The 144,179-nt window shown below is 35.3% G+C and overlaps 1 pseudogene; it reads left to right on the top strand.

The window, feature by feature from the left end:
* Positions 1–78,106: 78,106 nt before the first annotated feature.
* Positions 78,107–78,991, top strand: LOC117072564 (annotated as a pseudogene).
* Positions 78,992–144,179: the final 65,188 nt, after the last annotated feature.

Below are 144,179 nucleotides of genomic sequence, written 5' to 3'. Positions count from 1 at the left end.
TCATTTGAAGTTCTTTTGGTGGGTATATTTATGTGTACATTTTGGGTTCTCTCTCTCTTTCTCTCTCTCTCTCTCTCCTCCACCTCCTCACCTCTCCTTTCTCTCCCTCCCTCTCTTCTTTCTTCTATTTTTTTTTTTTTTTTTTTTTTTGAGGCGGAGTCTGGGTCTGTCGCCCGGACTGGAGTGCAGTGGCCAGATCTCAGCTCACTGCAAGTTCCGCCTCCCGGGTTTACGCCATTCTCCTGCCTCAGCCTCCCGAGTAGCTGGGACTACAGGCGCCCGCCACCTCGCCCGGCTAGTTTTTGTATTTTTAGTAGAGACGGGGTTTCACCGTATTAGCCAGGATGGTCTCGATCTCCTGACCTCGTGATCCGCCCGTCTCGGCCTCCCAAAGTGCTGGAATTACAGGCTTGAGCCACCGCGCCTGGCCCTTTCTTCTATTTCAGAAATTTCTAACTAAAGAAAATATCTTTACCTTTTCTTTAGGTTTCAACCTTAGTACCTGGTGATTAAGCTAACAGAAAGAACACTTTACAATTGCTCCTATTGACACCAATAAGAAAATGTGGCAGTTCTCTTCATTTGGTTCACAACTGATAATACCATACTTATAAACCAAATATCAGTATTTTTAAAATAATTCATGATTAGAACACCTGCATTTTAAGATTTTTTCTGCTTATATTCAAAAATTAGATACATAGAGTTTTATCTGAAATGTCAGAATTGTGAGATGCACCATTTATCAAATGGAAAAAGTAAAGAAGTAACACTCTGGAATTTCAAGACTCTCCTTTTATAGTTCTTCTATTGACTCACTTGTGACCTTCAGCAAATGGAGCTCAGTTGAGCTGACTGTAAAACGAGTATAGTCATACTGACCTGTCTACCAGTGGTGTTATAAGACTCAATAAATCAGAGCCTCCACAGTTCTTTAAGGTTCTCAGATGAATTGTGTTATACAAGGGTGAAATGTCAGAGTAGAAAAACTGCTGGTACCTTTTATACGTCAGTTATTACCAAATGGCCACTACAAAATAGTATCAATAGTGTCACCTCACACTTTTATAAAATTATTCCCATTTTCTGAAACTAAATAGTTCAGCCACATAAAAATACGATTCTTAATAGATTGCATTAACCTCAAAAAGCTATTTCATTATCTCAAGTATTCAATAAAACTATGTTGCCCTGTTATCTCTGATAACATAAATAAAGCTTTTTAAAACAAATTATGGATTAATAAATGCATTATATGTATTTGCATGTTTCAGCATCTTTTCTTGTTTTTCAGATATGCTGTTGGGTGTTAATAGCTATGTTGTCTTTGCCAACTCAATATATAAGAAGTTGGTAGTATATTTTAAATCATCTATATTCAGAGTTCAAATTAATTTTACTTTGATTTTTTTAAACATCCACTGATTAAACTTAAGGAGCTAAACATCTTAGGCATTTAACTTCAGTGTTGTGTCCTCCCTTATCAGAGCAAAATTGGGCATTTTCCTATGCACAATAGAGGAAAAAAAGCAATTACTATCAATCAGTGACTAAGCAACAGATTGGAGTATTTAGAAAGACTCATTCATATACAGATTTGCAGCAGTGTTCAGCTCTTCTGATTAGATTCCATAGATTTTAAATTGTAGCTAATTAGGCTGTCATAGGTTCATTAATGGCTCTACTGATTCAGCACTCCCTCACCTGCATGCATATTAAAGCTCATTAGCTCCCTTGTCTAAAATACCACCTGCATTAATTGCTGCCGATGCACCAGGACTCTTCAGACGGCTCTTCTGACAACGATGCTACCTGCTTGTAGTGCCCCGTGCCCCAGATAGCTCTTCAGGAGAGCTCACACGTAAAGTTCATGGTGCTGCACACGTGGTGAGACTGCAGCTGTTGTAAGGGCAGTCAAGCCTGTTTTACGCTTAACAGCAGGATATAAATAATTAGTGATGCCTGTGCTGTAGGGCTTAACACAAGGCCAGTGTATCCCATTCTAAGCTTCTACTAAACCATCCCTCTCTACAAAATAAGCTCCCAAATCATCTTTCTTTTGATTCCTGATTCTGTAAGCAGCTCCCACAAAATGCTAAGACTAAGCCAGAAGAGGAGGAACACTGTAGCTTTCTTTTAGTTCATGTCCTTGGTCTCTTGTGTATGTGAGATGAGCCCCTGGGTAGGACTTTTGAAATGATCTCAGTTCGTAGCTGCCTGAATCAGTTACCAGCATCAATTAACTAATTATGACCTCACGTGTTTTAAAATATCTTTTATCCCTAAAGTCAAAATAGCCTTTTATTTATTTGTTTATTTATTTATTTACTTGGATATTCATTCCCTCAAAGAAGCATCTTTGTACCAAAAGAATGTGGAATTCAGAGTTACCAACAGAATCTGATGAAAAATATTACTACTCATGTTAAGAAAGAAATTCTACTAAGAATGAGCTGGTAAAAATGATAATAGTTTTGAAGTTGACTAATGATAAAAGTAAGCCTTACTTTCCAGCCCTTTTGTGTTCTTTAATTCTTTCTTCTTGCTGCTAGATCTTTTAATAGTAGGCTGCTACCAACTGCTAGTTATGACTCCTGGGTATTTCTGTGTCTTCCAAATTTATTATTGTAGTGACTCTTATTTGAGGGTTTCAATAATTGAGCGGGTCAAATTACAAGAAAATTCTATATTTTTATATTTATATATAATTGAGAAATCTTTTACTGTTTGCCTAATTTAAATCAACAAACAATAATGGGTAATCAAATTCCATACTTCATATAAATGTATGTTAATTATGACTCTTCTATATGCATTGTATTGTCAGTGATCAGTAACTTAATATAACTTATCCCTGAGAAATAAAAAAGAATTATGAGAAAATGGGAAATAAAAGCAAAAATACATCCAGAAAATGTGCTTTGGGTCATAATAATGTAAGTTATTTTTAGATTATAGATAATTTTAGATATTTATTTTTTACCATTTATTTTATGTATCATTTCAGTTTCAATCCATGGGATTTAAAAATAATATAATTTTAATAAAAATGTTAAAGCAATAAAATTATAAGTGAAGTTTCATTGTATGGGTATCTATAGAATTAAAAGAATGCATTTATGCACATTATATTCCTCTGGATATATTATTTTATACAATGAAATTAATTCAATAATATTTATTGGATAAATTATTAATAATTCAATAGTATTTAATACTTATCAATGTTCCCAGGTGCCTTAGTGAACTCCTGTTATTTATCAGCTTTAATATTTCACTTGGCATAGGAGTTAATAGAAATCAACAGCTACTTAAAAATATGAGGCAAGAAGACGCCACCAAATTCATAGTTATAAACAAATAAAACTATCCCTCTAGGTTTTATTCATATCCCACTCCAGATCGTGTCACTAGTATGGATGCCAATATAAGAGAATAACTACCAATATACCTTGCTTCAGAAGTTAATAGATAACTTACAAACTTTGGTTATATCTGGAACAGACACATTAGTAAAATACATAATCCTTTGTCTCAAGATTTTTCAGCCATTTACCCCAAACCCTGGCCCACTGGATCTCAGATATTAATTACCTTGTAACTTCCATAATTTCTTAGAGGTAGGTACCCATCCTTCAAGAACATTCCCAGCGCAGGGCTCCTCCGAGACCAAGTCTTCAAATTTATAATTGATTATTGGTGTTTTGTTATGGCTGAGGAACTACAGTGCTTTTTTCTGTATGGGCCAATTTTAAGAGATTTTAAATTTCAGAACGTGGAAATTCATTACTGAGTGCAGCCTTTAGTTAAAATGTGAAGGGATGTTTTTTGTTCTCTGTATATAAACCCTTGACGAACATGGCGAGCATAAAAAAGCTAAAAGTAGTTTATTTCACTTTCTGCAGTGTAATGAACTAGATGCTCAGGAGCAGGCTGGGGACTGGGGAGCTCCTACTGCAAATTGACTACATTCTGTGCTGTAGGTTATCAGGAGGGTGTGGAGGGCTTCCTCAATGCCAAGTCCCCAGGATTAGTTGACTGCATCGCTCCACTAAAAGCCTCAGTTCAAGTCACAGGAGCTTTCCACGCTGGTATGACATCACCGGTCTCTCTTAATACTTTGGTTCTCTCTATTACTAGACTGAGGGTCTTATGCTATTTCTTACTGGTTTGATTTGATTTGTTTTCTGAATTCTGCCAACACCTTTTGCAAATTTTGTTTTCACAAAACTCTCTTCCACCCCAATTTGAGCTTGCCCTCTGTGTCTTCTCAGGCCCATGATTTATATTGAAAGATATTCAATAAATGTTTGTTGAATTAATAAATAATAAATGCATAAATTATATTATTCAAATAATTTTATTTTGCTTAACTGATCATCTGTTTTATATAACTTTGTCCTATTTTTATTTCTGCTCTTAATTCTATATTTTTTATTTTCTTCAATTTATTTGAGTTATTTTTTATTTAACTTCTTAAGTATATTGCTAAAATAAATGTTTGTTCACTTTATTTTCTAATATAAACATTTAAAACTGTACTCTTACTACAGATACCTTCTTATCTGTGTCTGATTTTTTTATTTCTAACTATTTTTCACAGTTTATAATACTTTTTAGACCAATAAGTTATTTGGATATATATTTTTTTACCCAAATTTATACACTTTTGTTTAACTTTTTCTGATAGTTTTAATTTAATTTTGTTTTACTCAGAGGAAATGGTACAAGATTTTCATATCATTGATGCTTGTTTCATTTTTTTTTTTTTTTTTGAGACGGAATCTTGCTCTGCCGCCCAGGCTGGAGTGCAGTGGCCGGATCTCAGCTCACTGCAAGCTCCGCCTCTCGGGTTTACGCCATTCTCCTGCCTCAGCCTCGCGAGTAGCTGGGACTACAGGTGCCCACCTCGTCGCCCGGCTAGTTTTTTGTATTTTTTAGTAGAGACAGGGTTTCACCGTATTAGCCAGGATGGTCTCGATCTCCTGACCTCGTGATCCGCCCGTCTCGGCCTCCCAAAGCGCTGGGATTACAGGCTTGAGTCACCGTGCTCGGCCTTGTTTCATTTTTTAAAGTTCTTTTTTTTCTCTCTGTTTCAGTTTGTCATCAGTTGCTGCTTTCAAGTTCGCTCATCTAAAATGTCTAATCTCCCATTAATCCTGTTTGGTCTGTTTCTCATCTCACATATTTCAATTTTCATCTCTAGATGTTTTCCATTATTTTTATACCTTCCATGTCTCAACTTCTTGAACATCTGGAATACAGTTACAGTAACAATTTTGATATCCTTTAATATCCTGATTCTAACATCTCTTTCATGAAAGTTATGGGTCCTTTGAAGTTAGTTACTTTTTCTCCTAAATCATATAGTCCTGCTTGTTTGCATTCCTGGTAATGTTTGATTGGACATTATAAATTTCACCTTTTAGATTCCTGACATTTTCTTTTTAAAATTTATTTTAATTGACAAAAAGTAGTTGTACATGTTCATGGAGTACATAGTGTTGTTTTGATACCTAAAATGTATAGTGATCAGATCAGGGTAATTAGCATATTCATCATCACAAACATTGATTATTTGAGTTGGAAACAGTCGATGTTCTCCTGTTTAATATATTCAGAACATTCAATGTTTCCTGTATATATGAAATGTTCAATGTTCTCCTGTTTCATGTAATTTTATTTTTGTTTAATTGATCATCTGTTTTATATCACTTTGTTCTATTTTACGGGTCCTTTGAGAACACTTAATGTTTCATATATATAGGAGAACATTGAATGTTTCCAACTCAAACAAATACTCAAATAGCTATTTGAAACTATATACTATTATGAACTATAGTCATCTTACTCTGGTGCAGAATGCTTGACCTTATTCCTCCTATCTAGATGTAATTTTTCAAGCTTTAACCCATCTCTCCCTATCCCTTCCTTCTCACTACCCTTCCCAATCTCTATGTGGAATTTTCTTTTATTCCTGTAAATATTCTTGTGCTGTTAGGAAAATACAGTTAAATTACTGAAAGCCATTTGTTTTTTTCTAATCTTGCTGTTAAGATATATATTAAGATATTGCAAGACAGAAGCAATATTTAAGGCAAGGCCTAATTATTTCTTATCACTTAAATGCAAGATACTTCTGCATAATCTGCCCAGTGCTCTGTCAACTATGAGCTTCTCCTGTCTAGCTGGTGGAGATAGGCACAGACACTATTTTCTGCCCTGTGTGAGCTCCAGGTACTCTTTTCTTAATTCTTTTGAGGTGATCTATTTCACAGCCTCAGGTACTTTCCTTATATAAATCACAAGTATATGTTGATCACTACTCTGCAGAATATTCATGGAATACTCGATAGGCCTCCCAAGTTCCCTGTGCAACTCTTACCTCACCAGTACTCTGATATGTGAATATTAGCCACTTGCTCTTCTCAGACTCCCAACTATGTCTTCTGAACTCAGAGTTCTCAAGGCTTAAGAACTTCCAGGCTTGCTTGCACCTGCCACGGGGCCGGAAACTCTCAAGGTATTCAACTGCGGTAGCTGTAGAACTCACTTGTTTCCCATCTCTCAGGGCTCATTGTCCACTAATGCATGACGTCAAGTGTATTAAAAACCAGGTTTTCATAGACTGTTTCCAGTTTCAAGAGGCAGAGTCAATTTGGCCTCTATTCGTTCATTATAGGTGTAAGCAAGCCATCAATAAATGATGTTTGAAAAAATGTGAATGAATGAGAAATTAAGTACCTAGCAACTTAAGAGTTTTTTTGTTATTTTTTGTTTTTTGTTTTTTGTGTTTTTTTTGGTTTGTTTTTAAAGTGACAACTCACGGAAAGTGAAAAGCAGCTGGTTACTTTTTGGTATCTTCTATATCAACAACATTGACTCTTCTTATAATCGAAACAGCTGGAGGGTACAAATACAAATTATTTTTTGTTGCTTTGTTTTGTTTTGTTTCTCTCATGTTGTCTAAAGCTTTCAGTGCCAGGATTGTCACAGGCCATTGATTGCATAGAACATGGTAAATTAACTGTCTTCTTGTGTCAAAAGGTAAAAGTAAGCCATATTGAGGAAGAAGTACCAAAAATTTGTTCTGTAAATGACATTTATACTATAAAAAAATCTGACATGTTCTTAAGTTAAAATTTCATGTTAGCATTTTAGGACGTTGTAAATGTTGCAATAGTTCTTTTAAACAAATTAAGGAATGTTATTTTCCATTGGGTATATATGATGCTGACAGATACTTAATATGAAAAGTAAAATAAAATTGTTATCCTGTTGTGAACAGTCTAGTGGAAGGTGTATAGAAAGAGGAGAAGTTACAAGAGAAAAGCATTACTTTAAACTGTTACTAAAAATACTTCACTGTGTGCTTGCTATTCTTTTCTATTAACCAATATTTACCACAATAAAAAAAAAAATCACCTGTACAGCCCAGGTCATCTGCAGACTACAATGCCTAACCACCCAAGAGATATAGACTGGCATTTTGTATGATAGTGACAGCTGATCCTAACAATCCTTCAACAGACAACACATCACAATCCTCAGAGATCTAAGAAGACAATCGGCACTTTATTTCACGCTTTTCTGACCTACCTGCAGTAATGCAAAGAAGTGTCTAATACCAGCATCACTAACATCCTTTCTGTAATTGGAATTCAAACCCTCTTTCAGATTCTTAAATCAGGAACAAAATCATTAAGTGTTTTAGCATTTGAAATTTATCTGACCACCTTTCACTCAAATAGAAACATTTATTAAGCACTTACTATCTGCCAGCGAAACCGTTAAGTGCTGGAGATGATGATAGTAGTAATATCATTACTAATTATGTTATATTCAATAGTACTTATATATTTATAATAATTGGCTTTCTAATAATGGGACTAATAGATTAAACCATATGAAATTAATTTAGATAAAAAAGGCTATTTCTTATACTTCAATCATATAAAAAAGCCAATACGCTCTCAGTCTGAGGAAAAAAAATAGCATCAAAGCAAATGCAAATCATATAGTTTGATGAATATAATAAGAATATATATTAAACATAAAATTCCACAGAGACAAGAAAAGGGTTACTTCTTTTGGAAAATAGGATCAGTGAAGGCTTTATAGCTGAAGCAGACACAGGAACTGGATTTTGTTATAAGTAAGTATTCATGAAGATGAGAGAAAAAAGACATGTTCAAAGTACAGATAGATGACATATAAGATTTGTTTGAGTGAATGCACAAATATGGTATCATAGTAATATAAATAGAACAGATGCATGTAGGCAGAAACCAGATTATTTAGAACATCAAATGCCATTTCATGTTCATCAATCAAGAACCCCAACTCCCTCCCCAAATGTGTCTATGATGCACGAAATATTCATCACAGCTATTCACATCCTCCAAAGACTACTCAATTCAGTGAGTCAGATAAGCCAAGCCACAGGCAAAAATATTCATTGATAACAGCTTCCTCTTGCAACTTGTCAATGCTGACATGCTTTCAGTTTCAGTGGAGTTTTTATATATTGTGACATCATTTTGTCACTTACTGAAAGATTAGCTGTAGTTAGGATTACACTGGACTCAAAATTGATAAATTAATAGTAAGGAACTAATTATTATCCTTAGAAACAACTAAATAAACAATGCCTAGAGCTTCTGAGTTGTGCCACAAAGCATAATTAACACATAATTATTCACCGATTCAACAAATAATTGTTGAGGACTTATTGTGTGCCAAGCAGAGTTCTGCATTTGTCCCTAGACCAGCTTGTCAAACTAATTCCTGCTCAGGCCAATAAACTTTGAGAAAGGTCTGGTGGACCAGATTTTTTACCAATAGGAAAGGAGGGCTTTACTGACAGGAAGTTTTGTGAAGCACAAAACCAATTGCACATATTATTGTACACATTTATTGTATGCTTTGAAGAGTGAACATCTGCATAAAACAATAATACCATTTACACCTAAAACGTATTACCCTTAGTAACACAATAATATAACTTTGGAACCCATTCACAACATAAAAGAGTCAGATTTGGGATATTTTAAATATATTATCATAGTATTTATGAAGAAGAATGTGTTCCCATTAAAAGGAATAGAAGTTAACTTCAGCACCTACTCTTGATGAGTTAATTTATTAGTTGGTGGTAAATAACATGCAGTCTTCCTTTTGATAAATGCAAAGTGACATAAGGTCAATTTTTAATATGTGTATAGATTTTCCTGATTGCAAATGCATATTTATAATTATCATTTAGAATTTCTAACTCATACCACTATTTACTATTTCATAAAATATTTTCTGTAAACAGAGATATAAAAAAGAGATTTATTTTCTGTTTTACATCATACTTAATACACTTCACAATCAATTTTCTTCCACTGGTGACACAGTGATGCAATTGCAACTAAGTATATGATTTCTGATAAAATGGATTACATCAGATATACATATGTAAAATATTCACATACATTGTTGTAATGCATATATACACTCCACATGCATTGTTATTTATATTTATAATTTTATCAAAGACAAAAATATTTTGTTATAACACTTTTTCAGGTATGCCCTTCTAAAGTCTTACTTCTTAATTCTCTCCTCTACCCAAAAAGAAAGCTTTTGACAATCTTTAAGAAGTCAGAACTGAAGGACAGATATTTGAATTCCTCAAAAATGTGTGATATGTAATTATTTAGCCAAACAAGAGAGCAATGCTTAACATATTCACATCATTATAGACTTCTAAATTTTGGTCTGAGTAAAAAGTACATGGAAATCCAAAAATTATGACATTTACAAAACAATTAATTTTAAAGATTTCAGTCTCATTCACAAAATAATAAAATAATGAGTCACTAGCAACATAATTTTCATTAGGTATTTTTAAAATATCACAAGACAATAAAACAATTAAATGCACACATACGTCAGAGATATTGCAAGTTTGGTTCCAGACCACTGCAATAAGGCAGATGTAATAAAGCAAGTTACACAAACGTTCTGATTTCCCAGTGCATATAAAAGCCATTTTTGTACTATACTGCAGTTTATTAAGTATGCAATAGCATTCTATCTTAAAAATATACATACTTCATTTTAAAATTTTGTATTATTAAAACATGCAAAAGATCATCTGAGTCTTCAACAAGTCATAAGGTTTTTATTGACAGAAGGTCTTGCTTCAACATTGATTTACACTGACTGATCAGGGTAGTGTTTGCTAAAGGTTGGAGTGGCTGTGGCAATTTCTTAGAATAATAAAGTTTGCAGATTGATTGGCTTTTCTTTACAAGAGTGATTTCCTTATATCATGTGATGTTGTTTGATAGCATTTTTTCCCACAGCTCTTCTTTTGAAATTCGAGTCAGTCTTCTCAAATCCTCCTCCTGCTTTATCAACTAAACTTATATAATAGTTTAAATACTTTGTTGTCATCTAAACAATGTTCACAGTATCTTTACCAGACATAGAGTCTATCTCAAGAAACTGCTTTCTTTGCTCATCTGTAAAAGCAAATCCTCTTCCACTCAAGTTTCATCATGAGATTGCAGCAATTCAGTCACCCCTTCAGACTCTATAATACTTCTAACTCTCCTGCTATTTCCACCATATCTGCAGTGACTTCCTCCACTGATGTTTCGAATCACTCAAAGTCATCCGTGAGGTTTGGAATAAACTGCCTTCTAAATCCTTTTGGTGTTGTTATTTCAACATCTTCCTACACAAATGTTCTTAAAGATATCTAGAATAGTAAATCCTTTACAAAACATTTTCAATTTTCTTAGCCCAAGTTCATCCAGAACAATCACTATCTATAGCAGCTATAGAATTAGGAAATATATTTCTTAAATAAATAATATTTGGCATTCAAATTTACTCCTTAAGCAATGGGCTACAGAATGGATGTTGTGTTAGCAGGCATGAAAAAACAGCTTTAATTTTCTCACTCATTTCCATCAGAGCACTTGGTTGACTAGGTGCATTGTCAATAAGCAGTAATATTTTGAAATAAATATATTTTTATGAGCAGTAGGTCTCAACACTGGACTTAAATTAAAAACATAAATGTAATAGCTGAAACTATGAAACTACTAGAAGAAAACATAGGGAAAATGCTTCATAAAATTGGATTGGGCAAGGACTTTTTGAATAAGACCTCAAAAACACAGGAAACCAAAGCAAAAACAGGCAAATGGGATTATATCAAACTAAAAAGCTTCTGCACAACAAAGGAAGGAAACAATTCATAAAGTGAAGAGACAACCAGCACAAAGGGAGAAATTACTTGAAAACTATACATCAGACGAGGAATTAATATCCATAATACATAAGGAGCTCAAACAACTCAGTAGAAGGAAAATAAATCCAATTTAAAATGGGCAAAAGACCTGAATAAACATTTATCAAAATAAGACATACAAATGGACAAAAGATATGTGAAAAAAGTTCAGCATCACTAATCATCAGAGAAATGCGAAAAAACACAATGAGGTATCACCTTACCTCAGTTAAAATGGCTATTATCTAAAAGACAAACAATAACAAATGTTGTTGAGGATGTAGAGAAAAGGGAATTCATATACTATTGATGGGAATGTAAATTAGTACACGCATTATGGAATACAGTATGGAGCTTCCACAAAAGAATGAAAAGAGAACTACCATATGATCCAGCAATCTCACTTCTGGATACATATCCAAATAAAACGAAATCACTATGTCAAAGAGACATCTGCATACCCATGTTTATTGTATTACTATTCATAATAGCCAAGATATGGACTCCACATAAATGCCCATCTACAGATCTGGGCATTTAAATGGATTCCCTATCTTGGCTATGGAATAGTAATACAATAAACATGGGTGTGCAGATATGGAATGCACATCCATGGAATCTGTAGATGGGCATTTAGGTGGATTCCATATCCTGGCTATTGTGAATAGTAATGCCTGTATATGCATTGAAATATATATGCAGTGGGATATATGTGCAGCTTCTTCACTTCTCTCAGCCTTTATAGAATTGAAGAGAGTTAGGGCCTTGCACTGGATTAGACTTTGGCAAAAGGAAATGTTGCTGTTTGGATCTTCTATCTACACCACTCAAAGTTTCTCCATATCAGCCACTTTCTTTTTCATATTTTCACTTTCTTATCATCCATGTGTTCACTAGAGTAGCACTTTTAATTTCCTTGGATAACTTTCTTTGCACTTACAGCTTGGCTAACTGATGCAAGTGGTCTAGCTTTTGGTCTGTTTCAGCTTTTAACATATCTTTCTCACTAATTATTTCCAACTTTTGACTTAAAGTGAGATACAGATGACTCTTTTTCTTTACACTTGAACACCTAGAGGCTACTAAAATTAGTATTATTAATTGGTCTAATTTTAACAGTTTTGTCTCAGGGGGTAGGGAAACTCTAAAAGAGGGAGAAAGATCAGAAACAGCTGGTAGATGGAACAGTCAGAACACACACATTTATTGATTAAGTTCACCATCTTACATGGGCATGATTCATGGTACTCCAAAACAATTATAATAGTAACATCAAAGACAAAGACCAGTGAACACAGATCACCATAACAAATATAATAATAATGAAAAAGTTTTAAATATTGTGAGACTTACTAACACATGACACAGCAACACAAAGTGAACACATACTCTGGGAAAACGGCACCAGTAGGCTTGCTTGACACACCATTGTCACAAATCTTCAGTTTGTAAAAAAATGCAGTATCTGTGAAGCATAATAAAGTGAAGTGCAGCAAAATGAGATATGCCTGTTTATAACCATAAATCCAGAATAATCCACTATATTTTCTGTGTCTTTGTAAGATTTTGCCTTATAATTTTAAATCTATCCAATATCCTGTAGGAAAATTAAGCCATAAGCTTCATGTGTAACATAAATCTCTGATGTATTTTAATAATTTTAAAATCCCTGTACCCTCTATAGGTTGAGGGATAAGATCCGGTGATTGTTAGTACATCCATTTTTTATGAAGAACTAATTTGAAAATGAAAGTTAATTGCATATAAAGATATCATAAATATACAGTGTATTTTTGTTGGCAAATTATATCTGGTAGATGTTTATCTGTATTTTCTCCTGACTTTCACATCAACTAATTTATTTTCCAACTATTCCAGAATTTGGAAAAATTACCCTAATGTCAATCAGTTGAGCCATTTCTAAGTAGTAGCATGGTGGCAACTACTCGGTTGGCTTACCACACTTCCATAGATTCAGCTGGCAAGGAGACAATAAATATAAATAAATGTAGACAGTTTATTAGGTAAAGAAATGGTAGTTATTGGTGTCATTTCCCTGAGCCCTAATTCCCACAGTGTGATGTGGTGAGACTTGGGTGTTGCCTGCATATGCTATGGGTATGCATTGCAGGGGAGGAAACCCGAGATTAGGAAACCCTGTTCTATGGGAGACAATGGCAAGCCTGTCCTTTCTCCTCTCTGCAGGGAGACATTATCTTTATTATGTTTAAATGTGTCATGTATCTTCAGGAAAAGAAATCTTTACTACACTCTAATGTCCTCCAGGGAGAGGGATATCTCCCTGTTTTCTGTCAGAGAATGTAAATAAATCTGCTCCAGAGAAAAACTCTGTCTCTCCTCTTCCAAGGATGCCTTAGCATATATTATTGAAAATATAATTTTGGAGTATATGTGCTGTTAATGCCAAGATGTGTAAATAGGTGAGAAATTCATGAATAATGGTTTCCCAATACCCAGTCAGGCATTAGAAATAACACGTATTCTTTGGTTGTTACTGCACATTATCCAATGTTCTGAAATATACTAGGAGGTATTTTTTTAATATCACCAAATATACATCCAAATAGCTAGTCTTCTTAAGGAAACAAATGCTACTGGCTCATATTAACACAGAATTTACTATTATCTTGCCCAAGCTCTTTCTATCAATTTGAGATGTACTTTTTCATCAATATTTTTCCCCTAAGGATAAATGCTTTTTCATTTTCTTTTCTAATTCTCACCTAATATTTACTCCCATCTTAAATTCATGGGTGATTATTCTCTGCTCTGAAATACCAGAGCACAGTTTTAAGTGGGACTTATTCGTGTTTATATTACGTATAACTATAGGCGTGTACATGCAACTACACATAGACCACAGACTGGTAAGATATTTGTGTACTATCTTCTAGATATAGCCAATACATAGATGTAGATGGATGTAAAGATCTGGAAGAAAATGTATTAAAATATAAAGATATAAAACTACAATATGTGATGAAGAGTGTATGTTGAGGATTCAAACATGCAATTTCAAACCTAGCCCAACTATTATTTTATGTAAGATTTTTGGTTTATTTCAATCAAATTGTGATAGTATTTTCACACAATTTTTAGTGTAAACTAAATTTGGATTTATTTCTCCTTTCAAATTTATAATATATTCATGCTTTCTTACTTTCTTCTTCAATCTCAAAAGTTTTTCTCTTTGTGCACTTCTGTGTATTAATTTTATTTTCTCTCTGTCTCTTTTTTTTTTTTTTTTTTGAGACAGAGTCTTGCTCTGTTGGCACAATCTTGGCTCCCTGCAACCTCCGTCTCCCAGACTCAAGTAATTCTCCTGCCTCATCCTCCTGAGTAGCTGAGATTACAGGCATATGCCACCATGCCTGGCTAATTTTTGTATTTTTTTTTTTTTTTTTTTTAGAGATGGGGTTTGGCCAGGCTGGTCTTGAACTCCTCATCTCAGGTAATCCGACCACCTTGGCCTCCAAAATGCTGGGATTACAGGCGTGAGCCACCGTGCCTGACTTATTTTCTCTTTCATTAAGTCCTGCTTTATCTTTATTATACCTTTATACCTATCTTCTTTGGGTTAGAATAAACTCATTTTTTAAAATGGGTATCATTTTTTAAAAGCATCTTAATCTGAACACAATTCATAAATTAATATCAAATATTTTTATAATATAAACACTGAACTATAAATATTCACATTAATTCCATTTTATAAGATTTGGCATGCAGTGTTTTGATTATCAATCAAATCTAAATTTAATTTCCATTATAATTTCTTCTTTGACCCATTATTTAGAAGTATGTTTTAAATTTTCTAAATAAATAGAAATTTGAAGGAGTTTTATATGTTTACTTACTTTTTAAAATTTATTTTCTTTAGCTACTACGTCAATGTCAATGTATTTTAGTAGCTAGAGGTCTATGCAATAAATTTTTTCACATTTTTGTGGCTTTGAAGAGGTGAAAGGGCGTTTTAGATTTTTTGCATTTTCTGAGATTTAGATATACAATAAAAGTTGTTTAGGTCATGATCTACAGCCTTTGCAGTACTTACTGAATCATATTTTCGGATACAGAGCCTCATTAATTTTTTAAATGTTTTAATATGATAAGCAAACTGTTGTCTTGTTCAATTTACATTTCTAATAAAATTGAGGCTGAAAACTAAGCAAATGAGTAGTGTGTGTACTGTTTATTTGCTTTATGTTGCAACATGATTACAATGTTCTTCTTTATTTCTTCTTTTCACATGTTTGATAGATTCCCCAGTAAAGGTATTTGAGCCGGGGCTTTTCTTCATGGAAATATTTTTTTTTAATGACTAATTCAGTCTTTTTATTTGTTGGTATATCCAGGTTTCATTTATTCTTGAGATTTCTTATTTATAAATTTCATATTTCATTTATTTGATTTTTGACATAAAGGTGTTCATAATATTTTCTGCTAATTATTGTAATTTATTTAGAGACTTTAGCGATGTCCCTTCTCTGATTTTTAATTTTGGTAATATGTTGCCATATTATTTTGTTTTTCTTAATGTCAGATTAGATAAACGTTTGTTACTTTTTTGATCTTTCCGAAGAATCAACTTTTGATTTCAATTTGTGAATATTTTTCTATTTTTTAATTACATTGATTTTTCACTCTTATCTTCATTATTTCTTCAGCTCTACATACTTTGCTTGACTTGTGTTTCTTCTACATTCTTTAGGTGGATGCTAAGATTATTGATTTTAGATCCTATTTTCCTTTTATTATGAGCACTTAATGGTAAAAAATATCCCTTTTAGCACCACTTTATCTACATTTTACCAATGCTGATGCAATATATTGATGCTAAGGTATTATCCCCCTGTGTTCCTAGAAACCTGTGAATTAACATGCTTATTTATTGGCTCTGAAAATATTTTCAAATTAATTTGAGAATTACTTATATTCTGGCAATAAGTTTTTCATTTGGATACAGAATATCCTTTCCAAAATTCAACAAAAACTTAAATGATAGATATTTTAAGTCTCAATTTCACCTTTGATGTAAAAGAAGTTCTTAAGATGGTCTTATTTAAAAGGGAATATTAGATTCTGGTCTGATAAAAGCATTATCTTTAGGAAAGAAAAGAAAAAAAAGGATAGAAGTTTACAGGAGAATACTGATAAATAGAGAATTCTGCCACATAAGCTGGTTCCCCACTAGACTGTACGACTAATTCATCAGTGTACTTCCCTTTAAGCCACTCAGTTATTCATATAGATGGTCCCCAACTTATGATTGTTCAATTTATAAATTTTTGACTTCACAATGAGTTCATTGGAAAGTAACTTCATCTAAGTTGAGGAACATCTGGACTTACTGTTGCTCGAGTTACAGTTTTTTGTTTTTTCTTTTTTAACTTTGCAATGAGTTTATTTGGTATTAAATGCATTTTTCACTTATTATATTTTCAACTTATGATGGGTTTATTGAAACATCCCCTCATTATAAGTCAGAGAGTATCTATGTAGCGAAATTTCCTTATAATGCTTTCAAATTTTAGGGACTAAATCCAGGTTTTGTTTATTTGATCTTCAGAACAACTGTGGATTTTGTGTGCCCCTGTTATATAAATCTGTAAGCTTCCAAAAAGCAGGAGTCTTCTCTGTTGAATCCTCCACATTGTCAAGAATGTGTAAATATACATTTAATTAAGTTAGCATTTTAACTCACCTTACTTTGGGACTCAGACTGATCTTTGAGATTTAATTCAATATACTCAATCTTGCACACTATAGAGCATAAATAAACTCCTCAAACTCCAATAAACTTCTCGCATTTTGTAACGTTAGATCCCTTCCAATTATAGCTGTTTGCATTTGCTGGGTTCTTAGCATCCTTTCCCCTCCATATTCTAAGGCTATACTCATCTTTTTTACTCCACAATTATCTAGATGTTGAACTCAGTGATTTTTTTTCCCCCAAAATCATTCACTTAAGATATCCGTGTGTTTGCAAGTTTGGGTGAATAGTGAAATTGTGTGTTAGAGAACTTCTGAAAATAAACATCAGACATTTTTTGTTCTAAAGCCTTTTTTGTTCACCCTCCCATAAACATTATTTATTTTTCAACTATCTGCATAATCTTCAATTTCCCATAAACCTTCTCTGTCCATTTTCTACATAATATTATCTTGGTCCTCTATTATTTAAGTATTTCCCTGTGACATTTCCTCAAATTTTGAATTAATATTCTCATTATATTAGAATAAAGAGTGATTTAGATCTTTCAACCAAACTGCACAGTTAGGCTATAACGGCATGTGGGTCTGTGGGTGTTTGCGTATGTGTGTAATAAAAGCCTTATGAATATTATTTGGCAATGTAAGGACATACATATTCTGCTGCATCCAACACACACACACACACACACACACACCACACCTGCAATAGAATTTTTAATCTTCTACTAGTGTTACTAATTAAAAGGGAGTTTATTTTTCAACTAGTGTGAGTTATTCAACCTCTCTAGAGAAGGTAACAGTAGCTACAATCCATCTCAGTCTTAAAATACCCATATTTTAATTTAACTATATGAACAAATATTTATTTAGTGTCTACTCTGTTTGCAAAATGGCACTGGGAAGACATCCAAAAAGGGGGACAAGAAAGAGAAAAAGAGAATAGAAATAATTTATTCCCTTAGGGATTTTGCTTTATTAGGCCAATAAAATTTCTAAAAAATCAAGCTCTTTTTTTTTCTTAAACTCTCTTCAACAGGTTTGCCCAGTTCTCAGGGGCAAAAAAAAAACTTCTATTTTACCTACAAAACTAGCTTTCATGCAGCCTGCCCTTGCATGTGTTGCCTATAATAGTACTTCATGTATAAATAACCATTCCTGAAATTAGAGTACCTAATGAATTGTAAATTTGAAACATTAATCCATGTTAAAACTAGATGTTTATGCTGTAGGAGAGGTACGAGATCTTTCTAGTAGATACCAAGCAAGGAATACAAATAAGGCACAAGTTAGAAAAGACCACTTATTATATATAACTTGTTGGATTTTCTACTATGTCTTCAAATACTGAACGCATTAGTTTTTCTGAATAATAAATTTGAGTAAAATATATTTTTTTAGAAAATCAATATTTAATTGCACAAAACCTGTACATGATTATACTTAATGCATACTGTCATGAAAATACCTTTTAAAAATTAAATTTTATTTGAAAAACTAAAAGGATGTTAAGGTAAATCTCCAAAAATTCACAACCTATTAGAGTAATATAATCTGGAAAAATTCTGAAATTCTCTTTATCCTATATTTTTTGTCTGGTGAGCACATTACATGGTCTACTTTTGCGTTACTTTTTTATTATCTCTTTACCTAGTTTTGCATAGTGATCTTTATCTTACAGAACAAAAATATCCTTGAGATGGGTGTATAGTGATCAACGATTTCATCATGTTAATACCTAGATACTGAAAGAACTATAGAGTGAGAAATCTGAGAGGTAATTATACAGTGCCTTTACTGTCAAAGAAAATCTTTAAGGGCTGGCAGAGGAAGTCTCTGAATCCATCACTTATGGCATAGCCAGAAACAATAAGAATAATTACCACCTGAGAATAATTATCACCAAGTTATGTGATTCTACTATATATGGAACTAGTAAGGAATAGGTATGTAAATAGATACATAAATTGTCTCCTGATTGAGAAGGGTTTATATTCCAATAGAAAGACTACAATGCAGATGTAAGTCTAAATCATATAGCCGGGCGAGGTGGTGGGCGCCTGTAGTCCCAGATACTCAGGAGGCTGAGGCAGGAGAATGGCCTGAACCCGGGAGGCGGAGCTTGCAGTGAGCTGAGATCCGGCCACTGCACTCCAGCCTGGGCGACAGAGCGAGACTCCGTCTCAAAAAAAATAAAAATAAAAATAAATAAAATAAAAGTCTAAATCATAGTTCAAACTAATTTATACCAAGTGTTAGGAAATTACAACTTCTGCTTCCATCAATATTGTAGACTAAGGTTTTACTATTTCTCCTACTATGGAATAATTAGAACACAGGATGACACATGCTTGTGGATAGATCCATCCCCAACCAGTAAAAGATTAATTTTGTCAGAGCTGGAAACCAAGAGGTAGCCAAGAAAGGAAGGTTTACTCTGTAGAAATATGCAAATAGCATCACCCCTGTTCTGTATATTGATCATGGATTTAACAGTAAATCAGAAGGGTCTAGAGTTCCTACCCTAAGGCTGGTCTCTTGAGAGCTGATAAAATAACCGTGATAAGTAGCATTTTCCAGCTATCTTTAGGAGCAAAAGTAGTTTTCAAGTAAAGGAAAGTTTCCACAGTTTGGGCCTCCAAAACACATAGAGATTAAAATAATTATTTTAAATAAAATGTCACAAAAGATATAAGAAGATATTTTACCATAATGAGAATTAGTAGAGACAAATGAAAAATAAAGGAAGATTTATGTCACCAAAGACTGCAAATATAAGAATGGTAAGATTCAGAATATCAAAACTAGGTAATGTGTTTTTAGAGAAATAAAAGAGCTAATTATAATGAAGCCTGGATGGACAAGAAAAAACAGACAAATATGCAAAAAAATAAGAGTTATAAAAATAAATGATATAATTGTTGAAATCAAAACTCAATATATTGTTTTAAATTCAGATTTAGATTCAACTAAGCAGAGAATTTGTGAACTGGAAAATAAAAATAAAGAAAAATTTTAGTGTAGAAATATAACAACTTAAAAAGTGTGAAAAACAAGAAATATGAAGGATTAAAAAAAATGGGTAATACATATCTAATCACATTCCCAGAAGAAGAGAAAATCAACAAGGCAATATTTGAAGAAATAATGATTCTGACACTTCTAAATGTATGGACAATCATGAATATACAGGTTTTAGGAAGCTCAGGGTGTCCAAGGCAGAAAAACAAATCCATGTCTAGACACGTTGTGCTGAAACTGAGAAATGTCCAAGACAAAATGAGATCATATAAACTGCTAGGAAGAAAGGACAGATAACCAAAAAGGGGCTGCAATTATTCTAATGGCAATAATAGAAAAAGAAAATATAATTAAATCTTCCAAAAGATGAGATAAAAACATATATTAAGCTAAAACTGGGTACCCAATGAAAGAATTTTTCAAAGATGTAGACATTAACTTCCCATTTCAGCTCTGCCACATAAAGGAAATGGAAGTCATGCTCCCGTTATCACAAGAAAATGCTGACAACCTGAACAGCAGTGATTTGTGGTGGAACAATCAGAAAACTGGGCTTTGGTACAAGCGACCATTCTAAAAACTGAAGAAAAAAGCAAATCCAGTAGGTCACAGCCAAGACCTGCTTATCTAACCGGAAGCTGCTGACATCATAAACTGCAAAGAATATTCCTGTACTTTTAACAAATTGCTAGAGGCTGAGTAAATTGAGAGAAAAGCCTAAAGACCCCAGTCTTAGAGGAATGCTTACACTGTCATGTTTTTTCTTCTTCAGTAATCCCAGCAGGTTCTTACAATGAAGAGCCATGAAAGATTCCATAATGTTTCTGACAGGGAGAGGGAAAAAGTAATCATAGTGAAATATACCCAGAGCTTCTTCCATAACAAGACCTACTCTTCGGTAGAAATACTTTATCAGACACTTTCCTTGGGGTGTGGATGAAGGTGTTACTTTCACCAAAGCCCCCTATAATGCTTCTTTCTCACCTGAGGGTAAAAAATATATATATAAGGAGAAATGGTCACAGTCCCACTAAAACCTGAGATACAATTGGAAGATTATAGGATGTCCTCCACCCCACAAAACAAAGAAACTGGAGAGAACAAAGCAATAGAGAGAGTAAGGGAATGGAAACACAAATTTCAGGATTGTGATTACATCTTAGCTACAGATAAAATAGAATGAGATGCACATATATAGGCGTTGTTTGTTCTTAAATAGAAAAGAGATTCATATGTGGTATTTAGTCTGTGTTTTATAAAATGTATGTTATACCTATCTACCTATCTATCTAGTATTAAATAGAAAAAAATAAACTATTGACTCTCAAGTAACTACAGTAACTAACAACTTGATACACTGATACATTGATGGAATATCTCCCGCGTCAAATATGGATTTAGACTTTTAAATCTATTTACATGCTCATTAAATTTTTTAAAACCTTGTAAGTCCTATAGTATCATCATATTTTATTGAATAAAAATATAAGCTCAGAGATGTGAAGTACTTTATTCAAGATCACAGAGCTAGCAAGCAGTGGAAGTTGGTTTGTTACTAGGGTCCAGTTCCTTTGAGTCTTTGAGTACATTGCACTTACTGTCACAATTAAAACAAAAATTCATAGCAATTATACTCAAGAAGAAGAATATAATGATCACCAAACTCTCACTTTATGTTATAATACTTGGTACATGGTTCCTCAGTGGCTCTCTTCCTTGCTTTAGGAAACCACCTTGGCATAGTAAGCACTTAACGAATATTGAGTTGGTATAGAGTACTGTGGTTTTAAAAGATCTAATATTTGTAGTAAAATAATTTTAGACATAATTTCAATACGTATATACTCACTAAAATATACATCTGTGACTCTAGATTCTTAAATAATAAAGTACTTAAATCTATTAAATTTACATCATATTTGCATGTAATTTGTTGTTATTTAGAAATAGTGAAGCTAGTAATACTTTTTACATAGGTAATGTCTGCATTTCCATTTGTGAATATCTGAAAAGAAAATCTCAATACATTTAACTAGATTTTCTTATCAGAACATTTCCATTAGAGAATGCCTAATCAATCATATGTGTCTAGTAAAACAAACAAATCCTTTGGAAAAATTCTTTGAAACTTACAAAACATCTCTTATTCTGTTTTTACTTATTAACTTCAATGAGGTTATTATTTTTATTGAAATAGTAAAATTATTATCTAAAATTAACATACTTAAAGTTAATGGAACAAAAGCTAGTAGCAAAAATGTATGAATATCCATTATAAAGACACTTAGGATCATTAAATTTACTCATTAGCTATCTAGTAAAATCAATTTTTATTTTTTTCAATTTTATTTGCATTCTTTCATAGTTGAGAATTTGCAATGTCTCTCAATTACAGAAGCAAGCTTATCTCACTGCTTATCAATACTCTCACCCTTAAAGTGAGAATATTATGCTTTCTCTACCCATCTCACAGATCAAATGAAATAAGTTGTGATACAGGATAATGTAACTTGTAGAGCAGAGAAAATTCCTGTAAGGTAATATACAGCTTTTTGTGCTAACCTTATAACTCTAAACATAAACTAAAATATCACAGTAACATGATTATCAGTTATATTATTAATTACATGATTATAGTGATATTAATTATAAAATGCTCCATAAAATTATGAAGGAATTTCTTAGTGGCGTCATCATCCTTCTAATGCCAAAATACTTCTTTTGAAAGTCATCCATGTCATTTATTTTATCAGTGCTATGTAGAATATATTCAAAACCTTCTGATTTGTTCCATAATAGTTATAAATTCCCCAATTTTACATTCTTACAGCTGTGATTCTAGTTTAAATTATAAGCATGACTTGCTTTATTCATTCTCAATTATTCTTTGAGTACCTTTAATGTTCCAGGGAATAAATTATACATTGACAATGTAACAATGAAGAAGTTTTTCCTCATGGAAAATTTGGTCTGAGTTATAATTTATGAAGTCATTGTCCATTGAGGTATGGTTAAAAATTCCAAAAGAAATATACGTGTATACTGAATTTGCACACGGAGCGGTGGAAGTCAAGTTATGCATTATTGGAATGGGAGGTTACAAACAAACAAGGAGTGAAAGCTAGGATGACATACATGGTAATGGAATACTGTTGGAGTATATGTATATGGAGATATATATATGGAGATACAGTATATATATTTGTGTGTATACACATATATATATAATATTTGTATCTATGTATATATACACTAGTTAAATACACTCATAGACATTCTTTCTCTGTCAGAGGCCTAGAAGCAATGACACCCCATTGCTTCTCAAATAACAAAAAACAGGTCTCCTTGAAGAAATGGCTGATTACAAGATTAGAATAGAGAATATGTAAGAGTCTGAAGTATTTCATATTATTATAAAGTGAGGAAATGCTCAGGAAAAAGACAAAGATTGGGATATGTCAAAGAGACATGTGAGTCAACTGAAAGAACTCCCATTGGTTAAAGTTGGAATAATTTTAGCAAATAATAATAATAATAATAGTAAGGAGTATTGGTTTATAACCTAAACTATAAAATAAATATTCACAAGTCTATACTGATATAAATAAATGCTTGAGAAAACAAATACATTGTGAAAGAATAGACAAATTTCTAAACAATACAAATAAATAATTTTTGTAGATACTACACCCTCAAGCAAGTAAAGCATAATTCCCCACTCCATAAATATCTGCTGAATGTACATATTTTGTTCCAAAGACTGTGGTATGGAGAAAAGGTAAAAGAGTAATTTTCCAGTGGAAAAACTTGACAAACGTTACCCAGCCAGATAATTAAGATTCACATCAACAGAGGTAAGTCATGTTGAGAGTAATGGGAGTGTACCACTGTGGATTTTTTCCCAAACACTAATAAGCCCTATTTATCCGTGAGAAAAACATTAGAACAATCTCAGTTGAAGGACATCCTATAGAGTATCTAATCAGTTTTCCTTAGCACTGTTTAAGTCATCAAAGCAAAGGAAGTCCAAGAAACAGCTGCGGTCTAGAAGAGCCTAAGAAGACATGACAACTCAATGTGATATGAGAACCTGAACGGGATCCTGGAAAAGATAAAGGACATTAGGTCAAAACTAGAGACAAATGAATAAAGTACATACGTTAGCTAATAACAGTATGTCAAAATGGTTCATTATTTGTGATAAATATAATATAGAAATGTAAGATGTTAATAGAAAAATTTGGGTGATGGATATATTAGAATTCTTTATATTATCTTCATTTATCTGTAAATCTAAACATATTTTAAAATAAAAATTAATTTAAACAAGTAAAGGTGTCACAGAAACTTACGATTTAGTACAAACCCATAGTGCATTCTCATTTTATTTTCAATGTGATTAATTATTCCTCAATTTGTGAAATTATGAATTTAACATTTCAAATGGAAAAACGACTTTGTTCATTAAAAATCATAAAATACAGAATATTCTGCAGAGCCAAAAAGATAGAAATAAGAAATACATTTGGGAACCATTATGAAGAATATTTATGAGGAACTATCTTTTGTCTACAGAGCTTGGTAAAATAATGGTATCTCTTTTCTTATTCAGAAGTAGTATTTGCTTTGTGTTTCAAAGGAATTTTTTATCTCTTAAAGTAACTGTTTGTAATTTAAAACAATGATTAAAGACATATAATTATGTCCATATTTTTCATCACTAGTTTCAACATATCCCATTGAAACATCCCATTATACAACGTAAGTAGAGGCAACAGCCAAAGAATGCCATCATTCTTGCACCAGCCAAGTATGATATACTAAAAAAGGAAGAAATTGAAGGGGGGATTAATGCAACATAAAAGCCTTAAGCAGATAAAAACTAAAGACATAATTAGGAACACTCAGCTGAGAATATTAGCATTTTCAAATGCTTATACATCTTTTTCTTGCAAAAATGGTCTGAAACTCAGTTGTAAAATGACATTGACAGAATGAATGAGAATGATTCAGCAGCCTGTTATGGGAAAGATTAATAGCTCCTGTCCTCAAACAAGTTAATCTCTCTGTAAAAATATAGTGCCTTTAGGATACCTTAGAAGAAAAGAATTAAATGCTCACATTATAGATCTTGGTGTGTGTGCAATTCCCCAGCTGCACTAATTTTCTATCAATGTTCTCTTTCAGGGAGTGAAAATCTTTAGGCACAGTATACACTCTATAATCATTGCTTCTCTACCTTAATTATGTAAATAAGTTAACATTCTGGAAATTAAAAATAAAATAATTGTAGACTGAGAGACACTCAAGTTTAAGAATTTAGCAGATTTTCAAGCATGCAGAAGGTACCTAATACATTATTTAATTTTCACTAACACGTATTCAATAACAAAACTGTCAGAACTAAGTTTTCCATTAAGACATGTTTATAAAAGGGTATGTCAGACATATTTAAATAGTTTTAAAGGATTTTCCTAGTTAGAACTGCAAGAGACCTAGAAGATACATTCTCTGCCATTATATCTGAATGGAGGCATAACACCCTTTGACTGAAAAAGTTTTAGTAAGCTTTATTTAAGTCATTTACCATAAAACAGCAATAAGGAATCAGATTATAACTATTATGAAGGGGTCCAATCAAAATAATACTAAGAATGAGATAGGTCAGAGGTTAACAGGGTGGTTTCTAATGGGAGTAATTTTTAGTATAACAGTTAAAAATAGAAAATTGGAATTGCCTATACATTTTTTAAGGTTTATATGCTCCACATTTCTAACAACCAAAGATAACATTATCATCATCAATAATATTCTAAGCTCAATTTCTATTTGAAACTGCAATTTTTAGGATTAAAGAAGAGTAATTCACATCTTTACTGTCACTTAAGGAAAGGGTAGAGGCAGATACCAATTAACTTTTAGAGAGAGCCTACCATGTGCTAGGCTTTATGTTAGTAGCATTACATAAACCAAACACATTTAACAGTGAGAGAACTTAGACAAAACATGGCAAAATTATGTGTTAAGATAGCAGAGCTGGCAATCAATTAAGATGAGATGTAAATTAAGGCCTTTTGGACATCCAAGAGTTTATACCACATAATAGACATATACTAATTAATATCTACTAGTTTAGCTAGAGTTAAAAACACATTCATTGAATCAGTGAATAATGGTGATTGAAATGTTCTAAATGTTAAAAACATTAGCTTTGCTGAAATCTAGTAACAACTGCGATAGCTCTCATAGCTATAATGTTGCACAAGGTTCCATAAGCTTTGTTGAGAAGTCAACCTTAAGCCTACTTCTCTCTGGACTTACCCTCCATTACTGTGCAAGACTGGTGATGCCAGAAACTGTTGTATAGATTGAGCATGCACTACAGTACTTTTGTTGATGAGCTACATATATTTATTTAGGAAGCTTATCCTGATCTCTCACAGTCTGTGTTCTCATCAGAGAAAGACGGAGCAAGTTGGATCATTGTATCAGACACTTTCATAATGTAAGAAAATACACATCCCTATAAATATTTTCTTGCTTCTGCAAGGAATACACACACATACACAGGCATATATATATGTGCGTGTATGTATATATGCATGTGTCATTGTATACACATACATATGCATATATATACATTTATTATAAAGATTGTCTTTTACTTTGCATCATGTAGGCCTTTCTTACATTAACTGATATTAAAGAATCCTTGTATATATTCAAGGAACATGAAAGTCTACCTCCTCTTAGCCATTAAACTCAAATGATTTTTCTATTTTCTTTATTACATATTCTTTAAAAGGGCAAATTGGAAAAGAGAAAGTTGTTTTAACTTATCACTGACCTGCTTCTGAACTGAAATGGTAATAGACATACAAATAATAGACTGTAAAACATACCATTCAAGTAAATGCATCCCCATATTACAGTTATTTTATTCCTCAATAAGAATATTCATTTCTGGAAAACTAAAGACATATCCTGAGGACTTTTTCCAGTATATATAGAGATGCTCCTTATCTTACAGTGGGATTACATCCCAATAAACCTATCGTAAATTGAAAATATTTTAAGTCAAAAATGCATTTAATACACCTAACACCACAGGAACATCATAGCTTAACTAACCCACCTTAAACGTGCTCAAACACTTACATTAGCCTACCACTGGGCAAAATCATCTGGCAATACAGTACCCTGTATTGTAGAGTATTGGTTGTTTACCTTCTTGATTGTGTGGCTGACTGGGAGCTGCCTCTCACTGGCACTGCTCAGCATCATGAGAGTGTTAAACTGCTTATTACTAGCCTTGAAAATGATCAAAATTCAAAATTGGAAATATTTTTACTGAATGCATATCACTTTCACACCATCATAAATTCAAAAAAATTTAAGTCAAGACTGGGTAAGTTGGAGACTATCAAATATTAGAAATTTTATTTCAATTTGATAAGCATTCCTAAAACCTTGCAATTTTGTACCTAGAAGCATGGTACACAGTTCCTGTGAAGGTGAAATTTAAATGTGAATCATAACTACATAAAGAATGATTATTAAAATTTGGATAAAGGAAGGGTAATACATTGTACCTGAGAATAAATAATGTTTTCAGGACTAGAGCTAAAGTCACATGCCACTGATTTCAAAACCAATAGCTCATTCCTTTCAGTCAGTTATCACCAGAAAATTCTTGTTGATTCAGAAATGCATTGTTGTGAGAGATGCAATGTGTGCAGAAGGAGAGGATGGACACTAAGTCATCAATTTTGCCTTAACCAAACATCTGCCTTTCATAATCCTATTCCTCCTTCTCAACAAGACCAAGTAAACACATAAGCAAAAATGATTGATTATGTTGCATAGCCCAGGTAATTAAAGTACTTAACTAAATGGTGCTTTTAATTCTCTCATAATTTTAATAATAATTCATTTATTTTTATAATTTTTGCTTTTCTCAAAATTGCAGGGATGATAATTTTAGTGTGACTAAAGTGAAGATTTTAGTAGTAATTAAAGATTATATCCTGACAGATTTAAAATGATGACTTATACCTTAAAAATCAAATTTTCCTTCAAAAATCTCTTGGGTATGTCATAAACCAGTAAGTTAGGTGATTATCTCTTTTCATTCAGGTCCAAATTGAGTGACATATCATAGGAGAGACACATACCTCAGTTTTGATAGATCACACGTTTTACTTTTTATAGCTTCCATTTTCTCATTAAAATTGTCAGAAAATATACAGGACATTGTCTTATTTCCCTCAATGAATTAAATCTATCATATTCAACCCCAACTCACTTCACCCTGTCTCTCAGTGGAGAGCCTTCAGTGTTTAACCTGGTTACTCTAATCTCCTGCTCTGATTCTTTTCCGCTTTTAGTATCTTAGTCTCAGTAACAATTCCTCAGCTTCTTAGATGTGGTTGTCTGTTAATACCCTAGGTAGAAATTCTGAGATTTTCTTCTCTAACTTAAATGTCGTACTTGTCTTATCAATTCTGCTTACTTCCTCAGTCCCAGGAGACCAGTTCTTCTTCCTCTTCATGATTATATTTCAGTCATCCATCTCATCAAAACACACACACACACACACACACACACACATCATTATTTTCACCTTTTATAATCAAATACTCCAAATTTCTGATTTGGTCTTTATTTCTCTATGTTCTATAAGTTACTTTTCTGAATGATTTTGTCTATTTCTAAGCCATAAGCTTCCACACATCCTAATATCCCCTAGCTTCATTCACAAATGACTGTTGAATATGTCTATCTAGCTGTCCTATATTTTGCTTTACTAAAACTGGGCTCCTCTGTACCCCTCCAAACAAGATTTTTTTTCTGACATTCTGATACTGAACCGGGCCCATTCTGCCCAATGTGTTGTATACTAATCACTGAGATGACAAGTTTTGCAATAAAGAATTTATTCATGTGGCAGCCAAACAAGGAGGCAGGAGAACAGGTCTGAAACCTTCTTCCTCAAAGATGGGATTTTAGTGATATTTATAACATAGAAGGGTAAGGTGTTCTGAGGTATGAGGAAAGGTTTTGGGGATAAGGAAAAGTGAGGCAATTGGTGTTCCATGCAAACATAGTCAAGTTGTAAGGTTCTTCACAGGATACATGTTCACAAACTGGCATTATTTGCATGATCTGAGAGTGAAGTTTCTGGCCTTCTGACAGTAAAAGGTCCACCACCAGGCATCCATATGGGCCCCGTTGAAGAATTGGTGGGCTCGGCAGGCTTGATCTGAACAAAAACTGACTCTTAAGTTCCAGAAAAACAACTGAAGCAATTATTACTATGGTGACCCACAAGTCAGAAACGTTACCTCTAAGACTTAGCTATGTAACCTTTGAAATATATGGACTCCAAGGTCGACTAGAAGCAAGTAAGTAAAAGCAAGTAAGACAGTGACCGGAATTGTGATGTTCTTCTATGTTGTGGTTCCCATTTCTTGTTGTATAGTCATAGTCAAAGTCAGACAACTCTTGAGAGGCCTGCTTTGTCCAAGAATGTTGGATTCGTAGTTTTACTCTTTTCAATTTTGTTGAGGAATGAGTCACCAGCACCATCTCATGTAGTCCTGTCCAGGGAGTATTAAGTTGATCTTAAACCAGTTTCTTTAGTCTGAAGGGCAGTTACTTGAAGAGTCTAGATGTTAGAGTCTAAACATTTTTAGTTAAAGTGAAAGTAGTCAGTGGCAATCTAATAAGTTTTTGCATATGAGCTTCAGCTTGCAGCACCTCAGGAACATGGTAGCATCAATTTATCGAATGCAAGTCAGAAAAAATGGAAGAAAAATTGAGGAGCATTAGTTTGGAGACTTGTATTCAGGAGAAAGTTTAGGACTTAGTCCAAATTGTAGGCAAATAATAAAAACTCAAAAGAAGTCACAAGGCTAGACTCCAATAACAGGTGTACTATAGTTTTCTTCTAAAACACAATTTTCACTCTCCAGACTTCCATTCCTATCAAAGACATATCATAATAGGACCAATTTACTTATAAAACAAGTTTTTGTCTTATTAGACTTGAACTGATTATTTGCATGAAGTGCAACAAGAATAATGATTGGTCATATAGACTCTTTTAAAATTAGCTTTGTTGGAACCTTGTTAGAAGGAACCGCTAGCTAGATATTTAAAAGCCTTAGGCTAACCAAGCCAAAGATTTGCTAACAGACTGTGCCTGTAATTCCTATATAAATTGATGTTTCTCTTTTCTCGTGGCCCTAAAATATATTTAGGTTCCTGGGACTGTCAGAAAGACATATTTTGCTTACCCCAAAGACAGAAATCTTGTCAGAGAACCATGGTAGGTACCAGGACAGACATTTCAAGGGACTTTTTATTGACTCTATAAAGTCAACAAAACATAAGCGTTAGCTCTGTGCCTTAGTAGATACGGTTTCTAAGATTAACTAGAAGCCAGGGACTAAACGCAAGCAAGGCATGTTAAGTTTGCTTGGCCTAAGCAGGTTAGTCCTTAGTTTCAATTCTTTATCTTAGTGAATGACATCATTCATTTAGTCTAGAAGCTTCAGTGACTTCCTATAAAGAATCTTTCCCCACATTGTATAGTAAAACAGTTCCCAGAGACTGGTTCTCTCTTCTTTTTTGAAGTGAATCATGAAGTGAATCATTGATAATGTAAGCACAAAGAAATCCAGAAGCTTTTCCTCCTTAGTAACTTTACCCTTGTTTCGTTTCATATTTAAAGGTAATAATAACAACTATTGAGCCTCTATTATGTGTTGGACATCCTGCGTTACATTGACTATGCTGCCATTTAATCTTGACAGTGGTCTTGCAACTTTTGTATTATTTCCATTTCTTGTATGAGGAAACGAGACCAAATACACCTAAGTATCTTACCCACAATCATATGGGCAGTATGCAAGTCTAAGTTTGTTTACCTCTAAATTCTCATCTTTATGATATCTGTATCACTTGTGGCCTTGAAAAGTGATAAATTCAAGTACCTGCAAACATCAAATACCTGCAACTAGCACCTCATTCTTGTTTAGTAAGTTCCTCCTGAACTGAAGGACCAGTAATAACATTGTGTTGTTTTCTTGAAAAATTCTAAGAGAGTGAATGTTAAGTGTTCTCACCACAAAAATGATAACTATATGAGATCATGCATATGTTAATTAGCTAAATGTAGTCATTCCATAATGCATATATATTTCAAAACATCATGTTGTACACAGGATAAATACATGTAATTTTATTTGTCAATTAAAAAAATTAAAGCCTGGCCGGGCGCGGTGGCTCACGCCTGTAATCCCAGCACTTTGGGAGGCCAAGACGGGCGGATCACGAGGTCAGGAGATCAAGACCATCCTGGCTAACACGGTGAAACCCCGTCTCTACTAAAAAATACAAAAAACTAGCCGGGCGAGGTGGCGGGCGCCTGTAGTCCCAGCTACTCGGGAGGCTGAGGCAGGAGAACGGCGTGAACCCGGGAGGCAGAGTTTGCAGTGAGCTGAGGTCCGGTCACTGCACTCCAGCCTGGGCCACAGAGCGGGACTCCGTCTCAAAAAAAAAAAACAAAAAACAAAAAACAAAAAATTAAAGCCCTTAAATAGTCCTTTTTATATTTTAATAATTTGAAGTTCAAGAGTTACCTGCTGAATCATGAATTATTTCATATAGAAAATCATCATAATGAGATTCCATTCTTCAACTTTTATGCTTAAGTACCATTTTAATGGCTGTTATCCATAAAGAAAAAACGTGTCTAAATCACTTGAATCTGAAATCCAATCAACGGTCCTTGAAATGGTGCCGTGATACATAATAATTATTTTCAAGAGGATTTAAATTTGGTTTTAGTTAGTATAGGTACATGTTTGATTTATTCAGTTGGTGAGACCATCTTTGAAGAAGTCTACAATTTTGGTCACCAAGGAAAGCAGGTTTGCTCAAAGAAATCCTTGTCTTCTGGTAAATCCGTGTGTATTTTATAATGCCAAAACTAATTAATAAATATGTTGCACCACTTCTTGTACTTTGAGCAGTAGAAAATAGTTGTGTGTCTTCTGTCATAAACAAAGCAGCCAGGCTTGGTGGCTCACACCTGTAATCCCAGCACTTTGGGAGGCTGAGGCAGGCAGATCACGAGGTCAGCAGATCGAGACGATCCTGGCTAACACAGTGAAACCCCGTCTCTACTAAAAATACAAAAAATTAGCCAGGTGTGGTGGTAGGCACCTGTAGTCCCAGCTACACGGGGGGCTGAGGCAGGAGAATGATGGGAACCCAGGAGGCGGAACTTGCAGTGAGCCGAGATCACCCACTGCACTCCAGGCAGGGCGACAGAGGGAGACTCCGTTTCAAAAAAAAAAAAAAAATTAAAGCATTAAACTATAGAAATATTTTTTTTGCTTTCATCAGAGCCTCAAAACAACACAAGGTTATTCTTCCAATTTTAAAGATAAAGCACATATTCAGATAATTAAAATAATTTTCTCAAAGTGAAAAATAGACAAGCTCTTAAACAAAAAGGTCAGGATATGAATATGTGAATATGACTTTAAAATACACCAAAATAGTGGTGACTCAGTAATGTCAGCTTTGTATTTGAAGGACAGGATGATATTGCTGCCACTCCATATTGTCATATCACAGGTTATAGCAATAAAATTAGTTTATAGCAGTATTTTATTGTTGCTCATAAATCAGAGTGTAAAACTTAAACTATATGAAGACACTAGAGGATGTTATGGATAAAGAGCTTCCGAACATAATGAAAATATCTCTAGGTAGCAACAACTGAAATTTGTCTTTGAATTATTCCTGCTCAGTGACCATTCAAAATTAAGAACTCATAATATCGTGTCCCAGTTGTCCATAGTAGAAAAGAAATAAACTCAGTGATTTCAGCGTTATTGATATTGTGGAAATAATACAGATTGATTATTTGGTTAAGATAAGAGGCCACTGCAAGCTGAATTTACAATTCAGATTTAATTTACAATTAACAATTCTCATTCAATGGATGTAAATTAAATATCTTAGTTCTTTTTAATAGTTTATTAAAATTTAAATGGATAGAAACTTGATTATGCTAGTTATGCAACTTGACATACTTAGACTTTTTTAAATTTTAAGAATTTAAGTAGAGAGGCAAATATTCCTGCATATTGAGGTGTGTTTATGTTTTTCTGCTCTTTTAGGTTTTCAAATTTAATACTTAAATGTGACCAGCAGTTAGTCCACAATTTACTCTAATCACAGACGATCAAGATAATGAAGTTTAAAAATCAAATACTATGCATGTGGTAGCTTCTGCCAGCTGCAACTTGCTATGCTTCTACCATAAACATACAATACTTTTAATGTGACTGGTATAGACCTCCAACTAAGAGTTGCTAACTTAACAAGAAGCTAGCAAATTCTTTTAAAAAAGAATGATTGGTGTTTGGATATCTCCTGCTGTGTTAAAAATTTCAATGGCAGTAATTAGCAGCAGGTTTTTCCATCTGGGCATGATAGGCAGAAAAAAGGAGCCCCTGGAAAGGAGGATATAAAGAAAGCAAAAACTAGAGGGGAACTGTAACAATTGAGCAGATGACATGTTGTTTGATCAATCGCTACCGTCGTAATAAATATGTTTCATAGAAAGGTATCAGAACTTTGTACAGTGAAACATTAGAAATTACATTCATAAGATATTCATGAATTAGAAAATTATGTCTCAGCTTTGTGGTTTTTAACATTAAAAAAGATAAGTACAATTAGGCACATACTGTTTTAATGCTAAACATTAGAAACATATTTATTTACTTGATTATTTTAAAGATAGTTTCTGACTTGTTCAAATCATGGCTTTGATTTATTGGCAATTTTTAAATATAACATCCAGAGCATTTTCTTTTTTAAAGATATATGCCATAAATCAGTACTTTAAGATCATAAAAAGACTTAAAACAGCCATTTTAGAAAAAAAGAGTTTGTACTATAAGTATCTTGGTCTTAAATGTTAATTATGAAAAATGAGCAAAAGGAATGACAAATTACTAAATATATTTTAAAAATATTCCATGAGTATATTCTTAAAACAAACAAGATATTTAAGAAAAATTTTCCAAATTGTTAAGAATGTATGCCTTATTTATGGCAAGGCCAACCTTGTAAACCCACATACTTTGGTCTGAAATCAGGTAGAAAAAAATTATCTATCTATCTATTTATCTACCTATCTCCCTCTATCTATCCATCTATCTCTATATAAAACCTATCTAAAATGAGAATTTGACATCTGAATTATTATCTGTGTAACAACTGGTGTTGAGATAGTTGTATCTGGAGCAAACATATCTGATAAAAGATAATGAGCTTTGTTTTAAAGAACTGATCCAAAGATCCCAGGTTGAGCTTCATTTCTTGGCAGCATCTATTTTTAGTACAGGAATAAAGGAACAGGCACTACCTATTTTAGCCCCAAATGGTGGGTTTGTTTCTCAACAAAAGGGAAGTTTTATATGTATTTTAAGAAACAAAATATCTTCTAGAACATTTCTTATCAGAACTAAAACTGTTAATGCATAAATCCTTTTCAATTTTTTAGCAGGAGATTTCATTCTTCTCTAATTCTGCTTAGGACCCACTTTAGTAAGACTTTCTGCCTTAGATTAATTACCCTGATCTAATTCATTTAGTGGAGGACAGCTGTGGTACGTGGGTTGCCCACTGATGTATTGTGTTAAATGACGCCCATCTGTCATTGCAGCATATCAGCATGGATTCAGTGTCATCCACTTCATTGGTTCTGCTGAGATGTGAAGTATGGCTACAATGTTTACTACTGTTGTTAATTTAATATCTACACCTTTAATAACCTGACTGCTGTCATTCCCTGAACAATGATACATGATGGCCAGCAAAGAACCAGATAGAAAGCATTAACTAGACAGCAAAGCAGACCCTCTGGTATAGTTAATTAGAACACTTGTGGGCAAAGTTGCTATCGGGGGCCCTGTAGGGCATTCTCCTAGGGAAATTCTTTATTGAGAAATAAAGTTAAAAGGATCTGTGTTAATAGCACTTCTGACAAATTTAATCATTAATTAATGATTAAATTCTGACACATTTAATCCTTCATTCTCTTAAAACAGAACTATTTTTAATAGTCCTTTTATCTTTTTAAGAGTTCATCTTGGATACTTCATTTCTTTATTGCCTTGTTACTTTACCACAGCTCCCCAAATATGTAATATATGTGCTTCATTGGAAACTGGTTGATGCAAGTATAATATACCATATGTAGTGTTTTGCATTTACTGTTTTCTTTCTTAGCTAAACTACCTTAGCCCAAAATCTCTTGAGAAGATCCAAGGATTTCAAAGTATACATGTTATCTATAATGCTTGATTCTGTTTTCAAAATAAGTCATTAAATATTAATATTTTATATATGTGAATTGCTTGTATAATGTGGTAAAATAAAATTTAAAAATAAGTAATATGCATGTTTACATCCTAAATACATCACAAGTTGACCTTATAAAATATTTAAAATCATTAAAAAATTGATGAATATACAAACAGAAAAATTTTGTTTTTAATACTTTATAAAAGCTAAAGAATATGTCATTTGATTTTTATGTCCATTTAGTTATTCTTTTTCATTTTCAATGTTTATTCATCTTATTTACATTATATTCATATTTAATGACCCTTTAAAAAATATCAGTCTCTTCAAATTTGCCATCCATTTTTTTGCCTTGAATGAAACTTGGTCCTATAGGTGGCTGCTTTCATTAGATTGTCTTCAAATAGGTTCTAATGTATTCTCCCACAATCTATATACTTACATTTGGAAAACTGAGTCATTATTTCAGTAATACTCAAAGGCCAGCAATACAGTTATTCTTAACTTTTGTTTACATATAAATTTCTCTTTTAAGGCTTATGCTAATCTGGATAAAATATCTTCTCTCTCTCTTTATTTAAACTTCCTGTCAGTTCCACCTATTAAAAATCAAACTGTTTCAAAGTAAATCAACTGTGTACCAGAACAAGACTTAAGAATATTAACCAAAATAGAAAAAAACAAGATTATCCAGCAACAACAACAACAACAAAACACCTAAAATTTATAATGTTTAATTCAACAAGTAATTACAAGGCGTGTAAAGAAGCAGAAAAATATAACCCATAATGAGTAAAACCAATCAAAACTGACTGAGAAATTACAACAATTATGGAATAAGTGGATATGAAACTTTTACAAGAGTTGTAACTATAATACTCAAGAATACAGAGGAAAACAAGTTTGTTAAAGAAAGACATGAGAGATACAAAAGCCACTCAAATTGAAATTGTAGAGATGGAAAATGAACCAGACAAATATTTTCAGCAGATTAGACATTTGCAGAAAAAAATAATGAACTTGATAATACAGCAATAGAGAGAGATTACTCAAAATAAGACACACAAAAATATTTTTTTAAAAAAACAGTTTATTAGTAAGCTATGTGACAATTTCAAACATCCTAATGTATATGTAATGTAAGTATCTGAAGGAGAGAAGAAAGTGAAGCAGACAGAAAAGTTATTTGAAGAAATAACGACTAAAAATTTTCCAAATCTAATGAAAAATGTAAACTCACAGATCAAAAAGCTCAACAGAACACAATCAGAAGAAACAGGAAGAAAACTGCCTCAAAGGTACATCTTACTGAAATTTCTTAAAACTGTAATGAGAATTCCAGTTCCACAGTGTTGCCAGCATGTGGCATAGTACATTTTTTTGCTTCTATAAGTCATTTTAATAGCTGTTTAGTAGTGTCCCATTCTGGATTTAATTCACATTTCCTTGTAACTAAATACATTGATATTTGTTTTTTTTTTTTTATCTGCTTATTTTCCGTACATACGTTGTTTTTGGTAAAATGTCTATTCAAGTCTTTTGATTCATGTTTTAATTCCCTGTTTTCTAATAATTGAGGTTTTATTAAGTTGCTAATGGTGTTTTATGGCATTGGCTATCATTTGTTTAAAATATGAACTTTAAACTTCTGACCTGTTCAAGAAGTATGAAGGATTTGGGGCATTATTGTATACACATAATATCAGTCCCTCAAAACATGCTGAAAATAATAAATATTAAAATTGTAAAACTTTTAAATATTATATGGTATATATATGAAATTATTTTAGTAATTAAATTTATAGAGTTTTATGTATACAATAATTTCATTATATTATAAAATAATTTTAATTTTCAGAGTCCAATTTTTCAACTTTTTGTTTCATGAACAATATTTTGGTCTTTTATCTAAAAACATCATGAACTAACTCAAGGTTGCAGCAATTTTTTCCTATGTTTGAGTCCAGAAATTTTATAGTCTCAGATTTTATATTGATGTCTATGAACAATTATTTGAAAAATGTTGGTTTCATTTTTGGGTTACAGTTTAAGAAATGAATCAGCATTCTCTTTTTTGTGTGTGATGCCATATCCCCAAATATTGTAGCATCACTTGTTGAGGAAACTATCATTCTTCATTGAATTGCTTTTGCTTTTCCATCTTTCTCTAAAATCAATTGACCACATATGTATGGGTCTATTGCTGCTCCTTTGATCTGTACAAACTCTGTCAATATCTTTTTTTCTGATTTCTAGTGCTTTATAATAATTGATAAAATCATATAATTCAAGTCCTCCATCTTTCTTCTGATTCAATTTTTAGGTTTCCTACTTTTTTTCTTTTTGCCTTTCTGTATAAATTTAGATCAACTTTTCTATTTCTCTAAGTAAATCCCACTGGTATTTTGAATAAAATTATGTTGAATCTATACATATTTACTTCTCCAATATAAGAACATTATAATTCCCTTGAATTATTTAGGTCTCCTTAATTTCAATGAGTAAATATTTTAACTTTCCATTCCAAGATTTGGCAAATATCTTTTTTAGGTGTATTGCAAGATATCTTATATTTTTGATGCCTGGCCTAAATCATGAAATTAATTTCCATAAGGTAATTACTTACTAGTTTTTAATTTCTGTTGGTAGTTGGTAGTGATTATGTTCCCTTTAGTCATTCCTGATATCGGTAATTGGTGTTTTTTTTTTTTTTTTTCCCCTTGACTATTCCTCCGGTTTTCTCAACTCTTCAATGAATCAACTTTTGAATTTTCTATTTATTTCCCATTGTGTCTCTTTCTCTTTCAATAATTTTTGTTCTTAATTTTATTACTTTATTTTCCTATTACTACCATTAGTGGCAGGCAGATTTTTCTAGTTCATCCTTTATCTGAGTTTATAGTCCATGGCTTTGCACGTGGTCCTCATTTCCAATTCCTTGTCTTGTGCAGTCCAATGGCCTTTTCTTGCATTTTCTTATGGGATCTTTAAAACCTTCAGACTCCAGTTGCCTGATAACAGCATGACTAATACCCACCATGATAACATATACTGCCATACTATGGTGAAAGTATTGAAATATTTCTACAAAAGTTTGTTAATGACTGCTTTTCTGAGCTCCATGAGTGTCTTCTGGCCATCCTGGCCTAGCTGGTCATTCCTACTTTCACACTGTACCTGCTCATAACTCATCAGGGGTTTTCAGGACCCAGTTCAGTCAACGTCTCTGCCTTTGTAAAATGGGTGCTTACATATTACGAATGTCAGCTCTCAAATGTCATTTAGTATCCTTAGGTAGATTTAGGTTCTGAGTTTGCTTAGTATTTAGGTTTTTATCCTTTCTCTGAAGGAGGATGGAGTGTGTTACTGGGATTTCTCTTTAGTTTTGGGGGGAAGTTAGCTAAGTATTTGCAAAAATGGTTATTGGTTTTCTGCCATCTAGTATTTTATACTAGAAGGACTTTCCAGACTATCTAGATTACATTGCTAGATGGTTTTTCTCAAATCTCAATCTTATCTTTACCAGTGATGACCTGGGGAACTATAATATTATCTGCCATTATTTCTATGGAAATTTTTCAAATATCTACTATTTGACTAAAAACACAGTTTGGAACTTAATGTACATAAATATTTGGCCCAGCCATAGGGACAACAGATTGCATGAAAAATTATTTTCACAGACAGACAAAAAGTAGGTTAACATGAGAATTATTTTCTGAGCTCTGTAACTCTTTCTATCGTGCAACTTCATCACCATTTGTGAAAAAATACTTTAGACAAACTCGCACGCATTGCTGGAAATGATACAATTGAACTATTGAGTATAAAAAGTTATAAAAAAATTAGTCTTTTCAAATTGGGTATTTTCTCCAGTAGTTGAATGAAATCTTCTATTTGCAACAAATCTAGGATGGTAGAATTATATACACAGCAGGCATAAATTGGAAAGAAAAATGAAGTAATTTGTAGTCTTGAATTAATAATAGTGATGTTTCAATCTCCAATTTTTTTGACCTATGAGAATTAACCCAAGCTCTATGTAAACACTTATTGGAGAATCACTTAAGAGATTTCTAGGGAAAAAAAAAGTTCAGTCACAAATATATAAACATTAATGAGCAATAAATGATCTTCTTTGCAGATCATTATCAACCAATAATTCTTATCAACCAATAATTCTTACTTCAGTTTAAATGTATTCTAAGTACATGTGTTTATACCTTACCTCTTGACACTCATGAACTCAGTGAAAGAAAGTAAAAGAGAGACATTTTTCTTTCACATTTTTATATCTAATAGAATGTCTTTGTTCAAACATCTAGAAACACAACCGATGTGTACTATAAACAAATGGATGGCTTTTTACATTGACCTCTAAGCTTTTAAATGCTTTTCTAGGATCAAAATGTAAGAAATGATAATGTAGCAAAATGAAGAATTTCAGAGAAGCCTATGTGAAACCAATCCAAAATGCTTCTGGAGCTAAATATGCTGTGCATAGCCATGTGCAGCATTTGCCATTTTGAACATGAAAAGTGCTATTTACTGAATTGTATAGGTAGAAATCATTTGAAGTTACACTTCAGAAATTATATGTGTTATTTGTAATGTAAAATGCACTGCTCACTTAAAACATACACACATATACACATGCATGTGTGTTCCTGTTTGCCTCTGCACATATGTGCATGTGAGTATGCAATGTTTATGAGAGTAGATAGTTCCAGGTCAATTAATAATGTTCATTTGATTTAAGCAATGCAGTCTATTACATTGGTTCAGAACATAAATATCATATATTGTTCACGAAAGATATTTATCCTGTGTTGGTTCAGTGAAGTCATTCTTTCTAGGTTTGGAGGTTGGTTCTAGCATTTGCCTACCACATGTTCTTTTGGCAAGCTTCTAAATTTTGTTCTGCCCATTTTATCATATGAAAAAATAGGTATTATTATATCTGCCATTGAAAAGAGATTCACTGTGAGAATTTCATAATATAGTTCCTACATAACCCATGGCACAGCATCAGCTAGCACAGCATCAGTATATTTGGTATATATTTAGTGTATACCATTATTATCATTACTATCATCATTATTATATAATACTATAGTAAGATGTTAAATTATACCAACTCATTATAAAGTCCATTGTTATTGTGAGAAAGTGCACTGTAAAATTTAACTTGAGGCTCCACTGAAGGAGAGTGGGCTTGTTGGTTCTAGTGACATCAGCACTAGGACTTAGTTCTAGCTTTGACTTTGACTGTCATGTTGCATGCTTTACTTAGCTGCTTGGGTATGAGACATTTGCCTGTCCCTATTACCAAATGTGTTCCAACTTTACACTAATCTCTAATATATTTATAAAATACCTACATTATATTGTGCTTTCTTTCAAAAATTTCAAGCTATGCACCTACCAACTCAATAAGACATGAGAAGATGTAGAAATGGAGATAATGGTAAATATTGAGCTAAATATTTGGTGTATGCCTCTCCTCAAAAATCTTCCCATGAAAGGAGAACTCTTGGAGGGAGGGACCAACTAGCTCTCCTCATAGTCAGAGGTTGTCAAAATTATTGTACCCGTATGAAGGGCTGGACATAGAGTCCTGAAATCCCAGGCACTGGTCAGTGAAGGAGACTTTGTAAATGTACAGAAAAATGCTTTATCTTTTCAAGCATCTGAGACATGCCACTAGAATGTACCTGACATTTTTTACTTCTTACCCCAGGTATCTTTAAAACAGTAATGAAATAGCTCAAGTACCTAAAGTAGTCCTAATATTCTGAATCTAGTTTTTTTCAGTAAGTAGTAATAATAGCATTATAGCTGGTATATATTGAGTGATTCTTATATGCTAAAAATTGTGCAAGATTTTTAGAAATATTATTTTACCTTTCCTCAGGAAAATTTATAGATTAGGTGCTATTGATAATAGATTGGAGAGGAACACTGAAGCGTATGAAATAAATGAGTACAACTCATTTATTTTTTAGTACAACTATCACTAGCACAATTAAGCTACCAACAATTAAAATAGGAAGGGAATAATTAAGAGATTAAAAAGAAACCGTAAAAGGAGAAGAGAGTTGAAAAAGGCTCATGAATTTATTGTTTTCTATGAATGTCATCAACGGTTTCTTCAAAAAGTATTTAATACTCTTCATATCATAGGCTAACGATTATGAAGGATATAAGGGATTAGAGTGGGTGTTAGTGGAATGAGGAATGAAAATATCTCTTCTAATTACATCTACAATTGTGGAAAGTCTGCCCATTCTTCACCTCTAGGCTTAAAAGATTCTTCTATTTACTTTTTTCATTTTTTAGAAAATAAAAAATACACTTTTTCTCATAGAGAGAGGGTCTCACCATGTTGCCCAGGCTGGTCTCGAACTCCTGGACTTAAGCAGTCCTCCAGCCTCAGCCTTCCAAAGTGTTGGGATTACAGGCATGAGCCACCATACTTATCCTTAAAAGATTATTAAAAAGAGGTGAAAATGTTATGAGATTTTATTATAAAATATATTGGTTTATATTTTTGTTTCAGTGGAATGGGAATACAGGTTACATATATATTCTTCAGAAATGCATGTTTTCAATCTCATATCTAAAATAAATTTGCGGAATATATTTACTCTGTGTTGAGCCCACAATACCAAAAATTAAAAATAAAAATCTGTCCCTTGAGAATATCCTGATCATGTCCAGTTGGCTCTATTCAGATGGAATAAGAGAATAGTTTTACAACAATCTGGCTAATGTACAACAATGAATCATCTACTCAAAGAACATTTTCAGTTTCACACTATTTTTGTTTGCTTGTGGTTTAGTCACACCCACTTTAAAGGCATTTTTGCAACAACCTTAATAGCCCGCATTTCTACTGGGCCCAGCCTAAGTGTCTAAAAGTTTAAAAGCATGCTGAAGATTCACAGCAAGTCAAGATATGTTGTTTGAGTGATTATCAGATGAATCTAGATGTCAACTTTGCTTAATCTATACACGCAGACTAAGCCAGTCTCTATGACATGTCTGAAAACATCGTGATAGCCATTTGTTGTTATCCATACATCTTTATGAATGTTGCCCCTTGAAGACCCATTTCATCCTTGAAACATATATGAATATGCCCAATACAAATTCTAACAATTTACTCTGCATGTCAGTAACCAGAAGGCAAAACCAACAGTAACAACAAAAAAATTACCCAAGGTAAATGAAAACCTATTTCTACAAAACAATTGTATAGCAATATTAATAGGAGCTTTTTTCTTAGCAGGCAAAAATTAGAGAAAAAAACAAGGTTTTTCAATAAGAAAAGGGTAATAATTTTAGGTATATTTATACAATAAAGTTTTACTCAGTACTAGGAAAGAAGTAATAATTAATACATGTAGCAACATGGACAAAGGCTTCAAGCATTATGCTAAATGAAATTAGCTAGACACAAAAGAGTGCATTGTCTCTTACTCTATATGATATTCAAAATAGGCACAGCTGATCTACGTTATAAAAAGTATAAAATTGTTAAAAAGTTAATAAATATCACATATTATATAGTCAATGTTAGTTGCAATAGGGAAAGTTAGGTGTGTGTAGATACATAGTGTTTACACCTGTTAATGTAACTTTAATTTTTAAGAATAATAAATTATTTTTTAAAACTTCTGTGTTTTCAGTTTAAGGAAGGTATTTCCCATAATTTTAAGTACCACATTTGGCTGTAAAGACAAATTTAACAGCTCATATGGGTGCCAATTACAGTCAATTACACTCCAGTTTTCCTGCCTTGTCACTACTCTACCTCTAAAAAGCCATGTCGCCTTTGCAAGTGAAGCATTTACTGCTCATAATCCAAACTATTAGGGTGTTTCTGATTTTACAGGTCCTTTATTAAGAAATAATTTAGATACATAGCTTCAGGGAACAATGCCAAAACCAATTCTAAAGTATTTTCTCACAAAAGTTATAGCTTAAGAATATATATTATTGATGAACATAGACATTATTTACTTTAGGAAACCTGTGTGTTCACATTTCAATCACTTCTCTATTATAAACGACATGCATAGAAGAAGAAACAACAGTTCCTATGCTCCCTTTCCAAGCGTTTGGGAAACACACTCATCAATTCAGCGTTGATAACTTTTTCTTTACCGTCTGACTCCCACCGCCTCTTCTAAATCTAGGGCCAAAAACCTTCAGGTCATTTCACAGAATATTTCCTACCTCTTAAGCCAACATAAACACTGTAGGTAAACAATTTAAAACAATTTAGGTTATAACTTCTTGAGGGAATGATGCTTCCACGTGGTTAAAAATATCCACACACACAGGCCGAAACATGAGCAAAGTGCTTCTATGAATTAGATGATAAAAGTGGCTGTAAAAATATTACACAGTCATCTTCATACTTGGGCTTTTCAAAAAGCACTGTTCACACTGAAAACCATCTCTACTTGGAGTATTCCCTTGTTGATTCTGTTATCTTTCATTCTGCAAATTTGCCTACCTTTAGACATCAGCGTCAAATCAATTTTTTTTTTGGTTAACTCTCCAGAGAACTTAATGCATTGTCATACCACCAATGAGCATGAACTCAGCTCAGCTGATAATGAACACTGAGCAACAGTAAAGGCACTCTTTTCCAGGTCAAAAAAGATTTCAGACCACCTAGAAAGTTACTAACAAAATCATATCACTTATTTCAATTCAACACTCATTATCCCTTCTTCCATTATTACTGAAGTGACTATGAGCCCATACTAAGTTATATCACGCATTCTACTTTGAGAAATTTTATGAAAATGTTAATATACACAAAAATAACATGTTTCATAAACTCTCACATATCCACTAACACCTCTAGCCGATTTCATAATTATCAATATATTAGCATTTTTGCTTCATCCATAAAATGTGTTCTCTCTGTGCTGAATTATTTTAAAGCATATACTAGAAATCTGAAAATTATATGGAATTTTTTACATAGTCATAATAGCATTATTCTACCTACAAATATTAATAACAATTCCTTGGAATTATCAGATGCCAAATTGATATTAAAATTTCTCTTTTTATGATTATTTTAAATAAGAAACAAACAGGCCTATAAATTGAATATGGTTAAAATCTTCCTTAAACACATTTGAATCTAGAGAAATTATTTCTACTTTTCTATTTTTTGTGTGAGGAAATTCACATTTCATTGCAATTATTTATTTTCATAAGTTATCTCCTTACCCATGTCTTTTCTTACTTTCCATCTTTATAGATATAGAAAATAACAAAAGGAGCATATATTAGATGCTCGATTTAAATATATATATATATTTCCGTAGGTTTTGGGGGAACAGGTGTTATTTGGTTACATCAGTAACTTCTTTGTGGTGATTAGTGAGATTTTGGTGCACTCATCACCCAAGCAGTATACACTGAACCCAATTTGTAGTTTTTTTTATCCCTCACCCTTTCCCCCTGAGTTCCCAAAGTCCATTGTATCATTCTTATACGTATGCATCCTCATAGCTTAGCTCCTACTTACAAGTAAGAGCATATGATATTTGGTTTTCCATTCCTGAGTTACTTTATTTAGAATAATAGTCTCCAGTTCCAACCAGGTTGCTGCAAATGCCATTAATTCATTCTTTTTTATCACGGAGTAGTATTCCATCATGAATCAAGAAATGAATAATGTGAATACTACTGTGAATCAAGAAATGAATAATGAAATGAATGATTAAATGACTAAATGAATACTACTGTAAATAAAGAAATGAATAAATTTGCAATGAGTGAATACAGAAATTGTGGCCCATAGTTCTTTAGGAGTTAAGGAGAAATCATTTAGACTGATAGTGAGGGTAGGGGAGTCCTTGGTAAGGTTTTCCTCTTAATGAAAAGCAACCCCAAAATCCATTTTCTTTTCTAACAAACAGCAGCCTGTAAAATCAGGCTGCAGACATAGACTAGCAAGCTGGAAGCTTTCATGTGTGAATGCCAGCAGTTGTGCCAATAGGAAAAGGCTACCTGCGATAAGGCATGTTCAAAATGGAGGCTCCATCTTCTCTTCTCTTTGCCAAACCATGTGTACAGTAAGGAAAAGACAATAGGGTGCAGGCCAAAGACTCAGTTCGCATAATATTAGGGTGGGACAACTACCCTTCCCTTCACGCTATGTAAATGTCACACTTGGTGGAACCAAGTTGTGGGCCCTGGGTAAATCACACACTGTCTCCTCAAGCCTGCCTATAAAATCTGGTGCTGTCTGCTGCAGGCTGGATTTTTCCTTTCCGGAGTCCCTCTCTTTCACAGGGAGAGAGTTGTTCTCCTTTCTCTTTCTTCTGCCTGTTAAACCTCCAGTCTTAAATTCACTCCTATTGTGTGTCTATATCCTTAATCTTCTTAGCGCAAGATGACAAATCCGGGGTATTTACCCCAGACAACTACCCCGCTTCATATTGGGAATCTCGACTGGGATCCCAAGGTATATTCATCTGAATGGTGAGTAGAGGAGCAGACCTCAACTCTGTCCTTCCATTTTGAGGCTCTTGGTCTTCATTTTAGAACCCAATCAAGCCAAATACTAGGTCCACTTAGGTCATTTAAAAACAATTAGCGTGGCTGCCAGCCTTACAAGACTTAAGGGGCAGGCTTGCTGGGGAGAACATGAAGAATTTCCCAGTACCTACGGCTTGCTGGGCATATTGACCATGTTTGGACCATTTTCCTTTCACAGAGGACCTAGCCGTAGCATGGAGATAGAAGAGGTCTTGGAGCAACTGAGGATTTCTGACTGGGGCTACCCCCTGGTGTTACCAAAGGCTTCTGGATTGACCCCAGCCTTCGCCCGCCCAATGGGGTATCAGCAACAGAATCTTCAACTTTGCTATCATAATTTCTTCCTTTCCTGTCCGCAACCACTATGTCTCCTATTCTCTCTCTGTAAGCAATGCCCTGGATGTTTTACAGTTCAGGGAAGTAATTCTGTTAGGCAAAGTCAGGAAATGCTGTAGTAACTGGGGATATAGCTCAGGGGAATGCCATTGTGATTTTCTGGGAACAGAGGGTCCCTCCCCCACCAACAGTGAGGTCACTCTCTGCTCTTGGTCTAGAGAACACATAGCATTTCCAGGTCACTCTCTGCCCTTGGTCTGGAGAGCATATGGCGTGTCAAGGTCACCCTGCCCTTAATTTGGAGAGCGCATGGCATTTCAAGGTCAACAGCGCCACCTAGTGGAATAGAAATCCTCTCCTTGAGGCACATTGTCAGCCCTTTGCCAACACGCTAGCTTCCAAATGTTCCCTTTTTGTGTCCCTCTACTGGAGACCAGGCTTTAGGCTGCTTCTATAAACAAGAAAACTCTGCCTTAAACAATTAGGAGTAAAATGTCTGCCAAAACCAAATTTTAATCTCAATACTGTCCCATCAGCAGAAAAACCACCATTTGGTCTCTACATTTTTGAAGTTACCTATTCCACCTCCAATTCGAACAGTACTTAAATACAAGGGGAAAAGTCCAGAATTTAGCTGGAACCATTCTCTAAATGTAAATGCTTTGGCATGGGCCACAATAGCAGAATATAGAGCTCAAAAAAGCATACTCCCTCCATAAAAAAGGGAAATGCAATAGTTTCCCAAATTCAACGGTTACACAGTCTTTCCTGAGACCCATCTCTCTGGGACCCACACAGGCCACATAAATCAAAGGAGTCAAAGGGAAATCTCAAGTAGAGAACTAGAGCCACATGGGTAAGCGTGACTAATCCCAATTGATTAGTTCCTCTGGTTCCATGGCTACAGGGAGGGAGGGGAGAATCACACCTGCAACCATGGGTGGCACATTTAAAAAAGCGGCAGGAGCCAGAAACCAAGGAGGGAAAACAGCAGGGGGGAACTGTCTTCCCCTCCACTCTGGGTCACACCAAAAGGAAGGAGAAAAAAGGGATGCCTTTTTCTCAATTCTCTGAAGCACTAGGACTCCTTTGACCCTGAAAGTTTGAAGAAAATGTGGCTCATTTTCTTTTGCACAAGGGCATCACCCTCTTACTAGACCTTCGCAAGCACTACAAAATCAACCCAGCTCTTTTAGCAATCATATCAGGCAGGACTATAGAGGATGTTTCCCCCAAATTAATTAGTGAAGCAACTTATAGGGGAACCATCTAAGGATCCCCCTCATTCAGGGCCCCTGGAAGTTTCCTTCTCGTTACAGGACCTTAGACAAATAAAGGGAGACCTTAGGCCAATTATCTCTTTTTTTTTTTTTTTTTTTTTGAGGCGGAGTCTGGCTCTGTCGCCCGACTGGAGTGCAGTGGCCAGATCTCAGCTCACTGCAAGCTCCGCCTCCCGGGTTTACGCCATTCTCCTGCCTCAGCCTCCGGAGTAGCTGGGACTACAGGCGCCAGCCACCTCGCCCGGCTAGCTTTTTGTATTTTTTAGTAGAGATGGGGTTTCACCGTGTTAGCCAGGATGGTCTCAAACTCCTGACTCGTGATCCGCCCCTCTAGGCCTCCCAAAGTGCTGGGATTACAGGCTTGAGCCACCGCACCCGGCCCCAGGCCAATTATCTGACAACTCTTACAGGTATATAGAAGCTTTCCAAAATTTAACTCAGGTGTTTGACATCTCATGGATGGATGTTATCTGCTCCTAAGCCAAGCCCTAACCATGGCTAAAAAAACAGGCAGTTCTGCAGGCTCAGAGAATTTCAGAGGTGAGCAATATGTCTCCTATGTTAGGTCAAAAGGGAAAAGAGAAAATAGGGAAAATGAAGAAATTAGGGAATCATCATTCCCTATAGGAAGAGAGGCAGTACCTCTTGACAACCCTAACTGAAATCCTCAAGTGCAACTCCTAGATGCCCTGGCCTTTCCTGCCCCCCATCCACATTGTCAGCTCCTCCAGCTCTACCACCTAACCCCCAGACTTTTCTGTGGTATTTTTTTGTTCCTTCCTTCACAGTTTGAAATGGCTCCTATCTCCTCTTTTATAATGTTCTTCCAACCTGGGAAAAGTTAATTTCCCCAAACTACAAGTGCTTGCCTTAGAGTTCAGTTTGAGGGAAGGGAACCCAGAAGCCTGACATGCCAGCAAAAGGGTCAAAGATTTTTTACTAGTCAGGCTTTTGGCTTATCTTTCCCTGTGCAAACTGGTAAAAGAAATATTCTCTGTAAGGTTTTAATTAATGAAAAGCATTTGTGAGGTTGGTCTTAAGCTGTAGACTATCTGGTGTGCTTTGCATGTCTTTCTGTATGGTTCTGTCAAAAGAGAGGGTACCTTACGTTAGGATGCAGCCCCAGGACCCCGTAAGCCTGCTGTTCAAACCAGGCCAACAAAATGGTCAGTAACAAGCTTTGCTAAAGCCTTCTATATTGTTTTATGTCCCTGGGAACATGACCTGTAATCACATGGCAATTATTTTTTTTCATTCTCTGCCATTTTACAATGGTGGCCATCTTCGTGTGCTAATAAGTCAGTTCCTAGGTGCGGATGACAAAATCAGATAAGCCAGTTTATCGATTTGGGTAGTGCTAGCTGATCCCTCAAGGGCAGGGTTTACAAAATATCTTAAGCACTGACCTTGAGAACAGTTTAGCCAGGGTCAAAATCTTGTAACCTCCAACTGCCTGACTCCTAAGCCATGTTTTTGAATCTTTTAACTATTGTCTTGGTCTGGTCCCCAGGCAAGAGTGAAGTTTATTTTCAGAAGAGGTCACTGTCATCTTTGTTCTGGACTATAAACTGTAAACCAGGCCCCTCCCAGAAATGGTTCAGCCTATACCCAGGGATGGGCAAGGACAGCTTGGGGGCTGGAAACAAGATGAAATTGGTTGGGTTGGATCTCTTTCACTGTCTTAGTGACCATTTTGCAATGACAGTTTCAAAAGCTGCTTACCACCCCTTTGAAAATACCTCATGCACTTGAGGCTAAATCATAACCTAATTAAATCTTGTTGGTTTCACCTGTGAGGTTACTTTCTGTAAAGTTCAAAAGCCAAAAATCTTAACCACTTGGCATAGCTAAAGTTGAGTAACAAGGTATTTAAAATACTTTTTTTTTTTTTTTTTGAGACAGAGCCTCGCTGTTGTCACCCAGGCTGGAGTGCAGTGGCACAATTTCGGTTCACTGCAACCTCTTCTTCCCAGATTGCAGTAATTCTCCTGCCTCATCCTTCTGAGTAGCTGAGATTACAGGCACCCAACACCACACCCAGCTAATTTTTATATTTTTAATAGAGATGAGGTTGGCCAGGCGCGGTGGCTCAAGCCTGTAATCCCAGCTGGCACTTTGGGAGGCCGAGATGGGTGGACCACGAGGTCAGGAGATCGAGACCATCCTGGCTAACACGGTTGAAACCCCGTCTCTACCAAAAAAAAAAAAAAAAAAAAAATAGAAAAAACTAGCCGGGCGAGGTGGTGGGCGCCTGTGGTCCCAGCTACTCGGGAGCCTGAGGCAGGAGAATGGCGTGAACCCGGGAGGCGCAGCTTGCAGTGAGCTGAGATCCGGCACTGCACTCTAGCCTGGGCGACAGAGCGAGACTCCGTCTCAAAAAAAAGAGATGGGGTTTTCACCATATTGGCCAGGCTGGTCTCGAAGTTCTGACTTAAGGTAATCCACCCGCCTCGACCTCCCAAAATGCTGGGATTACAGGGGTGAGCCACCATGCCCGGCCTAAAAGGATTTTCTTAAAGAGTGCTCAGCTTAATTAAAAGTAGATATCCAGCCAGGTGCAGTGGCTCAAGCCTGTAATCCTAGCACTTCGGTAGGCCGAGGTGGGTGGGTCACCTGAGGTGGGGAGTTCGAGACCAGCATGGCCAAATTGGTGAAACCCCATCTCTACTAAAAATACAAAAATTAGCCAGGCATGGTGGTTCATGCCTATAATCCCAGCTACTTGGGAGGCTGAGGCAGGAGAATTGCTTGAGTCCAGGAGGCAGAGATTACAGAGAGCGAAGATCACGCCACTGCACTCCAGCCTGGGTGACAGAATGAGACTCCATGTCAAAAGAAAAAAAAAAAAAAGTGGATATCCAAGCCATAGGTACATTAAAAAGGCCATTATGTTTTTTCTCTTCTTGCATCTTGTTTTCCTGAAAAAGGTTTTTCTTCAGTTGACTGAATTATTTTTCTTGATTTTTTTGTCTTGTCACTTTTAATGCACACATGAGAGGCCCTAAGATAACATCTGGTAGCCAGGCACCCCTTGGGAAAAACAGAGGCAGTGCCACAGACCCCATTTTGGAAAACAAAACAAAACAACACCTCTGTTTTCCTCATGAGAGCCAGGAATTAAATGTGGATAGATTCCTTTCAAAATCAAAGGTTCTCTTCTTTTTTGTATTGTGTTATCTGACAGTTTTGAGTTTATCCACTCATTGATTGATGGGCACTTGGGTTGATTCCACATTTTTGTAATTGCCAATTGTGCTGCTATAAACATGCGTGTGCAAGTATTTTTTTCGTATAATGACTTCTTTTCCTCTGGGTAGATACCCGGTAGTGGGACTGCTGTATCAAATGGTAGTTCTACTCTAATACTTTAAGGAATATCCACACTGTTTTCCATAGTGGTTTTGCTAGTTTACATTCCCACTACCAGTGTAGAACTGTTCCCCTTTCACCGCATCCACGTCAAAATCCATTATTTTTTTATTTTTTTATTGTGGCTATTCTTGAGAGAGTACGGTGGTATTGTATTGTGGTTTTTACTTGCATTTTCCTGATCATTAATGATGTTAAGCATTTTTTCTTTTTCTTTTTTCTTTTTTGGCCATTTGTGTATCTTCTTTTGAAAATTGTCTATTCATGTCCTTAGCCCACTTTTTGATGAGATTGTATGTATTTTTCTTGCTAATTTTTTGAGTTCCTTGTAGATTCTGGATATTAGTCCTTTGTTGGATGTATAGATTGTGAAGATTTTCTCCCACTCTGTGGGTTGTCTGTTTGCTCTTCTGACTGTTTCTTTTGCTGTGCAATTGTAACCAAATGGATGTTTCTACCTTTCCATTTCATAAGGCTTGTAATCAAACTACTTGGTTTTCATATGTGAATGGTCTGAAAATCAGTTGCATTTATTATTCTCTTTGATGATCAAATTGTCCCACAACTGGCCCATGAGAACCCCTTCACGTTGGACTTTATGTCTTTTGGCACACTCCTGTTCATCTTACAGAGCTTTTGTACTTTCTTGTAGCAACCAAATATTTCAGGTTTATCTAAAACATTTCTCACCTAAGAGTCTATTTTATTTATTATTTCAAAACAAAATGATGCTTTTTTTCTCCAAAGAGACTTGAAATATTTTTAAGGAGTATCATATTTAGAGATTATAATCTCAAAAGTTGTTGTGCACAGTATTATTGGATTGTCAAATGTTATGGGCTAAGAAATACATATATTTATATATGTATTTGCATGTATGCATATGTATGTTTAAAATCTATGCTTATTTTGAACATTTAAATATCACACACTTTGAAATGTTTCCAAAACACAAGTAAATGTTGACCGAACAACTTTTTTCTTAGAAATTCAGACTAGAATGATCACACTAAGTATTCTTAAATAGAAGAAATTAGCTGTTTATCACTCCTTTTGTTCATTTGGTATGTTATTGTAATCTTCAAGAGTAGCAAATTCATGTGGTCATATTCTTGACTTCTCTGTGTATTTAAAGAATACAACATCTGACTGGGTGATTTTAGCCTACTTATAAACCACAGTTTATGGAGATGAATTTGTTCTTTTAAGCTGCTTTGGTTTTGAATGCATTCTGAGAAAAGAAAAGCTAAGAGTTTCTGCTGTAAATAGAGCAGGCTACCAGTAACCTGGAACAGCTCACTGTGTTCTAGAACTATATTTTGTTTCCTCTTGAGACTATCATTGGAAACTAAGCCTATCTCACTTTAAACATATAAATAATTCATACAAGTTGTCAAAAGTATTTTGAACCTAAATTTAAAATCAACATTGTCCCCCCAAAAATAAAGTCAACATTGTCTCCCCCAAAAATAAAGTATAAAACAAATCCAGAATTAAACAGAAGATAAATTCCTATAAGTTATAAGCAAATATTTAAATAAATTTTGATAAGTATTTTTAAATAGTAAACTGTAGTCATCTGTAAATATTCAGCTTAATGAAGTATTTTTCTCCTAACATCTTTATAAAAATATGGAAATCTGTAGAAGCCCATATCCCCAGGAAACCAGTATTATGCATTACAGTCAAAAGAAAAATGAAGATTTCTAGTTGGTTATTTTCCTATTACTTTTATGTCTGTTTCCCCAAACAAACGCAACAGAGTTTCTTGGTAATGTTTTCTACAAATAAATTCTTCTCACCTTGCTACTCAATTATTTTATACACTTTGCCCTATTCTTACCATGTAACTAATCACGTGTTTTGAATTCGGAAATTTACCTTTATCTTGACTGAATAAAACTGAAGAAGCAAAGACTTAGATGAACCAAATGACCATGTTTCACTAATTGTAGGTTATTTGTTGGAATTCAAATACACATTCTTAAGTTTCCACCACTATGTTCTAAACATGTAACCAAAGTATAAATTCTCATGGTCTCAGAGTAGACTATATGTGGACTTATTCTTTGAATGAGATAAAATCTTGAATTACTCTCACCAGTAGAAGAGAAATACTGTGCAATGATGTAGGGAGAATTTGACTTGGAAATTAGAACTTATGAGTCTCAACTCAGCTGTATTCTTAATGTTGTATGTCATTTATGGATAGAATACAAATAAAAGTGAATGAGGTACAAAACTTCTGTGAGCCGGTGTCCTCCGAAGTAAAATAAAGAAGCCAATATTTAGAAAAATATAAATTATATAATAATTAAATTCTATATACCACAAATTTTCATAGAAAATATATAACTAAGAGACAATCACCATGGTGGTATGAAGTATTTTTTAAAGCAAAAATCACTAACTTTTCACATGTTAGTACATAACAGAATCCTAGTTTGTGAGACTAAAATAATCCGATTATTATTTCTGCCTAATATGTCATATTTCAATAGGACCAAAGGTTCATTATTAGGGGAAATTACTATGTCATCCTTGGACCCTTCTGTATAAAACATAGTGAAGATTGTGTTGTTTTGCTAATTCTGATATTTGGGGACTTTTTTTTTTTTCATTTTTACTTTATAATATTTGAACCTGAGTGTCCTTTTGAAGTTCTTAGTCTGGATTTCACTGAAGCCAATCATGACACAAGCACTAATGAAGTAGTAAAGTAAGAACAGAGAAGAAAGAAAGATCAATTTAATATTCATTAAGAGGATTGAGCAACTGGATTCAAGTGTGTGAGGAAACTGAATACTACACAGAAATACTTCAAAATTGTCCTTGAGAATGGAAAAGGAAGGGTATTTATGTACCAATCCCTTCCCTCTTTAGTTGAAGGAACTTCTAGCCAAATTTCTATCCAGGAAAAGAAGGAGAGAAAATAAATAGGATCAATGTGACAAATGACAGAGAAGTTATTATATATCCTAAATATATTATCAGTATAATAATAAAAGATTACATACAACTTTATGCCAATTGTTTGGCAACTTAGATGAAATAGACAAACTACTCAAAAGACACTAGCTACCCAGCCTCACATAAGTAAAAACAGAAGTTAAAAAAATGTATTGAACACTTTTAGTGTTCAGGAGTCAGTGTGGAGGTGAGGAAAGATGAAGGAGAATATTCAACAAGAGAGAACAAGAATATGTCAGAGAAATAAAAAAGGTCTCGAAAGATGCAAAATCACAAAAGACAAAAGAAAAGAATATTTCACAATATGACAAAATATTGTGAAATGGTTATTGATAATAGGGTTGGGCAAGTTATGGCTGACCTACAAGAGAATGGTTTTAGTAGAATAATAGGAATAGATGCCAAATTACAACAACTTAGAGAATATGTAAATAGTTGGGTAGCTGAAGAAACTATGTATCAAGTAGCATTTCAAGAAGCATGTTTACTGAGACCAGGCACATCCATGGTCATCTAAAATGTTCGCATATTTTCTACTCCTTTAACACATTTGGCACTCAGCTATTTAGAGGTGTGAAACGCCATGCTTAGCTTTTGGACTTTCACTGCTCTTTGCCTACTTTATCCTTCTGAGTTCACTCAACTTTTCCAGTTTCCTAGTCTCAATGAACCCATGCACATACAAACACATACTCATTCTTGAGAAATTGTTTCTGTTTCTTATGAATAACCCGAATGGGTTTCTGAGAACCACATCAGCACTTAAGACATTACACTGTATGTATTTGTTTAAATGTAGGCCTCTGTGAGATTCTAAAGGCAAAAATAATGTTTCATTATTTGCTGATTCAACCAAACACTGCATGTTCTCCCTCACAGGTGGGAATTGAACAATGAGAACACTCGGACATAGGGTGGGGAACATCACACACGGAGGCCTGTCAGGAGGTGGGAGGAGGGGGGAGGGATAGCATCAGGAGATATACTTAATGGAAATGAGGAGTTAACGGGTGCAGCACACCAACATGGCACATGCATACATAGGTAACAAACCTGCACGTTGTGCACATGTACCCTAGAACTTAAAGTATAATAATAATAAAAATAATTTTAAAAAGGAAAAAGAAAAGTAAACGCAAAAGAAAAACGTTCTGTGGTCCCCGGGGATTGCAACTTTTTGTAATCCATTGTAGATTGTTCTCTTACTTACAAACATCTCACTTCTTTTGTTTTTTTGGCACTGGGAGTAAATTCTAACACCCCACTATTTCTTCAACTAAAAGCAATTACAATGCCCCTCCTGAAAAAGCAAGCTACCTTTGACTCTCTAACTTAGCCAGATTAGATATGTTTTAATTTTTTATATTGTCACGACAACTTACTCCAAACATACTCAAATGGTTCATAAATTATTTTAATTCCAGGACTGCATAATTCCTATTTTCTCTTCTTGCAACATTTCTTTCACACTTTCCACTCATCCTTCCTTTACTTAGCTTATTAACGGGATACAGACTTTCTTGTAAGTAGAGATCAACTGTGAAATCAGGTTATTATTCTCACTAGTCAAGATATAGGAACAATATGTGTTCCCTGACAGATAAATGGATAAAGAAACTGTGGTGCATACATACAATGGAATATTTTTCAGCCTTAGAACAAAAAGAGAACTATACTGCCATTTGCAACAACAGAGGATGAGTCTGGAGGACATTATACTAAGTGAAATAAGCCAGAAACAGAAAGATAAATATGGTCTTATCTCACTTACATGTAGACAAACAGTCTGAGTATGCACTTAGGTAGGACAAATAAGTCTAGAGATATAATGTATAGCATAAGGCCTATAGTTAATAATATTGTGTTGTATACTAAAAATTTGCTAAATGAGAAGTTAGGTGTTCTTATCAAAAATGATTACTATGAAAGGTGATGAATATTGCTAATTTGACTGTATTAATCATTTGACTATTAATATGTATATAAGATTATATTGTACAACTTAAGTGTGTACAAAAAAATGAAGTTAAAAAAGTGAGATTGAGTTAATGAAATTGAAAATTATCTTATCAGTTTAGAGTTTGTAGGTAAACTCTTGCCCATGAGGCCATCTGTAGATGTATATTCCTGACTTGTAGAATTCTCAACACTTGAGCATTGCAGTAGAATGGAAAGGGAGGGAGTCAGCCTACTTCCTTTTACTTACATATCATAAGCACATTTTCCCTCCTATTCCATTCATACAACTTAGTCTATTAGTTACATCTGGCTGCAAATGATACTGGAAAATAGTATTTACTCTTGGCAACCAGCTAATATTCAAGGTTCTCCTACTATAAGCAAAAATAGGAGAAAACATTGGGGGTACAACCTTCTGTCTCTGCTACCATCTACCCTTGAATATTCAAATACCCAAGTGCAAGCTCTTACAAAAAAACAGAACACACTCATCCTCTCTAAACTGAACCTTACCAAGGAGACTACCAGCCAAGCCTGCTCAGAGACTACACTTGCCTTGAACTTCAAGGTGATGCACAGTCCTAGCCATCAGGTGTAGATGTGGTGTTCATTACCTGGAAAATTATAAAATAAGAGCAATTTGTCTCCCACCATCATACTAAGGTATAATCATATACAGTAGGAATAAGATTAGCAGAATAATAATTCACATTCAGAAAGAGGAAAATGACAAATACAGAAAGAACTGATCAAAAATAAAGATAAAATCCTATCATATGGTGAGGAAGAAGACTCCTGAGAATAGAATGAGTTATTTGGTAAACTGATCTGGTAGCTTCTGCTCTGCGAGAGGAATGGAAATCCCTACCCATTTTTTTTTTCCCAAATCCCCTATGTTTTGACTTCTGAGGGATTTTCCCCTACTTTTTATCCTCAGTGGATATAGCCGAAGTTGACATTTCACTGTGTACCCTGCATAGGCTGCACATTTTTCTCAGATTGACTCGTATTGGAGCTAATTGGAGTCCAAGGAGGAGCTTTAAGGTTAAGTTATCATAGTCTTTTACAGGCCAGGATTGTGATTTCTTCAAATACTCTTTGAAAGATCTTTTTTCTGCCTCAGATCCGTGTGCAGGCACCAACAGTCAAAGATCACCTCCAGAAATATTTTTTCAGCCTGAAGAGTATGTTTCTTTACTTACTGGCCTCCATATTCTGCTCATTTCCCTTTCAAGGAACTGATGGTACCATGAGGCCATTTAAAACAATAACTTTGATTGGGAAAGCAACACCTTAATTAGATTTTTTGTCAGTGGCCTGGTTCTCATGGACAGGCAGATAATCATAGTAGGAGATGCTTAAAGTGGTTTGGGTAACAGGTTTCTCTCTTTTTACAGCTGTCATGTTGCAAACAACTGCATTCATTTCAGAACTGCAAGTAGTTGGTTTTGTCAATACTGTCAATGTGGTATTTTCAAATTACCAGGTTCTAAGTTTACTGACACATATCAAGTTCAAGAAGTGCTTGAATTTATGTTAATTGGTTTCCACATACTTCAGTTAATCATTTTCTAACAGCATTAGCCAGACAGAGATAAATTGGATACATTGGAATAAACATAGGTGCATTTTCTATAGGCTATTTTTCTAATACAACAGCAATTTAAGAGTTTGAAGTGTTACTATCAAATGTGTAGTTTAACTCACCCATTTTACAAATGCACAAACTAGACCAAATCGAGTTTCAAGCTAAGATATTTTATTCTGTAAACAATGCAATATCTATCTAAAAGCACTATTGCACAATTGTTTGTGTAAATAAAACTGTCTTTGAATTTGATGTGTTTTAAAGGTGGCCATATATTTTTGTATTCTGATTTGCTTTTCTGGCATATAGAACCTTTGAATCTTTAGAATTAAATATAATGAAAAAAGAAAAGTTATGAAAGGTATGACTGTATTTTTATTATAAATTTTTATTGCACTGATAAAAAATGAAAAAGAAGATTAAAAACTGATTTAAAAATTAATCCTTAAATCTCTTCTTCAAGTGATTTCAGTTTCCAATTAATAAGACGAGATTTTAAGACTTCATATTACATACAATGAGATTTGTGTTATCGTCATGGTTGTTGTTGCAAATAACCAGGGTTTAGTTTATTTTAAAAATAAAAATAATCCTTGAATCTCATTTTAGTAGGAGATTTGATGAGTAGGAAAGAAAAGTCACTATTCTGCATATTACCTACATGTAGTCATACTGGCTCTCCCTTGGAGACAATATTTAGATATAAGATAGAAAAAAAAGTGAATAGTCAAAAATAAAAGACTATTTGCTAAGTCAGGAATAAAATTCTTGGGAACACTGATATTTTGGCAAGTTCACCACCTCACTTAATTATTTCTCAAATAACCTTGTGCTGGATGCCAGATTGGACCTTTCTAAAAACTGTTTGAGGAAAATTTAAATTCAAGTTTAAAACATGTAGGAAATAAAAATGTCTGCATAGCATTTCTTTTAGATGTTATTCATCAGGACCTTTCTCCTTCTAGATAGTAAAAAAATCATTAACCTTTATAATAAATTACTATCACAAATAAATATTCTGCCACTTTATTTGGGAGGAATTTATTGATCATTTTCCTCCAGAATTAACACTGTACTAAGGCAAAGAGGTACATAATCAGAAAAGAGTTTGTGATAAAATTTTCTTTCAGTAAGTTTAAAACATGCATATGTGGGCAAGATTCAAGCCTTTCGAGATTGACTAGCTACCAGTAATTTTCTAAGTAAATACAAAGATGAAAGTAGGGAATGAGCAAAAGTTTAGTACCAGGTAGATCTTTGTTTTATTATTGAATCTTTCACAGGTTAGTTGTGTAATCATCCACAACTAACTCAAACACTGAATCTTGGTGTTCTTATTTGTAAATTAGGGATAGTGGTATCCCATATAAAATAATGTTTAATATTTGTTGGTTATTGAATATTCAACTCAATTAACACAAGAAGATAGAGAAAGTATTATTGCATAAATGAGATGTACAAAAAAATTTTAAAATGTGAGAAAGTAGTAAAAGTCATCTTGTGCTTTTATATAACAGCAATTTAAGAGTTTGAAGTGTCATTATCAAATGTGTAGTATATAATGCTGTTATAACCACACATAAAACCAGGGGCAGTTTTGGGGAATTGTAACAAACACTTATGAGGCATTAGATACTGTTATTATCCCCATTCTCCATTTTACAGATAAGGGAGTTGAGTCACAGAGAGCTTAATGATCTGCCTTAAGTTGAGTAGCTAAGAAGTAGATAGGTTAGATTGCGCCCAGACACAAAAACAGAGTTTAAATGCTTTACCCCACTGTCATACTGCCTTCTTTCTTTCACATTTGGTAAGTTGCAAACAAAAACAAGCATTTTATTCTAAATGGTGTATCACACAATTAGTAAAACTAGAATTATATTTTCAAAACTACTGAGGCATTCAGAAAGGTGAAAAAAAGCAATCCCATGTAAGATATAGGGAAATGAAACAAAGAAAATGGCAAACAAAACAAAAATTAAAATTAAAAAGAGAAAACACAAAATAAGAGGACTATATTAGTGCAAAACATGTTGCATTTATTATTTCATAAATGCAAACAGTATGAGTTCATCTATGAAAATGGAAAAAACACTATAAAATTGATTAAAAGAAAAAGCTCAACCATATGCTCTCTATGACTGGAGCACTTTGCTGGAAATGACTCAGGCAGTTTAAAAGTAAAAGATTAACAATTTCATGAGTTAAATGCAAGCAAAAGGAAAATAATAATGAGATTATTCCAGATAACTCTTCAGTTCTTGACACATAAAACCAGAAACCTTGATGATTATCATCAACTTTGAAGATTGTTTATTTTTATTAATCTAGTTTTTATCTCCATACCAGGGCCAACCAGCTTTTCTCTTCCATTTTTCTCATATCATGTTGTCACTGACATCAAGCCAGTTCCTCAGGCAGAAATCTACGGGCCAATTACTCCAACGTCTCCTTCACAAATTGCAAATCGGTGACTAGGTTCCATAACTAAGTATCTCTTAAATGAATTGTCTTCACTACATATTCACTCTACTGTCATCTTTCATTCTCTTACAAGAATAATGCAACACTTTTTTAAAAATTAGCCTTTTTAGTCATGTCTTGCTTCAGCCACAGCCATCCCCCACCCAATGCCTTTATGTATTAATTCAACAACACAACAAAAACAAATAAATCTCAGTTAAGTGCATATTGCGTGTTAGGCATTGTACTGGAGCTACGATGATGAATAAATCCTACGCAGTCTCTGTCCTCACAGAAGTTTTAGGCTGCTAGGTAGTATACACACATGTATACTACCACTACCACATTACTTAAGTTCATAATAAGAGTTGACCGAGACAACCTAATGTTTCCTTCAACTTAACCAAACTTTAGATAGGCTTCTAGCCTATGAACCCCTGAACTCCCTTCTCACTTCAGCCTCCATAGAATCCAGATAGCCTAACTAGAGAGGTCCATGACCTCCCTTTCCTTAGAGCACTTACTTAAAGAAAACTTCTAATTACAAATTAGTTCTCTGACCCTTTGAAATGCAAATCTTTTTAAAAGCCTTCTGCCAGTTTTACAACCCAGGAATGTCTTTCTCAAGTATCTGGGAGCCATTTTTTTTGAAATATAATCAAGGAAGATAGGGCCTCTAGCTCCCAGTTTCGGTGAAACGGTAGGAGCTTAAGTTCTCTGGGGACCTTGCTATAGTTGTAAAACTACATCCTGCCCTGAAGATGTGAGAAAGTGTACTCTTCATCTGGGTAAAGCCAATTATCAAACACAAATGGCCTAAGATCCCCTTCCCTCATACGCATCTTAAAAATGTCTCTGCCTTTTGTTTATGTGAAATTGAGTTGAGACTGTGCTCTGGTTTCTCTACCCTGTTTCAATAGCCTTGAAAAAAGTCTTCCTTCATTGTTTACCTTTATCCAGTGCAATTTTTGATTTGACAAAGTTTAGGAAGAGACAACCTGGACTTACTTTCACTATCCTCACATGGATGGCTTCCTTTCATCCCCAGTATCACTTCAGATATCACTTCTTCACAGTGGCCATATCTAACCTGTTCTTTTAATTCAGAGCACTTGTCCTGAGTTGTAAATACTTATTGACTTGTCTTTATTCATTTAATTTCCTATAAGCTAAAGTTCAACAATGTGTCTGGCTCACACCAACACTGCAGCTGAATGAACACATGAACGTGGACAATCTGGGGCTTTGAGACTAAGATGAGCGATGAGTAGGAGCTACTCAGGCAAAGGTGTAAGAGAGGAAATGAGGTTAGAGTGTTGTAAGAAGCAGAAAACGTATGGGTACAAGTCTTAAAGCAATAAGGAGCTTGATGCAATTCAGGAGCTTTGCAATGAACAGTGCTAGATGGAGATTAGGATAATAAGGAAAGCTTCATGAGCTGAGGGTACTGAGATAATACATTGACCCAGACAATGTGAGTTAAAATCAGCTAGACAAATTTTTCTAGAACATAAACCTATATATGTCTTTTCTCTGCTTTAAATCATACAACAGTCTCTCATTTGCTTCAGAAACCCATATTATAACATGAAAGAGCCTTCATATTCTGCTTTTTACTTACAAGTCTAGGTTCTTCTTTTACCTTGTTCCTCATGGATCCCAAACTTCAGTAATACTAAACTGCTTGCAGTTCTCCTACTGTGCCAGGCTTTTTCTAATTTAGCTTTTGATGTATTGCTCTTTCTTTGACTTTACATTTGGCTAATATCTATCTTTATTTTAGAATATAGCTCAACTGCCGAATATTCCTGCAAGATGTCTTCACCACTCTCCACTGCATTTAGGTTAAATGAACTTACCCTGTGCTGCTCAGTACTCATGGGACTGTCTCCATGATGTTACTCACCACATAATTTTATACGTGTGGTTTAAAGTCTCTCAGTGACCTACCACCTTCTCCCACAACTACACTGTGAACCCTTGACTAGAGGAAGAAATGTGCACTAATTGTTTTTGTTTTCCCAGTACATCCCACCATACCTGACATACAGTAGATACTCTAATTAATAAGTTAGTTTTTGGATGAATGGTTAAGAAAATAAGTAGCTTCACAAAGGAAGAGGGAAGGAAAGGTTACCACTGCTTTTACATTTGATCCTCTGCTCTGCAAGCAAAATCATTTGGCTGATGTTTATATTCTGAGGGAAAACTATACAGCAGGTCCTCAAATAACGTATTTTCATTTTAATGTTAATGGGAAAAAAAAAATTCCTGGCCAGGGTCACTGTTGGCACATTCTCCCTGTGTATGCATGGTTTTCTCTAGAAACTCTGGTTTCCTCCAACATCTCAAAGATGTACATGTTAGGTTCATTAGCGTATCTATATTGTCCCAGTCTGAGAAAGTGTGGGAGTGTGTGGGAGTGTGTGGGAGTGTGTGGGAGTGTGTGGGAGTGTGCCCCACAGGGTGGCATCCTGTCAAGGATTGATTCCCACCTAGCACCCTGAGCTGCTGGGATAGTCACCCACCATCTGCAACCTTGAACTGGAATAAGGAGGTAAATAATTATGTTACTTGTTTTTATTAATTTGTCTTACTTGTATGTATGGCTCACATTTATTTCAAAGTTTAATATTAGAGGTACTTTAGTCTTCATCTAGAAGTATTAGTGATTTTAAATATCACCAATATTAGAATTATGTTGGGCTTACAGTCTAGTTTAAACTACGGTGAAGTTTATATCAGTTATGGTTTCTTTATAAGTTGTTTCCCTTAAAGTTACAGTTTCCCAAGAACCTACTGACAACTTTAAGTGAGGTCTTAATGTTTTCCTAGCTTCTCTGCTGCCCTCTGAGTGAAGTTCAGATTTGAAATTATTTCATATCCAACATAGTAGCATTGACAAAATACCAATTATGTTGTTCAATAATTCTTGGACAATAAAAATTGAGTGGGTTACAGTTATGGATAAAGAGGATAGGGCTAAGAATGAGTCTAGAAATCTATATTTGCTTTATTTTGCTGTTGTAACAAATAGCCACAAATTAGTGACTTAAAGCAATACAAGTGTATGATCTTACAAAGTTCAAAGTGGATCCAACTAAGCTAAAATCATGGTGTCAGTAGAGCTGCATTCTGTCTGGAGGCTTTAAGGGACTATTGCCCATATCACTCCAAACCTGTTTTCATCATCACATCTCCTTCTGTGATTCTCCTGCTTCTTTCTTTCCTTGTGATTCTTTTTTAATTACAAAAACCATTGTGATTACATTGATCCCACCCAGATAATTCAGATTAATATCACCATGTCAAGACCCTTAAATTAATTTCATTTACAAAGCCTCTTTTACCACCTTTATTAATTTTCTCGAGCTACCATAACAAAATACCATACACTGAGGGGCTTAAAAAATAAGACATTTATTCTTTCCCAGTTTTAGAGGCTAGAAGTCTGAAATCATGATTTTAACAAACGCAGTTCTGGATGCTCTGAGGGAGAGTCTCCATTTCATGCTTATTTTGCAGCTTCTGGTGTATCCTACCAATCTTTGATGCTCCTTGGCTTGTAGACTCTAACAGAAAATAGATACTCCAATCTCTGCCTCAATCCTCACATGGCATCTCCCCACTTTGTACATGTAACTTCACATGATCATCTTCCCTCTGAATGCCTCTGTGTTTGTTTTCTCTTGTTATCAGGACATGAGACGCCGGATCGGGACCCACACTTATCCAATTGCATAAATACATGCAAAATACCTACAGCTCACTTCAGTTAGAACCGAAAAGAATCCATCTAGAGTGGAAATAACTACAGAAAAGAAAACACATAATTATATTATAGCAAGTGTTGAGTTAATCAAGACAGACACTCATTGCTACTGTATTTGTTTGCCCTTAGGCTTTTCATACAGCTCAGAGGATAGTAAACTAATTATTAATTTTATCAAATTACTCAAACTGTATAATAAATGCCTTATTTTTTCCTCTTGCTCTGTGTATTTTATCTGCAGATGATATGTTACTTTGTTGTACTGGAAGTACCAAAGACATATTTGAAAATTTATAAATAAGTTATTCTGAATGAAGAAATAAAATATGACTATTTGCAATACAATCAGCAAGAGGCATTTCTCTCTCTATATATATATATGTATATATACATATATATGTATATATACACACACACATATATATATATGCACACATATATTTAATAACAGGCCTTTAAAATAATTTCTTAGGGTTTATGATTTGGTTAAATAACTTTTTTAGAAATAGTAGAATCCATGTTTATAAAACTAATGTTCTTGGGATATTTTAACAATTGTTGTATTTCTGTCATATCAGAATTTAAAAACTTGAGCAGAGGAGCTAGTTCCTATATAGCATCAAGATATTGTACTAGGAATATAGCCAAAGGTGAAGGAGGACATGATGATCTGTCTCTTTCATCTCCCTACTACTATTACTCCCTGTTACTATTGTTATAAAAGGGGACTTTTGACCTGTTTCTAAGTCTGGAGGCTATTTTAATGGCAAATACTCTAGTTTTTCTATGTTGCCTATTATTTTATTTCTGTTGTCTCACCAAAGTCTTAAAATGATATATATATAATTATATATATATATTTAAATATGCACACATATATATTCAATACTACTGAATATACATACTACATTCTGGTTTTCAATACATGATTATACTGAAATAGGGATTAGGTAAACAGTCAGAAATAGAATTTGTTATCTGGGTTAAAAAATTTAAGAAATGACTATGGTTGGAAAAATACGGTTTTGCCCAGTTTTCTGTGTTATTTTTAGAAAGGGGTGGCATGAAAGGTTAATACTATTTGTTAATCTGGACCAAGGAAAGAGAAACACAGACAAATGAAGCTAATTTAGAAGATCAGAACAAAAGCATATAGATCTGATTTTATGTGTCCGTGTGTGTGCATGTCAATAATAGTCATCTATGTCACATTTATCAAGTTTTATTTAAACTTGAAAAATATAACAATACAGCATTTCTCTAAGTTCCTAATTCTGTTAAACCAATTGTCTAACAATTAGTAAATATTGGTTTGAAAAATTAGAATTGCTATTTTAATTGTAGATCTAGGAATGTTTTAATGTATTATAAAAAACAATGAAACTTTTACTCACACCTAATAATAAACACAGGAGCAGAATTCAAGAAGTAAAGTAACTTCCCCCTAAATACTCGGGTCTTCTCCCGGAAAAGACAAGTAGAGAATGGAACGTAATTTCTAAAATGGATCCTTTACAAAGTCACATTGTGCTGCTTAATGACACGTAGTTCCTGATAAGCATTCCAAATTACAAGGTAGTTGTTTAAATAGAATTGAAACCAAGGGCTTCATTGATATGCTTCCTAAAACAAGGGGCTCTTTTAATTACAAAAATCTATGCTGCTTTCTTTCCTGGCAGCGTTTGTGGGGGCTCCCATCAGAAAGTTCTCACAGGCAGCCAAATGCAGGAAACACACAGAGGTCCTTTGCTTTGCATAGTTGCCTAACACTCCACACTCTACATATCCATAAACCTTCCCAAGGCCAGGAATCAATGAATGTGTTCCTATCATATTTTAAATAGTCAAGGGAATGAACAAAATGGAATGCATGTTACTTTATTTTCCCTTTTTATTATTTTATAGCCATATGACACAAGATATTGGCTCACTTGACCTCTGTTCACTGAACTCCAAGGGAGGAGAGTAAAGATAATTGGCAAAAGTACTGTTCATTACCAATTATACCTTCCACCTTAATCAGATTTGATTTTTCCTCCAACCACAAAAATTCTGATGAGTTGTATGCATATATATGTGCATGTGTTGGATTCATCTATACAACCTCCTTTTGTCTACCCAGAGATCATCCCTCATTTGAACCTTTACAATTTCTGTAGATTGACAGCCCAATAATTATCTGGTCCATGAGTTTTTACTTAACATTGGTGCTACTGACATATCTGTATTGTTTCTGAAATAGTCTAATATTTCAATATTAATAATACAGAGATCCTGTGTACCTTTTTCCTAGTTTTCTCCAGTAGTAATATCTTGAAAAAATATACCAGAATATCAAAATCAGAATACTGATATTGATATGATCCACCTATTTTATTGAGATTTTCCTGGTTCTACCTGTGTGTGTGCATATGTGTATTCAGTTCTATAAAATGTTATCATATGTGTAGATTTGCATATTTACCACCATAGTCAAGATACAGAACAGTTCTATCAAAACAAAAGTCCTTTGTTTAACACTTTGATAACTACACTCACCCTTTTACATCCCACTCTGGTATCTATAATCCCTGGTTGTTATATTTAGTTTTATAATTACCTTTTATTTATTGCCAGAACTACTGATTTTATTAATGTTATTGATATACTTCATTTTAAATAAATTTAATGTAAATTAGCATAAAATATGTGCAGATTTAGAAAACATGTAAAGAAAATTACAATACAGGTGAATGGGGACTTGAAAAATGTACGAAAAATCAACAAAGTTTAGGAAATATTGCAAGTGGTAATAATATGGGGAGAGTTAATTAAATAGGCTGAGGAAACTACTTAAATCAGAGCATATGTTGTACATTCAGGGGTTAGAGCAATGATTCTCAAACTTTAGTGTGCTTAAGCACCCATGAAAATCACCTGGAATTGTTAAACAGTGATTACTAGGCACCATTCTCAGAGTTTCTGACACAGTAGGTCTGATGTAGGGTCTTGGAATTTTCATTTCCAAAAAATTTCCAGATGGTGTTAAGCTGCTAGTCACATTTTGGAAACCACTGGAGTAGGCTTCTGTTGGGTAGGGCTCAACATACTCAATCTGAGTATGTTGAATACTCAGACTGAGAAGTAGGAGCTCAAATGAAGGAAGAGACTGTCTGAGAAGTCTTTATGGTAACAGGCAATGTGAAGCATTTGCAGGTTTCAGAGGCAAAAACACGTGGCTAAGGCAGACTTTAGAAAGAATAATGTAGTGATCATTGAGCTAAACAATTTGAGAGCAAAATATATGAAAATAGATTCAAAGGCAGAATAGAAAGCTTCACTGATCATCCCCTCATCCACAAGGATACCAATTCAACTACCTACACAGAAAAAAACACTTTCATAATTACCAAAAATTAGGTGAGCACTCATAGTGCCTGATTTTAACTTCATATTGCTGAAAGAGACACTAAAGAGATAGGAAAAACAGTCCTGAATCACTGACGCCAGCCCTCTTTTAACCACTGGTAGCAGCTACCTGGCACCGAAAGCATCTCTGGGCACTGGGAGAGGGAGAGCACAGCAATTGTTAGGCATTGAACTCAGTGCTGTTCTGTTGGAGCAGATAGGAAAATCACACCAAACTCAGGTGACACCTGCCCATAGAGGGAGCATTTAAACCAGCTCTAGCCAGAGAGGAATTGCAGATCCCAGCAGTCATCTGAACTTGAGTTGCTGCAAACCTTCCACCAATACCTACAGTGCTGTGTCTCCAAGTAAACATGAAAGGCAGTCTAAACCATGAGGACTGAAACTCTGAGGCGAGTCCTAGTGCTGCACTAGGCCAAGAGACAGTGGAGTGGAGTGGTATACAACATGCTGAGACACCAGCTGAGTCAGCCAAAAAGGTGCTGACAAAACCCTACTCCTAATCCCAGGCTGCACAGCTCAAAGCTCCAAAAGAGACTCCTTTCTTCCACTTGAGAATAGGAGAGAGAAGAGTGAGGAGGACTTTGTCTTGCATCTTGGATACCAGCTCAGTCAAAGCAGGATAGGGCGCCGGTCAAAGGTGTGTTCTAAGCCCTATCTCCCAAATGACATTTCTAGACACACTGGGAGCCAGGAGAGAACCCACTGCCTTGAAGGAAAGGAGCTAGTCCTGGCAATATTTATCACCTGCTAACTGAAGATCCCTTGAGCCCTGAATAATCAGCAATGATAACCAGGTACTACATAAAAGGTCCTAGGTGGACCTCGGAGATTTGCTAGCTTCAGATGAGACTCAGCTCATTACCAACTGTGATGGCTACGGGGCAAAACTCCTTCTGCTTGAGAAAAGCAGAGAAAAGAGTAAAGGAGACTTTGCCTTGCACCCAAGGTAAGATCGTGGCCATAGAGGTATAAAGCACCAAGTGGGCCTTTGAGGTTCCTAATTCCAGGATCTGACTCTTGGATGGCATTTCTGGACCTGCCCGGGGCCACAGAGGAGCCCAAAACCCTTAAAGGGTGAGCTCTAGGGCAGGCAGCATTCATCGCAAGCTGACTGAAAAGACCCCAAGCCTTAAGGAAATATCACCGCTAGCCTGGCAGTAGTCTGTGTGGCCTGAGGTGGTGGTGACTCCAGAATGAGACTCTTCTGACTTTGGAAAGGGGAAGGATGAGAGGGAAGGACTGTGTCTTGTGATTTGAGTGCCAGTTAGCCACAGTACAATAGAACACCACGTAGACTTCTAAGTTTTTTTTTACCCTAGTCCCTGACTCCAAGACAGCATCTCTCAACCCCCTCAGGACTTGGGGGACCTCACTATGCTGAAGGGAAGAACACAGACCTGAGTGGCTTTGCCACTAGCTTATTGTAGAGTCCTAGGGTCCTGACCAAACATAGGCAGTAGCCAGGGAGTGGTTACAGTAGGCTGTGGGTGAGAACCAGTGCTGTATTGGCTTCAGGTCTGACCTAGCATGTCACTGTGGTGGTGACCACAGGGTGCTTGTGTCACTCCAACCCCAGCTTTAGATGGCTCAGAACAGAGGGAGAGAGATACCATTTGCTTGGGAGAAAGTAAGGGAAGGCAACAAGAGTTTGTGCCTGGTAATCCAGAAATTTTCCCAGATCTTGTTCAAGACCATCTACAAGTCTTCAAGAACCACAGTGTCACTGACCTTCAGGAGCCTCCTAAAGCAATATACCTTAGATCACAATACCCAAATCCTTTCAAATATCTGAAAAGCCTTCCCAAGAAGGACAGAAAGAAATAATCACAGACAGTGAAGACTACAATAAATACCCAATTCTTCAATGCCCAGACACTGAAGAACATCTACCGGCATCAATACCAACTGGGAAAACATGACTTTACCAAATAAACTAAATAAGGTACTAGCAACCAATCCTGGAGAAGCAGACATATGTGACTTTGCAGACAGAGAAATCAAAATAGATATGTTGAGGAAACTCAAAGATATTCAGAATAACACAGAGAAGGAATTCAGAATTTTATCAGATAAATTTAATGGAAATTGAAATAACTAAAAAAAATGGAGCAGAAATTCTGTAGCTGAAAAATGCAACTGGTATACTGAAGAATGCATTGGAATCCTTAGCACAATGAATCAAGCAGAAGAAACAATTAGTGAGCTTGTAGACAGGCTATTTGAAATTACACAGAGGAAGTGAAAAATGAATTTTAAAAAGTGAAGCACACCTACGGGACCTAGAAAATAGCCTCAAAAGGGCAAGTTTTTGGCCTTAAAGAGCAGGTAGGATAAGGTTGGAAAGTGTATTCTAAGGAATAAAAATATAGAAATTCCCAAACCTAGAGAAAGATATCAATATATAAGTACAAGAAGGTTATAGAAAACCAAGCAGATTTAACTCAAAGAAGATTACCTCAAGGCATTTAATAGTCAAGCTCCCAAAGGTCAAGAATGAGGAAAGAATCTGAAAAGCAGCAAGAAAAAAAAAAATAACGTACAATGGAGGACTAATATATCCAGCAGAAGAGTTTTCAGTGGAAACTCAAAAGCCAAAAACGAGTGACATGACATATTTAAAGAACTGGCAGAAAGAGAAAAAAAAAAAGAAAAAACTTTTACCCTAGATCAGCCTATACAACAAAAACATTCTTTAAACATGAAGGAGAAATAAAAGCATTCCCTGACAAACACTGAAGGACTTCATCAAAACTAGTTCTGTCCTATAAGAAATGCTAAAGGGAGTACATTAATCAGAATGAAAAAACATTAATAAGCAATAAGTAATCACCAGAAGCTACAAAACTCACTGGTAATAGTAAGTACACATACTATTATAACACTAACCACAGTTAGTAGAAATGAGTTCACCATTTCTATTAAAAATCTAGGTAGAAATTAGTTCATAATTTCTATTAAATGGTGAACCAATAAAAAATAAGTTGTTATAGTTACTATATTTGATGGGTTTATCATTTCTACTAAATGATGTAGAATCCATTCTTTCTTCAAAACTCAGCTTCTGGACTGCGAGTTCAAGAAAGGAAGGCTTTTGCTGCCACTACTACACTTTTGACTGCGCTCTGGGTGAGCCCCAGTTCATCAGAGTGGAAATTTTCCTGGATATAGGTATGAGGTTTATTTCCTTGTACAATGTTAGTGATGGGTGCCATATCTTTATATTCACCAAAAATTATGTTAGAGAGCCACTCTGTTCATTTTTTGCTCATAAATGTGAAGCTCAAGAGGATCAGAGCTTCCTGAGTAGCTGTCCTGTGATTAATACAGGCAGTTTCACTCCCACAATTTATTCTGGGGAAAGTAAATAAACATGTGAATGTAATCATATATAGGAAGTTTCTGTGTGCCCATAGCCAGAGCTAAGAACTTTTCTGCTAGATACACATATTTTACAAAGGGATAGAAGGGAAATATCAGTCAATTTGTATACCATAGACAGAAAGTAATTATATTAATTAGGAGAAAATTACATTTTACATATAAAATGATCTGTTGCCTACAAGAAACATGCTTCACTTATAAAGACACACATGTACTGAAAATAAAAAAAATAAATAAAAAGATATATATGTCAGTGCAAACAAAAAAGATTAGGAGTCACTATACTTATATCATTTCTACTAAATGATGAACCAATAAAAAAAACTATAACAACTTTTCAAAACACAGTACAATAAGATATACATAGAAACAAAAATAAATTTAGAAGCAAGAAGTTAAGGGAGAGAGTTTTTATTAGTTTCCTTTTTGCTGGTTTGTTTATTTATACAAACAATGTTAAGTTGTTGTGAGGTTAAAATAATAGGTTATAAGATTTGCAAGCTCCATGGTAACTCCAAACCAAAAATCATACAATGGATACACAAAAAATAAAAAGCAAGAAACTAAATTATATCACCAGAGAAAATCATGTTTAATTAAAGATAACAGGAAGGAAAGAAATAAGGAGAAGACCACAAAACAACCAGAAATCAAATAACAAAATGGCAGATGTAAGTAATAACATTGCATGTAAATAGACTAAACTCTCCAATCAAAAGACACAGACTGAATGAGTTAATGAATAAACAAGACCCATTGATCTGTTGCCTACAAGAAACACACTTCACCTATAAAGACAAATATATACTGAAAATAAAGAAATAAGAAAAGATATTCTATGTGCCAATGGAAACCAAAAAAGAGCAGGAGTCACTATACATACATCAGATAAAATAGATTTCAACACAAAAACTATAAGAAGACACAAAGAAAGTCACTACATAATGTTAATGGGGTCAATTCAGCAAGAGGATATAACAATTTAAATATATATGCACCCAACACTGGAGTACCCAGATACCTAAAGCAAATATTATTAGAGCTAAAGAGAGAGGATAGTTGGCTTGGTGTGACTGGCAAGATGTTCGAACTGGAACCAAGCTGCAGCTCTGGTCTGCAGCTCCCAGAGAGATCAATGCAGAAGGTGGATAATTTTTGCATTTCCAACCGAGGTAGCCAGCTTATCTCACTGGGACTGCTTAGACAGTGAGTGCAGCCCCCAAAGGGGGGACCAAAGCAGGGTGGTATGACACCTCACCCAGGAAGCACAAGGGATCAGGGAGCTCCCTCCCCTAGCCAAGGGAAGCCATGAGGGACTGTGCCGTAAGGAACAGTGTGCTCCAGCCCAGATACTATGCTTTTCCCATGGTTTTCACAATCTGCAGACCAGGAGATTCCCTTGGGTGCCTACACCAACAGGATCCTAGGTTTGAAGCACAAAACGGGCAGCTGTTTGGGCAGACACTGAGCTAGCTGCAGTTTTTTTTTTTTTTTTATACCCCAGTGGCACCTGGAACACCAGCTAGACAGAGCCATTCACTCCCTGGAAATGGAGCAGAAGCCAGGGAGCCAAGTGGTCTTGCTCAGTGGAACCCACCCCCACAGAACCCAGTAAGCTAAGATCCTCTGGCTTGCAATTCTCACTGCCAGCAGAGTAGTCTGAAGTCAACCTGGGATGCTTGAGCTCGGTGTGGGGAAGGATGTCCGCCATTACTGAGGCTTGAGTAGACGATTTTCCCCTCACAGTGTAAACAAAGCTGCCAGGAAGTTCAAACTGGACAAAGCCCACTGCAGCTTGGCAAAGCTGCTGTAGCCAGACTACCTCTCTAGATTCCTCCTCTCTTGGCAAGGCATCTCTGAAAGAAAGGCAGCAGCCCCAGTCAAAGGCTTGTAGCTAAAACTCCATTTCTCTGGGACAGAGCACCTCGGGGAAGGGGCGGCAGTGGGTGCAGCTTCAGCAGACTCAAGCATTCCTGGCTGTCAGCTCTGAAGAGAGCAGTGGATCTCCCAACACAGCACTCGAGCACTGCTAAGGGACAAGCGACCTCTTCAAGTGGGTCCCTGACCCCCGTGCCTCCTGACTGGGAGACACCTTCCAGCAGGGGTCAACAGACAACTCATACAGGAGAGCTCCAACTGTAATCTGGTGAGTGCCCCTCTGGGACGAAGCTTCCAGAGGAAGGAACAGGCAGCAATCTTTGCTGTTCTGTAGCCTCTGCCGGTGATACCCACACAAAGAGGGTCTTGAGTGGCCCTCTAGCAAACTCCAGCAGACCTGCAGCAGAGGGGCCTGGCTGTTAGAAGGAAAACAGACAAACAGAAAGGAATAGCACCAACATTAACAAAAAGGATATCCACACAGAAACTCCATCTGAAGGTCATCAACATCAAAGACCAAAGGTAGATAAATCCACAAAGATGAGGAAAAACCAGTGCAAATAGGCTGAAAATTCCAAAAACCAGAATGCCTCTTCTCCTCCAAAGGGTCACAACTTCTCGCCAGCAAGAGAACAAAACTGGATGGAGAATGAGTTTGACGATTTGACAGAAGTAGGTTTCAGAAGGTGGGTAACAACAAATTCTTCTGAGCCAAAGGAGCATGTTCTAACCAATGCAAGGAAGCTAAGAACCTTGAAAAACAGGTTAGAAAAAACGGTTAGAGGAATTTCTAACTGGAATAACCAATTTAGAGAAGAATATAAATGACCTGATGGAGCTAAAAAACACAGCACAAGAACTTAGTGAAGCATACACAAGTATCAATAGCCAAATCTATCAAGCAGAAGAAAGGATATCAGAGATTGAAGATAAATTTAATGAAATAAAGTGTGAAGAAAAGATTAGAGAATAAAGAAAAGGATTGAACAAAGCCTCCAAGAAATATGGGACTATATGAAAAGACCAAACCTACGTTTGATTGGAGTACCTGAAAGTGGCAGGAGAATAGAACCAAGTTGGAAAACACTCTTCAGCATATTATCCAGGAGAACTTCCCCAACCTAGCAAGATAGGCTGATGTTCAAATTCAGGAAATACAGAAAACACCACAAAGATACTCCTCGAGAAGAGCAACCCCAAGACACATAATCATCAGATTCACCAAGGTTGAAATGAAGGAAAAAATGTTGAGGGCAGCCAGAGAGAAAGGTTGGGTTACCCACAAAGGGAAGCCCATTAGACTAACAGCAGATCTCTCTGCAGAAACCCTAGAAGCCAGAAGAGAGTGGGGGCCAATAGTCAACATTCTTAAACAAAAGAATTTCAACCCAAAATTTCATATCCAGCCAACCTATGCTTCATAAGCAAAAGAGAAATAAAACCCTTTACAGACTAGTAAATACTGAGAGATTTTGTCACCACCCAGCCTTTCTTACAAAAGCTCCTGAAGGAAGCACTAAATATGGAAAGGAAAAACCAGTACCAAACTCTGCAAAAACATACCAAATTGTAAAAACCATCAACACTGTGAAGAAACTGCATCAAGTAATGGACAAAATAACCATCTAGCATCATAATGACAGGAACAAACTCACAAGTAACAGTATTAACCTTAAATGTAAATGGGCTAAATGCCCCAAATAAAAGACACATATTGGCAAATTGGATAAAGAGTAAAGACCCATTGGTATTCTGTATTCAGGAGACACATCTCATGGGCAAAGACACACACAGGCTCAAAATAAAGGGATGAAGGAATATTTACCAAGCAAATGGAAAGAAAAAAAAAAAAAAAGCAGGGGTTGCAATCTAACTCTATGCCTGGCCATGGAAATAACTTCTATGTGAGCACACTCCTTCACTAGTTCAGGCTATGGCAATCAATGCAACTACTTAATATTAAAAGAAAAAATGATTGTCAATATCTTTATTGACAGTAATAGTTATATTTTTAAATTTTTAATGCTTTAATTGTAAATTGAATATTATAGTTTTTTAATTGAGTGCTCATAATGTACCAGGAAGTTTACAGGCACTTCCTATGATGTGCTTTTTTTCATCATTGTTTTATCATATGAAGAAACTGAGGCTAAGAGAAGTTAAATAACTTGCCTACTTAATCCAACTACCAAACAGCAAAAGTATGTTTCAGACACAGACTTGTGAGTCCAAAGCTTATGCTAACTTTATTACATGATATATCCTCTCAGACAGGATGGTTAACAGTCTACTGGTATAAGTTACAAGGTAGTGAAAGGTAGATGGAGTGGTGGATTGGCTAGGAGGTAAAGAGGTAACATAGGTAAAAAAATATTGTTTGAGATAGCAGACTCTGTGTAGACTTGAGTTAAATCAACTTTAAGTTCTGTTCTGCTATTTACTACCTCTGTAATAGTAAAATAATTATTTAATCTTTCCAAGTCTCATTTTTTGAATCTATTAAAAGGGAATTATGATGAATAGCTTATAGAATTGCTATGAGATGTGCAAAGACAAATATAGGTTCAAAATAAAGGGATAGAGGGCAAATGGAAAGCAAAAATATAAGAAGAAGAAATTTTTTTAAAAAAGCAGGGGCTGCAATCCTGGTCTCTGATAAAACAGGCTTTAAACCAACAAAGATGAGAAAAGACAAAGAAGGGCATTACATAATGGTAAAGGGATCAACGCAACAAGAAGAACTAAATATCCTAAATATGTATGCACTCAACAGAGGAGCACCCAGATTCATAAAGCAAGTTCTTAGAAACCTACAAAGAGACTACTCCCATACAATAATAGTGGGAGACTTTAACACCCCACTGTCAATATTAGACAGATCAATGAGACAGAAAATTAATAAGGATATTTAGGACTTGAACTCAGCACTGGACCAAGAGGACCTAATAGACATCTACAGACATCTACAGAACTCTCCACCCCAAATCAACAGAATATACATTTTTCTCAGCACCACATCACACTTACTCTAAAATTGACCACACATTTGGAAGTAAAACACTCCTCAGCAAATGCAAAAGAATGGAAATCATAACAGTCTCTCAGACCACAGTGCAATCAAATTAGAACTAAGAATTAAGAAACTCAGTGCAAACCACACAACTACACGGAAACTGAGCAAACTGCTCCAGAATGACTACTGGGTAAATAACAAAATTAAGGCAGAAATAAATAAGTTATTTCAAACCAATGAGCACAAGACACAATGTACCAAAATCTCTGAGACACCACTAAAGCAGTGTTTAGAGTGATATTTATAGCACTAAATGCCCATAGAAGAAAGGAGGAAAGATCTAAAATTGACACCCTAACATCACAATAAAAATAACTAGAGAAGTAAGAGCAAACAAATTCAAAAGCTAACAGAAGACAAGCAAAAACTAACATCAGAGCAGAGCTAAAGGAGATAGAGACACAAAAAAGTCTTCATAAAATCAATGAACCCAGGAGCTGGTTTTTTGAAAAGATCAACAAAATAGATAGACTGGTAGTCAGACTAATGAAGAAGAAAGTAGAGAAGAATCAAATAGAGTAAAAAAGATAAAAGTTAATATCACCACTGATCCCAGAGAAATACAAACTACCATCAGAGAATACTATAAACACCTCTGTGCAAATAAATTACGAAATCCAGGAGAAATGGATAAATTCCTGGACACATACACCCTCTCAAGACTAAACCAGGAAGAAGTTAAATCCCTGAATAGACCAATAACAAGTTCTGAAAGTGAGGCAGTAATTAATAGCCTACCAACCAAAAAACGAAGCCCAGGACCAGATGGATTCACAGTCAAATTCTATCAGAGGTACAAAGAGGAACTGCTACCATTCCTTCTGAAACTATCCCAAACAATAGAAAAAGAGGGACACCTCCCTAACTAATTTCATAAGGCCAGCATCATCGTCCTGATACCAAATCCTGGCATAGACACACACAAAAAAGAAAGTTTCAGGCCAATATCCCTGATGAACATTGATGTGAAAATCCCCAATAAGATACTGGCAAACAGAATCCAGCAGCACATCAAAAAGGTTATCCACCATGATCAAGATGGCTTCATCCCTGGCATGCAAGGCTGGTTTAACATATGCAAATCAATAAACATAATCCATCACATAAACAGAACCAATGACAAAAACCCATGATTATTTCAATAGAGTCAGAAAAGGCCTTAAATAAAATCCAACACCCCTTAATGATAAAAACTCTCAATACTAGATATTGATGGAATGTATCTCAAAACAATAAGAGTTATTTATGAAAATCCCACAGCCAATATCATACTGAATGGGCAAAAGCTGAAAGCATTCCCTTTGAGAACCAGCATAAGACAAGAGTGCCCTCTCTCACCACTCCTATTCAACACAGTGTTGGAAGTTCCAGCTAGGGCAATCAGGCAAGAGAAATAAAGGACATTCGAATAGGAAGAGAGGAAATCAAATTGTCTCTGTTTGCAGATTACATGATTGTATAGAATACCCCATCATCTCAGCCCCAAATCTCTTTAAGCTGATTAGCAACTTCAGCAATGTCTCAGGATACAAAATCAATGTGCAAAAATCACAAGCATTCCTAATAGAGAGCCAAATCACAAGTGAACTCTCATTCACAATTGCTATGAAGAGATTAAAATACCTAGGAATACAGCTAACAAGGGATGTGCAGGACTTCTTCAAGGTGAACTACAAATCACTGCTCAAGGAAATAGGAGAGAACACAAACAAATGGAAAAACATTCTATGCTCATGGATAGGAAGAATCAATATCGTGAAAATGGCCATACTGCCCAAAGTAATTTATAGATTCAATGCTATCCCCATCAAACTCTGACTGACTTTCTTCACAGAATTAGAAAAAACTACTTTAAATTTCATATGGAACTAAAAAAGAGACCATATAGCCAAGACAATCCTAAGCCAAAAGAACACAGCTGGAGTCATCATGCTAACTGACTTCAAATTATACTACGAGGATACAGTAACCAATACTGCATGGTACTGGTACCAAAACAGATATATAGACCAATGGAACAGAACAGAGGCCTCAGAAGTAATGCCACACTTCTACAACAATCTGATCTTTGACAAACCTGACAAAAACAAGCAATGGGGAAAGGATTCCCTATTTAATACATGGTGTTGTGAAAACTGGCTAGCCATATGCAGAAACTGAAACCAGACACTTTCCTTACACTTTATACAAAAATTAATGCAAGATAGATTAAAGGCTTAAACATAAGATTTAAAACCATAAAAACCCTAGAGGAAAACCTAGGTCAATATCATTCAGGACATAGGCACGGGCAAAGACTTCGTGACTAACACACCAAAAGTAATCACAACAAAAGCCAAAATTGGCAAATGGGATCTAATGAAAGTAAAGAACTTCTGCACAGCAAAAAAACTATCAGAGTGAATAGGCAACCAACAGAATTGGAGAAAATTTTGCAATCTATCCATCTGACAAAGGGCTAATATCCAGAATCTACAAGGAGCTACAACAAATTTACAAGAAAAAAACAACCCCATCCAAAAGTGGGCGAAGGATATGAACATACACTTCTCCAAAGACATTTACATGGCTAACAAACATGAAAAAAACCTCAACTTCTCCGAGAAAACACCAAATGGTGGATGACGCCAGTGCAGCCGGGGGGCCCCGGAGGCCCTCGTGGCCCTGGGATGGGGAACCACGGTGGCTTCCGCAGAGGTTTTGGCAGTGGCATCCGGGGCCGTGGCCGGGGTCGCGGCCGTGGACGGGACCTGAGTGGAGGCCGCGGAGCTCGCACAGGACAGGCCAAGGATAAGGAGTGGATGCCGGTCACCAAGCTGGGCCGCTTGGTCAAGGACATGAAGATCAAGTCCCTGGAGGAGATCTACCTGTTCTCCCTGCCCATTAAGGAATCTGAGATCACTGACTTTTTCTTAGTGGCCTCTCTCAAAGAGGGGGTTTTGAAGATCACACCGGAGCAGAAGCAGACCCATGCTGGCCAGCGCACCAGGTTCAAGGCATTTGTTGCTATTAGAGACTACAATGGCCACGTCGGCCTGGATGTTAAGTGCTCCAAGGAGGTGGTCACCGCCATCCATGGGGCCATCATCCTGGCCAAACTCTCCATTGTCCCCGTGTGCAGAGGCTACTAAGGGAAAAAGATTGGCAAGCCCCACACCGTCCCTTGTAAGGTGTCAGGCCGCTGTGGCTCTGTGCTGGTGCGCCTCATCCCTGCACCCAGGGACACTGGCATTGTCTCAGCGCCTGTGCCCAAAAAGCTGATCATGATGGCTGGTATCGATGACTGCTACACCTCAGCCCGGGGCTGCAGTGCCACCCTGGGCAACTTCGCCAAGGCCACCTTTGATGCCATCTCTAAGACCTACAGCTACCTGACCCCGACCTCTGGAAGGAGGTTGTATTTACCAAGTCTCCCTATCAGGAATTAACTGACCACCTTGTCAAGACCCACACCAGAGTCTCCGTGCTGTGGACCCAGGCTCCAGCTGTGGCTACAACATAGGGTTTTTATACAAGAAAAATAAAGTGAATTAAGCCTGGGGAAAAAAAATGAAAAAAGAAAAAATCCTCACTGGTCATTAGAGAAATGCAAATCAAAACCACGAGATACCATCTCATGCCAGTTAGAATGGTGATCACTAAAAAGTCAGGAAACCACAGATGCTAGAGAGGATGTGGAGAAATAGGAATGCTTTTACACTGTTGGTGGGAGTGTAAATTAGTTCAACTACTGTGGAAGACAGTGTGGCGATTCCTCAAGGAACTGGAACTAGAAATATCATTTGACTCAGCAATCCCATTACTGGGTATATACGCAAAGGATTATAAATCATTCTACTATAAATAGCCATGCACAAGTATGTTTATTGCAGTATTGTTCACATTAGTAAAGACTTGGAACCAACCCAAATGCATATCAATTATAGACTGGATAAAGAAAATGTGGCACATATACACCATGTAATAGTATGCACCCATGAAAAAGGATGAGTTCATGTCCTTTGCAGGGACATGGATGAGGCTGGAAACCATCATTCTCAGCAAACTAACATAGGAGCAGAAAACCAAACACTGCATGTTCTCACTCATTGGTTGGAGTTGAACAATGAGTACACATAGACAAAGGGAGGTGAACATCACACACTGGGGCCTATTGAGGGCTGAGGGGCTAGGGGAGGGAGAGCATTAGGAGAAATACCTAATGTAGACGATGGTTTGATGAGTGCAGCCAACCACCATGGCACGTATATACCTATGTAACAAACCTGCACATTCTGCACATGCATCCCAGAACTTAAAATATAATAATAATAATAATAATAATGATAATAATAAATGAGAGAGAGATCAGCCCCAATACAAAAATAACTGGCAACTTCCAAATCCCACTTTCAGCACTGGACAAATCTTCCAGGCAGAAAATCAATAAAGACACATTGGACTTAATCTGCACTATTGAACAAATGGATATAATATGTATTTGCAGAACATTTCATACAATGGTTGCAGAGTACACCTTTTTTCCTCAGCATGTGGAATGTTCTCAAGGATATATTATATGTTAGGTCACAAAACAAGTCATAAATCATTTTTGAAAACTGAAGTGATATCAAGCATCTTCTCTGACCACAATGGAATAAAACTAGAAATTAATAAGAAGGAATTATGGAAACTATACAAATACATGGAAATTAAACCCTATGCTCCTGAATGGCCAGTGGATCAGTGTAGAATTTGAGAATAAAGTTGAAAATTTGTAGAAACAAATGATGATGGAAACACAACATATCATACCTATAGTATACAGCAAAAGCAGTACTAAGAGGGACTTTTATAGCTATAACTGCCTACACAAAAAATAAACAGGAAAACTTTAAATAAACAATCTCATGATCCATCTTAAAGAACTAGAAATGCAGGAGAAAACCGAACTAAAAATTAGAAGAAAATAAATAATAAAGATCAGAAAATAAATGAAATTGAAATTATAAATAATATAAAAGATCAATAAAACAAAAAGTTGTTTTTTTGAAGTTAATCAAAATTTACAAACCTTTAGCCAGATTAAAAGAAAAGAAGGAAGATCCACATCAATAAAACCAGAAATGAAAAAGGAGACATTGGCCGGGCGCGGTGGCTCAAGCCTGTAATCCCAGCACTTTGGGAGGCCGAGACGGGCGGATCACGAGGTCAGGAGATCGAGACCATCCCGGCTAACACGGTGAAACCCCGTCTCTACTAAAAATACAAAAACTAGCCGGGCGAGGTGGCCGGCGCCTGTAGTCCCAGCTACTCGGGAGGCTGAGGCAGGAGAATGGCGTAAACCCGGGAGGCGGAGCTTGCAGTGAGCTGAGATCTGGCCACTGCACTCCAGTCCGGGCGACAGAGCGAGACTCTGCCTCAAAAAAAAAAAAAAAAAAAAAGAAAAAGAAAAAGGAGACATTACAACTGATACTGCAGCAATCCAAAGGATTATTAGTGGCTACTATGAGCAGCTATATGCCAATAAATTGGAAAAATCTAGAAGAAATGGAAAAATTCCTAGAAGCATACGGATTAACGCAGGAAGAAATCCCAAACCTGAACAGACCAATAACAAGAAATGAGATAGAAGCCATAATAAAAATTATCCCAGTAAAGAAGAGCCTGGGACCCCATGGCTTCACTGATGAATTTTACCAAACACTTAAGAAGTAACACCAATTCTACTCAAACTATTCTGAAAACTAGAGGAGGAGGGAATAATTCCATTCTAATTCTACAAGGCCAGTTACTCTGATAATGAAACCCAGCATAAGACACATCCAGAAAAGAAAACTACTGGTCAACATCTCTGATGAATATTAATACACAAATCCTCAACAAAATGCTAGCAAACCGAGTTGAACAATGCATTGGAAAGATCATTCATAATGACCAAGTGGGGTTTATCCTCAGGATGCAAGGATGGCTCAACATATTGTAAGATATTGATGGTTCAAGAAGCAATCAATGTGATACTTCATATGTACAGAATGAAAGATGAAAAACATATGATCATTTCAACTGATGTTGAAATAGCATTTGATAAAATCTAATATCACTTCACAATAAAAACGCCCATAAAACAGGGGATAGAAGGAATGCCCTCAGCATAATAAAAGCCATATATGGTAGACTCACAGCTAGTATCTTCCTGAATGGGGAAAAACTGAAAGCCTTTCCTCTAAGATTTAGAACATGACCAGGACGCCCACTCTCACCACTGTTATTTGACGTAGTACTGGAAGTCCTAGCTAGAGCAATCAGAAAAGGGAAAGACATAAAGAGTATCCAGAGTGGAAAGGAAGAAGTCAAATTATCCTTGCTTTCAGCTGTTATAATCTTATATTTGGAAAAACCTAAAAACTCCACAAAAAAACTATTGGAATTGACAAATTCAAAAAAGTTATAGGATACAAGATTAACATACAAAAATCAGTAGCATTTCTATATGCCAACAGTGAACAATCTGAAAAAGAAATAAAAAACAATCCCATTTACAATAGCCACAAATAAAATTAAACATGTAAGAATTAACTTAATGATAAAAGCAAAAGGTACCTATAATGACAACTACAAAATAGTAAAGACAGAAATTGAAGAAGACACCAAAATTGAAGAAGACACCAAAAAAATGGAAAGATCTTCCGATTTCATGGATTGGAAGAATCAATATTTTTAAAATGTCCATACTACCCAAAGCAATCTACAGATTCAGTGAAATCCCTATCAAAATACCAAACATTATTAATAGAAACAGAAAAAAAAGCAGGGCGCGGTGGCTCAAGCCTGTAATCCCAGCACTTTGGGAGGCCGAGATGGGCCTCCCAAACGTTTTGTACCCATTAACAAGGTCAGGAGATCGAGACCATCCTGGCTAACACGGTGAAACCCCGTCTCTACTAAAAAAATACAAAAAACTAGCCGGGCGAGGTGGCGGGCGCCTGTAGTCCCAGCTACTCGGAGGCTGAGGCAGGAGAATGGCATAAACCCGGGAGGCGGAGCTTGCAGTGAGCTGAGCACCGAACACTGCACTCCAGCCCGGGCAACAGAGCGAAACTCCGTCTCAAAAAAAAAAAAAAAAAAAAGAAACAGAAAAAAAAAGACTCTAAAATGTATATGCAACCACAAAATGCCCAGAATAACCAAAGCTATACTAAGGAACAAGAACAAAACTGGAAGAATTACATTATTTGACTTCAAATTATATTACAAAGCTATAGTAACAAAAACACAGTGTACTTTCATAAAAACACACAGAGACCAATACAAGATAATAGAGAAGAAAGAAACAAATCCACACCCAGTAAACTCATTTTTGATAAGGGTGCCAAGAACATACACTGGAAAAAAGACAGTCTCTCAATAATGGTGCTAGGAAAACAAGATATCCATATGCAGAAAAATGAAACTAGACCCTTATCTCTTGCCATATAGAAAAACAAATAAAAATGGATTACAGATTTGTAATTAAGACCTCAAACTGTGAAACTACTACAAGAAAATATTGGGGTAAATCTCCAGGACATTGGTCTGGGCAAAAATTTCTTGAACAATACCCCACAGGCACAGGCAACCAAAGCAAAAAATGGACAAATGGGATCCCATTAAGTTAAAAAACGTCTGCACAGCAAAGGATACAATCAACAAAGTAAAGAGACAACCCACAGAATGGGAGAAAGTATTTGCAAATTATGAATTTGACAAAGGATTAATAACCAAAATATATAAGGAGTTCAAACAAGTCTATAGGAATAAATCTAATAATCCAATCAAAATATGTACAAAAGATTTAAACAGATGTTTCTCAAAAGAGGACATACAAATGGCCAACAGGCATATGTAAAGGTGTTCAGCACCCATGATTGTCAGGAAAATACAAAAATACAATGAGATACCATCTCACCCCATTTTAAATGGCTTCTATCAAAAGAAGAAAAAAGACAGGCAATAATAAATGCTGGCAAGGTTGTGGAGAAAAGGGAGCCCTGGTACACTGTTGGTGGAAATGTAAATTAGTACAACCACTATGGAGGACAGCTTGGAGGTTCCTCAAAAACCTAAAAATAGAGCTACCATATGATTCAGCAATCCCCACTGCTGGGTATATCAGTATATCAGTATATCAATCAGTATATCAAAAAGATACCTGCACCCCTGTGTTTGTTGAAGCACTGTTCACAATGGCTAAGATTTGGAAGCAACGTAAATGTCCACTGACAGATGAATGGATAAAGAAAATGTGGTACATGTATGCATTGGAGTACTATTCAGCCATAAAAAATGACATCCTGTCATTTGCAACAACATGAATGGAACTGGAGATTATTATGCTGATTGAAATAAGCCATGCATGGAAGGACAAACATCACATGTTCTCACTTATTTGCAAAAATGTAAAAACCAAAACAATTGAACTAATGAACATAGAGAGTAGAAGGATGGTTACCAGAAGCTGAGAAGGGCAGTGGAGGGCTGCAAAGGAGGTGGGTTTAGTTAATGAATACAAAAAAAACAGAAAGAATGAGTAAGACATACTATTTAATAGCATAACAGGGTAACTATAGTCAATAATAACTTAACTGTACATTATGAAATAAAGACTGTAATTGGTTTATTTTTAACTCAAAGGATAAATGCTTAAGAAAATTGATACTCCCTTTTCCATGATGTGCTTATTTTACATTGCATGCCTGTATCAAAATATTTCATGTACCCCATAAATATACACACCTACCATGTACCCACAAAAAAATAAAAAATAAAAAATAGAATATTGAAAGAATATAGGATGAATTAGAAAATTAAATATAGTGGCAAAGTATTCAGGTGAAAAGCAAATAGAACTCCAGAAACTTCATGAAAGGGGAGACACCACAGTGCCTAAGTAGAGGGTTTTTGTGTGGAATGCAGATTTACACTAACCAACTTCTTTTTTCTCCTTCATAACTTTTCTATACCTTCCTAAGTTCTGTTTCACTACTTCCTAAAGAATCTTTTTAGAAGGAAACACAACTAAATACATCTTAACCTTGTTAAGTTATAATTTTAACCTGTTTCTTATATCTTGTTGATGATGATGCCAAAGCTGCTAGGGAGTATGAGAACCATGGTTTATACTTGTGGTTTGAATTATAAATATTGTCTGACTCCACTAACATTTGAGGGTCTTACTCTAAGCTTTCAAATCCTAAATTCCGTACTAGTCAATTGGTTTTCCTCCTTTCCACTCTTTGCCATTATTAGCTCTCTTCATTGTTTCTTTTGTTTTTGGTTTATTATTATTATTATTTTTGCTTTCTTTGTGATCGATTTAATGTACAACCAAGTAAAATTATGCATAATTCAAATAGGTTCTATAAATGGTAAAGTAATATTGCAATTCTATTCATGTATTTTGGTAGTAATTATCTTATTTCAGTGTTCATAATAAGCAACATAAATTCTGAATTGTGCTATTTTCTATATATGTGCTATTACTTTTTAATAAATACAAGCAATCCAAATAAATATCTCATTCTCAACAGTGAATCAGTAAATATTCTAATAATTATAAGTATCAATATAATTATTGTGCTTTTGAAGTTTTTGTTTTAATTGGTACATAATATTTGCACATATTTTGGAGGGTATTTGTGAGATATATATATATATATATATGCATAGCTATCAAATCAGGGTAATTGGGATTTCCATCACCTCATTTATCTTTTCTTTCTGTGGGAAACATTTTAATTGTCTTCTATTTTAAATTATACAATCAATTATTGTTATAGTCATCCTACTGTACTATTGAACAGTAAAACTTAATATTTGAGTAAGTACAAACTGTAGTTTTGTACCCTTTAACCAACTTCTCTTTATTCCTTCTCCCCGCTACACTTCCCAGACTCTGGGAACCACCATTCTACTCTGTACCTTTATGAGATACACTTTTTTAGCCCCCACATATGAGTGAACATATGCAATATTTGTCTTTTTGTGCCTGGCTTATTTCATTTAACATAATGAACTCCTTTTCTATCCACGTTGTTACAAATGATAATATGTTAGTTCTTATTTTATCTGTTTTCTCTTTTTCCACCAAGGTTGTCAAGTAGACAGGTTGTTTCATCAAAGACAATTGTAAGGAAAAACTAAACTTCAGAAAATAAAAGTTAGAGATGACACTCTTTTGGATTATGTGGTGGAAAGATTTTTAAGGGATTCTAAAACACTGTGTTTTAAAGAAGTGATAACATATATTGCTTTCCCTTGAAATTCAAAGTACAACACAAGCATTTGATAATCTGCGTTGTCTGCCTAAGATAGTAATGGCTCTATGTTTCCTGTAAAATTCGAAGAATTATCAAATTGGAAGATATTTCAGAAAAAGCTGAATGTTATTTACTTATGTAAGTTTTTTCATTGCTGTCTCAATGAAAAAAAAGGCCATCTTTTTTAGGGGGGTGGGCAGGGTGGGTGGACAGAGTCTCGCTCTGTCTCCTAAGCTTGAGTGCAGTGAGTGGTGTGATCTAAGCTCACTGCCACCTTTTTCTCCTGGGTTCATATGATTCTCTTGCCTCAGCCTCCCAAGTAGCTGAGATTACAGGTGAGCACCACCATGCCTGGCTAATTTTTGTATTCTTAATAGAGACAGGGTTTTGCCATTTTAGTCAGGCTGGTCTTAAACTCCTGACCTCAGGTAGTCCACCCGCCTCAACCTCCCAAAGTGCCGGGATTACAGGCATGAGCCACTGCGCCCGGCCTAGAAAAGACTATCTTAAAGGCTAGGACAATCATGCATAGATTAATGGAAGTCAAAGGAAAAGTATGGGATTTGGAAGTTGGCAAATCTCACAAGGTCAACTATAGATTGTCTTAATCTAATAATCTCAAATTTTGATTTTAGACTTGCAATAAAAGTGAGCTTTAGTTAAGCCATGGGCAAGAAGGGGTGAGCAAACTAAATTCCAATGTTAACTTTGATTATGTTCAAGTTTAATGATAGAAACTAGCATTGCTTAATGACATGAGAAACTGGGAGAACAAGAGGGAGTAGTTTTAGTGCCTGCTGTATGTATAAGATATCAAAATATGTGTGAATGATTATTTTCAATGGTAATCATCACAATTAATTTTGGATTATCAAACAGCAAATCAAAAAGCTTAAAATCTTTCTAGGCTTTATCTGTAAGATTAGATGACATTTATAAAACTTTGATTCATTTTCATAATACCAACTTCATCACCAATGGGTTCTGCATGGCTTATACACATTATTATTCAGTGGATGAGTTTTATGAAAAAGATCCATTCCACTTGTAAACTTTGTACAATAAAATCTACATTTCTTTTCTTTTTGTGCCTGAATCATTTGCAGAACCTGGCCTCATTTTTTTCTGTCTTTCTCTACTAGAATATATCAATGTACGAATGAATGTCAGATCACGCATTATGGTCAGAAGCTGTCCTGCACGTTTGGGTTATGAACCAAACAAAATATTTTCAAAGAGGACAAAAAGAAACTTTTTTTTCTGTTTTTCCTTGTTTTTTGGATAAAACAATTTGCCTTACTGAGTCAGTTTCTGGGGAGTTTAATGAGTTGTGAAAATAGAACACATAACCTGAGCTGTAAAGCAAAGGGTAAAGATAGATACAGAGATGGGGGATGGGGGGGCGTGGTGGCTCACGCCTGTAGTCCCAACAGGATCACCTGAGGTCAGGAGTTCAAGACCAGCATGACCAATATGGTGAAGCCTGTTTCTCCTAAAAATACAAAAATTAGCCGAGCATGGTGGTGAGCATCTGTAATCCCAGCTACTCAGGAGGCTGAGACAGGAGAATCGCTTGAACCCGGGAGGTGGAGGTTGCAGTGAGCCAAGATCATGCCACTTCACTCCAGCCTAGGCGACAGAGCAAGACTCCATCTGAAAAAAGAAAAGAAAAGGAAAAAAAAAAAAAAAAAACAGAAAAGAGATGGGGGGTTGTGGGGAGGCAACCTCCACATTTCGGTAGTTTCCAATCTGTTTATCAAAGAATTGTCTGTCACACTTGTCAAAACTTACGATGAACTTAGATTAAAAGTAGATTGCTGGGCGCGGTGGCTCACGCCTGTAATCCCAGCACTTTGGGAGGCCGAGGTGGGCAGATCACGAGGTCAGGAGATTGAGACCATCCTGGCTAACATGGTGAAATCCCATCTCTACTAAAAATGCAAAAAAACTAGCCAGGCGTGGCGGCGGGGGCCTATAGTCCCAGCTACTTGGGAGGCTGAGGCAGGAGAATGGCGTGAACCCGGGAGGCAGAGCTTGCAGTGAGCCGAGATTGCGCCACTGCACTCCCGCGTGGGCAACTGAGTGAGACTCCGTCTCAAAAAAAAAAAGGAGATCAGCTCTTAGATCACTTAGATTAATAAGTGATCAGCTCTTATTGTTAATTCCTTCGTTTCCATTAAACGCATCTTGTTTGTCTTTAAACCTACCCTTGAATATCTACTTTGACCATTTTATTTGCATCACTGTAGCACTTCTACACCTTTAAGCACTAATGAGTGCTAAATTCCTGATTTTAGGGTTCACCATTATATATTTATTGTTGAAAAAGATTTTATTTCTAAAAGTCTGCCTGTAATAATAAAGAAACAGTAAATATACATTGAGCATTATTGTATGTCAGGCACTGAGCTAAAATAACTTATAGATTATCTCATTTCATGGAATTTACAACCCTCTGTGTTATGTACCACTTTTCTCACCATTTTTCAACTGAGTTGAAGAGGCTTCAATTTAATGAAACTCAGGAACATAAAAAGTGGGAGAATTAGCATCCAAAATTCTCACTACTACTACCTTAGGCAGATAAATCTTCAGTTCTAACTGTAAACTCTGTTTTCAATTATTGCAACATCTGTCTGGAGATTTTGCTCTTGTCACTTCACATGGCTATCTAGCAGGAGCTTGTTTGTAGGTGATGCCCAAGTACTTAGGAGGAGTGGCCAAGACACTGAAGTGACCCACTGCTACTCCTTTGGAGCAGTGATGTGAAAATTAAAGTCTGCTATAAAAGAGGAAGACTTTGGCCCTTTTGTGCCATCTCTTCCTCATATCTTCCTTGGAAGACTTTCACCTTCTTGTAAAGAGTAGTTTGCACATCCCTTGTGAAAATACCTTGGACTTCTACTTGTAATCTTTGTAAGTTAAAAACTATTTTAAGAAGTAAGTCCTGTCACTTGCAACAACATGGATGGACCCGGAGAGCATTATGTTAAGTGAAATAAGCCAGTACTCCATGATCTCACTCATATATGGAATCAAAAAAAGTTGAACTCCTAGAAGCATAGAGTAGAATGGTAGTTTGCAGAGGTTAGGTATTGTGGGGAAATCGGGAGATGTTGATCAAAAGGCACAGTTTCAATTATATAGGATGAATAAATTCTGGAGATCTACTGTATAGTGTTATGACTATAGTTAATGGTAATCTATTACATACTTGAAAATTACTGAGAATAGATTTTAAATAGTCTTACTACAAAAAAATGGTAAGTATGTAAGGTAATGGATATGTTAATTAGCTTGATTTAATTATTTCATGATGTGTATATCTGTATATCATTTTATATGGTACATCATACATATATATATAACTTTTGTCAATTATATCTCAATAAAGCTGGAAAGAAAAAAACAGAAAAAAAATGAAATCCTATCTTGTTTGAGGTAGCCTGACACTACAGAAGACTGGGAGAGTTTTGGGGATTACAGTGGGTTGCTGATGAGGACAGGGACAGTCTCTCCAGTAGTGCAAGCCTTTCAGTAGGATATGCTTACCCTGTTTTTTGTTTTTTGTTTTTTTTTACTAACATTATCCTCCAAACTAAGATACATGCCTGAAATCATGTGCTCACAGATGTGTCTGACTGATGCAAATGGAATAGTTGTTTTCCTTGGTCTGTTTGTGCTCCGTTCTCGTAATTCCATGTGAGCTATGAATTCAAAGAAAGACACATGGGTAAAACTACTTAAGAAGCTGTATGTAAAATTAGTATAAGTGCCTGATCTCCTATCTTCCTTATATTCTAAGAAACTTCGAATTTGTCCCTATGGGGCAACACAAGGGAATGTCTGGATGACAAAAATTCTGTCTCACTCATGCTTGCTCTTCATCCAAGCTGATTATTCCAGGGACAGAGAATACAGGAGCTGAAAATTACTGCTCTCCAGAGAAGAAGTGTGCGACTCCTCTGATGACACAAATGGAGAGCTGTTTTCTCATGTGCTTTCTCTATAAAATAGGATACACCGAACAAGTCTGGCTAGCCTACAGCCACCATGTCAAGAGACACAGTGTGCCCACAAAGAAAAAGAAAGAGATGATCAAAGATCCTCAGTTATTTGAATTTTCCCAGCCCAGTCACCAGAAATGCAAGTCAAGAAGCCTTTGAAAAAAACATCAGCCACCATCTGACTAAGACGAACTGAGACCCCAGGAAAGAATTGCCTAGCTAAGACCTATATCTGCAGATTTGTGAGCAAAAGACATGATGATATTATTTGAAGTCCCTGTTTTGAGGGCAGGGGGTTATTGTTATATAACAATAGAGCCAGAATTATAAGTCAAATAAAAACAAAGACTAAACTAAGATAGTGGTAGTTGCAGTAAAACAAAGTGGACTAATTCAAGTTATTAAGAAGGAAGACCCGTGCAGGGACAATCTAAGGGCAAGAAATATTTCTGGCTTTGGAGTCAATCAGTCTCATCCTTATACTATTTGGCACTTGTTCTGCACAGAGTTGCTTATTTTTTTAAGTTCTAATTAAATAACTAACTGCCTTGTTTGAATTCTAAATTTCTCAAACAAAATTAACAAATGGTTGCACGTAGCTGAAATAGTATCATACCTCTTATTGGAGATTTATATATTGAAACACTGGTTTTGTGTATCAGTTTAAATATGGCAACATAAAAAACTCTACATGAAAAACTCAAACCTATTTATATGGTCAATTCCAGCTGTTTTCAAATTCTAATGCTTCATCAGTTGATAAAACATAAGAAGTATTTTAAGGGAAATTTGGGAAATATACATTCTAAGTTACATGAAGTTGGAAAATACTAGTAATTTTTTAGGTGTAAAGCAGTATTTTGAGTATGTAAAAACATGGTCTTATTCTTAGAAGAAATACACTAAGTATTTTGGTGTGAAGTGTCATGATGCATGAATTTATTCTCAAATGGAAAAAAAAAACAAGGTTTTTAGTACATAGATGTTCATGCTATCCTTTAAAATGTTTGTATGTTTGAAAATGTTTGTAACGTAAAGCCTAGAAGAAAGTCTTACCCTTGAAAAGGTAAAAACATAGAAGATTACATTAAAAAAATTGAAACGGATATTTGAGCAAATATGACATTTTAATACATTATTTCATCTTTCATTAAAAAAGATGTGTTGAGATAAAAAGTAGTATAGAACAAGGCACAGAAAATTGAATTAAACATCCAATGTAAAATTTTGTTTCAGGTCCTTTTAATTATTAAATACATATTATTTTCAAGTACACATTCTGAAAAAAGTGAAAGCTTGCCACAAATGCAACATGTTGAAGTCAATAACGTATTTCTCTTGAGCAACTATTACGTACCAATCATTGAAATTGTTGAGTTAAATAGGTATTTAACTCAACAATATTTCTATGAGAAAAGTAGTATCCCCATAACTATAAGAAGAAAATCTTATTTCCTTGACAGGAATTTTTCTAGCTCTGCAAAAAAAGTTCTTTTTTTTTTTAGTGAATATGGTAAATAATTGAATTATGAAACATGAGAATTTATTAGAGTAGTTATAAATACACACTAAGCTGAGCCGTTTTTCTAGAGAGAGGTGTGTTTAGAGGGAGAATACTTCGTGATATTTTATTTTCCTAAAAGGACACAGGCAACTTATGAATCAGAAAAAAATATTTCTGGAAAATTAGGCTATGGGGAGAACATTCAAAACTATGTAGGGTAACTGGGGTAAGTAAGATGAAGTAACTCTGGACAAGGAAGAGAAACATGTAATTGCTGTTGTCTAAATCTTTGTGTCCTCCTAAAATTTGTGTATTAAAATTCTAAACCCTAAGGTGATGTATTGGGAGACAGAACCTTTGGGAGGTGATTAGGTCGTGAGGGTGGAACTTTCACACTGATGTCTTCAGAAACCCCAGAGAGATTGCTCACTTTTTTCTGTTACATGAGGACACAGTGAGAAGGTACCATCAGTGAATTAGAAAATGGGTCCTCACCAGATGCCAAATCCATCAGCACCATGATCTTGGACTTCTTATCTTTCAGAACTGTAAGAAACAAATGTTTGTGTTTTACAAGCCACGAAGTTAATGGTATTTTTGTTATAGCAGCCTGCATGGAGTGAAACACTAATGGATCTTCAATTTTGCATGGGCATGCAATATAAATTCTCTATCCCTGTAAGTGCCCAACAAGTTCTCCTTGCCTGTTGTCTCCTCTTGTCTCTTTCCTAGACAGAGTCAATTTATCAAGACAAGGGAATTGCAGCAGAGAAAGTTTAATGTAGGCAGAGCTGGCTGTACAGGAGACCAGAGTTGTATTATTACTCAGAATAATAAATCAGTCTCCTTGAAAACTCAGAGATGGGTTTTTTAGGGATATTTTCGTGGGTAGGGGGTCAGAAAGCAGGAAGTGCTGATTGGTCAGGTCAAAGATTACATCATAGGGAGTTGAAGCTGTTCTCTTCTGCTGAGCCACTTCCTGGGCAGAGGCCATAAAACTAGATGAACCTGTTTATCAATCTATGTGGTGCCAGCTGATTCATGCAGTAAAATATCTTAAGGACTGGTCTTGGGCCGGGCGTGGTGGCTCAAGCCTGTAATCCCAGCACTTTAGGAGGCCGAGACGAGCGGATCACGAGGTCAGCAGATCGAGACCATCCTGACTAACATGGTGAAACCCCGTCTCTACTAAAAAACACAAAAAACCAGCCGGGCGAGGTGGCGGGCGCCTGTAGTCCCAGCTACTCGGGAGGCTGAGGCAGGAGAATGGCGTAAACTCGGGAGGCGGAGCTTGCAGTGAGCTGAGATCCGGCCACTGCACTCCTGGGCGACAGAGCGAGACTCTGTCACAAAGAAAAAAAAAAAAGGACTGGTCTTAAGTTTTACAATAGTGATGTTATCCTCAGGAGCAATTTGGGAGGTTTAGAATCTTCCAGCCTCCAGCTGCGTGACTTCTAAACCATAATTTCTAATCTTGTAGCTAATTTGTGAGTCCTGCAAAGGCAGTCTAGTCCCCAGGCGGAAATGGGGTTTATTTTGGGAAAGAACTGTTATCATCTTTGTTTCAAAGTTAAACTATAAACTAAGTTCCTCCAAAGTTAGTTTGGTCTATGCCCACGAACAAGAACAGCTTGGAGGTTCGAAGCAAGATGGTGTCAGTTAGGTCACATCTCTTTCACTGTCACAATTATCTCTGTTTTAATTTTTGCAAAGGTGATTTCATCCCATTCCATAACATTGTAAGTAAGGCATCTGTTTCAATGATATCAAAATATAGCTAGCTTGAAATATGAATATGCGCTAAATGGACATGTGGTAAGAGCCAAATTTATGCACTGAAAATTGCTAACATTTGAGCTGACGGGATAAACACATAGTTTGGGTGAAACACAACTGATTTAGGGTGTACACATCACTCAATTGATAAGATCAGAAGTTTCAGGGCAAGAGAATAAACGTTTAACTGTGACTGTTAAGTGTGCCATGGGCATCAATTAGTATGCTTTATAGAGGGATAGAAAAGTTTTGGTTACTTACATAAGTTAATTAAGTGAACCTAAACATCTTTGCACATTGCTAACAACCTAGTGAAAAATTTTCCTGCTTTTAGTGTGATGGTTAGTTTTATGTGTCAATTTGGTTAGGCTATTGTACCCAGCTATTCAGTTAAACACCTACTCAAAATGGTCTCATGAAGGTATTTGTAGATGTAATTCACATCTATAATCAGTTGACTTCAATTAAATATTATTTTTGATGATGAGGGTGATCTTTATCCAATCAGTTGAATGGTCTTAGAAGCAAAACATTTAGGCCGGGCGCGGTGGCTCAAGCCTGTAATCCAGCACTTTGGGAGGCCGAGACGGCGGATCACGAGGTCAGGAGATCGAGACCATCCTGGCGAACACAGTGAAACCCCGTCTCTACTAAAAATACAAAAAAAAACTAGCCGGGCGAGGTGGCGGGTGCCTGTATCCCAGCTACTCGGGAGGCTGAGGCAGGAGAATGGCGTAAACCGGGAGGCGGAGCTTGCAGTGAGCTGAGATCCGGCCACTGCACTCCAGCCTGGGCGACAGAGCAAGACCCGTCTCAACAAAAAAAAAAAAAAAAAAAAAAAAAAAAAAAAAAAAAGAAGCAAAACATTTATCTGAGAAAGAAGAAATTATTCCTCAAGAATACAGTATCGCATCTTGTTCCAGAGTTGCAGCCTGAAGTTTCTACAGATTTCAAATTTGTTAGCACCATGCAATCATTGCAAAAGCCAATTCCTTGAAATAAAACTCTAACTCTCTATATATCTAACTCTCTATCTATCTATCTATCTATCTATCTATCTATCTATCTATCTATCTGTCTATCTATCTATCTATCTACCTATCCATCCCTCTAGTTCTATTTCTCTGTAGAATACTGACTGATAGAATTTGTACTAGAATGATTACATAATTTATCATCCTAGCTGGTACACATTTGAATATGAAAGAGACACTAGTAATAATCATGTCAGTAAACTAGGGAAAAGGGAGAGCTTTGCCAGGCAAACTGTGATAAAGGGTTCCCACAGGTAAAATAAATTTTAGCTACCAAGAACCATCAAGATAATCTAAAAAGAAGTTCATTCTTTTGTTTTAAGCTTTTAAGGGAATTTAGTTAGTTATCAAGTGTTCTGAACTAAGTTAAAGAAAGAAATCGCCACATAATTTGGAAAGAAACCACCTATAGACATTATACAAAGCATTTTCCTTTCTTTTGATATTTTCTAAAGGTCAAAAGTTTGGAATCCTACAATTATTTTGCATTTGAAAATGATGAATCAAAAAGGAAATCAGAATCCACCAAAATAATGGTAGGCATTTAGACTTAATAGATGGTTTTAATGCAATTGTGCAATTATCCAAATTTAACCTTCCTAGTTATAGCCCTATTCAATCCTGTTTTCTTATCATAGATAGGTTTTACATAACTGGCTGAGAATCAAGAAATAAATTATTTTCTGAAACTGAATTCTGTTATAGTTTCTCTTTAATCTGTATTTGTGTCAGGTTTTCAATTGTAAATAACTTTAGCAATTTGGAGATATAGTCTATTATCGCCTATCAGTGTGTGCCTGCACACAGTTTTTGGAAAGCTGGAGAATCTGACTTTACAAGCTTATTTTGGTGCTTGGAGAAAGGTTATGAAAAACGAGTCATGTGACTGAGACTCCTCAAAAGTCCACACTTATTCGTGGTATCACTTCCAGCAGTTTAAGTTACCCACAGTCAACCACAGTCCAAAAATATTAAATGAAAAACTCCAGAAATAGACAATTACTAAATTTAAAATTGCATGCTCTTTTGAGTAGCATGATGAAATCTCTCACCATCTTGCTCAGTTTCACCCAGGCTGTGAATCATCCCACTATCCAGGAGATCCATGTTGCGCATGCTGCCCACCTGTTACTCACTTAGTAACCCTCTCCGTTACCTGATCAAAAATAAAATAAAATAGTATATGGAGGGTTTGGTATTAGCCACAGTTTTTAGACATCTGCTGGGGGTCTTAGAACCTATTCTCTGATCATTAAGGTGAGACTACTATACTAATGAAATTTATGGCTTGCCATATTGCTAAAAGTTCTGATAGTAATACTGGAAATTATATGAATAGACAATTCTAAACTTCATGTGCAGTGTTAACAAAAACCTATTTCAATGTTCAAAAACCTATTTCAATGTTCAAGAAAATATAAATTAATACAACTGACATTTAATGAGTTGAAAAATTAATGTGGAACTTGTCTTCACACTTCTTTCTCCTTTTAAATATTCTACACTATGAAACCTTGGTTATAAAAAGATCTCTCCTTCTCTCCTTTCCATGATAATTCTAAAAAGCAAGCATAAACACCAAAAGGGGAGAGAGAGAGAGAGACTTAGAAGTATCCAATTAAACACTAAATAATAGAAAGTATGATCAAATATATTTTATGCTGGCTCTTCTGATAAAGGAATAAGAGGTTATTTAACTAATAGATAAGTTGACCAAGAAGGACTTAACTTTCCCCTCAACTGTACTAAACTTTTGACAGTCTTCTTCCTGATTATGGACATCTAACTTCCCTTTTCTTAGTACATCTACAATAGAAAACTTGCCATTATAAATTATTTCCCTTTGAGATGTAAATCTTCACATTCCAAGAATGTCTTTCTCAAGGACCCTGGAGCCATTCCTTTGAAATGCCCTCGTTAATACCACACATCTACAGCAATCTGATCTTTGACAAACCTGAGAGAAACAAGAAATGGGGAAAGGATTCCCTATTTAATAAATGGTGCTGGGAAAATTGGCTAGCCATAAGTAGAAAGCTGAAACTGGATCCTTTCCTTACTCCTTATACGAAGATTAATTCAAGATGGATTAGAGATTTAAATGTTAGACCTAATATCATAAATACCCTAGAAGAAAACCTAGGTAGTACCATTCAGGATATAGGCATGGGCAAGGACTTCATGTCTAAAACACCAAAAGCAACGGCAGCAAAAGCCAAAATTGACAAATGGGATCTAATTAAACTAAAGAGCTTCTGCACAGCAAAAGAAACTACCATCAGAGTGAACAGGCAACCTACAGAATGGGAGAAAATTTTTGCAATCTACTCATCTGACGAAGGGCTAATATCTAGAACCTACAAAGAACTCAAACAAATATACAAGAAAAAAACAAACAACCCCATCAACAAGTGGGCAAAGGATATGAACAGACATTTCTCAAAAGAAGACATTCATACAGCCAACAGACACATGAAAAAATGCTCATCATCACTGGCCAACAGAGAAATGCAAATCAAAACCACAATGAGATACCATCTCACACCAGTTAGAATGGCAATCATTAAAAAGTCAGGAAACAACAGGTGTTGGAGAGGATGTGGAGGAATAGGAACACTTTTACACTGTTGGTGGGATTGTAAACTAGTTCAACCATTATGGAAAACAGTATGGCAATTTCTCAAGGATCTAGAACTAGATGTACCATATGACCCAGCCATCCCACTACTGGGTATATACCCAAAGGATTATAAATAAATCATGCTGCTATAAAGACACATGCACACGTATGTTTATTGCGGCACTATTCACAATAGCAAAGACTTGGAATCAACCCAAATGTCCATCTGTGACACACTGGATTAAGAAAATGTGGCACATATACACCATGGAATACTATGCAGCCATCAAAAAGGATGAGTTTGCGTCCTTTGTAGGGACATGGATGCAGCTGGAAACCATCATTCTTAGCAAACTATCACAAGAACAGAAAACCGAACACCGCATGTTCTCACTCATAGGTGGGAACTGAACAATGAGATCACTTGGACTCGGGAAGGGGAACATCACACATCGGGGCCTATCATGGGGAGGGGAGAGGGGGGAGGGATTGCACTGGGAGTTATACCTGATATAAATGATGAATTGATGGGTGCTGACGAGTTGAAGGGTGCAGCACACCAACATGGAACAAGTATACATATGTAACAAACCTGCACGTTATGCACATGTACCCTAGAATTTAAAGTATAATAATAATAATAAAATTAAATTAAATTAAATTAAATTAAATTAACAAAAAGACAGACAGGAACCCCTTCTCCTCCTTTCTATGGGAGTATAGGAACTTTGCTTTGATAAGTACCAATTACAAAACACAGGTGAAGTAAATCATATTGGCCAGCCTCCCTATAACATCTTATAGCACCTTTTCATTAGCTCACCAAAGTGTTTACTTTTTTTTTTTTCATCTTTTATTGCAGGGTAGTCTTTCTCTGCTATTACAATAGTCTTGAATAAAGTTTTCTTTGCCATTGTTAGAAAGTGTCTGATGTATTTTTCTTATATCACCTTCATCTTAATTTTAAATATGTGCACAGACACAGCTAGTTAATATTTAAACATCTTTTTAGCATAGCATATGCATACATATACATATATGCATACATACATACATATATGTGCATGCATGTGTTATATTTTCTAACATATTCATTGAATGGTTTTACTTAAAACCTTTGTTCTTAGAGAAACTAAGTTCACAACTGAGTCTCACATTGTTAGAAGCTAAAGACTTGAACCTCCAAGATAGAGCTGTGACATTTTATTGATGAAATACCAAAATGTTAAGAGAGTGTTCTGATTGGATAGTAAAAGTATTAATTGGATAAAAATTGCATTCAAAGAGACTAAACACAGAAAAAAAAAATCAACATAACTGCAAGATGATAGCAGGCAAAAAAGAATATGAGGACAATTTGAATTGAATTTGATTAGAAACATAATCATAGCGCTTAAGTATAAAAACAGTCACTATTTTACTTGAATTTTTATTTCTAGTTTGCTCTTTAGCACTAATGTAATATCCCTGGGAACTCTGTGGAATATCTCAATTTTACATGCTGCCATATATATACATGTATAATTTATTTATTCGTCTATAATTCTTCACGACAAGCTAAATATCTGAAAATGAGGAAGAGTTTATTCTTGTCTGATGACCATCCAGCTGTGTAATATTGAGTGAGTAAATCAAATTATCTGACTCTGTGCATTCTCAATTTCAAAGTAAAGAATTTTCTGTTTCCGGTATTCAAAAACTATGCTCAGAAAGACGCTTACTGGTTTTAACTGTGGTTTTGGGGGTGCATTTAGAAATACACAAATGTTCGTATAACAAAATAGTTATGAGTACTGGATTTAGGTGGAGTGGTTTGGAGTGAGTGTCATATCATTAAGAAATGGTAAATGACGGTGATTGGTGAATGGAAGGAAAGAGCATGATATGGTGGCAAGAATAACATGTATACAAGCATAAACAAGAAAAATATTAAATCAAGTTATATCAAGTATTTTCCAGAAATACAAATATAAAAAGGAAGAATTAATCATTGTGATCTTTAATTTTGTGGTCTTCATTGTTTGGGGACAGACAATGAAATTGTAACTCATATTATGCTGAGTCAAATCATTAAATTACCCCTGCCTAAATTTATCTTCATAGAAATTAATACATTTGTCTATGTATGCTCATATATGTACACATTGAAATATATAAAAATTCAAAACACACTCGGGTAATAATAAAAATCATTAAGGTTCCCATAAACACAAACACATACACACAACTAAGCAATCAAAAAACACTAGAGCCAGGCACAGTGGCACATGCTCAGTTCCAGCTGAAAGGAGAGGTTGAGCCCAGGAGCTCGAGTGGAGCCTGGACAACATAACAAAATCCCATTTACAGAAAAACAAAAAGCAAAAAAAACACGAAAACAACCTAATCAAAAATTTATAAATTTGAAAATAATCTCTATTAACACTTTGATAAAATTAAAAAATACTATGAAGACACAAGTGTTATACATTAAGGATGTAATAATTTGCATATAGGTGAAAATGCAATTTTTTAAAGAAGATAATTCAAATAGCTAGTTCTTTGAAAAGATCAATAAAATGGAAAAGCTGCTGACAAAATTAGAAAAAGAAAGTAAGGGTGCGTAACATAAAGTAAAAAAGCAGCTGTGACTCTATATTTGGAATGGATTAAGAAGTTGTAAAAATATGCATAAAAACCTTTTAAAAATATATGTGTAATGGAAATTTATGAAAAAATATAGTTAGTTAAATTGATTACTGAAAAGGCAGAATATTTGAACACCATAAGAGTCAATATTTTATAAAATGTTTATAAATACATAGCACAAAAGGCTAATACAATTGGCTCACTAATGAATTTATTCATACTTTTAAGAAAAAATAAATTTTTAAACTGCTCTAGCAAATATAAATATTTGGAAAGCATACAAGTTAATTTTGTGAAACTAACATAGGGAATATCAAAACCCAGTGATCATTAGGACTCACTCCTCTGCCCTGTTTTCCTCTCCTAATTCACACAAAGATACTGACTGATATATTGAAAACATCACAAGAAGTATAAATGAGTAGCTATATAATTTTGGAAGATGATGTCATTAAAACACCATTAAAGACAGAATCTATAAAGAATGTTTAGACCTTGCAATTAAAAGACAAAGTGTGTGTAAAATGTAATTAATTAAAAGGCAAATGAAAACTCACTAAAAACATTAGATCCAATATTTGTTTTAGACTGCATTTTTTTTTTAATGGGCAAACCTCTTCCACTGCTATTTGAAATCCAGCACAGTCACTAACATTGTCATCACTTCACCTTTACTAGAAATTCTCCCAGACATGGAGGCTGTCAGGGTGCACAGCAGTGGTTCAAAGATGCTTACTAGAATTGCCTGGTGACATTTGCAAAATAAATGTTTGTGCCACACTCAGACAATTAAGTCAGAAACTTTACAGGACCTTTTAATCTCTTATACTTATTTAAAATAAAAGTATTCTTATGAATTTTTTAAAATATTTTAATGAGAAATAAAAAATTTGTCCTTTGACTACTAAATAAGTAGCCTCAGAAAGCTACAGTTTCATGCCCTATGACTCATATCACATCCCTAGTATGCTTTCCCACTTTTTGGCATGCAAAGAACCCTAATCTGTTGTTGTTCTACCTTGTAATTAGCCATCTTAATTTCTTCCAAAATTCATTGAAAGTAACTAAAATGTGTATTTGTTTTCTGATACCTTCTGAGAAAGTGTTGAGGGAAGGGTGAAATCCAGGAGGATCAGGGTCGACATATTTCATGGCATTCTAAAAATATCCTAACATTCTTCACTCACCTGTTTATTCAGAGTATGTTCAATAGCTGCCTTCAACTCTCTCCTTTCTATGTTCCTATTTCTCTTGTTTTCTAAACTTTCCTCCTCAACTTTTAACCAACACAAATTTGTGCCTGCTCTTTTCTACTGGTTTAGTTTGTTACATGAGTCACTGCCAGAGCTTCTTTCAGATTCCCCCATGACTCTCTAAGTACCAGGAGATAAGAGGAAATCTTAAAATCACCTTAGGTTCTGGGTGTAGGAGGAGTGAAAACACTTATAATTATTTTATCCCCATCACAATTATAAAGGCATGCTTATTGAATGACTGACTCTTTCTAAAAGAGGATAAAAAGTTTATTTTAATGCAATATTTAAAGAAATAAATTAATAATGAAATCAATGTGGTAAAAATATTGTTTTAGCTTAAAAATGTTGAATTTTTATGTTTTGTTTTAAATAAATTAGAAACAATTTGTAAAAAAGTTGATAAATAATGCAAGATAAGTTTATAATAGTCCTGTGCATAACATTTCTATTTAAGTGACAACATAGATATTAATGACATACTTCATGAGCAATAGGTCTTTGAGTACAGGAAAACTGATTGTGTTTTTATGGCAAAAACCTTTAAATTTTTTCTTCTTCTGTACTTACATTTACTCCTTGTTATGCCTAGTACAGTGTGGACCACAGGTAAGCACTCAATAAAATGTCTGAGTAAATGAATAGTACTAATATAAGGATATACTGAGAAAAGAGATAAAAGACTATCAAACAATGACAGAAAAGATTGTTAGGAGGAAGATAGCAATTGATTCGTAGTTGCCAAAAGCCGTTCAATATTGTTCCCACATCAACAAAAGAGGACAAACACAGACAAAGATCAATTTTTCTTTTACCATGTATTTCTAAAGCAAACTCCCACATCACTTTCTCCCTCTAACCTAGTAAAAGCAGAAGGACACTTTTGCCCCACTCCTGGACAAGGTAAATTAGCATCATTACCTATTCACTTCCCCTCTTTGCCTCCACTGCCCAAGAGTGACATTATCATACACAAAAGGAAAGTGTGGAAAGACACATCAAGAAATACAATTGACTTCAATCTACATTAAAACACGTTTTACCACTTGGGTCTCATATAGCAATACATTGAACTTCCTCTGCCAACTTCCTCTTCTTTGGAAAGCACTATCTCTATAACCACATTAAAAAAAAAAAAAGCAATTCTATACATTCAAGAAGCTCAGATAGCCTGCTGATTTTATAAGTATCACCCAACATGAGAAATAGCATTTGAACAATGATTTGCTGGGAGCAGGGGTAAGATTAAAAGAGAACAAAAAAGATTAAAAAAAGCATCTGGGAGGTTGCTTACCTTTAAAATTCTACACTGATGTGCCTCATAATGGTGTTTCAGACAATCACAAACCACATATACAAAGGTGGTGCCATAAGATTGTCATGGAACTGAGAAATTCCTATTAACTAGTGACCCCCTAGACTTCCTAACACCTTAGTGCAATTCATTACTCAAGTGTTTGTGGTGATGCTGATGTAAACAAATCTGCTGCACTGCCAGTCTTATAAAAGTATAGCAGAGACAATTAGGTCCAGTACAATTACTTGATGATGATAATAAATTACTATGCTACTGATTTATGTATTTTCTACACTATACTTTTTATCATTATTTTAGTGTATTCCTTCTGGTTTTATATATATATATTTTAAAAATTAACTCTAAATGGCCTCAGGCAAGTTCCTTAGGAGGCATTCCAGGAGAAGACATTGTTATCATAGGAGATGACAGCTCCATGTATGTTGCTGCCCCTGAAAACCTTTCGGTGGGACAAGGTGTGAGGGTGGAAGACAGTGATATTGATAATCCTGACTGTGGGTAGGCCTAGGCTAAGGTGTATGTTTCTGTGTAGATTTTAGCAAAAAGATTTAAAAAGTAGAAACATAACATTTTAAAAAATTAGAAATAGAAAAAAACTCACAAAATAAGGATATAAACACAATATTGTGCAACTATATAGTGTGCTTATATTTTAATGTTATTATAAAAGAGTCAAAAAGTTAAAAAATTAAAAAATTATAAACTTTTTAGAACAGAATTATAGTAATCTAAAATTTATTAATGAAAATATTTTAAAATAAATTTAGTGCAACCTAAGTGTACAGTATTTATAAAGTCTACAGTAGTGTGATGTCCTTCATATTTACTCACCACTCATTCACTGAGCAATTGACTCATCCAGAGCAATTTCCAATCATGTAAGCTCCATTCATGATAAGTGCCCTGTATAGGTGTTCCATTTTTCATGTTTTATATCCTATTTTACTATATCTTTTCTACATTTAGACACACACATACCATTGTGTTAAAATTGCCTCTAGTAATCAGAATAGTAACATGCTGTATGAACTTGTAGCCTAGGAGCAATAGGCTATACAACATAGCCTAGGTATGTAGTAGGCTATATCATTTAGGCTTAAGTATATTCTATGATGTTCACCCAATGCAATTGCCTAACGATGCGTTTCTCTGAATGAACATAATTATAATGGTTTCATTTATGATTTCTCCACTTTTCAATTGTATGAAAGTGAGCATTCAGGAGAAACCATATTTTGAATTTTTATTTTTTCCCAGGCTAGTAATAAGTGGTACAATACTCTCTCAAGATGCTTTGCAGTAGCAGCGAGTCACAGCTCCTAGTCAGCCAGATCATCAGAAGAGAAAACACTGAATACTTGGCATCTTCCTAAAGAATACTATGCCTGCTAAACCATAGGCAAGTGTCGCATTCCTCAGCACCTTCTACTTGCTATCCCCAACCCTCATCAGAAGAGAGAGAAACTGGGTACTCATTCTCTGTTGCAACCCCATCATCCAGCAACTAACTTTAGTTCAAGTCTTCAAGCATTCATCAGACCTAGGGTGCTTTCTGCTATGTATGTTAATGGTGAGTACTCATACTACCATCCTGTTTTTCATTTTCAATGCAGTATTTAATATATTCCAGAAGCTATTCAGCACATTATTATAAAATAGGGTTTGTGTTAGATGATTTTTGCTTCACTATAGGCTAATGTCATTGTTCTGAGCACATTTAAGGTAAGCTAGGCTAAGCCATGATATTGGTAGTTTAAGTGTATTAAATGCAATTTCAGTTTATATTTTCAACTTACCAAGACACAACCCCAATTTAAGTTGAGAAACATCTGTGTGTGTTTATTTTTTAAATTATAAATTTGTCTTTTTTTTGCATTTCTGTCTGTGTGCATATGAATATGTGTTTTTATATATGTATAGTGTGTATAGTGTGTGTGTATTTGCAAACATTTATACACACATACCTATAAGAAAGACAAAGCAATAAAGTAGTGGAGAACACTAAAAAGGTAATTTTGACTGGAGAGAGGAAAATGTAGAATCTAGCACTGTAGTGTCTGTCATATTCTCATACTTTTTCTTCAGTTAGGACAGCAATTTACCCTACAAAGAGTTACCCCAAACAGTAACAATGTGACATAGTTACATATCCATAACCTAGTAAGTGAAATGGAGTTGAGCATTACATGATGAATTATACTTGAACAAACTCTGCTTGAGAATGAGCGATAGAACATTCATTCACTTATTTGACAAATATTTTAACTCATACAAAATTCAGAGCAAAAGGCAAAATAAATGCTATGCAAAAAATCAATGCAAAGGTCTCTTTATACAAAAAGAAAGGGATAATTAAAACTGCAAATCAGTGGCAGCTGAGAGAAAGAGAGCATGTCTACATTGACCTTCCAGGAGGAAGAAGAATTTGAGGGGTGGAAGCATGGGCCTGAAAGGGGAAGAATTAGAGGGAGGTGAGAAGAGATTTTCAGAGTGAGAAAACAACAAAATAAGTTGTAGCTGGAATGCAAAGCTGATGAGTAATTTAGGACTTGGTGCTGGAGATAAGTTAACAGCAGCATGAAGTTCAGAGAGGCTGATACATTGGAAGCAGGGACTCCAGTTAGATGATTCTCTCAATTGTCATTAAATAATTTTCCCTGTGCAGAGCAAATCTGACCTGAAGATGCTTAGATAGCTACAACTTAAAATAAATCAAGTAAATTATATAGACAATAATTGAAATTTATATGGGAGTGTTATTAATTCATCCAACACATATTTATTAATTGACTGTTTTGTGCCAAGAACTGTGCTCACTTAAATTATGGAGTAGAGAAATGCAAAAGGTCACCCACCAACAGGGTGAAGCATCAGAGTAAATACAGGGAAGTATCAGAATAAACATCTCACAGTTCTTAGAAATGAATCAATTGTGGCTGGGTGTGGTGCCTCATGTCTGTAATCTTAGCACTTTTGGAGGCTGATGTGAGAAGACCATTTGAATCCAGGAGTTCAAGACCAGTCTGGGCAACATAGTAATACTCTGTCTCTACAAAAAATTAAAAAATTAGCTGGGCATGGTGGCATGCACCTGTAGTCCCAGGTATTTGGGAGGCTAAAATGGGAGAATCACTTGAGCCCAGGAGTTGGAAGCTGCAATTAGCCGTGATGGCATCACTGTACTCCAGCCTGGGTGACAGAGCAGAGCCCTGTCTCTATAAAGGAAAAAAACTTCCAGCCTAATAGCATATCTCTTGAGTACCAAATGACTAAAATAAAGTATTCTAGAATAAGGAAGACAGGGAATAAATAGAGGGGAGAGTTGACAACATCCAATTGCTTCTGATCCTTTTCCAGCCTAATGCCAGACAGAGAAGTTTTAAAGTAAATTCTCTGGAATGTCTTTAATGATTTAATTAAAGTATGCTCTTATATTTCTGACATTACATGACATTTTATTTCCTAACATTTCTTCATAAATATAAATTATCACTTGTCATTACAGGCTTTCAATAATATATATCCAACTCAAAAACTCTGCCTTTTTTCTCAAAACCCAGCCTCACATGATGACGTAACATACAGCTCCTACAAAGAAAATATTTTAAGAAGATAAGTATTTTGTCCAAACTATTTATTTATTTATTTATTTTATTTTTAGAAACAGAGTCTCACTCTGTTGCCCAGGCTGGAGTTCAGTGATATGATCTTGGCTCACTGCAGCCTCCACCTCCCAGGTTCAAGCAAGTTTCCTGCCTCAGCCTCCTGAGTAGCTGGGATTACAGGCATGCACCACCACATCCAGCTAATTTTTGCATTTTTAGTAGAGACGGGGTTTTGCCATGTTGGCCAGGTTGGCCTCAAACTCCTCACTTCAAGTGATCTCCCGGGCCTCAGCCTCCCAAAGTGCTGGGATTACAGGCGTGAGCGACCATGCCCGGGCCAAATTTTATTTTTAAATTATACAGCATGTTTGAAACAGGAGCTACCTTAAGAGAAATATGGATGTTTAAGAATTTTAATATTTCAAGTAAAGGGCAATAGTGATAAATATGTTTAGGAATGTACAAGGTAACAGAAGCTACTGCCATTTCTCTGTCTTCTCCCTTATCTTCTCTTTTATTGTATTACTTTAGCCATCCTTTTGTCTCTAATGTTTCATTTTACTTATTTTGCTTTTTTGTCTAATTGTCATTTGCAATAGGACATGACCCTAGCCAAATGATATCTGGGAATTCTGAATGTTTATGTGTGTTTGTATGCACACAACACACACACACCCGGGCTCTCACTCCTCCAAACTACCTAGATTTTGCAATTGTTATTCTTACCAGTCCTATAAGACATGTGCCAATGATGTCAGGAATCCTTGGTTTTCTCATTGCTTTCCTTTTTTTTCTGCCTGCCTTCACTGAGACCATAGACTCCCCACCAGTTCCATTCCTCATGATCATGGCAGATTCCTTTCAGGAAGAATTTATAGCCTCTTAATCAAAGCCAAACAGTTTCCCTAACCAGTTTTATCACTTACTAGCTGGAGAAATCACCGACACTGACATTCTAAGTCTCTGTTTTCTCTACCTAAAAACTGGGCATAATAATAGTATCTATTTCTTAGATTTGTTACAAAAAATAATTAGGATATTATACAAAATGCACTTACATAGAAGTGCATTTACATATGTGTTAGTGACTGGTGCATAATTATTTCGCTATTTTTAACACTGTCATCATCATTATTCATTTATTGTCACTTCTTTCATCATTATTGAAAAATTGATAAAATCATAACTTAATGAGCAAGTCTGACTCTTATTAGATTTTTTTGTTGTTTTTTATCACTCTGTTTAGGGAGTTTAAAATTGTTTTTGTCATTTACATAAGATTTGTTTTATAAGTCCCTGGCTCCCAAAGTGTGTGCTAAGTCACCTGGGAAGCTGCAGAAAGCTAAGAGAGGTACTCCTACATGTTTTAACTTTTTCCAAGAGATGCTTAGACACTACCAAAAAAAGATCATAGTATATTTCTTTCAATGACATTACATATTTTCAAAGCTTGGATTTTACTTGTTGCTGTCTTCAAAAGCAAGCACACTGAGAAAATTAATGTAGAATAAGAAAGGAGGATGAAGGTCTTTGATCTGAATTCAAGTTCTGTGAAGTGGTGCATTGCCCACTAGAAACTGCACGCATACCATAAGTAAATAATTTTGGTTAAGAAAGAAATAGAAATCTTTTCTTCTTTCAATTTATAAAGATTAATTTTCAAACTGCTGATAAGTTTAAGACATAAATATATATTAACACACTCCAAGCTAATACTCAAACAGGACCCTTAGGTGTTTTGCTTTGTTTGTTTTATTGATCTAGGAATTACACGAAAAAATTACTTTGGGTGTCATAAACCAAGAAAATTGGGGCTCCCTGCTGGAAGTGTTCCACAATTCTAGCTGCTTATTAGCATCATACAGAATTAAATACAAATTTAACCTCACCAGGGAATGCTCCTATACCTGAGGACTCAGAAATACCACCAAAAATGATCTACTTGATAGATGACAAAACTAGAGAAAAGAAAGCCTTCTTCCAGAAGTTAGTTCCTATTCCAAAGTCAAGTCCATCAAGATTACATTTTCATGAGATCATAAAACTAACTTCTAATCATTTCTTACTTCTTGTTTTCCCACTTGTATTTTGATTACGTTTTGTCAATATTGAAAGTCAATATTCAAATAATTTTATCTTTAATGGAAAGGCAGGTCTTTTAGAACAGAAATTACCAAAGCTTCTCAATGTCTCTCCAAAGGAATGTGTTAAAATGCTGATGCTAATTCCTCTTTTCTGAGAGATTCTGATGCAGATAGCATAAGAAAAACACTTTAGAAAGTCTGGAGTTGAAAATACATGAAGCAATAACCATGAAACTCCCTAAGAACTTAGAAATAAAAAGTACTTCTGAAAATTAAACCACAAAATCAGTTAAGAATGTGAGGGGCCAGAAGAAAAGAAATGAAAATTCATTTTAAATTAAGAAATATTAAGATACTACAGTCAGACATATTTATATGCTTATATATTTATATACTTATACACTTAAGGATAACATCCAAAGGACATAGTAGCTTTTCAGTAGCAGGCATATAAATAATATTTGAAAGGTAGTCATTGCAGTGATGTGACAGGATCAGCTGATGGCGACTATTGAGAACTGGATTGTATGTATCCCAGCTGCATCTTTAGTGATATTGGTGGCTTCAACTTAGTCATAATGGTAATATTTATACTATAAAAAATGACAAACCTACAAATTAGGATGGTTTTCCTTAAAGAGCCAACTGTTAATCATTTATCAACAGGTCATTGAATACTGGAAAAACTCACCCAAACATGATTCAGAAAAGAAATTTCCCCAACAGGCATGATAAACATATTACATCTGCCTACCACATCTATCTGTGTTGTTGAGACAAATGTAAATTTATACATAAAAATCTGATAATATTCAATGTTCATATCCCATAAACAATTCCTCCTGCTCTGTTTTCAAATTCTGATATTTCAGCTTCACACGAAAATTTCTTTTTAAAAGAGAGTAACACCATTGGACCACTTGATGTCTGTTCTACCTGAAGTATTCATTAAATAAACTGCTATTCTAATCTATGCTACATTGAGAATTTAGTAATCATCATTATGAATTTAAGTCCAGGAAATTCAGCACACTGACAATCTTCAGTTTCTACAGGGAGGCTCATTGGCCAAGGCTGTAAACTGATGGCACTTCATATCCAGCTAGTTGGCCTTCTCTGAAGACACTAACCTCAACGTATAACTTCCATAAGAAGCAACTCATCTAGGATAATTACAGAGCACTACTTCTTCAGATCAGACGAACTGTACTAGAGCAACTTTAAATAAAAAGTTGCTAGAAATTAATAATGCAACATTTTTTTCCTTTTACCATATAATATTTATACCAGTTAAATCCAGATTTAAAAATTATCTCCTCTCTGTATAGCCATTCTTGAGGTCCTTATCGGCTAAGGAAACACAGTTATCGGATGCCTTCAACTACTCTACACCCAGGCAGTTAAAATACTAGAAACCAGTTAGCAGAAAGCAAATATCCACTTAGGCTCAAATCTTCAAAGTGCCAGGGAATACTGATTAATTACTTATAAACTTAGACATTTGAATGTGGAAGGTCAGCACTAGAAATATCATCAGTACAAAATACCTACCCTAAGGGGCAGAACAAGATTATTTGTCTACTCATTATTTCACCCTAGGGGTTCTACTGATTTGGCAAAGAAATTTGAAACTAAAACTCCCTTGATGATTGTCAGATTTATCATGTTCATTAGAAGAGATCACTACTAAAGATTTTTTTAAGAAGAAAACCCTTTTTAAACTGGGACATCATAATAATGTATGACTATGTTTCCAAAGATGACCTCTGGCGTGTATCTATGGATCTATACAGATGGTTTCTCAGGCCTAATGATTTACTGTCATTGAGACAAATGAAAAAATAATCCTGTAAAATTATAATTACTTACTACTTCTTAATCTAGATAGGTTTTTAATGATAATGCTTTACGAAGCTATATTCTTCTGATTCTAATGCACTATTTCAAGACAACCTACTTCAATAGCAAATGAACAAAAATGATTAGTAGGAATAGGAAAGATGCATAGAGCATCTAAGTAAATGAAGCATTTTCATGAAAACTATTAAATTGATGAATTAGATTTAAATGTCACTGCCATTAAACTCTGTTTAATAAATGTCAAATAAATACTTTAGCAGTGCTCTACAGCCTTTGTGACTGTTACTGTATCTATCAGAGAAGGTATTACCAATTGTTTTTGCATAGTATATGTTTTACCTAATAAAGATTTACTTGCCTTCTATGATTGTAATTTTTACTCCTGCTGATAAAACTGAATTCTGAACACTATTGGGCTTGCAGGAAAACTTTGAGACAAGGTAAATTTTCCTCTAAAAAGTCTGTAAATTATTAACTGCCACATTCTATATATTATTAACCTTTTACAATACACTTTAACACATGCATGCAGACACACACATACACAATGGACTAATTTAAATTATTTGATTGACCTGAAGGAAGATATAAAAGGAAAGAAAAAAATTGTATGGAAATAAAATATCAAGATGATAGTTAAACCCCAATTAAAGGGGAAATTGTCATACTGGTAGAGGGAGGAGTCATAAGTGTGCTATCCATAAGGAATGTACTTCAGATTGAAATACAGGCAGATTGAATAGAAAAGTTGAGGGTATATTCTCAGTGACCTATGAAGAGTATCGGATTTCTCAAATCCAAGGATATTCAGTCTATGTAGGAAAGTTTGATTCTCAGCTCTCAAGCAAATGGAGATGATTTTGCTCAGTGGGTCACAGGCAACCCTTCAGCTAAGCTTTCCAGAAATGAAAGAGTAGATACAGAAAAAGAGCTCCCTTCTTTAAAGGATAACGCAATATCTAACTATTTCAGAAGGAGTAGTTAACAGGTTTGTTGTTTGAACTGTACATTGTAAAAATGAAGTAGATCTGAATTACTTAGAGGATGGGGTACCAACCTACATGCAGGGTTACACATGAGAAATGGGTATTAAAGCTTCCTACTACAATTACAAATTTAACTAATCTCTTAGTTTTGTCAGTTTTTACTTCCTGTCTCTTCCTCATGAATTCACTTTCAAATCATTAAGAAATTTCCAATTATAACTCTATATTTTTTGTCCTGAGGCCTGCTTTTTCTTATCTTTTTATAGACACACTATATTTTATGTATATATTTTGATTACCATATATTTTTCTAACTTTTCTATTGAATCTGCCTGTACTTGAATCTGAAATACATTTACTATAGATAGCATACCTATGACTCCTCCCTCCACCAGTGTGACAATTTCCCTTTTAATTGGGGTTTGACTATCAGCTTGATATTTTATTTCCATACAATTTTTTTCTTTCCTTTTGTATCTTCCTTCAGGTTAATCAAACAATTTAAATTATTCCATTCTATTTCTGCTATTGATTTTTTATGTTCTTTAAGTACTTGATTTTGAGATTATAGTATACATTCTTACAATGTCACAGTCTAGAAATAATTTGTGTTACAGTACTTCAGGTAAAGTGTAAGAAATTTATCACTGCATAATTTCATTAAACCTCTATTTTTGTTATTTTGTTATTTGCATTTATTTCAGTATATGTTATAAACTCCAGAAGGATTATGATATTAAGTATTTTTTTATTTTTATTTTTTTGCTTGAGAAGGTCAGTTCTCTATTAAAGAAATTAAGATAAGAAATTCAGCCAGGGGCAGTGGCTCACGTCTGTAATTCCAGCACTTTGGGAGGCCAAGGGGGGTAGATCACCAGGTCAAGATATCAAGACCATCCTGGCCAACATGGTGAAACCTTGTCTCTACACTAAAAATACAAAAATTAGCTGGGTGTGGTGGTGCATGCCTGTAGTCCCAGCTACTCAGGAGGCTGAGGCAGGAGAATCACTTGCATCCGGGAGGCAGAGGTTGCAGTGAGCCAAGATCAGGCCACTGCACTCCAGCCTGAGTGAGACTCCATCAAAGGACAGAGTGAGAATCCATCTCAAAGAAAAAGAAAAAAGAAAAAAAAAAAGAAATTAAGAAATTCAAAAAAGTCTTTCATATTTATCTACACATTTACCACTACTAGCTCTTTTCATTCCTTTCAGTAGATTCAGATTTCAGTTGAGTATTAATTCTCTTCGGGTTAAAGAACCTCTTTCACCATTTCTTTCTTTTTATTTTCATTTGTCATATTATTTATTTTTCTTCCAACCTTTATTTTAGGTTCAGGGTGTACATGTGCAAGTTGGTTACATAAGTAAATTGTGTAGGAGTTTGATATACAAATGTTTTCATCACCAAGGTAGTGAGCATAGTACTCAATAGGTAGTTTTTCAATCCTCACACTCCTTCCATCTTCAACCCTCAAGTAGGCCCCGGTATCTATTTGTTCCCTCCTTGAGTTCATGTGTACTCAACGTTTAGCTCCCACTAATAAGTGAGAGCATACTGTACTTGGTTTTTTGGTTCCTGTGTTAATTTGCTTAGAATAATGGCTTCCAGCTGCATCCATGTTGCTGGGAAGGACATGACTTTTTTGTTGTTGTTGTTGTTGTTTTTGTTTTTGTTGTTGTTGTTTGAGACGGAGTCTTGCTCTGTCGCCCAGGCTGGAGTGCGGTGGCGCAATCTCGGCTCACTGCAAGCTCTGCCTCCCTGGCTAATGCCATTCTCCTGCCTCTGCCTCCCGGGTAGTTGGGACTTACAGGCACCTGCCACCACGCCTGGTGAATTTGTTGTATTTTTAGTAGAGACGGGGTTTCACCACATTAGCCAGGATGGTATTGATCTCCTGACCTCGTGATCTGCCTGCCTCAACCTCCCAAAGTGTTGGAATTACAGGCGTGAACCACCTTGCCCGGCCACTTCATTCTTTTTAACGGCAGAGTAGTATTCCATGGTGCACATTTCCTTTCTCCAGTTCCTCAGTGGTTGCCAAAAGTGGTACAATAAACTTATGTATGCATGTGCTTTTATGGTAGAGCAATTTATTTTCCATTTGGGTAAATACCCAATAATGAGATTGCTGGGTCAAATGGCAGTTCTATTTTAAGCTTATTGAGAAATCTATAAACTGCTTTTCACAGGGCTGAACTAACTTACCCTCTTACCAGCAGCATATAAGTGTTGCTTTTCTCTGCAATCTTGTCAATATCTATTATATTTTTACCTTTTAATCATAGTCATTCTGAGTGGTTTGAGAAGGTATTGTGGTTTTAATTTGCATTTCTCTAATGATTAGTAATGTTGAGCATTTTTTTCATGTTATTTTGACCACTTGTATGTCTTCTTTTGGTAAGTGTATGTCCTTTGTCCATTTCTTAATGAGTTTGTTTTTTGCTTGTTGATATGTTTCAGTTCCTTATAGATTCTGGATATTAGATCTTTGTCAGATACATATTTTGTAAATATTGTCCCCCATCTTTTTGTAGGCTGTTTACTCTGTTGATAGCTTCTTTTGCTACGTAGAATCTTTTTAGTTTAATTAAGCCCCATCTAATTCTTGTTTTCATTTCCGTTGCTTTTGGAGTCTTTGTCATAAAATCTTTGCCTAAGCCTATGTCCAGAATGATATTTCCTATGTTTCTTTTAGGGTTTTTATAGTTTTAGGTTCTTCATGTGAGTCTTTAATCCACCTTGACTTTATTTTTGCATATGGTAAAAGGAAGGGGTCTAGTTTCAATGTTCTGCATATGGCTAACCAGTTATCCCAGCACCATTTACGGAATATAGTGTCCTGAACAGACCTGAATAAACATTTCTCAAAGGAAGACATATAAAAGACCAACAGATATAAGAAAAAATGCTCAACATCTCCAATCATTGAATTAAAAACAATTAAAACTACAATGAGATATCACCTCATAGCTGTTAGATTGGCTGTTATCAAAATGATGAAAGATAGTAACTGTTGGCAAGGTTGTGGAGAAAAAGGAACCTTGTACACTGTTGATGATATTGTAAATTAGCACAGTTATTTTGCAAAATAGTATGGAGGTTCTTCAAAAAAATAAAAAATAGAATTATCATATGATCCAGAAATGCCACTTCTGGGTATATATCTAAAGGAATTAAAATTAGTATGTTGAAGAGATGCTTGTACTCCTGCGCTTATTGCAGTATTATTCACAATAGCCAAGATATGGAAACAACTGAAGAGTTCAACAATGCGTTAAAAAATGTAGTCTATTATAGAATACATAATAGAATAATATTCAGCCATTAAAAAGTAGGAGATTCTGTAATTTGTGACAACATAGATGGACTTAGAGGATATTAAACTAAGTGAAATAAGCAACACACATAAAGACAAATGCCACCTGATGTCACTTATATGTGGAATCTAAAAATGTCTAACTCATAGATGTAGAGAGTAAAATGATAGTTACCAGAGGTTGTGGGGCAGGATTGTATGTAAAGAGGGCAGATAAGGAAACGGAAGACTTTGGTCAAAGGGTACAAAGTTTCAGTTAGACGGGGGAATGGGTCTGGTGATTTACTGTACAGCTCGGTGACTTTAGTTACTAATAAGTATATTAACTAAGTTATGATTGATTATTGAGACATAATTTTTTTTTTTTTTTTTTTTTTTTTTTTTTTTGAGACAGAGTCTCGCTCTGTCGCCCAGGCTGGAGTGCAGTGGCCGGATCTCAGCTCACTGCAAGCTCCGCCTCCCTGGGTTCACGCCATTCTCCTGCCTCAGCCTCCCGGGTAGCTGGGACTACAGGCGCCCGCCACCTCGCCCGGCTAGTTTTTTTGTATTTTTTTTAGTAGAGACGGGGTTTCACAGTGTTAGCCATAATATTTTTAATTGACAAATAATAATTGTCAGCCAAACTGACAGCTATAAGGTCATATATTATTGTGATTTTCAACTGTATTTAATCCAGTGATTAGAGATGTTAAGCATTTTTTCTTATGACTGTTGGTCATTTATATGTCTTCCTTTGAGAAATGTCTCAATAATCAGTAATGTATTGCTTATTGATTTGATCATTCTAGAATGCATACATATATCAAAACATTACATTGTACCACATAAATATATACAATTGCTATTTGTTCAATTAAAAATAAAAAAATAAAACCATTCTTACCTATTCAGCAAAAGAATTCACCAGAGCATCTCTACCAGGCAATATTTCCTTAGCTTACTCATACTTAAGGGGAAGAAAGAAAAATTTACTTAACAATGTGTTAGGCACAATAATGCTCCACTCTTCTAAGCCCAAATATGCCCACATCCTAATCCCCAGAAGCTGTGCATGTTATTTTACATGGCAAAGGGGAATTAGATTGCAGATGAGATTCATCTAAGATTGCTTACATTTTAACACAGATTATCCAGGTGGGCAAATTATAATCATGAGAATCCTTGAATATGAAAGAAGGAGGCAGCATGCAAGAGTCAGAGGGAGCTGTGACTACAGAAAATGGTCAAAGAGATTCAAATTCCTTCCTTTGAAGATTAAAGAAGGGGGCCACAAGCCAAGGAATGTGTTTGGCCTCCTGAAGCTGGGAAAGGCAAGTAAACAGATATCACCCTGCAGCTTCCAGAATGGGATGCAGATCTGCTGATAACTTGAGTTTTCCAAGACCTGCATTAGACTTCCAATCTGCAGGAGTTGGAATTATTATCCAACTCCTATATGGAAATATTATCTGCAAAGATAATACATTTGTTTTTCTTTAAGGTAATAAAACATGGTAATATTTTTACAGTAGCAATAGAAAACTAATCTGAAATGTTTCTAATATGTAATAAACTAGGATAACATCTTTGTTTAAAATCTATACTGAAATAAAAAGTGAAAGACGTGTACAATCTGAAGAGAAACATGAAGTAAAGATATTTGCATTCCTAGGATCATTGCAATATTATTCACAATGGAAAAGATATCAAAATCATCTACATGATGGTCAGTATGAATAGATAGAAAAATTGTGCTCTACATACACAATGGAATACTATTTACCTTCAAGAAAAAAAGGAGATCTTGCCATGTGCAAGAACACAGATGAAGCTAGAGGACATGTTCAATGAAATAAGTTGGAGAGAGAAAGAAAAATACTGCATGATCTCACTTATATGTGGAAGATAAAAAAGAGAAATAAATCAACTATATAAAAACAAGGAATAGAAAGATGATTGTCAGGAGTGGGAGGGAGGGGAAATCAGAAGATATAGATAAAAGGGTAAAGAGATACAGTTATCTAGAATAAATAAGTTTATAGATCCAATGTACCACATGATGACTCTAGTTAATAATACTGCATTATGTACAGAAATTTGCTAAGAAAGTAGATTTTAGGTGATCTTATGTGGTAAGAGATGAGTGTATGCACATTTATGGGCACACACTCACATAAATGGTAACTGAGACAATGGATATGTTAATTTACTCAACTGTAGTAGTCACCTCGCCGTGTATTTCTATATATACATATATATATATATATATAAACATTCTGTATATCTTAAATGTATGGTTATGTGTGGCATAATGATGTTTTTAGTCAATAGACCACCTATATAATGGTGGTCGCATAAGATTGCAATTAAGATGAAATATTCCTTTTGTCTAATGACATCATAATCATTGTAATATAATGTCATAGCACAACATTTTCCTCATGTGATGTTGCTGGTGTGAACAAAACTACTGCATGGTCAGCTCTGTAAAAGTATAGCATATACGATTATATACAGTATACAATATTTGATATTAAAACATAAACATCTATGTTACTGGTTTATGTATTTACTTACTATTTATTGTTAGAGTGTACTTCTACTTATGTTTTTAAAAAGTTTACTGTAAAACAGCCTCAGGCAAGTCCTTCAGGAGGTATTCCAGAAGATATTGTTATCATAGGAAATGACAGCTCCATGCATGTTATCGCCCTTGAAGACCTTTCTGTGGGACAAGATATAGACGTGGATGACAGAGATATTGATGACCCTGACTTTGTGTAAACTAATGAGTGTTTTTGTATCTTAGTTTTTATCAAAAATTAATATTTAAATTTAGAATTAGCACATAATATACTTAGTTATGGAGTTGTATTTGTCCATTTGGCTAACTACAAAGAAATACCTGAGACTGAGTAACTTTATTTTTATTTTTATTCTTTTTTTCTGAGGCGGAGTCTTGCTCTGTCTCCCAGGCTGGGTGCAGTGGCGCCATCTTGGCTCACAGCAAGCTCCGCCTCCCGAGTTTAAGCCATTCTCCTGCCTCAGCCTCCGGAGTAGCTGGGACTACAGGCGCCCGCCGTCACGCCCAGCTAATTTTTTTGTATTTTTAGTGGAGACGGGGTTTCACCGTGTTAGCCAGGTTGGTCGTGATCTCCTGACCTTGTGATCCACCTGCCTCGGTCTCCCAAAGTGCTGGGATTACAGGCTTGAGCCACCGCGCCCGGCTGAGACTGAGTAACTTTATTTATTTATTTATTTATTTATTTTGAGACGGAGTCTCGCTCTGTCGCCCAGGCTGGAGTGCAGTGGCCGGATCTCAGCTCACTGCAAGCTCCGCCTCCCAGGTTTATGCCATTCTCCTGCCTCAGCCTCCCGAGTAGCTGGGACTAGAGGCGCCCGCCACCTCGCCCGGCTAGTTTTTTGTATTTTTTAGTAGAGACGGGGTTTCACCCTGTTAGCCAGGATAGTCTCGATCTCCTGACCTCGTGATCCGCCCCTCTCGGCCTCCCAAAGTGCTGGGATTACAGGCTTGAGCCACCGCGCCCGGCCAAGAGACTGAGTAACTTTAAAGAAAAGATATTTAATTGGCTCACAGTTCTACAGGCTGTACAGGAAGCATGCATGGCTTCTGGGGAGGCCTCAGGAAGCTTTTACTCATGGTGGAAGGTGAAATGGGAGCAGGCACATCACATGGCAAGAGTGGGAGCCAAATAACAAAGGAATAGGTGCCACACACTTTAAATTACGAGATCTAGTGAGAATTCAATCAATATCATGAGGACAGCACCAACCCATTGAGATGAGGGATCCGCCCTCATGACCCAAACCCCTTCCACCAGATGCCATCTTCCAGACTGGGGATTGCATTTCAACATGAAATTTGGAGAGGAAAACCATTCAAGCTATATCAGGAGTATGGTGTGACATTTCAGTGCATGTGTACTTTGCATGAGATCAAATCAGTGTAATTACCATGCCTATCACTTTAAACATTTATTATTTCTTTCTAGTGACAACACTCAAAATCTTTTCCTGGAGCTATCTTGAAATATACACAACACTGTTATTTTCACTTTACTCTGAAATAGAACAGCAGAATTTATTTTTCCTGTCTAATGTAATGTTTTACTCATTGACCAGTCTCTCCCATTCCTTGCTCCCCACAACGCACTTGCCTCTGTTAATCATCTTTCTACTCCCTGTTTCTGTGAAATCAATTAGATTCCCATATGAGTGAGAACATTCGTTGTTAGTCTTTCTGTGCCTGACTTATTTCACTTTACATAATGTCCTTCAGATTCATTCATGTTGCCACGAATAAAGGAGTTCCATTCTGTTTTAAGGCTGAACAGTATTCCATTTGTGTGTGTGTTTGTGTGTGTGTATGTGTGTGTGCACACCACATTTTCCTTACCCATTCATCTGTACATGGGCATTTAAGTTGATTCCATATCTTGGCTATTGTGGATGGAATGGTGCTGCAATAAAAAACATAACAGTGTAGATATTTCCTTAACATACTGATTTCATTTCCTTAGGACATATACTCAGTAATGAAACTGTTGGATCATATGGTAGCTCTATTTTTAATTTTTTGAGGAACTTCCACACTGTTTTCCATAATGACTGTGCTAATTTACATTCCCACCAACAGTGCATAAGAGATCTTTTGCCACATCCTGTCAGCATTTATTTTTTGTCTTTTTGATAATAGCCATTCTAAATAGGATGAGGTGATATCTCATTGTAGTTTTGATTTGCATTTTCCTAATGATTAGTAATGTTGAAGATTTTTTATGTATCTGTTGACCATTTTTATGTCTTCTTTCGGAAGTATCTGTTCAGGTCTTTTGCTCATTTGTTAATGGAATTTTTTTTTTTTTTTTTTTTTTTTGCAATTCAGTTGTTTGAGTTTCTTATATATTTTAGGTATTAACGCCTTCAAGATGCATAGTTTGCCAATACTTTCTCCCTTACCATAGGTTGTCTCTTCACTGTATTGATTGTTTCCTCTACTGTGAGGAAACTTTTAAGTTTAATGTAATTCAATTTGTCTATTTTTGCTTTTGTTTTCTGTATTTTGGGGGACTTATTAAAAAGTTTTAAAAGTAAAAATTTAAAAATAGGAGAAAGTTTACAGAATAAGAATATAAAGAAAGTAAATATTTTTGTACAGCTGTACAGTGTGTTTGTGTTTTAAGCTAGGTGTTATTATAAGAGTCCAAAAGTTAAAAATTATATAAAGTAAAAATATTACAATAAGCTAATGTATTATTGAAGAAAGAAAAATACTTTTTATAAATTTTGTGTAGCCAAATATATAGTATTTATAAAGTCTATTGTAGTATACAGCAATGTCCTATCATTTAAAATTTACTCTTCACTCACCTGGAACAATTTCTGAAAGAGATCAAATGAAAAGACTAAAAGGCAGAAATGAAGTCCACAGGCAAACAGCCCGGGCGGCACCCTGAGCCTAGTTAAAGATCGACCCCGGACCTAACCGATTAAGGTTATCTATGGACTCCAGACATTGTAAGGACAAACGTTGTGAAAGTCTCTGTCCTGCTCTAATTACCAGTGTCTGCCACATATCTTAGTCCTGAGCCCAGTACAAACACAATCCTCTATTTTGTCCCAACTTCCTGAGCCCAACGCAAACACATCCCCCTCCCCACACATCTCAGAAACACCACCTAGAGAGCCCCTGATAAGGTCACAACCGTTTGTAGTTTTACTAAATGCACGGGAACAAATAGAAACTGTTAATTGTATTAACCAAATTACCAGTTGTGATGCTGCAACCAAAAGAATTCCTTTGTACCTCTGTAACCTTACATATCCTGTATGCATCGGGCTATAAAAAGCGGGCACATGCATCATTCGGGGCCCTCTTGTATGTTATAGAACGGAGGGACCAAGTTCGAACTTGCATTAAAGATCCTTGCTGCTTGGCTTTGACTCTGGACTCTGGTGGTCTTCTTCGGGGAACAAACGGTCTGGGCATAACATTTCCAGTTTTACAAGCTCCATTTATGGTAAGGACCCTATAGAGATGTACCATTTTTTATACCATATTTTTACTGCATTCTTTTTTATTATTTAGATGTTCAAATATTTACCATTTTATAAAAATTGCCTATAGTATTTAGCACAGGCTTATAGTCTAGGACCAATAAACTATACCACCTAGTCTAGTTATGTTGTAGGCTGTATCATTCAGTTTTATGTAAGTACATTCTATGATGTTTGCACAACAAGGAAATTGCCTAAGGATCGATTTCTCAGAAATATCCCTGTCATGAAGTGACAGAAAAACTGTATACAATAATAAATAGAAAAGAAAGAGAAAGATAGAAGGAAGGAAGGGAAGGGAAGGGAAGAAGAAATGAAGAAAAGAAGAAACTCAATGGAGTTAAAAGAACAGGAGAGCAGAGTACGTCATGCTGCTTATATTTAGCAAGAGATAGAGAAATGGCAGTAAAATAATGCTTAATAAAAAGGCAGTAATGGGTTGGGTGTGGTGGCTCATGCCTGTATTCCCAGTACTTTGGGAGGCTGAGGTGGGCAGATCACTTGAGGGCAGAAGTTCAAGACCAGCCTGGACAACATGGTGAAACCCTGTCTCTACTAAAAATACAAAAATTAGCCAGGCACAGTCCTGTAATCCAAACTGCTTGGGAGGCTGTGGCACAAGAATTGCTTGAGCCTGGGAGGCAGAGGTTATGGTGACCTGAGATAGTGCCACTGCACTCCAGCCTGGGCAACAAAGCAGAACTCTATCTACAAAAAAAAAAAAAAAAAGTAAAAAAAGGCATTAACATACACGAACATCCTTAACACCTGTATCTGCAGCCTGCGTATTTAGCCTTTTACTGTTTAACAACAAACATACAACAAACATGAAACATCATAAAAGTTTTGAATACCTACTATTAACCAGAAAATTTTCTAAATGCTATTGTTCAGTTGTATTAAGTGAATACATTTGCATTTCATTGAGGAATACGGCAACATACTTCTCCAAATTCACAGGAATAGCCTGGGATAGCCAGGCACAACTGGAATCTCATGACTGTGTCCATTCCATTTAACCCCTTATATTGAATAGGCTAGTTGGTTATCATGTCTAAATTACATATTTAGGCAGAATACTCTAAACAAAGTATATATTCATATATATTTACATCAGTCAGAAGAAATCATCTTCCCTCCTATGTTACTCATTGTAGAGAGGGGTAGGAGAGGAAATGGGTTCTAATGAGTCATCAGACCTAAATCTCATTAATAGTAACTAAAGCAGTGCATATGTCAGCAGAAAGTATACCTTGAAAATTACAGGGAAGAGACATTATACAAAACGATTTAATTTTAAATTTAAACTATAGCTAATCACTAGACAGAGCGGGTTCACTATGGGAATCTAAAGCTAAGCATCCAAGTCTTTAATTTTTTTTTTTAGACAACTACTAAACACTGGAGTGAAACTAAAGTTAGAAAGTAATCAACACTATGTTTTTTCTTTTAATTGAAAAGGAAAATGCAGTTCTGATTTAGCAACTGTGGCTTATAATTTCTTTTAATTCCCCCCTCCCCTTCCATTTTAACCAGGTTCTTCATTTAGCTGGTGGAGGTAACTAGTAATACAAGCTTGAATTAACACACAAAAAGGCATTATCAGAAAGCACTGCATTCTCATATATGATATCAAAATTTTATTTTTTAATTCAAATTAGAATAAAGGTCTTTACCCTTCCTAGAAATAGATTTGTTGTTTTGATCTTTCTTTATTTTCAATGATTTCCTAGATATTTTCTTCCCACTCCATTAGTTTCATAGTGAATTTTCCTTTTGCTTTATGATTATTCACTTCAGCACAGATCAATGTTTTATCTTAATAGATAGGTTTAGAAATTTCATACTTTAAACATCTCTGCTTTGCTCAGTGTTTTTAAAATACGATTTTTGTTTCTACCAATCAATATCCTATCCTTCCTTCCCACCAAAGGAAAAAAATATGGAGAAGAGATGCATGAAGGTCATCACCGAAGAGTCATAAACCATTGTGAATAATGTCAAAACTATAATTTAATTAGTGCCCCATCTGTCACTTTCTGTTTGACGAGCACTAAATGTCCAATTATCATTTAATATCTTCTCTAATCAGTTCTGGCAAATTTTGCAGGCACACAAGAGATGACATTAATAGATGAAAGTGAGGCTACTCTTGCCACATTATCAGAAATTTTGAACAGCACTGACTTACAACGAGGAAGGTAAGAATTTATTCCAATTAGTGGTAACATTTTTTATCAATAAAGTTGTGGGGTGTATAAAACAAAGAATTTTCTTTGTTCTCACAAGAAGTTAATAAAATAGTCCTACATGTAATTCTGTAGAAATTCTTGTATAGATTCCAATGTTTCAAAAAAGCTAGTTATTTACTCAACCATCTTTGATGCAGTGTCTTTGAAAGCCATCTACTTCTGGGGTAGTCTTCTGTCTTTTGTAAACTAGTTTTTCCTCAGACAAAGGCATTGTTTGTATACATTGCATCCCTAGGGAGTTTTGTAAGGTAGAGTTTATGCTGAATCAATTTTGGACATTGTCTCTTATAAAACGAAAACATGATTCAGAGACTTTACCTAAAAATAATAATACTGTAACTTTTACCTAATTTATGTGGCAGGGAAATTAATTGAACTCTCACAAATTTGTTTTCCATTGCCCATCCCCCTCAAAAAAAAATTGCAACAGCATTCCGTTTCTGGCTGTGACTGATAATTTGATTTAATTAGAAAAAAAATGGAACCATAACCCAAAGGCTTTTAACTGTTGTCAAATCATTAAAGGCATTTAATAACCCATGCTCCATATTTATCACTAACATTAACATTTTTCCTTGTGATTATTATTTTACTTTAAGATGAGAAAAAAATAGACTTTTATTATTGACTGAATATGAAAAAACATCAAGAAATTTCAGATTTTTCCAGAGAATAATTTTAACAGAGAAGATTGTTCTACATATAAGAAAACTGAGGCCAAGAGAGTTGGTTGAGTTGCTTAACAATGGAGCAAGCATATTAGCAATTTTAAATGACATCTTCCTATGTTTTATATTATGTATAAATATTCATGTAATCAAAATTCAGTATAAGGTGTATACCTTAAAGATTAAAAATAAAAACCCTGAACTCTACTCAACCTTTGTAACAAGAAAATATATTCATTCAACATATATTTTGTTGCTGAAGTGCTGGATGTTTTAGCCAGAAGATAATGGGCTTAATTTAATTTGGATTCTAAATAGTAAATTTTGAATTTGAATTTAGAGAAGCAAGTTACTTCATTTAGAATTATGGCATAATTGATTGGTTCCTGAAAAAAAATTCTTAATTAAAAAAATAGAGTTTTAGATCATATAGGTCATCTGTATATGTTTCTGAAGTAAATATCTATGAAATATTTGACACATTCTAACAAAATCTATTCCCTGTGGTCTTTTGAACCTCTTCTCCAGCCATGCCTCTCATCTTTTAATGGCTAATGTATACACTTAAATGGAAAAAGATCAGACAGTCATGTCTATGGGCCTATAATCTGAAAAATAATAAGCAAATTATCAAACAAAATCTTATGTAGCCTCAAATATAAATGTTTATAATCACATGAGAAATTACAGTTACTCCCTATTGATTCAAAATTGACTTATTAGGTTTTTCTAATATGTGTTTTCATTAACGATCAGTAAAGACTTCTCCTGGCTGTCTTTCTCCTTTAATGAGAAAGTACATTTCATAGAAAATTTTGGGCCCAGTCACAACTTTCTTTCTAAGTGAAGTGATTTGTTTCTCCACAAAAAGGTGACCCGCTCTATAAAAGTGCTCTGAAGAAACTGACACTATCTGCTGCCTGGTAGTTGCTAATAAGAAAAAGAAAGGTTTTTGACAAGTCTTCCCCAGTGATCATGACTAGAGATTTAAAATGAAGCTCCTTGCCTTATAGTATGTATTTAAGTTATATTTCTTCTGGGAAAAATATTGTTGCTAAAGCATTTATATCCCTAAAAGTTTGAAGCCAAGATTAGACTGACTGATTATGGATTGAGTTCAGCAAAACTTTGTTAGGCTGTTGTGCTTCTGTTTGACTCCTATTTAGTCTGCCTACCCAAAAAGACAATTTGGTTTAAAGTATTTAAGAACAGAATCTTGTGTTCCGTTACTTTGGTAGAGAAAGGAGAAAGGGGTTGTACCACTAGTGTACCTGAGGGTAAGTTCTCATTATGTGCATCTCTGTGTGTTTCCTTTGCCCTATAACTTGTAAAAACCTTCTGAGGTTATGAGCCAGAACTTCCATTGTCAGATTTGTAAAACCCCAGCAGGAAGATCCAAAGTCACAACTAAAGGAAATTCTATTCTTTTTCAAAAAAGTTAAAATGAAGCAGCAAATTTAAATGCCAAAGTAATCTTTCCTCATAGGAACAGTTTAATATATAAGCTAGGTGATGGAATATTATGAATCCAAAATGCCACCATTACATTGTATCCTTCAAAGAGCAGCCTCAATTTCAAAAATATAGTGTGGGACTCTGAAAAATGTTTCCAAACTCTTAACCCTATATTATGAAATGGACTTTAAGTATTTGGAGCCAAGGAGTTCATTCAGCTAACTCATCAGTATGTGTTTCTATTCCTTAATTAAATAGTCATATTTGAAATATCTCTCCCAAATATTGGGAAACAGGTAAAAGGACACTCCCCTAACTAGCAAAAAAGCATGTGTTTCACCTTGGCTTGGAAGTCTCTGGTCACTTCTGGGTGTGTTGCCAGAGGAGCATCACCTTTATAAGCAAAGAACAGCTGCAGAGACCAAAAGATGTACAGATAGAAACCTCAATTCTTTTTACCGGTTCACTCACTAGCTTTTATGTTCAGCTCCTCATGTTAACTTCCTGCTCATTTATTCACGTAAGACTAAGTGGATTACATATGAGAAACGAGACGAAATATCTATGGTGTGTCACAGAGCTGCAAACTCCTAGGAACGGGACATGTGATTTCTGCTGTGTCTGATCTCAGTGTTTCCAGGGACTGATGATTTCCAGAGAGTTATCATGGGAGGTGAGACACTTTAGAAGAGGCTAAAGCCCGTTAGTCAATAACCCTTAAATTCACTCTCCCTGAAAAGTGCCAAATTGTCTCACAATCAGAGGACATTCACTTCAATTCTCTGTAGGCTATTGCACACTAATAATAACTAATTAAACACAAATTTAAATCAGAAAACCAAATAACTCAGTAGACAAAGTGTCAAGAGAGGGCATTTCTCAATTTTCTAAAGTTCCATGAACTTTAATTAAGACCTCTGAAAATCTATATCATTCTGTAAATTTACTCTGAAATTTTAATGACTTAAACTTCGTGTGATTATTCATTTGCAGAAAATAAGTACCTAAGAAAAACAGAACTTGTGGGCAACCATCTGAAATATTCATTTCTTAATAATCTCCAGTCAAAGCCAAACCTTTTGGCCTCTGAAACAAAACAAAAAATTAACTGAATGGAAACAGCATCAATATTAAAACACTATAGTACCCTTTTCTAAAAGACAGAATATCAAAACATGCAATGTAAAGGTTAGAAAATATTTTCCCAACTCTTACATTTTAGGAAAAGTATAAATCTTAAATATTCAGGCTATGATTTTATCTCAATATGAACTAATATAACCCCAAAATCATCAAAACAGACTTACAAAGAGGTGAGTTCAACTAATGTAACACATTTCACAATAACATTATAAATGTTCAATGCAATCGTTTTGCTGTCATTATTTGTTTGAATTAACTCTTTAAAATTCAGAAATGTGCTAGTTAAGATATTTCTGCTTCTTTATATGTAACAATGTCCCAAGAGCCTGAAAAAAAAACAACAAAGTTTCAGTGGAAGCTCATCTGACTATCTACAGGAAGTACCACAGTGAGCAAACAAATCTGACTCCTGGTTTAAAATCTAGGGTGCATCACTTTGGATTTGTAAATATTAAGCTCTCACAACCCTGAACTTCACTGTCTGATCCAGTACCAAAACTTATTTCCAAGTTCCCAAGAAAGGCAAAGGTAATTTGACCCATGCACAGAGAGGATTACCAACACAGTAAAAAACATTGAAAAATTTGCATGAACAAGTACAGTAAATAATATTGCCTCATTAAAATTCAAGCTGTGGCTTCTAAACCAGATGGGTTAGCAAAAATATCTACATAGCTCATGAAGGAAAATAGCCTATTTGCATTAAGAAAAAAAACACCAGAGTTTAGACAACATTCTGTAAAGCAAAAATATCTTGATGATAATCATGAACATTTTACCTTAAAGAAACACAAACCCTATTTATTTTAATATAAATGTATACTTTTGAATTGAGTATAATTTTACCAGATTGAAAAATTATTTACCTTGTGAGAACTAGCAAACAAAAATGTAGAAGACTTTTTTACTTTTTCAATATTAATTGTAATGGTCTAAATTAAATGACTCTAACTTGTGCAAATAAAAACTAAACAAAATGGGTAATGAGTATCGTGCTTTATCAATGTGAATAATCTTAATGTAACTAAAGAACTGTAAAAGCAAGACGCTTTTTATTCAGTGTGCTCATCAATCATTGCCTTATACTCAGTGATGGCATGTATATCTTGTAGGAAAATTTTGAAAAAAGAGATAGATGATTTTTGGAAAACAAGATAAGGATAACTGGGAAATGGGATTTTTCCCTCATATTTTAAGCAAGAAACCTACATTTGTTATTTTTATTTTGTTAATATGAAAAACAAAATATGCAAAATTTTTACAAACAATTCTACTATTGAAGTTTTTAAAAAGTTTCTTTTTTTTTTTTTTTTTTGAGACGGAGTCTCGCTCTGTCGTCGCCCAGGCTGGAGTGCAGTGGCCACATCTCAGCTCACTGCAAGCTCCGCCTCCCAGGTTTACACCATTCTCCTGCCTCAGCCTCCCAAGTAGCTGGGACTACAGGCACCCGCCACCTCGCCCAGCTAGTTTTTTGTATTTTTTTTTTTTTTTTTTTTTAGTAGAGACGGGGTTTCACCGTGTGAGTCAAGATGGTCTCCATCTCCTGACCTCGTGATCAGCCCTTCTCGGCCTCCCAAAGTGCTGGGATTACAGGCTTGAGCCACCGCGCCCGGCCTAAAAAAGTTTCTATGAAACAAGCTCAGCAACAAGATCCACTGTGAGCATCTTTTTCATGTTTTTAAAGATAAAACACATAAATGTAATTTTTAAACATATTTTAATAAGGTTATTTTAAGCGTATCACTTCAATGATTTGAATAAGCAAATAAAATTAACATTTTAAGCTGCCCCTATAATATCTCCCATTTAATTTGTTTTGGATATTAAATCACAGTTTAATCAATAATGTAATAATTTGGATATGATTTTAACAGCTAAATGGAATGCTTAACTTTCGTCTCTTCAAGTATAGATTTTGCCTATATATGGAAATATCTCTGCTTTCCCCCACACAGAATAAATCCCGGTAAGTTACAAAGCATATATAAGATAAGTTTAAGTGATAATGAGACAGGAATAATATAGGGTGGTTGCAGGAGAATAGAAAATTCCAGGCAGCAGTTTCATATAACTAGCAAAGGGAAACTGTTGAAATAGCCATAGAAGCTAGGAGCTGATGAGACACTGGAAAATGAAAGGTGTGGCCCAAGCTGGCTAAGACTGACTGGACCCAACATGGCATGGGTTTGACCTGGGTTTCATCTAGGACGTCATTATATGCTCATTAACATATTAAATCACGCATTTACTAGCACCATGACAGTTCCAGGCAGACCCATATTTGGTGTAAAAATGGGTGGCACCACAATTCCAAGACATCTCCCCCTTTTTCCAGAAATCTTCATGAATATTCCACCCTGTCAGGCCTCTGAGCCCAAGCCAAGCCAGCGCATCCCCTGTGACTTGCAGATTTACACACAGATGGCCTGAAGTAACTGAAGAATCACAAAAGAAGTGAAAATGCCCTGCCCGGCCTTAACTGATGACATTCCACCACAAAAGAAGTGGAAATGGCCGGTCCTTGCCTTAAGCGATGACATTATCTTGTGAAATTCCTTTTTCTGGCTCATCCTGACTCAAAAAGCTCCCCCACTGAGCACCTTGTGACCCCCACTCCTGCCCGCCAGAGAACAACCCCGCTTTGACTGTAATTTTCCTTTACCTACCCAAATCCTACAAAGCAGCCCTACCCTCATCTCCCTTTGCTGACTCTCTTTTCGGACTCAGCCTGCCTGCACCCAGGTGATTAAAAAGCTTTATTGCTCACACGAAGCCTGTTTGGTGGTCTCTTCACACAGATGCGCATGACACACCCCTTGGTTAAAAAAACCCATAAAAGTAGAAAACCCAAACTCCACTGTGCAACTCTCTCTTGAGTACACCTGCACTCCCGTTTCTTGAGTGAGTACTTTTCACTTTACAATCTCTGTACTTTCAGTATTTACCAACCCATCCTTGAATTCATTTTCGAGATAGTGTCAAGAGCCTGGACACTGGCTGGGGTGGGGTTCCCCTGACATTTAAGGACTTCCCTCAGACAACTGGTATCAATAACAGTTTATTGTTATATTAATAATTATTTGTCAACTACTTTCAGCTAGGCATTGCTCTGGGCTCCGAGAATAAAATAGTAAATGAGAGAAACCAAGTCCTCTCCTTCATGAAGCTTATAGTCAAGCCTCCACTCTGATTCTCACTTGCCCTTTACACTATGAAAGTTCTTTTAATGATTTTTTATTTTTTAAACTGAGCCTTCCAAAAGAAAATTTGTAATATACAAAAAAATATTTATTTTAAGGGTCACATGATTGCTATTTGTAAACTGTTTTACTTCATGCAAATTAATTTTGTAATTTCTTCCATTCACAATTAGGGAAATTATTTATCTTTGTTTGGGTGGGGACTAGAATTACTTGCATGATACTTTGTTTTTGCATAACTTCATTTGGCCATAAGGGCAAATGATTTTATATAAAAGAAGCATAAGCCACACAACAGTTTAAATATTAAATGAATACAAAAATAAAAATGTACCCAAAACTCAAGTGTGAATTATGCATGATATGGTCAATTTCATGTCTTGAGTTTCTATATTCTAATTTTAAAAATGTAGGAATAGCTTATTCATTCAAAAACTGCAGAAGGCCATTCAATCGAATGAAAACAAGATACCCGTAATCAACTTACCTATTAATAAGAGCTGTCAGTCTAAACATTTTAAGGAAAACGGGCAATGAAGATAAAACACATACATATTAAGGGTACTATTTTTGGTGTGGGAACCTGTAATTTTTGTGGAACAGTTAAAGTGTATATCTGTTATTTTATATCCAATAAGGAAAAACATGATCACCATCTGAAACCATTTTAGTGTATTTTTTAAGAAAACATGCTTTTTACCCAATGATTTACTGAAATAGGCATACAATGAAAATGAAAAGAGACACATGGGAACTTACAGCTTAAACACTGGAAAGTTTTCTACTTTCCTACATTAACAAAAGAATACTCATTTGTGTGAGTGTAGGCCTACTCTTGGTGTGTGAATTCATTATCACATCCAGGTGTTACCGTTAAGAAAAAAGCCCCCAATTTGTCTTCTTACACAAAAAATTAAAAATAATGAAATTCTTGTTTCCTTTTCCTTTTACTGACCTTTTAAGTTCTTCATAGGTCCTTTCTTATCCTTTGTCTCCTCTCCCTTATAGTGCTGTGACATCACCAGGTAATACACATACTTGCTTCCATTCCCTTCTGCACATCTCACCTCCCATTTCCCTAAATTTCATACATCAAAAATTATCTGGTAAGTCTTTCATTCTCTATGAGTCTTTAAAATGACTGATATGTTAATATCTTAAACATTTAAAAGAAAGTGTCCTACAGAGCTTTAGAGCAGGCTATGAATTATGTTCATTGTCTGGAATCCACACAAAGTCTCTCATCTTCCCTGAAATTATTGCAGCAGCAGTAGAGGTGAGAGTAATGTTCTAATTTTGAAGTGATTTTCAAATCCTTAGAAACAAAACTGAAATATCAGAGACTAAATTTTGAGTTCCATATAAATACCCTGTCCTGCATTTTTGGTTATGGATCAGAAGAGAGTAACAAAGAGGAGGAATTAAAAACAAATATAATAAATTTTTTGTTGTGCCTGAAACAGTTGTGCTAACGACTTTTGTCTTCCCAGTTTCCATTTGTCTTGAGTTTTAAAAAATTAACATGAGAGTGTATTTGCATATATAGAAGACCCTGTCTGTTGAAAATGGTCCAGAAAAAAAGATAATGTAAATTGTCCTGATGTTTCTCCCCCTTCCTACATCTTTCAATTAATCATATATATTCAGGTACATAAAATTTTAAAAGTATGAAATTTGCATTTCAGTAAAATACCTTAAATTGGTCAATGAAAAAAATTTAAATCATCCAATATATTATTATAATAGGAAACTTCCCATGGGAGAAAGTGATAATAAAAGTTGAGAACAATTAGGATTAATTGAATTACTGAGCAATAAAAGCAGACACAGGACTATCTGAGCAAAATACAAAAGAGTAGCAATATGCCCTTCTAAGAGAAGGCCTTGGCATCCAGAAACAGAAGACTGAACTAAAAGCATACAAGCTCACAGATTTTTAAGAGGGAAAGGAGATACTCTTTTGATAGATTCAAGTGAGCTGTGAAGATCACCAAGATAATTGAAATATTTTTGAAAATTACATTGCTCTCATTAGTAGTGTCTCAGAGCCAGTACACAACACTAAAAGATTATATGCAAACAGTCCCGATATTTCCTCAGCCCGATACTTCTTCATGTTATTGATAGGCACTGCATTCATATTAATCATGCACAGGTTTCCATGGGACAAATTATTGCTATCCACTTCAAATTTTTAAAAACCCACTTGACGTCATTAATTTGTGGAGATAAGTTATAAAATGCTATCCATTTATATATAAATAAACTTTCTGGTAAACTTAAAACAAAAAGGATATGTCCTTACATTTCACAAAGTAGGTTCATTACTTCCAATACAAAAATGTGTTCAAGAAAATGAGGACCAACATTCAAACACCAGGAAATGTGTGGGCTAGGAATGTGATGAGCACAGTTTTGAACGATTTGCTGGACACTTTCTTGTTTACCCTGTGTACTGGGATGTAATCAGAACTAGTCAAGGAAATGTGAATTTTAAAACCCTTCTCACAATAAAAACCAAAGGAAAATATTTAGACAAAAATTAAGAAAATGATGAATGCCAAACCATTTGCCTTACAGACGTGTACAAATTGATTATTTTCCTGTCTATTTTGGTTGTATAGAATAAGGATAAATAAATAATAGTTAACAATATTTAGTATTTGTTATTTTAGACATGTTAGATCTTATAAAATGCCCTTATGTTTTAGCCTGAAGGGAAACATTTACATTTTAGGAAAAAAACTATAGTTAAACAGAATTAAAAATAATTTTTCTAATAGGAACTTGGGTAAAACATGGAGTCAAAAAGCTGTGGGTAAAAGTTTAGGAGATTAAGCAGATTAGCAAGAAGGCATAGTGAAAAGAAAATGTGAATAAGTGAATGGTAAAAGGAGGCAGAATTAATAGCAAATGCCTAGGTAGTGCCCACTATATGTCAAGCAAGGCTATGGAGCGCGCGAGCGTGTGTGTTTGTATGTGTGTGTGAGTATGTGTGTGTATTCCTAATAGGAAACTTACTACTCTCATTTGCAACTAAGGAAATCAAAGTGGAGAGATATTCACTAACTACCTGCCCATTAATGTAGAGTTGGAATCAAATCCAGGAAGCTGACTCCTGAGTATGTGGTTTTATTCACTATAATACACTGCCTTTTAAGTAATTCTATTAAAGAGGATTTATAAAAGAGAATTTAGAAAAGCCAATGAGACAGAAAAATATGAAAAACTCAAATGTGACTTTGGGATTCATTTTTGAGAGAAAAATAGTTAATATCCCTCACCATAAGGCAATGCTAATGTTGTATCAGTATCAAAGAAAGGACAGGTGATTTTGTCCTTTCTCTTTGAAATTCAATTTATGATGTCCAATGCTGTAAATATTCAGCAGCAATAGCTGTGCTTTATAAATATTTAATACAAATGAAGTCATAAGTATAACTCAGACTAAATGCTAATTAAAAAATATAAGAAGTTTGGTAGTTACTCCCCCACCCACAAACTTCCAGATGGTGTTTAATAGGTATATGTGACTATATTTAAGAATGGCATAATTTAAATAATAATTCAAAAGCAATTTGTCAGTTATAGGAAGCAGCATTGGTAAAAATTCTATGACTTTTATCACAGTCCTTTTACTAGATAGCTCTCCTTTAATTATCCACTTTACTACCAAGTTTCTTGCCTCTGATTTACTAATTCTAAACTATTTTATTTTGTTGTTATGGTCTCGAGAAAACGTAATATATAAACCACAGAGAATTTTAAGGAAGCTAGATTTAACTACAAGCAACCTAAAAGGGCTCCAATCTTCTTAATATTATTTAACTAATGTAAAATAATAATCCCAAAGATAGAAAATCATCTCACAAAATAATCTTAAATTGAAGACATAGGAATACATGTAACCAGTTAAACATTCAGAAAATATTAACTAATACCAATAACATTGATAACCACACAGTTCAACATAATTGGGCTGAGATTAACCAAGTATCATAGTTTCAGTTATTGGTTATCCCTGTTCTATGAGTTGTTCAGAAGTATGTATGTATATTTGCGTGCACATGGGTGTATTTTATGGATTTCTGAATTTTTAAAATCAATTTTATCTTTAGCTGAGTTCCTTGAACCATAAACATAGCAAATTAATTCACTAAATTAGTAACAACTTATATATAAATTCTAATTAATGTTTACCAAGTTGATTGAGTACACACTGAATTTCTTTTTCTTCTCTTTTCAAGATGGAGTTTTGCTCTTGTCTCCCAGGCTGGAGTGCAATGGTGCAATCTCAGCTCACAGTAACCTCCACCTCCTGAATTCAAATGATTCTCCTGCCTCAGCCTCCTGAGTAGCTGGAATTACAGGCATGTGCAATCACGCCCACCTAATTTTGTATTTTTAGTAGAGATGGGGTTTCTCCATGTTGGTCATGCTAGTCTCGAACTGCCGACCTCAGATGATCCACCTGCCTTGGCCTCCCAAAGCACTCGGATTACAGGCATGAGTCACCACGCCCATCCCACACTGAATTTCAATGAGTAAGGTTTTATGTATAAACACAGTTTTGCTTTTCAAAAGTTAACAAACAATTTGATAGCTTTTCTTTTCTTTATTTTCATTAGTTGAAATAATAGGTTGAATTTGGTTTTCTGAGTCTTCTACCTGTATTATAACTAAAATAGTGCAAATTCTCATTGAAAAATAGGATATAATTTTTTTTAATCTTTCAAAAATTTTGTGTTTGGATTTTTGTTGGTATATATCGGGTATATATATTTATGGAGTACATGAGGTGTTTTGACACAGGCATGCAATGCTTATTAATTACATAATGGAAAATGGGATATCCATCCCCTCAAGCATTTATCCTTTGTGTTACAAACAATCCAGTTATAGTATTTTTGTTATTTTAAAATGTACAATTAAATTATTACTGACTACAGTCACTCTGTTGTGCTATAAAATACTAGGCGTTATTGTTTTTAACTATATTTTGTACTCAATAACCACTCTCACACCTCTCCCCACACTGCCCTGTTTCCCTTCCCAGCCTCTGGTTACCATCTTTCTACTCTCTAACTCCATGAATTCAGTTGTTTTGATTTTTAGATTCCACAAATAAATGAGAACATGCAATATTTTGTCTGTGCCTGATTTATTTCACTTAGCATAATGACCTCCAGTTTCATCCATGTTGTTGCAAATAACAGGATCTCATTCTTTTTTATGGCTGAATAGTACTCCATTGTGTATAAGTACAACTTTATTCATTCATCTGTTGATGAACACAGGTTGCTTCCAAATTTTGGTTATTTTGAACAGTGCTTCAACAAACATGGGAGTGCTGTGCAGAAGCTTTTTAACTTGATGTGATCCCATTTGATCACATTTTAACTTGATGTGATCACTTTTGCTTTGGTTGCCTGTGCTTGTAGGGTAGTGCTCAAGAAACTTTTGACCAGACCAATCTGTGAGAGAGGTTTCCCCGATGTTTTCTTGTAGTAGTTTCTCTGTTTGAGGTCTTAAATTTAAGTCTTTAGTCCATTTTGGATTCATTTTTGTATATGGCTATTTTGTATATATCTTCATTTTTCTTCATATGGATATTCGGTTTTCCCAGCACCATTATTGAAGAGACTGTCTTTCCCCCAGTATATGTTCTTGGAACATTTGTTGCCCCCAGTATATGTTCTTAGAACATTTGTTGAAAATGAATTTGATATAAATGTGTGGATTAGTTTCTGGTCTATTCTATTTTTTTCTGCTTCATTGGTCTGTGTATCTCTTTTTATGCCAGTACCATGCTGTTTTGGTTCCTATAGCTCTGTAGTATAATTTGAAGTCAGGTAAAGTGATTCCTTCAGTTTTATTTTTTACTTAGAGTAGCTTTGACTATTCTCAGTCTTGTGTGGTTCCATATACATTGAAGGATTGTTATTTTTTTTATTTCTGTGAATAATGTCATTGCTATTTTTATAGGAATTTCACTGAATCTGTAGATTGATTTGAGTAGTATAGATGTTTTAACAGTATTGAGTCTTCTAATCCATGAACATTGAATATCTTTTCATTTTTTTTGGTGTCCTCTTCAATTTCTTTTATTATGGTTTGATAGTTTTTATTATAGAGACCTTTTGCATTTTTGGTATTTAATTCTTAGTAATTCTTAGACATTTACTTTTATTTGTGGCTGTTTTACATGGGATTACATTGTTATTTCTTTTTCAGATTGTCTGCTGTAGCGTAAAGAAATGCTACTGATTTTCATATGTTGATATTATATCCTGCAACTTTACTGAATTAGTTTATCAGTTCTAATAGGGTTTTATGTGTGAAGCCTTCAGGTTTTTGTAATAAGACCATATCATCTGCAAACAAGAATAATTTGACTTCTGTCTTTCCAATTTGGATACCTTTTATTTCTTTCTCTTGCCTAATTGCTCTAGCTAGGGCTTCCAGTACTATGTTGAATAACAGTAGTGAATGTTGCCACCCTTGTCATGTTCCAGAATTTAGTGGAAAGACTTTCAGTTTTTCACCATAGCATGATCCTAGTGGTGGTGTATTATGTTGAGGTATGTTACTTCTATACTGTTGCTTTGGGCTTTTTATTATAGGGGAATATTGATTCTTATCAAATACTTTTCAGCATCAATTGAAATAATCAAATGGGTTTTGTCCATCATTCTGTTCATTTGATTATCACATTGTTTGACACACATGTGTTGAACCATCCTTGCATCCCAAGAATAAATCACACTTGGTCATGATGAATGATCTTTTTAATATATTGCCAAATTCAGTTTTCTAGTATTTGTTGAGGATTTTTGCATCAATATTCATCAGAGATACTGGCCTATAATTTCCTTTTTTGAATGTGTCTTCACCTGGTTTTGGTATCAGGGTATTATTGGCCTTGTAGAATGAGTATGAAAGTACTCCATATTCCTCTGCTTTTTGGAATAGTTTAAGTAAAATTGGTATTAGTTCTTCCTTAAATGTTTCATAGAATTCAGCTGTGAAGCCATCACAAGTGCTTGGCTTTTCATGAAGTTTTTTTTTTTTTTTTTTTTTTTTTTTTGTGATGGAGTCTTGCTCTGTTGCCGAGGTTGGAGTGCAGTGGCATGATCTTGGCTCACTGCAATCTCTGACTCCCTGGTTCAAGTGATTGTCCTACCTCAGCATCCCAAGTAGTTGGGATTACAGGCATGCACCACCACACCCAGCTAATTTTTGTATTTTTAGTAGAGATGGGGTTTCCCCATGTTGATCAGTATGGTCTTGATCTTCTGACCTCGTGGTCCACCTGCATTGGCCTCCCAAAGTGCTGGGATTACAGGCATGAGCCACCATGCCTGGCCAAGATTTTTTTTTTTTTTTTGGTCTGGAGACAGAGCCTTGCTCTGTTACCCAGGATAGAGTTCAGTGGCACGATCTTGGCTCACTGCAAGCTCCGCCTCCCAGGTTCACATCATTTTCCTGCCTCAGCCTCCTGAGTAGCTAGGACTACAGCCATCCGCCACCATGTCTGGCTAATTTTTTGTATTTTTAGTAGAGACAGGGTTTCAGTGTATTAGCCAGAATAGTCTTGATCTCCTGACCTCGTGATCCACCACCTCGGTCTCCCAAAGTGCTGGGTTTATAGGCATGAGCCACCGTGCCTGGCCCTGATGGAGATTTTTACTACAGCTTTGATTTCATTACTTAATGTTCTACTTAGTTTTTTAATTTCTTCATGGTTGAATGTTGGTAGATTGTATGTGTCTAGTAATTTGTCCACTTTTCTACATTTTCTAACCTGTTGGCACATAGTTGCTCATAGTACCCATTAATGATCGTTTCAATTTCTACACTTAACAGTTTGTAAGGTCTCCTTTATCATCTGTGATTTTATTTATTTGGATCTTCTCTCATATTTTCTTAATTACTCTGGCTAAAGTTTTGTCACTTTGGTTTAACTTTTCAAAAAACCAGCTTTTTCTTTCATTCACTTTTGTATTATTTCCTTCATTGTAATTTCATTTATTTCTGCTCTAATCTTCATTATTTCTTTTCTTCTAACTAATTTTGGTTTGAGTTGCTCTTGCTTTTCTGGCTCTTTAAGATGCAACATTAGGTTGCTTATTTGAAGTTTTTTTTTTTATGTAGGAACTAATGACAATACACTTTTTTCTTAGTACTGCTTTTGCTGTATCCCATAGGTTTTGGTATTTTGTGTTTGCATTGTCATTTATTTCAAGAAGTTTTTTTAAAATTTCTTTTTTAATTCCTTTATTGACCTATATTGGTCATTCAGTTTGGTCATATTGTTTTTATTTTCCATTTATTGCATAAGGTCCAGAATTCCTTTTGTTATTAATTTCTAGTTTTATTATATTGTCATCAGAGAAGATGCTTGATATTATTTCAATTTTTTTGAATGTTTTAGACTTGCTTTGTGGCCTAACATATGGTATATCCTTGAGAATAATCTATGTGCTGAGAAGAAAAAAATGTGTATTCTGTAGCTCTTGGATGAAATGTTCTGTAAATATCTATTATATCCATTTGGTCTATAGCGCAGATTAAATCCAATGTTCCTTTGTTGATTTTTGGTCTGGAAGATTTGTCCAATGCTAAAAGTTGAAGTCTCTACCTATTATTGTATTGAGGCCTATCTCTCTCTTTAGCTCTAATAATATTTACTTTATATATCTGGCTGCTCCGGTGTTAGGCGCATCTATGTTTAAAGCCGTTATATCACCTTGCTACATTGCTACATATATACCATTGCTACATATAATTTTCATTATATAGTGACTTACTTTGCCTCCTCTTGTAGTTTTTGTCTTGAAATCTATTTTGTCTAATTTAAGTGTAGTCACTTGTGCTAATTTTTGGTTTCCATTGGCATGAAATATATTTTTCTCATCCTTTGATTTTTAGTCTCTGTGTGCTTTTATATGTGAAATGTGTCTCTTGTAGGCAACAGATCATTGGTTCTCATTTTCTTGTCCATTCAAACACTCTATGTCTTCTGATTAGCAGGATTAGTCCATACATTCAATGTTATTATTGATAAGTAACGACTTAGCTTCTTCCATTTTGTTATTTGTTTTTCGGTTGTTTTGTGGTCCTCTCTTCCCTCTTCTCTTCCTCTTTTTTTTTTTTTTGTGAAGGTGATTTTCTCTGGTGATATGATTTAGTTTCTTCCTTTTAATTTTTTGTGTATCTGTTGTAGGTTTTGGTTTGAGGTTATGAGGGTAGCAAATATTATCATATGACTTATAATTTTAAGCTGATAACAACTTAACTTTTGTTGCATAAACAAGCAAAAATTAAAGTAATAAAAACTCTGTATTACTTTCACCCTCTCACTTTTTTATTTTTTTACATCTTATTATAATGTTGATGTCTTCAAAAATTGGTGAAGTTTTTATTTTTGAATGATTTATCATTTAGTCTTTCCACTTAGGATAAGAGTAGTTTATACACCTCAATCCCAGTGTTATAATATTCCATGTTTTTCTGTGTACTTACTATCATCAGTGAGTTTTGTAGCTTCAGGTAATTACTTATTGCTCATTAACATTCTCTTCTTTCTGATTGAAGAATTCTCTCTGGAAATTTTTGTAGAAAATGTCTGGTTTTGATAAAATCCCTCAGCTTTTGTTTGTCTGGAAAAGTCTTTATTTCTCCTTCATGTTTGAAGGATAATTTCATTAGCTATATTATGTTGGTGCAAAAGTTATTGCAGTTTTTGCCATTCCCTTTTAATGCAATTACTTTTGCACAAACCTAAAATCACACTAACTATTGCACCAATCTAATACTGTTCTAGGGTAAAAGTTTTTTCGCTTCAGCACTTTAAATGTGTCATGTCCCTCTCTCCTGGTCTGTAAGGTTTGCACTGAAAAGTCTGCCAGACGTATGGGAGTTCTATTGTATCATACTTGTTTCTTTTTTCTTGATGTTTTTAGAATATTTTCTTTATCCTTGACCTTTGGAAGTTTGATTATTAAATGACTTGAGGTAGTCTTCTTTGGGTTAAATCTGTCCTGTGTTCTATAACCTTCTTGTACTTGGTTATTGATATATTTCTCTAGGTTTTGGAAGTTCTGTTATTATCCCTTGAATAAACTTTCTACTGCTATCTCTTCCTCTACCTCCTCTTTAAGGCCAATAACTTTTATATTTGCCCCTTTGAGGCTATTTTCTAGATCCTGTAGTTTGATTTTAGAGTGCTAGGTCTTGAGAGAACTTAGGCAGTAGTCTTTTTCTTCATTTTTCATTTGTCTCTTCTGAATGTATGTTTTCAAATAGCCTGTCTTCAAGCTCACTAATTCTTTCTTCTGCTTGATCAGTTCTGCTGTTAAAGGATTCTGATGCATTCTTCATTATGCTGATTGCATTTTTTTGGCTCCAGAATTTATTCTTGATTCTTTTTAATTATTTCGGTCTCTTTATTAAATGTATCTAATAAAATTCTGAATTCATTCCCCATGTTTTCTTGAATTTTAGTGAGTTTCCTGAAAACAGCTATTTGGAATACGTTATCTGAAAAATCATATACCTCTGTTTCTCTGGTCCCTTGTGCCTTATTTAGATTATTTGGTGAGGTCATATTTTCCTGGATCCTCTTGATACTTGAAGATGTTTGTCTGTGTCTGGGCATTAAAGATTAGGTATTTATTGCAGTTTTCTCACTCTGGGCTTGTTTGTACCCTTGCTTCTTGGGAAGCTTTTCCAAATATTCAAAAGACTTTGGGTGTTGTGATCTAAGCTGAATCTACTTTAGGAGTACACCAAATAGTAATACTGTGCTTTTTGCAGACTTATTAAAAGTACCACCTTATCCTGGACAAGGTCCAAAAGACTCCTCTGGATTACCAGGAAAACACTGTTGTTCTCTTCTCTTACTTTCTCCCAAACAAATGGAGTCTCTGTCTCTATTCTGAGCCACCTGAAACTAGGGGTGGAGTAGCCCAGATATCCTGTGGCTATCATCACTATGACTGTACTGGATCAGACCTAAAGTCAGTACTGCACAGGGTCTTGTCCAAGGCCTGCTGTAACCACTCCCTAGCTACCGCCTCCGCCTGTGTTCTCTCAAGGTCTGGCACTCTAAAAATACCAGATGCCAAACTCAGTCAGACTTGCATTTTTTCCTTCAGGGTGGTGATTTGTCCCAGACCCCAAATGGGTCCAGAGGTGCCATATGGGAGCCAGGGACTAGAGTAAAAATCCTTAGAAGTCTATTCTTGTGTTCTATTGTACTGCAGCTGAGCTGGCACTCAAACCACAAGACACAGTCCTTCTCACTCTTCTTTTGCCTTCCCAAAGCCAGAGGAGCCTCATCCAATGGCCACTACCATCCCAGGCCCATGGAGAGTATGACCAGACTATAGCCAATGTACCCCTAAGCCCTAAGGGTTCTTCAGTAAGTTTGTGGTGAATGCTGCCTGGCTGGGATTCACCCTTCAGGGCAGTGGGCTCCCCTCTGAGCCAGAGCAGGTCCAGAAATGCCATTCCAGAGTCAAGTCCCAGAACTGAGGCCCCCAGAGCCTGCTTGGTGCTCTCCACTTCGGCGACCATGCTGGTGCCTAAGGTCTAAAGCCAAGTCCTCTTTCCTTTCCCTTTGCTTTTTTGAAGGGGAAGGAGTCTTGCCTTGTAGCCACCACAGCTGGTAATGCACTGAGTCTCACCTGTAACCAGCAAATCTCAGAGTCTTACCCAAGGCCCTTGATGTAGTAGCCGGGTATCAGTGTCTATTATTCAGGGCCCAAGGGCTCTTCATTTAGCAGGTAATGAATCCTCCCAGGACTGGGTCCTATCATTCAAAGCAGCAGCTTCCTTTCTATCCTAGGGAGTGTCTAGAAATGTAATCCAGAAGCTAGAGCCTAGAAAAGGGGCCTCATAGCTCTGACCATTGACCTATTCTGCTGTGACTCAGTTGGTGTCCAAGAGGCACAACAAAGTCCTCCGCAGTCTTTTTTCTCCTCTCCTCAGTCAGAAGAAAGGTGTCTTTTTTGGAGTCATGAGCTGTGCAGCCTGGGGTTAGGAGAAGGGTGATGCCAGCACTCCTGTAGCTGTCCTTGCTGGTGTCTCAATAGGTCTCATGTTTCCCCAGTCTCTTGGCTCTGGGCCTCTATCTGCACTAGGATTCACCCAAGGTTTTGCAGTCCTTGTGGCCTAGACTTCCTTTCAAAATTATTTAGGGTCGCAGAGCACTTTAGCCCATGTGAGATCTCAAGTTTCAATGTTGAGACCGGGATTCTCCTCTGACTATGGCTGGCTTAAATGTTCCCTCAATGGGTGGGAGTCACCTGACTTTGGTCCGGTTTTGTTTTTCTGCTATGATAGGGCAGCACTGAGATAGTCCCGCTGCCTAGTGCACAGAAACTCACTCTGCAGCATGCCACCACTGTGAGGGAAGGGTGCTGTCAGCGATTGATGACTGTTTTTGTTTTGTATGATTTTGTTTTTTTCCTCTTCAGTGCCTCTTTCAGAGATATGAAGTTAAAACAAGGTACTGTGGTGCTCACCTGATTTTTGGTTCTTATTAAGGTTTTTTTTAGTGTAAATAGTTGTTGAATTGGTATCCTTGTGGGGGAAATGATTGGTGGAGCCTTCTGTTCCACCGTTTTGCTCTACCTCAACCCCCTGCAAATTTATTAATGCTCTGATAGAGTACCTTGTATAATGGCTAAGAAAATAGCATCTCAAGTGTATTCAAGTTTAAAAGAACTCTAGGAATCACCTAATATGATAAATTTATTGTACAGATGTTAAAAATAAATCCTAGAGAGATCAAGTAATTCAATAAAGTTTTCAAAACCATTTTTTTTATTACAAATGAAACTAAATACTATGCCTACTAAACAATATTCCATGGCCCTTTATAGCATTCAACTGTCCTAAATTATAGTCTCTGGAACAGTAGGGTTCTAATAGATGTTAATAGTTATTCTGGAAAAAAAAAAAAAAAGAAAAAAGAATACCTCAGCAGGAAGGACATTTCAGGAACAGCTTTGCTACTTCCAAGGTATGGATGGATTCTAAATAAGCCGAAAGGGAAATTACAGTAACCTAGTGTTATTAACTGTTACTGATGTAAAATAAAGGAATACAAGGAGGAGAACCTAACCTAAACATGAAAAGAAAGATTCATATGTGAAAGGCTGTGTTTAGGAATCATGATTTTCTATCAGGGACAAAACCAGGAAAAACCAGTAGAACTGAAACCGAAGGAACAAGTACCTGAATGTCTTTCTTTCTTCTTATGTTGTAAGTCAAACCCATAGTAAAGTTAGAGAGCTAGGAAATCTGTTGCTGCAACACATACAGGTCAGTCTTTCAAGGCAGAGAGCAGAGTAGAAAAGGATGAATTGGAAATATAGGTAAGAAAAATAGAAGATATATAGCAATATAGTCATATAAGTTCTGAAAATAATTAGTTAATTAAAAGGTTTGTTCACAGGATCTCTTTACTAAGAATGTTTAAATCTTTACTAAGAATCTCTACTGAGACTCTGTAAAATTGAAAACAATCAGTGTGTTCAAAACTAGCTTGGACCTGGAAATTTTTTTTCAAGAGACAAATATTTACATTTTGCATGTAAAATAGCATACAATAATGGTTCATAAAACCTTGTAAGATAATGCCTTTCCATAAAACTGTGAGATCTTATCAGTGAAATTCTCTTTAATCAAATGTAGTATTTTTATAAGGTTTCTGGCATTTTGAAGACATTGTGTAGACAATCTATTTCTAGAATTCTTGTACCAGAAGAACCAAGTTAATATGACTTTGTGTTCTGCAGATGGTTCTAAACAGAAACAACAGTATAACATATTTAAAGGCAGTTTCAAAGTCCTACTCATCTTTTTGCATTGCTTTAATACTCTTCACCAATGCTCCACACACACACACAAATACTTTATAGTTAACATAGTTCGTGTTCACCCAAAATTCATATGCTGAAACCTTTTCACAAAGTGATGGTATGAGAAGTAGGGGTCATTTGGGAGGTAGTTAGGTCATGAAGGTTGATCCCTCATGAATGGAATTAGTGTTCTAACAAAAGAGGCCCCAGAAAGAAGCCTTGCCCCTTTGACTATGTGAGGACACAACTAAAAGGCACCACCTGTGAATCAGGAAATGGACTCTCACCAGAAACTAAATCTACCAGTGACTTGATCTTGGACGTCCCAGTCTCCAGAACTGTGAAAAATAAATTTAGATGGTGTATAAGCTGTGTGGCCCATGGTACTTTGTTAAACAGCCTAAATTATCTAAGAAACATCGAGAAACATCGTCATTCTTTTTTTTTTTTTTTTTTTTTTTTTTTGAGACGGAGTCTTGCTCTGCCACCCAGGCTGGAGTGCAGTGGCCGAATCTCAGCTCACTGCAAGCTCCGCCTCCCAGGTTTACGCCATTCTCCTGCCTCAGCCTCCCGAGTAGCTGGGACTACAGGCGCCCGCCTCGTCGCCCGGCTAGTTTTTTGTATTTTTAAGTAGAGACAGGGATTCACCGTATTAGCCAGGATGGTCTCGATCTCCTGACCTCGTGATCCACCCGTCTCGGCCTCCCAAAGTGCTGGGATTACAGGCTTGAGCCACCGCGCCCGGCTGAAACATCGTCATTCTAATACTAAATTTTAAAGGGCTTTTATGGTACATGTGAAGTGATATAATATCACTTAAGGACAGATTGTGATAAGTTAAAGATGTTCACACTAAACCCTGAACTAATCACTAAAGTAACAACAACAAAAAATGTTACTAGGACAACAAAGGAAATAAAATTTAATCATAAAAAATTCCAAAAAAGGGAGAAAAACATTAACAATAAAGTGTAAAATAATAAACAACAGATAAGACAAATAAAATACAGACAGCAAGATGACATAGTAAAACTTACGTATATCAGTAATCACACTAAACTGCTGTGGTATAAATACTTCAATTAAAAGGAGGAGATTTTCAGATTGGATAAAATCACACATCATAACTATATGATGATCATAAGTAATAAACTTTATAAAGACAAAAATAGGTTTAAAATAAAATAGAAAAAATAGACCATGTTAATACCACTAAAAACAAAATTTCAATGGCTATAACCATGTCAGAAAAAGTAGATTCATCAATCTAGCAAAAGTACATAACATTTCCAAATGTTTATTATCTTAATGAACTTTTTTTTTTTTTTTTTTTTTTTTGAGGCGGAGTCTCGCTCTGTTGCCCGGACTGGAGTGCAGTGGCCAGATCTCAGCTCACTGCAAGCTCCGCCTCCCGGGTTCACGCCATTCTCCTGCCTCAGCCTCCCGAGTAGCTGGGACTACAGGCACCCGCCACCTCGCCCGGCTAGTTTTTGTATTTTTAGTAGAGACGGGGTTTCACCGTGTTAGCCAGGATGGTCTCGATCTCCTGACCTCGTGATCCGCCCGTCTCAGCCTCCCAAAGTGCTGGGATTACAGGCTTGAGCCACCGCGCCCAGCCTATCTTAATGAACTTTAATATACATAAAGCAAAAATTGATAGAAATGTAAGGAGAAATGGAACAGTCCACCATTATAGCCAGAGATCCCAATATCTCTCTTTCAATAAATAACAAAATGTAGACAGAGAATCAGTAAAATTATAAAAACATAAAATA

This window comes from Trachypithecus francoisi, unplaced genomic scaffold (assembly GCF_009764315.1).
Source record: "Trachypithecus francoisi isolate TF-2019V2 unplaced genomic scaffold, Tfra_2.0 Lachesis_group4, whole genome shotgun sequence".
Lineage (NCBI taxonomy): Eukaryota > Metazoa > Chordata > Mammalia > Primates > Cercopithecidae > Trachypithecus > Trachypithecus francoisi.
The sequence above is the reverse complement of the archived record's forward strand: the minus strand, read 5'-3'. Positions and strand labels throughout refer to the sequence as shown.